Here is a 144,179-nt window from a genome sequence, read left to right as displayed (position 1 = left end):
GCTATTGCTTAATGTCTTAACGTCAAGTTAAAACAAGCAAAATAAAACCACACCAGGATACATAATTATACACAGTGATTAATAATAACTATGTCCAAAAGCCAAAAAAATGAAAGAATAGCAGAAGTAATAGAGCTAAAATGTCAAAATCAGTTTCTGTAATGTTGAGAGTATATATTTTTTATTTCATTCTAAGTTTTTTTAATCACTTAGAATAGCTCTACATTGGCACTATAGGCTAGTATAGAGTATCACAAAATAGCCTGAAACAACTTTCTCCTAATATGAATATCTAACTATATATATATATATTTGTCTTTTTCCTTTTTATCGGTACCGGGGATCAAACTCATGACTGCCTGCTTGCAAGGCAGGCGCTTATGCCACTGAGCTAAATCCCCAGTCCCAATATCTAACAATATTATGGTTTGATATAATTAATAAACCAAGCCTATGCACTATTCCAATTTCCTTAGGTTTATCCAATGTGATTTTTGTGTTTTTGGAAGATCTTCAGGAATATCATGGTTGATGATAATGTTTCCTTGGGCTTTTCTTGCTGTGACAGTTTTAAGCCTTCCCTTGTCTTTGGAGATCTTGGCAGGACGGTCAGGTAATTTGTGGAATGGCCTTCATTTTGGATGCATCTGAAAAATTTTCTGTGTTTAGATTGGACTTGAAGGTCTGGGAGGAAGCCCACAGTGGCAAGCTATCGTTCTTACAACATGCAGGGCATACTCTGGCTCTCAGGTTGGCTTAGTATTCTTGGTGTTGACTTTGCCATTGTCTCATTTCTAACCCTGGTATGCTGGAGCAGTGCAGTAGGTTTCTAAGAGGTTGAAGAAAACACTAGTAGATGGCTTTCATGAGAGATAAGGTGTATTACGGCTAACTAACAGGCACTAACAAGGAATCCCAGAATTAACTGCAACTTATTAGTGAAGGAGGGTCCACAAGGAGTGTGTATGGATCCAATCGCACTCCCTGGAAAATCCCAGAGGAGGGTGCATATACAGGTCAACAGCCTTTCACAAATCCATGATAGATATGTCGACAGAATTACTCTGACAACCGTGTAGGCTGGCAGGTTTAGTGGCAGCCAGTTAGACGAGTTGCTTGGCCTTAGATGGTACTCCAGGAAGAGGGTTTTATAGAGTAAACTACACAGCACTGACATCATTAGCTCTCTGTTCCATTGCATGACCAGCGGTCCAAGGACCAGCTGACTCAGCATATGGGCAGGAAAACAGCTCCTCCCACAGACAACTACTTAGCCCCCTTCCCAGCATCTTTCAGACTACACTTACGAGAACATTCTGGTCCTGTCTGCTTTATAAGACTCTTGACATGGCAGAGCCTTGGAAGTGGAAAAGGCGTGCTTCACAGAGATGGTGTCCAATGTCCTAGCTTCTCTCAGGGACAATACAGTCCTCTGGCTAAGGTTGTGTCAGCCAGGTTTCTTCTGTCCGGTCACTCTCCCTTGGCCCACTTCCATGGTCTCTGTGAAAGGATGTCACTATTGGACCATTATTTGAAAGTCTTCATAATGGGAGATTAGTGTCTTCTCTGCCATTTATTAGTTTATTGAGTCATTCATGTCTAGCAGTATGATCCCATGGACATTTACTTTGCAACTTAGGCTATGAGGCAATGCTGTTTTACTCATCTAGTTCCTTTAGTGCTGGCTGTAGGGAGCTCCTTTAGGTAACTCCTGTGTCCCTTTTCACACCTCCCTCATTATGGAATTTATTGTGCTTGTTACTGTACTACTATTTTGATCACTCCTTTATTACTGTAGTATGATCTCGGTTCATCTTGTCCAGCTCCTTTCCCAGTCTTAGAATCAGACTTTTCTCTAAGGAGCCCTGATCCCTTTTATCTGAGAATGATATAAGAAACCAAGATCTGGGATCATTCTTTTTACAGATGTATCATTTCTCTTAGACCATCTCAGTTGGCAGAGAAAATATATGAGTGTGTAGTAACCAATATATGTGAATGTCGCCATAAATATTTCTCTATTAGCTGTCAGTGCTGGTATTAAATATCTGCACAAAATGACATACGAGTTTGTGCTGATGGTGCCAAATCCAGTTCATTATCACATGGATCACTCTGGCCTGTTCCTTCTGCTTATATGAAAACCTTGCTCCAACAGTAAGAAACCTGGGTCTCACAATCTGCCATCTATTTACTGAGTTGGTGAATCCCAGGGGACACCTGTATGATAGTATCAAAATTATTTATCTGTTCTCTTATTGGAACCAACTTTGCCAATCAGAACACAGTGATGATGTAACTCTTCCTGCCTTTCTGACTGCAGACTCCATTCATATCCAAAGCCACCCAAACTTATACCTTCCCATGCTCCAGACCCTTCGTGTGTTCCATTTAATTGTGACAAAGTTGGATTGTTACCTCCAGTCTACTCCTCCTTGAGATCTTCTGATCACCCAAACAACTTTAAAAAATTTACACTCATTAATATTTGCTCTTTGTGCTGCAAAGTTCTGTGGCTTTTGACAAGAACATAATGCCATGAGCCATCACTGCTTGAACCATACGGGAGAGTTTCAATGCCCTAAAATTCCCTGCCCCCTACCTGTTCCACCTATAGACTAATACTGATCTTTCATATGGTTTCAATAGTTTGAATAAATGAATAAAAGGAGGCTTTTGCTCCTTTGTCAAAGATCAGTCATTAATTTTGAAAAATTCCTGGGTTTTTACTTTTAGTATTTATTCTCTGTTCTTTTTCCTCCTTAATGTAATTATTCCAATTACATGAATGTTGCAGATTTCGAAATACCTTCCCCCCCCCTTTGGTACCCAGCCAGCTAAATCCCCAGCCCAAAATATCAGTTCTTATATGTTGTATTCTATTTTATTAATTTATTCAAACTATTGTTATACTTTATTCATTTATTCAAGCTATTCAAACTAGTAGAACATTTTTTTCCGGAATGCTGTATCCAGAATTCCAAGTGAAATCATAAATCATACAGCCTTTTCTGACTAGTTTCTTTCATTTAACCATGTGCATTTACCCAAATCCTCTTGTGGTTTGCTGGAAACGTTCCCTCAGTGAGTAATGTTCCACTGCATGGATATATTAGTTTGTTTACTCATTCATTTATTTAAAGATATGCATTGCTTATAATTCTTAGGCATTATAAATAAATCTACTAGAAATATTCACATGTACATATTTATATGGATACAAGTTTTTGATTCATTTGGGTAAATACATAGCATGATTGTTGGCTTATATGGTCAGACTATATTTAGCTTTGTAAGAAATTGCCAGAGTCTTCCAAAGTGAGCCAGGCCGTTTTGCATTTGCACCAGCAGTGAATGGCAATCCTTACCAGTCTCCAATCTCTAGCATTTGGTATGTCTCATTCTATCCACACTGAAGTGTTGTGGGGAAGCATTGCTGTTTTCATTCTTAAACACATATTTAAAATGATGTACAGTATTGTTCACATGTTTTTCCATCTGGTTTATCTTCTTTGGTGAGATGTTTGCTCAGATCTTCTGCTCATGTGGTAACTGGAGAATTTTTTTATTGTTCAAGTCTCAGAGTCATTCGTACACTTTAAATTCAAGTCTAGGCTATATCAGGTATATGTTTCCTAAGTATGTCTTCCTAGCCTCCATCATATCTATAGATTCTTTAGCTGTCATTTGTAAGAAAAATTTAATTTTAATAAAGTCTAATATCATTTTTTCTTTCATGGATCAGGCTTTTAGTATTGTTTATGAAATCTCATTGCCAAACTCAAGCCAACCTATATTTTCTTCTGGAGTTTTGTAGTTTTGCACTTTATATTGAGTTACTTCTTATGAAGAGTGTAAGACCTGTGGTTCATTTTTAAAAATATGGATGGCTAGTCATTCCAGCACTGTTCTGTATAAATACTATCTTTTGTTTACTGGATGGCTTTTGCTTTTTTGTCAAAGATCAGTTACTAATTCTGGAAAAATTTTGATCACTTTTACTTTTAGTATTTTTTTCATTTCTTTCTCCTCTGATATTCCAATTTTGTGTATGTTATACATTTTGATTTATTGATTCTTACATATTCTGTTCTACTGTATTCATTTTCCTTCCTTTCATTTCAGTCTGGGAAGTTTCTGTTGGCTGAGTTTCCAAGTCCCTAATCCTCTCCTCAGCTGTATCCAGTGGGCTAGTAAAGCGTATCAGTGAATGGCCTTCTTCATTTATTTTACAAAGTTTTTAATTTTTAGAATTTTTGTTTGATTCTCTCAAAATTTTTACCTCTCTTCTCTAATTACAGTGGCCATTTGTTCTTAAATATTGTCTATTTCTCCACTGGAATCATAAATATATTAATCATAGTTGTTTTATATTCTCTGCTAAGATTTCCAAAATCTAGGTCCTGAGTCTGGTTCTTGGACTTCTTGCCTCTTTAGATCCATATTTTATATTTTTTTTCTTGCCTTTTAGAATATCTTACAATTTTTGTTGAAAGCCATGCAGGGTATATCAATAATAGGAACCAAGATTGGAAAAAACCTTCAGTGTGAAAAGTTTCATTATTTGTCTAGATTGAACGTGCTTAATGTCTGATGTAGCTATAGGTGCTGGAGGCTTAAATTCCTCCACTGTCCCCATTTTTGTCTTTGTTGTTGTCATTAAGATTCCTCCTGGTGGAATCTGTGCATAGCCGCTCTTCAGCTATAGTCCTCTATAATGGAGCTGTGTTCCTGTGGTGGTTATGGAGAGGGAACCTTACCTGGAAATCTTAGTCTTTTAGTCTGACTGTGCTCTTGAACTAGAGTTAGGAAAATTCTTTGCCCTGAGTGTGCTAACTTTCTTTGTCCTAGAGTTGAAGCCTCTAGGACACCAGTCTAGGCTATTTCAGAATGATTGTCTCCTTCTTGGCTAGAGCAAGGAAGGAGAGTTTCTTTGTTTTAATAGTTATAAAGAGTTTCTCACTCTGAAACTAGTCTGCTCTCAGTCTCCAGCAATGTGCTTAACATTCAGAATCTTAACTTCTGCATTGGAAATACCTCAGGCTATTCTTATTGGTGGGTAAGTGTTTTGACTTAAGGACCAACACTGTATTTCAAAAAATTTTGAAACTTTAATTCCTTTGTACTTCTTTCAACTTGTGTACACAGGTAAAATATGGCTGTACATACACATTTTCTTCAGTTAATCTATCAGTTGTTTTAGTTGATTTTCCAAGACATGATTTAAGAAGATGTTGTATACGCACCCCCATTGCGTTGTGCTAAGGAGGCCGCAAGCCCCACCCCGGCTCACAGGGCTGGACGTGCCTGAGTGCCTCAGCATTCCCAGCCACAGTCAGCCCACCCCATGGAGGAAAAACACTGAGCTCTGCCCTGGCTCAGACACCTTCCCACTGCCACACATAGGACTACCACAGTACCCCTTCCTGACTCAGGCTGCTGAGCCTTGCTATTGATCCAGCATGCTCCTCCCCTGTGCTGACCCATAGAACCACCACACCCACCCTGGCTCAACCTGCTGCCCTCTGCTACACCCCGCCCCCATTTCTTAGACCAAGCACTGCTGTGAACGTTTGGCTCCCACTCTTCCTCCCAGAACCTTGAATTGTGGTGGACTGGCAGTGCTGGTTTGATGGGAGACTCAGTGGCCCATCGCCCAGACAGAGGATCCTGGTAGGTACTGGTCAATATGTACCCAACAACTGGGCTGACATCAACCACACAGTAGGACCTGTTGACAGTTGTAACTATTGGGATTCAATAACCAGATATTGACTCAGAATGTGAAAATGACAAAATAAAAAACCAAAATGCAATCTCAAACATTCAGTCCACCAGGTGCAAGAATAGGGGACAGTGAAATGGAGGACTTTAAAAGTCATACAACAGAAATCTCTGAAAAGATAGCAAACAAAGTAAACAAACCAATCTATGAGGCTATAGAGGAAATCAAATTAGAAGTAATGTCTTACATAAAATCAGAAGTAACAATCTTTGTAAAGGATTTGCTTTTAAAGAAGAAATAGATAAAAAAAATACAGGAGTATGGGAAATTGATTGAAACTTTGAATGAACAATGTAGAAAACAAGCAGAATCCATGAAACAAATTCAAAGAGATACCCAAGAAACAAAAAATTCTATTGGAAGCTGACAAACTGTTTAAATGAAGCTGAGGATAGAATTTCAGACGTTGAGGATAGGATTGCAGATAGCGACCATGAAAAGATAGAACTTACAAAAACAACAAAGCAGCATGAAATCACAATCCAGCAGCTTCAAGATGAAGCCAAGAGAAACAAGGTAAGACTAATAGGTATCAGTGAGGATGCAGGAGACAACACAAAGGACATAACTAAGCTGTTCACAGAAGTAACAGAAGAAAATTTCCCAAACATGGAGAAAAAATCTGACATACAATAAGTGAGGCATATAGAATGCCAAACAGTCATAACAACATAGATCTGCACTCAGACATATAATAATTAAGATCCCAGACATACAGCATAAAAACAGAATACTAAAAGCTGTTAGAGAAAAGACACAACTCACCTGTCAAGGAAAGTCTATTAGAATCACAGCAGACTTCTCAGCACAAAGCTTCAGGTTAAGATGAGCTTTAGTGAAGTATTTCAAGTCCTAAAAGAAAACAACTTTCAACCCAGACTGATGTACCAAGCAGAACTATCTTTCAAATTTAATGGAGAAAGATACTTCCATAACAAAGAACAACTGAAAAAATTCATATTTACCAAACCAACCCCAGAAAAAGTATTGAAAGACATACTAGAAAGAGATAAAAATGACCACAATCTCTAGAGCAACAACAGAAATAAACCACCAGGCTGGACAAGAAATTAAACAAGAGGGGAAAGCAGGAAACCCATAACAGGAACATAATATGGAAAAGTTAAGCCAGTACATATCAGTGATATCCATAAATATAAATGGACTCAATTCACCTGTGAAAAGAAGCAAGTTGACAAAATGGACCAAGAAACGGGCCTCCACTATATGCTGTATACAATAGACACATCTGACTCAAATAGAAACTCATAGACTAAAAGTCAAAGGATTGAAAACAATATTCCATGCAACAGGAACCCATAAAAGTAGGGGTAGCTATTCTATTTGCAGACAAAGTGAACTTCAAACCTAAAATGATTAAAAGAGATAAAGAAGGCCACTACATACTTGTAAGTGGAAAACAAGAGGAAGAACTAACAATTATAAATATATATGTATCAAATATAGGAGCACCCAACTATGAAAAACAAACACTAATGGACATGAAAAACCAAGTATACAAAGCCACAATTATAATAGGACACCTTAACACTGCACTGTCACAAAGAGATAGATCAACTAGACAAAAAGTCACCAAAGGAATAACAGAACTGATCACACCTGTGAACAAATGGACTTAGTGGATGTTTACAGAGTGTTCCGTCCAAACATATCAGAATATACATTCTTTTCAGCTGCGGATGGACATTCACCAAAATAGACCATATATTAACTCATAAAACATTCTTAAGAAAACCCAAGGGGCTGAAACTATCCCATGCGTAATATCTGATTATAGTGCACTAAAACTGGAAATCAATGGCAAAAACCCTGCAAAACCTGCATAAATGCATGGAAATTAAATAACAACCTTCTGAATAACCAGTGGGTTACAGATGAAATTAGAGAGAAGTAAAACAATACCTACAATACTATTAAAATGCAGACACAACATAAAGTAACCTATGGAAGGCAATGCAAGCAGTCCTAAGAGAGAAATATAGCAATAAATAGTCACATCAAGAGAACAGAATGAGCACAAATCAATAATCTAATATACATCTCAAGCTCCTAGAAAAGGAAGAGCAAGTCAAACCCAAAGCTGGGTTTGAAGAGAGGAAATTGTAAAGATCAGAGCAGAAATTAATACAATCGAAACAAAAAAAAAATACAAAGAATTAACGATTCAAGGAGCTGGTTTTTTGAGAGGAGAAACAAAATTGATAAATCTCTAGCCAATCTTATCAAGAAAAAGAAAGAAAAAAAACCCAAATCCATGTAATAATGACTGAAAAGAGGGAAATTACTACAGATCCCATGGAAATTCAAAAGATCATGATCATCTACTTTGAAAATCTCTACTCGCACAGGGTGCAAAACAAAGAGTAAATACGATTTCCAGAAACATATGAACTACCAAAGCTCAGTCAAGAAGATATAAAAATCTTGAATAATCCAGTATCAGCTACTGATATTGAAAACATGATTAAAAACTTACCAACCAAGAAAAGCCCAGGTCCTGATGGATTTACAGCTGAATTCTATAAGAAATTTAGAGAAGATTTAATGCCAACACTCCCTAACTCTTCAATGAAATTGAAAGAAAAGCAGCAGTCTTCCCTAAATCATTTTTGGAGGCAAGTATTGTCTTGACACCAAAACCAGAGAAAGACTCAAACAAAAAGGAGAACTATAGACCAATCTCATTAATGAACATTGATGCAAAGATTCTCAATACAACATTGGCAAATAGAATGCAACAAATCATCAAGAATCTTATACACCAGGACCAAGTGGAATTTATTCCAGGAATGCAGGGATGGTTCAACATATGCAAATCAATAAATGTAATACACCACATCAACAGAGCCAAAAATAAAAATCACATGATCATCTCATAGATGCAGAAGAAGCTTTTGATAAAGTCCAACACCTTTTCATGATAAAAACCTTACAGGATCTCAGAATAGACAGTGTGTACCTCAGTCTCAATAAAGGCCATTTATGACAATCCAACAGCCAACATTATACTAAATGGGCAAAAACTGAAAGCCTTCACTCTAGAATCAGAAACAAGACAAGGATGTCCACTTATCACCACTCTTATTCAATATAGTTCTAGAAATATTAGCCAGAGCAATCAGAAAGCTGGAGAAATAAAATGAATAAGAATAGGAAAAGAAGAAGTTAAATTAGCACTATTTGCAGATGACACGATACTCTACATAGAAGACCCCAAAACTCCATTAAAAGACTGCTAGAGGTAATACACAAATTTAGCAGTGTAGCTGGATACAAAGTCAACACTCAAAAATCAATAGCATTCCTGTACATAAACAAAAAACTCACTGAGAGAAATTATGGAAATATCACCTTTCACAATAGCATCTAAAAAAATCAGATAGCTAGGAATCTACCCAACCAAGAATGTAAAAAATCTATATGCTGAAAAATTATACTACTCTAAAAAAGGAGATTGAAGAAGATATTAGAAAATGGAAAGATATTGCTTGCTCTTGGTTAGGAAGAATCAACATTGTAAAAATGGCCATACTCCAAAAATTGTTATACAGATTCAGTGCAATCAAAATATCATCAACATACCTTATAGATCTAAAGAAAATAGTCCTAAAATTCATCTGGAAACAGAAGAAATCTACAATAGCAAAGGTGGTTCTCGGCAACAAAGGTAAGACAGGAAGCATCTCAATTCCTGACTTGAAACTATACTGCAAAGCCACAGCAATAAAATCAGCATGGTACTGGCAAAGAAATAGACCTGAAGATCAATGGAATGGATTAGAAGATGAAAACAGTACTACAAAGACACTCAACCACCTTATATTTAACAAAGGAGCTAAACATGTTCACTGATAGAAGGATAGCCTCTTTAATAAATGGTGTTGGAAAAATTGGCATTCCACATGCGGAAAACTGAAAATAGACCCATGCCTTTCACCATACACTAAACTAAAGTAAATATGGATCAAGGATCTAAATATTAAAACAGAAACACTAAATCTACTGGAAGATAAAGTAGGCAAAACCTTGAAGACAAAGGGGTGGGGAGAGAATTCATGAATAAAATGCAAACCACAAGGGAAATACTTCAAAGAATGAACAACTGGGATCTCATATCACTAAAAAGATTTTGCACTTCAGAAGAAATCACCAACAAAATGAAAAGAAAACCCACAGAATGGGAAAGAATTTTAGCCAATAATTCTTCAAAGTACTTATATCCTGAACATATAAAGACATGAAAAACATCAAGCCCCTAAATTCAAAGACGCTCTCCAAAAATGGGCATCTGAGATAAACACACAGTTTTCAGATGAAGATATACAAATGGCAAATAAATATATGAAGAAATGTTCACCATCATTGGTCATTCAAGAAATGCAAATTAAAAGAGCATTGAGATTTCATCTCACCCTGGAAAGAATGGCTGCCATCAAGAAAACAACTGATAACAAGTGTTGGCGAGGATGCAGGGAAAAAGGAACACTTCTCCACTGTTGGTGGGAGTGCAGACTGGTGCAACTGCTGTGGAAATCAGTAAGGAGATTCCTCAAAAAACTAGGATTGGAAGTTCCATTCAATCCAGCTATTCCACTCCTGGGTATTTTCCCAGAAAAATTGAAAAAAGTCATGTGACAGTGATATATGGTCACCATATTCATAGCAGCACAATTTGTGATAGCTAAATCTTGGAAACAACCAAATTGCCCATCAACTGCAGAGTGGATGAAAAAAATGTGATATTTTTATATAATGGAATACTGCTCAGCTATAGAAAAGGATGATCTTGAGGCCTTTATAGGCAAATGGAGGCAACTTGAAATTGTCATTAGTGAAATAACCAAGACTCACAGGAGTATCACTTTGTCTCTCTAGTGTAAGAAACAATGAAAACAGAATAAGGGGATCCAAAAATTATGTTAGATACTGTGAAAGCCAAAGGAAAGTGCTCTAAAGAGTATAATGGTATATAGAGTGTGTAAAATAGATGACCATATTACTGAATTTCTGTTGGAACATTGAACAGAAGGATTTCTGCTATCAATGTTTGAGTGTCTAGCCACAATTTATGCTTTGATTTTGTTACTTTGGCAACTATTTTTTAAGATGACAGTGAGAAATGTAACAACTAGTGATTCTATGATAATTTTTTTAAATTCAGTATTGTTCTACTCTTCTTTTCTGCTTTTCTATTTTCTTTAATATTCTTCTCTTTATTTGAAAAAAATGAACAATACACAATATCACAAACATTGTTAAATTTCTTTCATTCTGTTTTGAAGACCTGTATTGTTATTGTTTTGAATCTGCTGTTGTTGCTTATGCCTTTTGCTTTTTGTTTTTTCTTTTCTGAGTTTTGTCTTTTTTAAAAAAATTTTTAAAAAGTAAAAAAAGATGTTGTATAAATATCTGATTTCTGGAGTTTGTAATATATGCATGATTTGCTATAATGTATATGGTCAAAGATGTTTGCTCACTGATGTTAGTTTAATATTTCAGAATAAATGCTGTAATTGTTTGTTACGGAATTTATCCTTGAAATAAATGTCAGCCTGGGATATAGTTGAGTGGCACAGCATCTGTCTGGTAAGTGTGAGCTCCTGAGTTTGGTTCCCATTACCAAAAAACAAAAAAAATGAAAAACAACAATAACAACAAAAAGAAATAAATGAAAGAAATGTAAACTAATTTTCCACATACTAATTAATAGATTAGTTAATTGCATCTTTTAAAAGTAAAAACTCATGTTTATATGGAAGAATGTTATTAAAAGTTTGTAATAATTTCATTCAGTTATATTTGGAATCAGAATGTCTGGGTAATACATAAATTTTGATTAATATATAGTTTTAAGAACTAAACAATGTAATGGTTAATAATAAAAAATGTATTCAAAATCACCATGGCAGCAATTCTACCAGCTCAAGGCTCTAGTTTTTTCGGGGGAGCTCAGTGTGTAGACTGTTTACAAAGGCTGCCAGAATGGAGGGCACTACGCACTGACAGAGGGGCATGAGCTCCACCTGTCACTGACCAGGACTGGTGGATGATGGTGACGGTGCCATGTCCGGTCCCCAGAAATTAGTATCAGTTCAGACTCAGAGTCTAGTAGTTCCTCCAAGTGAATTCCCCTTCCATTTACATCCACTGTAACACATGGCAGTGGGTCTCTGTGAAGAAGCTTGGAGGAAGACGGGTGGTGTGTACTTGGAATTGGTGCAGCAGAATTTTCTTAAAGATGCTGAGCCTCCCCTTGGTCACGGGCATCTGTGTCTGTGAATCTGCTCAGGCAACGGCCAGGAGTTCTTGTTTGTTTTTAGTCAGACCACAGAATAGTCCAGGGGGCTGCTCATCTAGTTCTTTCCCAGGGACACCATGAGAAACCACTACCCAGGATTCTTGCAGGGTGAAGCATCTGATCACCACACCTTTAGCAGTTCACTGTCAATGGCCTCTGCTCTAGATTCCCGTCCTTCCCACTGAAATTGGTGAATCCATGTCAGTAGCATCTTTCTCTTGAGGTAGTCCTGGCCCCAAAAGGACAGTGACCACCGAGCTCTCCAAAGATCCTTTCACTAGGATATTTTTTGAGCTTTGTCTGGTGTTCTTATAGCACAGTTTGTGGGCAAGTGTGTAGGTTGTGCATGATAAAGTGCCTAACATTTTCACTTCTCTGTGCCTGTGAGTTCCCTCTCTGTCTCACTCTGCAAAGCTCAGGCATCTCATTGGACCACTGTCAAATACAACTTTTAGTCAGCTAGCCAAGTAAGCTGGTAGAGTCGCTTTCACATGTATAAGCTTATGCATCGCATCTGGCATTCTCAGAAAGTGCACATGTATCAATGAATTCGGTCCTGTTTAATATTCTAATATCTCTTGCTCTCGTACCTATAGAATTAACTCCTTGATATGTTTCCCAGGCTTGCTTTAATGTATACCAGCAAAGTCTTACTTCTGTTCTGTCAGCCACTTCCTTTTGGGTCATATTTTATGTGTGCTTCTTGGAGCATGCTGAGATTTCATCACAGGTATAGGTCTGGTGGTCAGAGAGTGTTTGCTGGGATCCTGAGTTGAGTGTGATTTCCACTTAAAGACACTTGCTCCAATCACTGGTAACAGAATCCCAAACTGAAGCAACCACATGAATTTTTGGGCAAAAGCCTTAAATGAAAAGAAAGAGAAGGTGGGGGAGGTTCAAGTTGAGGGGAAGATTCACTGAAGAGGGCAGAACTCTGACGAAGAGGATCAGACTAGCCCATTAACAGAAATGAGACTAGCTTTTAAAAGTGTCACTAGGGTGGGCTAGATTTGATAGATTTCCATTGGGTCACAAATATGGGTTTTTTTCTGAGACTTCTCCCTCATGATTTAGGGGATTTCCTCCCTGTAGGATTTGAATTAGTGGTCATTCTTACGCTAGAGGACATCCTGGTGTCCCTCTGGCTGTTACAGTGTGTTTCCTCATTTGTTCCTGGCAGTAAAAGTAAGAAGATAAGAGGAGAGCTCATTCCATACATGGTGAGCCGAGGAGGATGGAGAAAAAGGGATGTTTCCATCTTTAGTAAGTAACAGGCCATGGACGAAAGCCTGAGAATCCATGCATCTTACTCTCATGAGGTCCTCGTCCTATTTTAAGGTGAGGTAATCACAAAATTTTAAAGGGAGAGAAAGCCACTTTCACAGTCAAGGGATTCTCTGAATGATCTGGGAAGTTCAGGATTTGAGTTTCAAATACTTGCTCTCTCATTCCAAGTTTTAAGACCTTATTCTTTCCATAAGAAAGAATTTCTCCGTGACCTAACTTGTACACGAGAAACTTGGTAAGGCTATAATTCAATGGATGTCAGAATTCAGCAGGTCTGCAGTATTATTTTTGTATTGGATGCTTGGTCACGATCCTGAGGCTACAAGAAATAAGAGATTTGTTAAGGGCTGTCATTTCTGCTGCTTGTTTTTTTCTAAATGTTCCAGTGTACTCGGAAGAGTCCACCACCTTCCCTGTGGTCACCATGACAGCCATAGCAGTTGAATACTGCAGCCCGTTGACCCCTAAGATGCCTGAGTTAGTGGTACTCCATGACAAAACCCACTGGTCAGAGCTGGATTAATTGTGTTTTTACTTCATGCTATAGAACACCAGTCCCTATTTCCTGTTGTCAAAGAGCTCAGCCAGGACAGATTTCAAACCCAAAGCTGTGATTAATCCAACCCTGAGAATTCCATGCTTGTGAGTCGGTGTTCTGGAATCACATCCAATTTTCATCATCCAGCCTCCAGACAAGAGATAGGGAGTCCATTGAATTAGAGCAGGGAAAGTTTCATAGAAATAATTGTTTACTATAATTAAGGAGCATCTCCCAGGAAGTAAATAGAATTCAACAGAATGCAGACACAGCAGGTGTGAGGGGCAGCCACTCTATCTAGGGATTTTTCTAAGGGAGGAACAAATCTGGAAGTGTCAGATCACTCTGCTTTGCCATCACCACCAGGGTAACATTACCAGATGGCGGAGAAGCTTGCTGGGGAGGAGGTGACACAGTCCGTGGGGGAGGTTTCCCAATCAGAGACTTGTTGGAGGTCCCCTAAGGATGGTGAGCTCCACTGGGTGTTCTGCACACCTCCAGGGTAAGCGGAGAAGAGCATATTAAAACCAGAATGAAGAGGCCTGTTTACTCTCCGGTCCCACTAGTCCTCATGACTGACAACAATTAACATCACACCAAGGGAGACTTCCGGTTTCACAAGCAGGCGGTGCAGGATGAGGAAGGGAGTAGTAACAAGCTGATCAATGATGTACTTCGGTGCTACACTGGAGCTTGAGCAGCCACTTCCCTTCTCTGAGCCTCAGTCTTCTCATATGGAAAGGAGGAAAGACACCGCCTTCCTGCTGGGTTGCTCAGGTTAGTGATGAGCCCTGCTCCTCTCCTGCAAGAGGGACCTTTCCTGCTCTTCTCAAGGCCGCTTCCTGGGCCCTAGATCCTTGAATCAGAAGCAAAGAGAAGATGGTAGAGGAGGCAATTAAAAGGGGTCAAGTAGACTTGAATCTACCTCCTTCTTCTTCTTCTTAACTAGGAAAATTACCCTTTCTGACTTTCCATGTCCTTCTTCATTACCTGGCAGCTTCTCTCTCTCCTTGAGACCCTGTGACCATGGTCTTGTACTTAAGAGTGCTGGGAACAGCCCTGACCTATTTCTGAGAGAGTTGGTTTCCAGTCCACTGGTCACTAGCCTGCTATGTTTGTTGGGTAGCTGTGTTTGAGCCTGTTTCCCCATCTGTCGAAAGGACTTCCATTCAATGGTCTCTAAAAGACCTCTTTTTCTGCCCAGGTCTTCCAATCTGATTCTTAGCTGCTCATCTGAGCAGACAAATGCCACCCCTTAATATTACCTTGCTTTGGCAGGGAAGCCACTTCAGGGATGGTGGCCTTGCTTAGAGGCTCTGTGCCTCCTGGTAGCTCAGTGGTAATTACACTGGCTTCTCTCTGTGGTCTCCCTAATTCCTTGAGCAAAAGTCTCCATTATTAAGAGCAATGTGCCAGCTTCTACTGTGAGGAGTAAAGACTTGCAGAGGTGCCCCCTAACCCAGTCTCTGTGAAGGGGCTAAGGAGGGTCCCAGAGCTTGGAGCCTGCAAGGCTGACACTGGTCCCTACATCACCCCAGTCTTGTCTGGGAACCATACTCGGGAACACCCTCCCCCCATTCTTGAGCTCAATCCCCATGTGGATCCCATCAGCCATGGTGCACAGCCCTGCACAGAACAAGATCCCTTGTCCTTAGCCTTTTCTGCTGCACTCATAACACTCAGCTGCCACAGGGAAAGGAGTCAGAGATGAACTGTACTTTCCATCACCCTCATCTATGGGAGCCTCTGCTTGAGCTTGCTGGCCCTGAGATGTGACGTGGCAGGCCAATCATACTGGGGTGTGACTGGTTCTAGGAAGCTCTCTGCGCCAACGTGTTTGCTTCTCTCTTGAGGCAACCTGGAGGCTCCTGGGTTTGGATGGTGAGACTGTCCACTGTACAGTGTTAGAAGGGTCAGGGAAGCTGGGACAGGAGCTGCTCACTCAGTCTGAGGTTTCCTCTGTGGAATCACTTTCTAGACCTGGTTCTGGTGGCCCTGCTGCTTTCCTGACTCTGCAAAGATCTGGGTCTGGGGAGACAAAAACCTAGGATGGCATCTCCTTGGACCATCAGCTAACCTGGCACAAGCCCAGTCAAGGCCTTTGATTTATGAACCGCTGGATTCAGGGTGGATTTAGCAACTGTTTCCAGTAGAAAGGGAGTTGGATTTACAGCCAAAACAGGTTTGCAGAATTGCTGTGGATCTGGGTGAGGCTGTGGATCTGGATGGGAAGTTATTTATGCAACCTTTGACCCTGGGGATGGAACGGTAATGAGTTTAAGAAAAACCCATCTTTGTGGGGTTTGTCTTAAGGCCTTCAAAGAGGTAACATCTACTTCTAATGCAGTCACACAGTTCTGCACACACCAAGGAAAAGGGATGGGAGAATGAGATTCTCCTTGCAGGCTCTGCAAGAAGACTCTGACTTTGCAGCCTGAAGTTGTGGCAAGTTTATAGCAAGTGCAGAAAGCAGGTGATTTCTGGAGACTTGGGAGCTGGCTGCTTAGCCAACCATCTCTGTGCACCCCAGCTTGTCTCCCCTGCCCCTTGCAGTGCCCTTCACCGGTAGGGCAGTCAACAGTCTCCCTGCAGTCCCTGAGAACTAAGAATGGAGGAGGGATCCAAGTTGGCTGTGGGTTTGGGACAGGCAGCCTGGGCTGACCTCTGTGGGACTTTCTACCCACTGGCTCTGGGGCCTGGGCAACTGCATGCCCACCCTGGGAGATGAGGAAATTTGCTCTGGGGACTTTGGGGGATTAGATGGGTGTAGAGAAGAAGTGGTGGAATACTTGCCACTTGTGGTAGAGGCATACAGGGCAGAGGCAGGAAGAGACATGAGGCACCAACCTGATTCCAGCAGTATAGTCTGTGGGTCCTGGACATGGGCCTCAGCCTTCAATTTGTGCCTCTGTGACATGGGAACAGGGCTGCAACCATGACAGAAGATGACAGTGCTATGCAGAGGGGGACAATGCTCAGCCCCGTGGTGGGCCTCTGGTCAGCCATTGTGGATACCTTCACAGACCTTTTTTCCATGGGTACTGCTGGGGCAGAAACTGGCGCTTAGCCCTGAACCATATGGACAAGAGTAGGGGCTCCAGATCCTCCATATCCATGTTCTGGGGGTGCAGTGGCTGGATTATTGTGCTGTGGGGAGAAAGCCAGAGCCCTAGAGTCTGCGTCCTGACTTGCAGCCTCCCCTGGTCTGAAGATGCAGGGAAGACACTTCTCTGTAAGCCTCAGATCCCTCATTTGCAATAGCGAAGACAATGAAGATCCCATGATCCGACCCAATCCGTGGGGTATATACCTGGAGGGGGAATGGGGATAAATACAACAGGGTGGGAGACAAAGAGAGATGGAGACAAGTTGAGGAGTCCAATCAAGTCTCGTTTATTCAGGAAATGGTCACATCCTTTATAGGCCAAGGGCGGGCTGGTGATACAGGAAGAGGCTATGGGGTGGTTTCTGATGTATCATCGTCACCTCTGGGTATGTGACGTAAGCAGGAGAGGATTATGGTTAATGTAGGCAGGTACATCATGTGCCCAGAGGAGGGAGAGGCGGGGAGACAGCAGTGGGGCAGTCGCGCAGCTCCCTACAATCTCAGACAGGTCTGAGGCTTCTCACACACTGGCCTGTTGCATGTGACTCCCCTGGCTTAGCCTGGAACAACCCTACAAGGCAGATAGTATTGTCAGTCTTATCTCATAGGTGGGAGAACTGAAGCATAGACAGGAGAAATAAGTTGCTCAGGGTCAATTGGCAAGTGGTGGAGGTGGAATTTGGACCCAGAGATCACTCTCTGATCTGCTTCTTGGGGCTGGATTGAGGTGAACAGGGACTGAAAACTGTGAAGTGCTGGAGAAATGCCATACATGGTCACCTGCTGTAGAAAAGATTGTGAACTTAATAGATATGTGCTGTTCTACAAATGTGAAAACTCAAATTCTGCTCTAGCCTCCTTCTGTCTAAGGGAAGCGGACTGAGGTCAGAGTTCTGGGATTCTGGGGCTCTGAATAACCAGGGAAGACCTCCTGCAGATAGAGGCAGCACTAACCAGCCACAGAGGGTGTTGGAGAGTATGAATCCTGTGTCTGTGTGAGAGAAGACTGACTGAGAGTCTATCCCCAGGGTTTACTTCAGAATACAGGTAGGTCTTCCCAGAATCCCTTGGCTATCTGGAAAATGCTCAGACCCCCTGCAGACTCTGATGTTCCCCTAGAATTGCTTATTGTCACATTGGCTGGTTTCTGCCTCTTTTGTTAAGAGTTGCATGTTTTCTCATATTTCAGTGTCTCTGTGTTATCAATTCAGTGTCTTGTGCTCTATAATCAGGGGTGAGTTGTGGCTTGCTCCTCCGCTGTTCACTCAGTTCCATTGACTTTTTCATCCTCATTATTTAGCTAGTAATTCTTTCCATGAACTTCTATTGATTTCCCAGCAGATATATTTCTCAATGTGCTGTTTGATGAGAAGCCTGTCTCATGTGAACTAGTACCAGGTTAGAGCATTTCTCTGTGGGCCTGTTTCACTGTAAAAACAGCAAGGTCCCTCTCTGGGCATATCTGTGCATCTTCCTCTTGGGGTCCTCATTGAGGACACCAGTGTGCCCTGTTGTGCATCTGTATTGTGTCCTGTGAATACTTGATTTCAGGTCACATTTTTTTGGTGGGTTACTGGGGATTGAATACATGACCTTGCACTTACCAGGCAGGCTCTTATGCCACTGAGCTAAATCCCCAACCCTCACGTTTGCCTTTTAGTATGCCTTGTAATTTTTTGCAGGTAGTGTGACATCAGAGGCATTGAGATAGACATGTTTTTTGTGTGGTTCAGAGGCATTGAGATAGACATGTTTTTTGTGTGAGATGCTAGGTTTATCTGGCTAAAATTTAGGTTGTGTTTGTTGTTTGCAGTCTCCATGACTTGGGAGCTGAAATTTCCTCTAGTGTCTGTTTTTTGTCTCCCTTCCCTTTGAATTTGAGTTTCCATAGAAATTCCTTAAATAGTGTCTGAGCTTTCAGTTCTCACACTGTATCTTCCTCTTACCTCCATTGATGTGTTTGTGAAGTTGTTGGGGGTTGGCATTGTTTGGTTTGATAATTAGCTCTATCTTTTAAGGAGCCTGAGTTTTGCATTTCAAATATTCCTAGGGATCTTGTTAGACAGGATAGAATGGGCAAATTTCAAAATGGTTATCCCCAATCCCACCAAAAGAAAGATAAATTTTTTCACCTATCTTCATGCTAAGAACCTCATGGGGTTCCCAGCAGAGCTCACAATAGTGTAGGGGTTCTAAGATTTATCAGCCTTGTAATTTTTAACCCTCAAGCTAGTCTACAATGAACCTCCAACGATCCATCACCTAAGATTTAAAGAGTTCCCATAGAAACTGTCTCCAGTGTGGAATTCTGTTCATGGTATAAAATTTCTGATTTTTAGGACACCAGGTTGCCTTGTGACCTCAATTCTCTGATGGATCTAAGAATAGTTGTTGATTTTCAGCTTTTTTTTTTCTCATTGGGAGGACATGATTGCTGACTTCCAAGCTGTTTACATGCTGGACTAGAAACTAGAGGTCAGATATGTAGTTATTGCTTTTTCAGGTTGAGTACTGAGTGTTCTCTGTGTATTTTAAATTTTCTCTTTGATTATATGTGCAACTTGCAAATATTCAGCCTATAGCTTTTCATCCTACTCACATTGGTTCTTATTGGATAAAAGTTTTTAAATTTGGCAACATCTAATTTATCAATTTTTCCTTTTATGAAAAATACTTTTGGTATCAAGTCTAAGAACTCTTTTCCAAGCCACAAGTCTCAGAGTTTTTCTATGTTTTCTCCTCGAAGTTTCATAGTTTGATGTTTTATATTTAAATAAATGCTCTGTTGAAGATTTAGATAGAAGTTCACCTTTGCTCATGAATGTCTAGCTATACTAGAATGGTTTAATGTCTAGGCTGTCCTTGCCTGTATTATTTTTGTACCTCTATGAAAAATAAGTTGAGCATATTTGTGTGGACAAATTTCTGAAGTTTCTATTATTTCCCATTGACTTATATGCCTCTCCTTCCTTAATACAGCATTGTCTGTGTTGAGTACTTTTACTGTGAACATTAATAGTGGATGGGGTGATCCCTGTCACTTTCTCCTCTTTTTCAGGAATTCTTGAACTATTTCTGGTCCTATAATATTCTGTATAAATTTTAGGATGCGTATGTCTACATATGTTTGTATATGTCTACAAACTTGAACTTTGATAAGAATTGTATTATAAATACATATCAGCTTAGGGAGCACCACTGTCAGTTTTTGGCTCGTGTATTCTCCTGTTTAGTGCAATTACTGTACATTTAAGGTTTTATTATTTCTTGGTGGATTATTCTTTTCCCTGTTCCTTTACTTCCAACCTACTTGTGTCACTGAATCCAAAGTGAATTTCTTATAAGCAGCATGTGATTAGGTCATGTTTTTAATTTACCAGTCTCTGTCTTTTGATTGGTGTGTTTTGGCCATTTATATTTAAAGTAATTATTGATATTTTGTCACTTACAGCTGCCACTTTATTGTGTTTTTTATTTGTTCCCTATAGTTCTTGTTCATATTTTCTTATCTTCTTCTGTATTAGTTGTGTAAACACTTTTAGGATTCTACTTGATATATTTATTGTTTTTGAGTGCATTCTTTGTACAGTAACTTTTAAAAATAGTTGTTGTTCTTACAAGTTACAATATTATATCATACCTGTATGATATACCTGTGTGATTTTTAAGATTATACTTGAATTATTTATTGTTTTTGAGTGCATTCTTTTTTACAGTGACTTTTTAAAATAGTTGTTACTCTTAAAAGTTACAATATGTGATTTATAATGGTTAATAGGTATGAACTGTTTGTTATTTCAAGTTAAGTGTCAAAACCCTATTTATGTTTAGGTCCTTTTGCCTTCCCTATTTTTAATCATCATCATCTTGAGTATCAAGTAATTTTGTAATTTTTGATTTAATTATTTTAAAATATAATTTCTGGAACTTAAGAGAAGAAAATGGTCTATTGTAAGAACCCTTTTTTCTGCCTTTTATGTTCTTCTTTCTTCCTGATGTGACAAGAGTTTTTCTTTTTCATTTTCTTACTAACAGACTAATATTCTTTAGCTAATCCTGGAGAGTGAGTATGCTCATAACAAAATTTTTATGTTTTCATTTCTTTGAAAATGTCTGGCCTGAATGGACAATAAAAAAAAGAAGGGAAAAAAGATTGGTTGCTTGTTGCCGCTTACCTGCCTTGCCATGGACTGCCATGTCCCTCTGCTCTGCTGCCCTGCCTCAGAGCCATCCCACTATGGACTGAAATCTCTACAAACTGTAAGCTGAAATAAACTTTTCCTCCTTTAATTTGTGAGTGTTGAATATTTTGTCCCAGTAATGAGACAGTAACCATGACAGCTTCTTTTCCTTTGCAGAGATTTTTATAAATTTTTCCATTAGTTTCAAGACAATTTATAATTGATTATAAGCATCTTATGACAGCTGTTTTAAAGTCCTTGTCAAACAATTCCAGGATCTGATTTATCTTGATACTTGGCACCCATTAATTGGCTTTGCTTGTTTAAGCTGTAATTTTCTTCATTCTTGTTGTGATGGACAATTTTTATTGTGACCTGTTCTTTTTGTCTACTGTATCTGGAAAATATAGGCGCTTTTAAAATCTGTTATTTATCAGGCAGGCACTTCATTTGAATTTAGCACATTGGTTCTTCGGTTACAGTTTGTTCTCTATGAAAGTTTAATCATGAGAGTGGTTGTTTTGATCTTCTTGGTTTACTTGACAATGCCAGGGTTCTTACTGGTCCCTTTGGGGTTACCTGGTATATTAGTTAGGGTTTTACTAGAGAGAACAGATATAACATGAGATATACAGATGTAAAAGAAACAACAAGATTGGCTTACGATGGTCAGCCACAGAGACTGACGAGGATGCGCAGAGGGTAACTACACGCTGGAGGCCGAGGGATTCAATCCAAGGTCTGGAGTTCACCTTAGTGTCTTGTGCAAGTCCACACCAGCAGGCTGATGGGTCTGCAACAGAAGGCCAAAGGCTCTAGATTGAAAGGCTGAAGGGTCTATGCTGGAAAGCTGAAGAGTCTACCTTGGAAGCCAGGAAATGACTCTAAGCCAAAGGTGAAGACTGGAGCTTCTCCCAAGAATGCAATGCATTCGTCCTCTCTCCTTCCCTTTTATACCTCCAGGTGATGAGCCACCCTAAGGTGGGTCTTCTACACCCTTGGGTGTAGAGTTTCTAAACCCATTTAGTTAAGCTTCTAAATGTCTTAAATTGACACAATCAATCAACCACTACACCTGGGAAGGTGAAAGAGGCTTCCCTGGGCCAGCTGAGTCTCTAGATGGGAAAAGGTGTGGTGGGTCTCCCACTAGATCTGCCTATTTGCTTTGGATCTCAGAAGGAGATAGCTGAATCATAGACTCATGGATACCAAGGGGATTTCTGGAAAGGGATACTCCTTGGGACTAGATCATCTTTTCTAGCTCTTCCCATCCCACCCCAATCCTAGAATGCTGGGCATGACTTCAAAAAATCATACTTTATACTATTTCAAGTAACTCCACAATATTTATGACATCCTTGTTCCACTTCTGAGAAATAATTAGACAATACCAACTTGAATGGCTCAAGTAGAGACAGAGAGTAAGGAGGTTAACACTTGTGTGTCAGCCATAACACTGAGGATGGGACGCATTGACACTAGGCCATGTTTAATTGGCCCTCTTTGGATCTCTGATTTCCAAGTATCAATAAAGTAGAATTAATTACTTTGGTTACTTAACCTTTCTGAACCTGGTTAGTTAAGAGGTTTAGATGAAATCTCTGGCCAGTGAATTGCTAGTTGTTAAAATATTAAATACCTTGTTTCTCTGGGATTTAATTTCCACATCTCCTCCATGAAGATAGGAAAGTCTCTCTTGTAAGTCTGCTAAAATCACACTGATGTAGAATTCTGAATGTAGCAAGAACACCTGGCCGACAGTGTTCAGGGACCTCAGAAGGCTGTACAGACTTAACAATGGTATCTGGGGTGCTGGATGATCAAGGAGCTTTGGGATAATAAGGACATGTGTTTTAGTAGTGATATGAAGTAATAATGATGCTTTTATCATTGCTAATCGTACTTGGTTTAAAAAAACAGGATTTGATTGGGCCAGCCCCAATCCAAATCCTGACTCTAGTGTTTGCTCACTGGGGGGAACATAGGGCAAGCTATTTAACCTCTTTAAACCTTAATATCCTTCACTGTAAGGAGGACAATAATAAGACCTAATGGAAGGATGAGTTAGGCAAAGGATTCAGCAATGTGATCGAAATGCAGTTAGCACTTAATGAATGCTGGCTACTGTTTGCCACAAAGGTAGAGATGTTTGCTATGTGCCTCCAGTGGTCCATCTCCAGTGCTGAGAACAGAGTCCAACACATGGTGGGGCCTCTGCTTGACAGAGGAGGTCTTCAGTTCTCCTGGGTTTCAATTGGATCCCTAGAGCCTGCCTGGAACTGCCAAGACTCACCCAGGCCCATCTGACTTCACCATGGTCATCCTGATATTCTGGGAACTTTCTGGTTCAGATCTTCCAACAGGTCCTATTGGGGTCCCTTAATCTCAGATTGCTATAACAAAATTCAACAGGCTAGGAAGCATAAAGAACAAAAACTTGGTGTCTTTAGTTCTGGAGGCTGGAGCCCTGAGATCACAGTTGGCTGTGTCCTCCCAGGGCCTCTCTCCTTTGCATACACCTCTGATGTCTTTCTCTTCTTTAAGACCCCCAGTCCTGTTGCACCAGGATTCACTCTTACACCTCATTTAACCTTACTCACCTCTTTAAAAGGCTGTATCTCCAAATTCAGTCATTTTGGGGTCTGTAAGCCTTCAGTGTCGTCACTGTCCTGCCATGCAGAGAGAATACCCAACACCTGCCACTTAAGGGAGGAGAGATTTATTTGGCCCACAGCTCCCAGCAGGTTCAGTTCAAAGTTAGTCGGCTCTAAGGCAAGAATGGCATGGTGGAAGGGTCTGGTGGAAGACAGCTGCTGTCCTATGGTGGCCAGGAAGCAGAGCAAGAAGGGAGGAGCTAGGAACAAGAGTACGCTTTTTGGGGTCACCCTCGCTCTTAGTTACTCAACTCTTCCAGCTAAGCCTCACCTATGAAGGGCAGTCAGCCACAAGCTCATCGGTGGACTAATCACTACTTCCATGATCACTTTCTGAAAGTCCCACTTTGAACATGAAAACTTGGGGGAACATTTTAGATCTGAAATAAGCATGGAACTTGGGGGCACAATGAAGCACAAAACAGACCATAATCCACCAAGGAATGTCTGTGCTCAGTATGACTCTTTCCTGTCATTTCACTTGGAGGATGAGACTCAGAGAGGGGCAGTGACCCACTCCACATCACATGGCAAGCAGAGCGTACTTAACTCTAGAGGACAGCATCCATCTCCTCTTTCTGCTGGACCTTTTGCGATGCTTGGCCACTGTGACAGCTGGGTTGTCGAGTGGCATATGCTGGGCCACGTGGCCACAGGATCTATGACTGTGCTGGGAGGTCCCAGTCCCAAGCCTCTTTGTTTCAAGTCTGACTTCTCTTTCTTTCTCAGTGATTCTAATTCCAGGAGCATTTTTGTTGGTGTTTTAATTCCCTCATCTCACATTGTGTTTTCTTGCTGAGTAATCTGAGGCTTGCAAGCAACATACATTCAAATGAAATGCAACAAAATGTGACTGAACATATTTCTTTCATGTCTGAGCAGTGGATTAATTTCCGTAACATATCCCTGTTCCCTCCTTTGCTTTTGTCTGAGGTTTTTTTTCCTACACTTTCTGGAATCCCTAGGGTTTAAATCTCTGCTTAGCAGATACACACATGTCCTGGACCCTGGCTTTATAGTCTGTGACCTTGGGGCTGATATGCCATGTCCACAGGGTCTCTGCGTGTCCTGGGAGGAATCTCCACCTAGGACAGAGTCTCTGAATGGGTGCAATGACTCTCCTGCATACATGTGCTCCTGGCAGGTCCTTTGGTTGCTCTGGAACTGAGGTTGCTGTCTGTGATTGTCATCTCCAGCAGCAACAGCCACTGTGGGTCCCAGTGAGAGGCAGGATCCGCAGGGATGACCTAGACATGGCTGTGAAGCTTGGGCTCAGCTAAAGAAGGGCTCAGCTCTGTCCCGCTGCATGGGAAGGTTCTGGAACCTCAGCTCATTCAGTGTGTGACCTGGATAAGGAACCCAACTTCTGGAGCCTCAGTTTCCCCATCTGTCAGCACATACCGCAGGAGTTTGATGAGCAGAAGCTTCACTGATTAAATGAAATGATGTCTTAAAGTGCTTAGCAGGTGACTGGTGCTCATGCATTGGTCCTGAGGAGGCTGTGACATTCATTCATTTTTCTCCTCCAGCCCACTTTGAGCACCAGGTTTCAAGGAGAAGAGTAAATTCTCATCACTCGAGCAGCTCATGATCTATTACTGAGACTGAAGCCAACTCTGCAGAAGGGATGTGGTTGTGTCTGTGGGGATGGAGAGGGACACACAAAGTCGTCACTCAAGGGAGTCAGAGGAAGCTGAGTAAAGAAGATGATGCTTAAGCTGTGCCCAGAGAGAAATTGAGTTCTAGGAGGCAAGAGAGGAAAGGGCATCCAGAGGGGCCAGCTGGGTGGGCAAGATGAACAGAGCTATGGGTTGGAGCCAGGTAGTCAGGCTGTAGGAGCCAGTGGGGAGGTCAGGCAGGGACTGTGGGTGGGTGAAAGCACAGTGCTTTGAACTTTGTCTGGCTGGTGCTGGGAAACCCAGGATGGCTGGGGAGAGAGGAGGGACAGTCAGAGAGGCAGGTCCCTTCCACACAGGGCAGCCCGAGTGGAGATCGTTATTCCTTCAGGGAGACAAAGTGTCCCCGAGTGGCTCCCACCTGCAGCACACACCTGGGGCTTCATGGGTGAGTCTCCTGTTTTGTTCTGGAGGTAGCCTCGGGGTTCAAAGCTGAAGATGGGGGGGTCACTGGTTCCCCTGGGCTACGGATCAGAGCCTCCCACCCCATTGTGTGTCACTGTGTTTTTGTCCTTGGTGCCCTTCTGTAAACATAGCTGACTGTCAATCCTTCTCTGTTGGAGACCACTACAAAGTGGCTCTGAGCAGGATTTAAAATAATCTAATTGGCTTTCTATGTTTATCTGTGAGTCTGTCCTAGGCCTAGGCCCCTTGCCTAGCGATGGGAGCTGATTCATAGTAAGTGAACCTCTATGAATCACTGGTCCTGGCTGAGATCTGTAGTGACCTGTGAGGCCAGAGATATCTCAAAAGGCAAGAGAAGGCCATAGCTGTGGACACTTGGCTCAGACATCAATTAAATAGATAGAGACTGCAGCTGCAGGCATCTCACTCCTACCATAAATGTCATCCTGGAGATAAGATGCTTCTTCTAAGTTGGCATAATTTACTACTTGGAGAAGTCTTTAAAGTGACTCCCAAGGTCCTGCTCATTTTCTGTGCTTTCCTCAGAATCCCCACTCTTTGTTTGGACCTAATAAATATGGGTGGCCCAGAGAAGCTCTTTGTCTTATCCCTCAGAGTCTCAAACTGGGAAGCAGGGTTTTGATCCTCCTGCAGCCCCAAAATCATACCACTTGTCTCATTTATTTAAGCCTTCACTGTACAGTCATTTGGGAGATTGGGGATCTAGGTCAGAACCCAATACTTCTCCTTCCAGTATTTACTGAGCACTATGGCAAGCCAAGCTCTACTCTAGAGGGTCAGCCATGAGTAACTTATACACCTCTGGGTCAATGATCACAACCCAGAAGGGGCCTAGATGTCACCAGACAACCAGGGCCTTGCCCTGGGAATCAATGTGCCAGGGACTGGGTTCTCAGGGATCTAGGAGATCATGCTGCGGCTTGATTTTGTCTAGAAGGTGAGGAGGGCTTCCCAGTGGAAAGGAAGTGTCTCTGAGATCTGAGGGGATTAAGAAACCCGATTGAGTGGCAGGCTTGGGCTCCTGAATATTCAGACAGTGTATAAAGGCTCTCTGGTAGGTGAGTGGAGCGAGTTCAACCACCAAGGCCAGGTGGAGACTTGGGGACAATTAAGAGGCTGGGGAGGCAGGAAGGGACCATGCTGGTTGTGTGGAGTAGTGCAGGTTTTATCCTTGGAGCCTTGGGTGCTTCGAAGGCAGCTAACTGAGGGTGGTATGAGCACCTTTCTGCAGTGACTTAATCTCTAGCCTGGTCAGGAAGGGATTGCAAGACAGGAGTCCAGGAGGAGGCTACAGAAAGGTCCAGAGGGGCAGGGAGAGGCCATGCACTTGGAGAAAGGGGGCATCACAGTGATTGGGGACATAAAACACAAGGTAGATCTGAAGTGGATACATGGAGGAAGCAGGAGGAGTTGTGTGACTCTGATGGTCCCAGAGTTGGGACACATTTGGATGAGTGGGGGGTTGTGTCACCATGACCCAGAACTTCAGATTTTCCCTTCCTTGCCTTCCCAGGGGAAGAGGGTCCTCCTTCCAGTCTCATCTGTCTGCTGTCTGCCCTTTCTTGGTCCCTTGGTTCCCAAAGGTCAGATCAGAGCTGAATGCTCTTTAGAGACCCCTTGGTCTCACGTTTCAGGATCAAGGGAGAGCAGAGGCCCTGAGAGGGAGCTGGATTTCCACAGGCCACACCATGGGAAGCCTAGGTGGAGCTGAGGGCTCCAGAGCAGGGCCTCCCATCACATGGGCCACCTGCTGACTGCTGGGCATCGCAGTGGGACCAAGGCTACTGCTCTCTTGCTTTCCCTGAGATCGGGTGCCAGCAGCTCCTTTGTGTCCCAGGTCAATAGCGGAGGAGCTGCAGGTTTCCAGTGTAATTTTCTTACAAGCCTCAAAAAGAAGATGAAAAATGGGTCCTGTCCTTTCTTGGGGAAGTATAGATTTCCTTTCCTTTTTTACTGCTTTTCACTTTTATAGCTCTCTGCATAGCACATACTCTCTCCTGTGGCAGCCGTTGGTCTCCTCGCCATCTGCCCCTGTGATGCCAAGGGTACTTTTTTTTTTGGGCGGGGGGTTGTAGCAGGAATTGAACTCATGACCTCACACTTGCCAGCAGGTGCTGTGTCACTGAGCTATATTCCTGGCGATAAGGGTACTTTTCAAGACATGTCCTGGGGGTTGTGCTACATAGAGTGGGTGTGGAGGCTCCTCAAGGGGGCAAGATGGTGGTAGCTCATGGGGCCTGGCCCCTCCTCTTTGTCAGCCCTGCACGTCCTAATGCCCATCTAGGGGATGGTGAGCTCTTGTTACTAGTGGGGTCTTCAGATCCTGGGCAGCCCTTGGTGTGGACTTGAGACCTCAGATGCTGCACTGGGGACAGGAATATGGTTTTCTCTGCAGAGGTCCTTGTCCACCTTTGTTCCACCCTGCAGGAGGTGGAGGACAGGGAGGCAGGAAACAATCTCCTTGCTTGTTGGGTGCTGGGCTGGGCACCGGGGGTCTGACCTTCCCTCCAGCTTCAGGTCTTTCCTGCCCCTCCTAAGGGCCAGGCTGTGCCCCCACTTCACAGAGGAGAAACTGAGGCACCTCAGAGGTTAAATGAAGCAGAAGTAGCAGAGTCAGGTCTTGAACCCGGGCCTGGTGGTTATTCTAGAAGCCCCCTTCTCTGGGATCACAGGCTGCTCTGAACTAGATGCTAAGCCACCTTTTTCCTACCCTGTACCTACTGAACTCTGAGAGCTTTGGCAGTAGACACCTGACCCCACTTTCTACAGGAGGGTTCTGTGCCTGCCATGCACCCCTCAGGCTCAGCCAGAGCTGTTGGGAATCTATCACATCTGTGAAGCATCACTGACACTTGTGGCTCTGGCAGGAAGGAGAATGTCCACCTTTCTCTCATGTGTTCAGAGGTTAGCAGCCTTGATGCTGTCCCCAGAGTCTGTCCCTCACACTACGGCTCTCTAGATCTTATCCACCAAGCTCTTAGGACCTGAACTGAGTGTAATTTCCAGCAGAAGTTAGGTTGAGACCATCCTCTCCCTCATCTTGGACACTACATCTCTGTTAATATGGCCTACACCATCCTGATATATTGTTACCCCTCAGTACATCTTGGTATATTGGATGAATGAATGAATGAAGACCAGGTTACTGTGTTGGTATGAAGTGACCCTCAGCCCATCTCCTGGCCTTTGTCCTGCAGACACTTGAGCCTATCCTGGAGTGCCGTCCTAGGCCACCTGGTCTTGTACTGCAGGTCAAGATCTCTGTGGGTCTCTGCTCCATTTCTGTCCATGAGCCCAGGGCCTGTGCTGGAACTGAGGCCTCTGGGGTCTGGACTCAGTAGCCTCTCTTTGCCAGCCCTGCTGGGCATCTGCCTTTGGAGCAGGAGCTGATCTGGCTTCCACACAGCCTGGAGCCCAAACTTAGGTACAGATTCCTGGACCTAGGTTTGGAATTTCCTGGAGGATGCTGGAAAATCTGTACTTACAGGAGCAATTCTTATGAATAAAGATCCAAAGGAAGCTGACAAAGAAGTCCAGGTACAGACAGAGCTCCACAGCATGATCTGATTGTGATCTAGATATTTGGGGATGGTTTTGAGTCCCCTAACCCTGATGTGCTCCTCCTACAGTCTCCATCTGATTCACAAAGGCAAACTGGGTGGCCCCACCTGTGCTGATGCCCACATTGTCTGTTCCACAGGGTCGTTGCTCAGTTGTGCCTGCCAGCTCTATCTTTGAGAGTCTTTATCCTGATGTCCTCAGACCTCCAGCTAAAATGACAACCTCCTCCAGGGAACCTTCTCCATTCACCCAGATGACAGTTATTTATTTATTTGTCTCCTTGATTTCTTACTAGGATGTAGGGTTCGTGTCAGGGTGGCCTTTGCCTTGTACTAGATGTGTGCATGGGGGGATAGAGTTGGTCTTGGTGGCCAACCCTCCTGTCTTGTCCATCTACTGATGGTGGAGGAGGGTCTCCCAGGCAATGGGGCTACCCTTGAGCACTGGCTGGTGTGCAGCCTGCAGCTGGAGCTCTCTTGGACAAGCAGCCACCACTGGGCACTGTCAGCCAATTTCCCAGAGCAGCCCCAGTGTGTTACCTGCTCACCATGGGGACCGCTACCTCCTCACTCCCAAAGAACCATGACGAGATGGTGTCAGGGAGGAGCTGTCAGGTCCTGTGTCCCTAAAGGAGATGACAGCAAAGCTTCCAGTTCAGAGGATTGCAACCCTTCCTGAGGTCTCACCCTAAAGCCTCTGTGAGTCTGTGCCAGTGGGCCTGGAGGACAGATGTTCAGAAGTGAGGCAGGGAGTCCGGAGATGAGTATGGAGGTGTGGGGGTGGGAGGAGTGAAGAGATGGAGGAGTGACGACAGGGAATGTCACTGGGACACGCTGATGTTTGCATGTCTTGAACTCTAAAGCATATTAGCTCAGTCCCTGGGTCCACATTACCAAGTAGCGGGGAAACTGTGTCTGGGTCTCGGATGAGGACTCTGGAAGTGTCTGAGGAAGGAGAGTATTCACATGCCCCCAAGGGGAGGGAGCTTCAAGCGCAAAATCTTAATCAGAGGAAGCATTAAAATTGATCTGGGCACAGCTAATACGAATCTAAGTGTCAGGCCCGTAAGTCAGCCACTCAAAGGGCCCGAGACACAGCAGAGCACAGACTGGCAAGGCTGTGCCATCACCTGGTGCCCTTACAAGCCGGCGTGACAGCAGAGCTGTGTTTACCAGGGAAGAGACAGGTGTCAGTCCGGAGCAGAGCTACCTGTGATGGATCTGCTAGACCCCAGCAGCCCCTGGTTGGAACAAATAGTCTTGGCCGCACTAGCATGGGTGGTAAGCGCACACTGGCCCAGTTATAGAGACCTGGCTTCTAGACCTCGGTGCTGTCCCTGACTAGCTGTGTGACTCACATGTCATTCTCTGAGTCTCAGTTTTCTAATCTGTAAAATAACAAATTGAGAAATCTCTTACCATGAGTGGTGATGCATGTTTGTAACCCCAGCACTCTGGAGGCTGAGACGGGAAGGTTAGACTGGGCTACGCAGAGAGCTCAAGTTCAGCCTGCACTATACAGCAATAGCCTGTCTCAAACAAACATCATTTGTGTTAAGGAGAGGATTAAATGAGAAAGCACATCTTTAGAGAGCAGAACATACCTCAAAAAAAAGTGCAGAGGATTTGGGGGTTCTATTGCCTTCTGGGACCCCCCCCCCCGCCTTGTTGGAGGAAAGGAAAGGGGATGGGGTGGGAGACAGTGAGGGAGCCCAGCAGGGAGCGAGGGGACTCACATTCCTAGGTCTCACTGGTGGGAGGAAGTGGTGCTTTTTACACTCCTCTCATTTCATCGTTCTTCCAGGCTGAAGCTGACCTTTGCCCCAGGGTACAGCTAAGAATGCCAGCCGGGGTCAGCTCGAGCCTTGGGGTCAGTAACTGGCTGCCACCAGGACAGGCTGCTGGACCTGCCCCACCCCAAAGTCTCTGTCTTTCGTGGGCCCCAGCCAGCCCTTGTGGTACGGGGTCCCCCTGGAGACCATGGGTCTCCCCAGCGTCCTTGTTTCTCATCCGGGCACTGCACACGAGCTGTCAGCACTAACAAGGAGTGGTCTGACCAGGGCAGTCTGGAGCCTACAGAAGCACTTCAGTGTCTACAAGAGGCTGGAGGAAAAGAAGCCAGGAAATATGAATTTGCAGATTTAGTTTGGCTTTGGCCCACCAGAGGGACTCAGGGAATGCTGAATCCTCATTAGCGTCATGGCTGGGGGTAGTGATTTCTGCTCTCTGTAAGAGGAAGCTGGAAAAATAGTTTCTCTTTAAAAGAAAAATGCCTACTTTAAAAAATTCATTTTAACCTCTCAGTTATAGTAGTCATATTTAAAAATTAAGAAGGAAGGAAGTTTACTTTAAAATGTTTTTTGTGTAACCCAATGTGTAATGCTAGCCTGTAATGAACACAGTGTTTCCCTTTATCCATAGGGAATATATCCAAGATCCCCAGTGGGTCCTGGAAGTGCAGATAACCTCAAATCCTATGGCTAATAGACTTTCTCTGCACCCCCACACTGCTCATTACCAGAGTCCTAGATCAGAGCCCTGAGTCAGGTTTCAGCAGACCAGGTTTGGTTACCCGCTATCTTGAGAGCACAGATAGGAAGGAGAGGGAAACAGAGGAGACAGACAGAGAGAGAGAGAGAGAGAGAGAGAGAGAGAGAGAGAGAGAGAGAGACAGAGACAGAGACAGAGAGACAGAGAGAGACAGACAGAGAGAGCGAGGCACACAAAGAGAGACAGACAGACAGAGAGACAGACAGACAGAGACACAGAGAGAGAGAACCAGAGGTTTCAGTATGGCCATACCGAGAAGACAGCCAAAAGCTGTCTTGCCCATGCTAATAGTAGCTCAAGATAACACACTGAAAGGACAAAGTGGGAAGCCACGAGGTGTGTACGCTTGTTTGTGAGCAGTTTGGGTCTCCAGCACGTGCTGATTGCTTGACTATCTCACCTTTCCTAGGATTTGAGATAAGCTGGAAAATTAGAAAATTGGAAAAGAAAAATGAAGGGAGAGAGCACGTTAGACAGATGAAACAGTCAGCAAAGATAAGGACGGATCCTCGGGGGGAACAAAGCACAGGTGCGGAGGAGACACCATTGCAGTAAAGTTTAATTTATAAATTAGGCACAGTAAGCTTAACAATAACTAATAGGAAAATAGAGCAACTGTAACAACCTCCCACAGTAAGCGTTACAGGGATGTGCTCCCCTGCACTGTCCTGTGCCCGCCCTTCCTGGGATGCTGTGACTCAAAGCCGTGGTGGGAGAGTGGATTGCCTGCCTATGCAGTTCCCCGCATGTGACTGCCACTTACAGAGGGTGAGGCGCGGCAGCCACAGGAGCACAAATTTCATTTTCCCTTCTCGCAGTTTTATGGATGAAAGATTCATTCTTATCATTGTGGGGAAGTTTTAAATGTGCTCTTTTCCCTCTGAAGTTTCAGTCATTTTCATCTCTGAGATAAACCGCCAATATAGACAACAAGAAAGAACACAGAGGCATTTTGTTAGGGGCCTGATCACACAGACATCACACACATGGAGAAGCACTCCAAGGGGGTGAAATGGTGGATGCTGGCATGGAGCTCACCGATGGGATGAGACCGGGGCTCTGGGGGGAAGGAGCGAGGTGTACAGCGAACCAGGGCTTGTATTGTGATGCAGGAGTCTCCCGGTGACAGTCACCTGGGTCATCTCTGTCTGAGCAGGTGTCAGGCCCTCATCTTATCTTCTCATAGAAAGATTTTTCCTGGGCAGAATGGGAGCAGGTATCAGATAGAAAGGCTCTGCCGGCCTCCTCTGTCTGTGTCCTAATGTAGGTTGGTGAAGATTTCTTTTCACAAAAGGATAGCTTTATAGAGGTGCTTCTGTCTGCAGAGCTCTGTGGCTCCTCTGAATAACCAGCATGAAATATGGCATGGAAATGTATTGAGGTGGAATGTTTTATTCTCCCCACTGTGGATTTTAGCAATCTCACTCTATGACCTTTTTTTCTTTCTTTAAATTGAGAGCTTCTATTTTTTTTCTTCACTTAAAGGAAGCACTTTATAGCTTCCCTTGGCATTTCCAAATCACTGGCATCACCACTCTTGCATGGCGGGGCCATTATTAAGTAAAATAAGGGTGATTTGAAATCGTGAATTTGTGGGACCTTAGAGAAGGGTAGGTAGTATCACAGCATGGGTACACTGGACCAACAAATGATTTACATCCTGGGTGTGACGGAACAAGACTTCTTGAGATTTTGCTGGCTAGAACAGGGGACAGGTTGAAACTGACATATTGTTTGCTCCCATTAATATCATAATGAGAATTTTCTACTTAATTTTTTTGGACTGCCATTGAAGGTAGGTAACTGAAACCATGGAATTTAAAATCTTGGATAAGGAGGAGGACTATTATATTAAAATATAAATTTTAATGAGTTATTTTACACATTAAACCTTAAAACCTGTGACATGTTGTACAGCCAAGGACAGCTCCATCTCAAGTGCTCAGAAGCAGCGCGTGGCCAGTGGCACAAGAACAGACAACACAGGACTCTACAGTACCCTCTTGGTTCTGTTGGTCTGGGATTCCATGATTTTTGTGGATGGTAGAGACGATGCTGTCTTGAATTTTCCTGTTGCTGACATGCATAACACAGTAGTTGTGAACACGGACTCTAGAGTGATTTGAATCTTAGTTACTTTCCACGCTTTAATTTTTCTCTGTTAGGTGATCTTGGACAAGATGAACTCCACGGGTTGTTAAGATTGTCTGAGATTGTTCAGGTACAGTGTTTATCACTCTGTGGCAACTGGTAGTGCTTAGCAAGCTGTGGTCATTATTGCATTTTATTTTGTTTCTCTGTCACCTCACAGCATACTGCTTCATCTGTGTCACAAATTCTTTGAGGACTCCTGGAGAGCAGGTTCTCTGCTCCCCATAGCAAAACCATGTTTCACAGCGTCCCCCGGAGCACAATGTACAGATCTGGCCTGGACTGAGCTGACATAAGTCACTTATACCTAGCTGACCTTTGTTGTGATTCTGCCACTGGGGAGGTGTCACAGTTTACATCTAAAATACCCCTCAAAAGTCTCACATTCAAAGATAGAGTCTGGTCAGCAGGGGCAGGCCCAAGTGATGACCTGGAAGAGTGTATTCCTGACCTCAGCTCTTCCCCTGCCTTTCTATTCCCTGCTACCACGGGGTGAACAATTTTCCTCTGCTGTGTTGTTTCTGCCTTGGAGTCAGCTGAACATGGACTCAATCCTTCGAAATGTGAGACAACATAAACCTTTCCTCCAAGTTGTGGACATTAGATATTTTGTCCCAGTAATGGGAAAATGACTAACAGAGACAATTGGTACCAAGAATAGGGTTACTGCTGTGATTGTACCTGATCATGTGGTTCAGAAGCCTCAGGAGCTGGTTTGCTAGTGGACTTTGGAAAGGTTTGGAGATACCAGCTAAAGAAACCCTAGAATTTTGTGAGCATTTCTTGATATGTAATACTGGTCAGAGGTCAGAAAACAAGAATGATAGTAGGAATATAGACAGCAAAGACCAGATTCAAGAGCTTGCACTGGTAACACAGACTCCATTTGCAGTTAAGAGGCCATGAGTGTTATGATCTGGCAGAAAATTTGTCTACATTTGGCCGTATGCTAAGACTTTAGAAAAATGAAAGCAAGAGCGTCAGACTAATCTGGAAGAGGAAATTTTAAGGCAGCCCAGCATTCAGGATGTGACATGGGTACTGCTGGTTGCTTTTAGCCAAATCTACAGTGAGAATCAGGAGCAAATAGCTAAGTTGAATGATTAGAAAAGATGTATCTGCAAAGTTACTTTACAGTTACAGAGAATAATGTGGTTTCTGAAAAGACTAGCATTAAAAATAAATCAAGCACTTGGTACAGAGAGAAGATGCTTTGAGAGGACCTAGGATGAGCCTCACATTTCAGGCTCAAGCATGCAAAAGTATGTCTTTCATTTGAGAAAAGAATCTTTGAGACACTTGCTCATTCAAGGCTGCCTATAGAAGTGTGTCCCTGATTTCAGCCATCCAGATACTCGGAGGGTTCTGCAGTCCTGGTGTAATGGGATCTGGCTGTTGCCCAAGTTAGTGGCTGAACTTAATGTTATCCATATGGTGCTAGTTTTATGGACACGTAGAATGGAAGAGTTACGAGATCATAGAGGTTTTCACTGAGATTTTAGAGGAGTTCTGGAATCCAGGCAAAAAATGTATGAAGGGACCACATTCCCTGCTAGGAATCTAGAGAGGGACGTGTGTGGAGTCGTGATAGTGAAGTTGAAGGTGCGGTGGAGACCACAAAAAGCTGGAGGTGGCAGGAATGTGAATGTCTGCTGAGGAAAGCTGTAGGCAGTAAGAGGAGCCGAACAAAAGGGAAAGCATGTATGTGCACTGAACCATGTATGTGCAAAGGCCATCGTGTGTGTGTGTGCACGCGTGCATGTGTGTATGTGTGTGTGCCTGCCCAAGCCCTTTGGAGCTCATAATTCCTTGCTCTGAGTGATGGACGTACAGACACAGGATTTAATGTATGCCCTGCTGGGTTTTGGTCTTGCTTTGGGGCAATTTCACTCTACTGTCTTATTATTATTTTTGGATATGTATGTTAGATATAAATGTTCACCTTGTGCCATTGTATGTGGGAAGTATTTAACTTTCTATTTTATTTTTGTAGGACTTTGTAGCAAAGAGTTTGCCCTGAGGACTTGGACTTTTCAGCAAGCTTACAGCTATGAACACTTTGGAAACTCTCAGGGATGGACTAAATGTATTTTGAATGAGCCTTTTGGGGGCTGGGGATGGAATATTATGATTTAGATCTAAAAATTCCACCAACAGTTTCATGTTCAAAGGTGGAGCCTGGTTAGTAGGGGCTGGGTACCTGAATGTGATTTGGGAGAGTGCATTCTTGCCCCTGGATTCTCTTGTCTCTTTGTCTTCTCACCACCATACAGTGTTCCTCCACCATGCCCTCTGCCATGCCATTTCTGCCACTGATACTGCGAGCCAAATAAACCTTTCCTTTTTAGAGTTGCAAATAGTGGGTATTGTGTTCCTTCAATGGGAAAGCTGATTAATACAAGAGGGGAGGTACCAAAGCTTCCATCGAGCAGTTTCCTCCCTCCCTTCCATCCTTTCTTCCATTCCCTAGTTGTTTCAGAAGGAGATGGTAAAGGGCCCACACCTCACACGCCTGTGTCTACAGGTTCACATGTTGGCCACATCAGCCAGCCCAGAACTACTGTGTGATGTCTTTCACCTATGTGGTGTCTGTCAAAAGTGGTCTTTTATAGCACAGGGAAACCTAGGATGTGTCTCCATTTTATGACTGAGAAAATTGACTCTGAGAAAATTGAAAACCGAAGAAATGCTCAAACAGGGTCTCAAACAGTGGGCTATAATTTAAATGTTTACATTGCACAGATTTAACGCGCCCATCAATGGTTAAGAGGTGTGACTTGCTGGGTGATCACAGGTTTGTTTGAAAGAGCTTCCTTCTGCCAAACTCAAACAGGGTGAATGGGAGCCAGGACACAAGCTGGGGCTGGCTGTCAGATGAAGGCCTCCTCCTTTTTTTTTCTATCCCGTATTCCTGGGCTATGGAGGCATCTCATACGGGTCACATCAGGAGGCATATTTGAGGTCATGAAGGATGTGGGTCCAATTGGGAATATACACATGTGCACACAGAGGCACACCTCTGGCTGAGGGCAGGAGCCACCTGCAGTGGCACGAGAATATGTGACAGTGCTGGAGACGAAGCTGTCATGTGCCATTCTCGTCCTTTCTGAAGAGAGGCAAGCTCCGCTGGTGTTCAGGGGCTGACCCTGGGGACGAGCCAGAGACATCCTGAAACAGATCCGGGTCCTGCCCCAGCTGTCTGTGGGCTATACAAGGTAGGAAGGAACTGTCTGCTGCTTGAAGTCCTACTATACCCCGCCAGGCACATGAGCTCTCCTGTGCACGCCTGGAAAGCCCCCAGAGGTGACCCAAATCCTCACTCCATCCCTGTTGTAGAGTGAAGGCTGCTGGGCCAGCGCCCTGCCTGGGCTGCCCTCTAGGAACAGACCAACTCTGCATCTGCTTTCCCAAAGGTGGGCACAGCCTGTGACTACACGCCTGGGCTGGGAGGCGTTCTGCTGGCATCGCTGCCTATGAGCACAGTCTGTCTATGCTGAGGGTGCAGATAGGGCTGCAGGGGCCTGGAGTTCAGGACTGAAAAAGACATCTGGGACAGGAGCACATAGCTCGGACAACATCTGTTTACCCCGATAGAGATAGACACTGAGGCACCTGGCCGATGCAGCCACGTCATACAGTCAATGTGGTTGTGAAGCGGCATTTTTAGGGAGGAACCATCACCACCCTCATCACCATCACGGTCACCATCACCTTGTACACTCATTGTGTCCTCCTCCTCCTCCTCCTCTCCTCCTCATCATCAGCAGCGTCACCATCACAGTCATCACCGTCTTTCTTATTCAGGTCGTGTGATCCACAGCCCAGGTTACAGATGGAGAAGCTGAGGCACAGAAAGGAGGAAGTACATGCCTGATGGCACGGCCAGTCACAGAGTTTGGATTTGAAGCTGGCTCTCTGGCTTCAAGGCAATTCCTCTACTGAGGTGGGTGCAAGCGCACGTGTGTGTGGGCAGCTGTGTACTCTGGCACCTGTATGCTTTGCCCCTGTGGGCTGGTGGAAAATGCAGCTCCTCCAGGGAGCCTGTCTCATGAGGCCTGCTGTCTTCACCGAGGAGGATCCTGGGGGTCGGAGTAGATAGGTGACTGGGAATGAAATGAAAAGACACAGTAAATCTGCAACTTCGGAATGACAGGTTCTCCAGAAAAGGGCACCGTCCCATGTGATAGAGCGGAAACAGAGACCTGGAGCCTCAGGCAGCAGCGCCTGTGCTCTCCACGGCTGCCTTCCCCAGGGCCAGTCCCAGCCTGGGACTCTGCTGCCCAACAACTCCCCCAGTGCAGCAAATTTTCCAGGAGGAAGATGACCCCTCCCCAGTTTTGCCAGAATCTCGCCTCTATTAAATTAAACAGTGAACAGAGTCCTCATGGTGGAATGCATTTTGTTTAAAAACCTTGATCTCACTTGTCTGATGGAAAAATGAGTTCTGTCAAACTTGTTGAAGCCAGCTGTCACAATAAAGCGTTTGAGGGGAGACTGATCTCTTCCTCTGGTGGCAAAATTCATTTGCAGCAATCTTTAATCCCGGCTCCCTGTGAAAGCTGGAGCTGACATTTGGAAGCCATTTGCTCTGAACACTGCCTTCCTACCCCGCTGCTGCCCAGGCCTAGCGCCTCATTCTCTGCATTTACAGAATTCAGCAGAGATTATGGCTTGCATTATGATAACTACTTGGTTACCCAACAGTTTTTCAGGGGAAATGACAATGCACAGCCTTGCTTGTTGGTGTCTGTGGAGGGAAGGGGGAGGTCCAGTATCAGTGCCTGAGAAACCAGGAGACAGGGTGGGGACTGAGTGAGTGACCCTCACTCTGTGTATAGGAGGGTCAACAGCAACTGTGACTTTTCTCCATCCTGTTCTTTGCTCTGCTCCTCTTCCAACCCTCAAATCTGTCTCCCTCACAAACCTAAATCCTGCGTCTGGGCCCAGTATATTACAGTATATAAATTAAGATCATTTATTCATCAACTGTTCTTTTCTTCCTACTGTTAATGCCATGGTAACTGGGATCCACTGAAAGCTATGATTTGCGATTCTTGGGGCCCACAAAGATTTGTAAGACACAGCGCTAACCTCCAGGATTCTAGGGTCCACGGCATAGATAGGTGACTATGACTCTGTGGATTTGTACTTGGCTTTCTGTCACTCGGGATGCAAAGAGCACTGTGTGCCAGCAAACCAAACACTTGTAGTTTAAATGACCAGAACGTAACTTTCAAATAATCAGACATCTGGAGGTCGGTGCTGTGAGCTTGGTCAGTTGCTAAGCCTGTCAGTGGAGGCCTGGGCTTTTTTCTTTCCTCTTGTATTTGTCTGTGTTGGCTTTTTGTACTTAGCTTGTGCCTTAGAGTTGCAAGATGATGGCTGCAGCTCCAAACATCATGCCTCACACTGCAGCATTCAAGCTGAAAAGAAAGCTGTGGGTGAAGCAGAAAGTGTTTCCCAGAACTGCTCACTCACCAGCAGATTTCCTCTCACACCCCGTGGGCAGGTCTGGGTCACGGGCACCCCCTGAAACAAACTGAAGAAGGGGGATGGGTGCCAGGCTTGGTTCCACCCCGGGGACACCTTGCTTTAAGTCTCATGCTGCAGCAACCCAGACTCTGTGTGGGGTGGAAGTCGAGGCAGCCACACACACCTACCACCTTCTGGTCACTAATGAGGGTTCCTGCTGTGTGGGGTCTGGGCTGTGGCCAAAATGGGGCCCTGGGGACAGATCCCTGCTCTGAGTCTGTGCTCCCCAAGGGCCTTGTAGTTGGCGAAGTCCTTGATGCACCTGGAGATCAGCTGCCCCCTGTAGGGCAGGGACCATAACAGCAGCCGCCACGTAGGGAGGCAGTGAAGGTCACAAGGGGCCAGACGCAGGTGCCTGGTGCACGGGGAGTCCTCAGCGTCCACTATGGCAGCCTCAGACCATCTGTGAAAGGGTCCCTGGTGCCCACTGTGTCCCTGCCCTGGGCTGTGCAGGCAGAACCGTGAGACTGCATGTGAACACTTCCTCCCACACCGGGCCTTCACCACATGCGTTCATCTGGCCTCACCCCTGCTGTAAGGAGGAGCTGTGCTCAGCTCACAGTGGAGAAACTGAGGCCAGGCCTCGGGTCAGGGAGGGGCGGTGGGGCCACAGGGTGGTCAGATTCCAGCCACAGGGTCCTGAGTGAAGCTGACAATGGCAGATGTCTGGGCACCCTCTTCCTGTTCTGATGACTGTCATTTGGCTCCCCAGGGCCCCAGAACCTGTCTTGTTTTCTGTTGTGGGATTTTCTCTCACCGTTCTGGCCATCTCTTTTCTCCAAAGTGATGAATTAAGCATACGATGTGTAATCAACGATGCCGCTGTTCCTCAGCTACTCCCATTCTTCGGGGGAAATAATGTAGATTCTTCACACGTAACAGAAAATAAGCACATGCTAGTGGTGGATAATACATTCCATGTTCACAGATTTATCAAGGTTTGCAAAGCCCACTTCCTGCAATTACACACCTGGATATTGCAGTTCAAAACCTCCCATGATGCTCCTCACAGGCACCAAGATGTGAGCTTGGCCACCATGTGTGGCCTGATTCTGCAGCCTCCCTACCTGAAAGGTTTCTGCCTTGACTGCTGCTGCCCCAATCAGATCTCTGCACACTGCTGACCTGCCCAGCCAGGGGGGCCCTCCTGACTTCTCAGAGAGATGGCCTAGGGGATGGAAGGAGAAGCCATTCAATGAGGCTCTAGGGTAGACTCGCCCATTTTACAGATAGGCAAACTGAGGTTCATTTGTCCAGCCAGTCACCCACAGCCTGTTGTGTGCCACATCCTGTTCAGCCTGGACACTGGCTATGAACAAACAATGAGCAAACAGCAGAACCCCCAGAGGGAGGAGGGACAGTGCTGCTCTAAACAGGTTGTGCTTCTTTCTTCCTGTGGTTGTAGTTCCCTAAATGCTCACATTCTGTCAGTGTAGCATCTGGCTCTGTGAACCCCTCCTCCCCGCTGCCAACAGGCAGCCAGGCGCCCCAGCAGCAGTCTCCTCAAATCTTTCAGTCAGCTTGTTGCTTCCAGTCTGAACTGCCCATGGCCTCTCCATTTTGGGGTCCGTATCAGCTCCCCTGAGTTCCCAGCAGTCACACAGTGCTGTCACCCATGGTAATGGCAAGTAGAATCTGATGAAGGCCCTTAAAGCAATTGTGACGGGTCCTAAACTCCTGCTGGCTCTGGAACCCACAGCGAGTCTGGGATACCAGTTGCTTCACCGGTCTCCGAGCCCAGGCAGGTGGGGAAAGGCAGTGCTGTCAAGTGGTCAGACGCCAGGCTCGATTATGCATAAGCTCAGGCTGGCCCTGTCACCCAACCCCAGCTCTTCTACTTCCTTGCTGAGAAACCTTGCAAGGGTTACTTTTCTCTGTGCTCACCGGAGTGCAGAGGGCTCAGTGACAGATGGCTGCAACCGGAACGAGCTCAGGGAAGGACCCCATGTCGTCAGGTGTTGTTGCTGTTACCTGTTGGGTCAGGAGGCTACCCACTAGCTCCTAAGCACTCAGGTAGGTGGCTCCTCCTGTTCCTGGAGTCTGTGGTCCCTCCCACCCCCAGGCCTCCTGCTATTGGAGCAACAAAAAGAGCCGGGCCTGTGGCAGGGCTGTGGGCCAGGTGACAGCCCTCCAAAGTGTGACTCCAGCCAGAGCTGTACCTCCATGAGGCTCCCACACAGTCTTCCCCTTTGTAAAATGGGGGTGATGGTACAGACTGCTCTGGGCTGTAGTGAGGACTGTGATCCGGACACTCACCTAGAGATCATGTGCTAGACTCGGTGACACTCCCAGGGTGCATGTGGGGGTGGGACTCTGGATTGGACACTGGCCTCTCTGTTCCTGGGAGCCTCCCCTGCAGTGTGGGAAGTGTGACAACAGCCCTACTGCGCGGTGCTGTGGGGCTCCAGGTCCTTTGTGTGTGAGCCATCAGGTGTGCAGTGAGCCCGCAGTGCAAGCCAAATGCCCTTGTTACTGTTAGTATTATTGCTCTGGTTGCAGGCAGACGCTGCATCTTGTTTTCTTGTATCCCGACATGTAAACAGAGAGGAAGGGCTGACAGCAACGGTGTCTCCTGCCTGGGGCTGTGGAGCTGACTCGGTGAACTAACGCATGCGAACTAACTAGCACCACGCTTACCGTGCGCACCAAACCAGTACTGCCTCTTATTTCCTGCCCGGAGACAGCCCTGCATCCAGGGGCCTGTAAAGCCCTCTCTCCTGCCACCACTGCACTCAGAGATGAAGAAACTGAGGCCAGAGACACTAAATTAAATGTTCTGAAACAACGCATTATATTGCCATACTAAATTACACAGAGCAGACAATGAGAGGACAAAATGATCTGTAATAAAGAGCTAATTAGGTGGACAGCGGCTCCCTGTCCCGAGAGCCAGAGAAAAGGAGAGAAATGCGGCTGGGAACAAGGACAGCCTGGCCAAGGCCCAGGTATTCTTGCTAATAACAGCAAGATTTCTCCTTAACATACATAATTCACCCTCATAATGGAGCATTTGGAAAGTGTGGCATTATGCATTGCAGTATATACATCATCTAATATCTTGCCTCCTAAGGAGAGTTGTTTTTCTAGTACTTATCTATTCTTTTTTGTTTTTACTCATAAAATTGTATAAATCAGCTGTATTCCTGTAATTGATTCTACCTAGGTGTGACTGCCTGTGTTTTATGTCAGGATAGGATGCAAAAACAAACAAGCCCTGAAAACAACAGAGTTTGAAATCACCTACTGTCAGGTGATGTAGAGTGAAGCAGTGTAACATTTAAAAAGAAACTCTATTCACAGCACTGCAAAATAAACAAATAAATAAATTAACAATGTCCAGCCCTAATGCAGTAAATAATTCTCAAACCCTGGATGCCTGACTTTAACATGAATCTAGATCCGTTATCTTCTCAGAGGGCACCCTGGTCCCTCCATCGTCCTGCTTAGACCACTGTAGTCCCCTCCTGCCTCAGTCTGTTTTCTGTTACTGTAATGGAATGCCTCAGGCTGGTGCTGTAAGGAAAAGGTAGATTTAACTCACAGTTTTGGAAACTGAAAATCTAAGATCAAAGAGACCCTGTTGGCCTCTGGTGAGGGGCCCCGTTGGTTGTGTCAGCATGTGGCAGGTGGTGTCACGGGGTCAGCAGGTGTGAAAGGAGAGATCACATGATGAGACGTGATGCAGAGAGTGGGGGTGGGCCTGCCCCGCTCTTTCCATAATAGCTATTCTTGTGGGAACCAGCACACTCAGTGGGAGCAGCACTGACCCCTTCTCAGCACCGAGAGCTGGTTTGAAATGACCTAATCACCTGCTAAGTGGTCCCACCTTAGAGATCCAGCGCCTCTCCTAGGGCAACCTGAGAACCAAGCTCCCAGCACACCAGTACTGAAGGCCACAGTTAAACCATATCCAATCTGTAGGCCTCCTGCCCACCTCTTTCCTGACCCCACCTGGCGCTGTCCTCCCTCCTGCGGCAGCCAGCAGGGCGCAGCTATGACTCGGCATGAGGCCACCTCTGCCCTGTAGGAGCCTCACTCAGGCACAGTCCAGGCCCCTGGTGCCCGGTCCCTGCCGTCCTCAGGCCTCTGTCCCCCCACCCTTCTCACTGACTCCCTTCTCCTCCTCCCTTCTTCCAGCCTCAGCCTCCTTCCTGAATCCGGAGCCCCGAGGTTCCCGCCCCAGCTCAGCCTGTTCCTGCCTCTACCTGAAACCTCTCCCCGAGCCTGGTTCACTCCCTTCTCCCTCCTGCAAGCCCGCCCCCGTGTCCCTGCTCTGGGCCCCCCTCCTACTGCCCCGGACCCTGCTCCCACTCCCTGCTTCCTTCTCCTCCAGGGCTCCCTCCCATCACGGTGTCTGCCTCTCCTGCTCGTCACCTGACACTCGGTTTTCGTCTCTTCCTAGAATCTGAGCTTTGAATACTTTGTCTACACTTTCACTCAGGCATCTCCTCCTGCAGCCTTCAGGGGGCGGTGCTGGAACTGCAAGGGACCTAAACACCTTCCATGTGGGATGTGAGACTCTGTTACAAGGAGGATGTCACCTGCCCCTTGAACCTCATGTATCACAATCTTTTTTAAAAATTTTTTAAAGAGAAAAACAGAAAACAAAGAGTACAAAATATACAGAAAGACATGTATGTTTAGACAATGGAATACTACTCAGCTATAAAAAAGGATGCTCTTGAGGCTTTTATAGGAAATGGAGGCAACTTAAGACTATACTCATAAGTGGAATAAAGCAGATACACATTTGTAAATATCGTATTGTCTCTCTAGTGTAAAAATAAATAATAATAATGAACAGTAATAAGATCAAAAATGTACAATAGATATTGTAATAATGAAAGGGAAAGAAAGTGCTCAAAAGGAAAGGATGGCCGGTAGGTATATACATATAACTGTATGTAGTTTTAAGTATGCAAGATAGATAACTGTACCACTAAGTCTGTTCGTTCATCAGAAAGAATAGTTTGTACTGTCACTGTTTGATTGTCGGTTCATTTTTTATGCTTTGATTTTGATACTTGAGCAACTACTTCTAAGATAACAATGAGTAATATATTAACTAGCATTTTTTTACCTTTTTTTGAAATTCTGCATTATTTCTACCCTTTTTTCTGTTTTGCTTTTGAAAAAGCAAAAAAGAAACTAGTAGCATAAATGAAAGAAATTAGCATATAAAATATTTCTGAAGCAATACAATACATAATTTGAGGAATTTTTTGAACTTTCGCCTATTTCCTATTTGTGTTTCTTATGTTTGCTGAGTTTCCATATATCTAAGCAGTATTGTGTGTCTGACTTATTTCACTGAATAATGCAGTATGTTGTCAAGTTGCATCCCTTATGAATGCCTCAAGTTCATCTTTCTTTATGGCAGTGTAGGCCTCCACTGTGGACAGGTACCACATGGCCTTTGCTTATTCATCTGTTAATGGACATGTATGTTGTTTCTAAGATCTAGCTATTATGAATCGTGCTGCTATGAACGTGTATTCACGCATCTCTGTAATAAGATGACTTAAATTCCTTTGGGAAAATACCTAGAAGGGGGATAGCTGGGTCAAATGTAATTTCTGTTTTTAGTTTTTTGAGGAACCTCCATGCTGATTTCCATAGTGGTTGTATAGTTTGTATCCCTAAAACAATGTAGAAGAGTTCCTTTTTTCCTATATCCTCTCCAATATTTCTTTTTAAAAATTTTTTAATGATAGCCACTATTTCTGGGATAAGATAGTATTTCAATACTGTTTTAATTTGCATTTCTCTAATGGCCACCAACATTGAACTTTTTTCTTTTATTTACTAGCCGTCTGAACTTCTGAGAAGTGGACACTTGTCCACTTTTTGACTGGCTCTTTTACTTTGCAAAGTCTAATTTTCTTGAATTTTTTTTAAAATACATTTTAGATGTTAATCCTGTCTGACGAGTGGCCAGCAAAGTTTTTCCCCACCCTGTAGGTTGCCTCTTCATGCTATGTGTTGTTTTCTTTGCTGAGCAGAAGATTTTGAATTTGACGTGAGCCCACGGGGTCAACTTCCTGTCCAACTCCGTGCAGGGTGTCCAGCTGCTCCCCACACCTCCACCCACAGCCACAGGGAGGGTCTGCCTCACTGTGCCCCTGCCTGGGCTGCCTGCCACAAGGGGGCAGAGGTGGCCTGGGTGGTGCCGCCTTCCATTGATGTCCTTCACCTCACTCCTCTTCCACCTGGAGGAACCCAAGTCTCAAAACCCACATTTCTGGGTCTTGATGCCCTCATCTGCCCCTCACTCGCTTCCCTTTGATTAAAGTGTCTTAGTGTTTTTCTGTTCTTACCAGCAATCCTGACTCAGATACCAAGGAAACCTGTTTATTTAAGAAATGGATTTTTTTATAAAGCATTCTTTCCAATGATGATGTATCTCTCAGATACATTGAAAAAGCCTCATCAAATAAGAGGAACGAGGAGTTTGCAAACCTCATTAAACCCGCAATCTGGGCACACACTTGTTTGACAGGTGATAATTAATTGCTGACAATATAATTTTATCTGGGATGCAAACATGTTTTTCATTAAGAATGAATCAAAGAGATCCTTGCATTGGGTGGTCCGGTGTTTATCTGCTGGCAGAGGCTCTGAGTGGCACAGAGTGCCTGCTAGGTGTGACACAGGCCTCAGGGGTGACACTGGGCCCATGGACTTCAGATTCCTGTGCCCAGACTCCCAGGAGGTTCCCCAGAAGGTGGTTCAGCCAGGCCCTTTCTCACTAAGGGCCACCCTGCTTCTCTGCATATGCCCAGTCTCCAGGGTACCCAGAGCAGGCTGGCTGGGGTCTAGTACTGACCCCAGCTTCAGAGGAGGACAATATACTTAGGTCGATGTAGCGGCTCCCATAACCCACAACCTATGGAATTCATACCTCGTCCCCATTTGACAGATGAGGAAGCAAAAGCTCAAAGATTTGGAGTCACTTGTTGAAGTCCACACATTTTATAAGGGGCCAGAGATGTGAACACGTCCACCAGCCCTCCCTCAGCTCCCCTTCTTTAGCAAACTCACCTGTTCTGTGCTTCCTTGGCTCCAGCTGTGAAATGGGGCCAAGACTCGTGTTTCCCTCTGAGGCCCTTTTGAGGATAAGCTGATCAGTAGAAGGCGTGTATGATGGTTCTTGGTGCAGAGTGAGCCCTCGCAGTCCCTTCTATTCTAATGCTTATTGATCATAACCAACATTGTTATCAAGAGCACACTGATATTAGTAGGCAAACTTCTTCCCTCCATGAACTCTGAGCAGGTCAGATAAAATTAAAACAATGATTATACAAATAACAGAGACAACTGGAGAGCACCAAGAGGAAAGTTCAAACAAAGCAGCAGAGAGAAGACGAGATCACTGACCAAGGAGCGACCACAGCCAGCAGGTTCCCATCGCAACATTAGCGACAGCAAGACAGGAGACAGTATTTGGGGTTGGGGAAGGGGCTCAAAATGAGCAAAGAAGTATTCAGAGTTAAGTAAGGAAGAAAGACATTTTCAGGCAAAGCCTAGTGTGTTAGTTTTCTGATACTGTGACAAAAGACTTGGGATAAACAAACCAAAGGAAGAAATTTTATTTTGACTCCTGGTTTCAGAGGTCTCATCCGTGATCACTTGTCCCTGGTGCCTTCTGACCTGAAGTGGACAGTACTACATGGCGGGAGCTTGTGACAGGAGGCCGTTCACCTCGTGGTGGCTGGGAAGCAACAAAGAGAGGCTGAGGCCTTTCATGGGCATGTCCTAAAGACCTTACTGCCCTTCACCAATCCCCGTCTCTTCAAGTCCCACTGCCTCCCTCAGAGCCACTGGCTGGAGACCAGGCCTTTAACACTTGGCCTGTGGGGACATCTGAGTTGCAAATCATTAACACGTTTGTTAAAACAACTGATTAAAAGTCACTTAGGAAAAGGGCATTCAATCCAGACAGAAGAGATCAAACCAGCAAAGAAATGGGTAACTGTGGGGCCAGCTGTAGGAAGTTAGCACTCCAGCGATCATAACCACCACAGATGTGGGAACATAAAGGAAGACAGAGCCACAAGTCTGGGTCACACAAAAGCAAAATGGAAAGAGAGACCAGAGTTCACACATTTTTAAGTCTTAGTGTGGTTCTGAGAGAGGAGAGAGACATCGATTTATTTAGATGGTGTTAAGACAAGTTTGCTTATTATGAGTTTGAGGATGAACATTTAAAGAAGAGACAAAAGGAGTAATTTCCAAACCAGGAGAAGGGAAGAGGGAACAAACAAAAATGTAATCCGTATGGATGGGTAGCAAGAAGGAGCCCAGAACACGCACCGAGGCACGCGTACATGCGCCATGTAGGCACACACGGAGAGAGCGAAAAGAAAAGCAAACATATTCATGCAATTTTACAAAATAAAGCATCTGAATTCTGACGCTGCCTTTCACATCTGCTTGTGACTGTGGGCAAATGGCTTGGCAACATCACAGCCTGACCTCAGGCTCCCCGTTTGTGAGCTGGAACAGCAGGGACATTTTGTTAAAGAGATGAGATGGCATCTAAGAGCTATCACGAGGTTAATATTCAGTAAGTACCATGTAAGAGTGAGTTACTGTCACTATTAGGACAGGGACTGTGCAACGAGTATAGTCCTTAATGTGTCTAGCCACAATCTTTTACTGTAACAAAATACCTGACAAAATCATCTTAAAAGGAGAAAAGGTTTATTCTGCTTCAGAGTTTCAGCGCATGGTCCCCTGGTCTGATTGCTTTGTGTGGGAGACAGAACATTATGGCCAAAGTACATAGTAGAGAAAACTCTTTGCTCTTCGGTGGACAGGCAGTGGGGTGGGGGAGCCTTTATAACCAAGCTCCTGTCCCAAACTCATTCAGCTGTGAATCTATCAGTAGATGAATCCATTGACCAGGTCAAATTTCTCATGAATGCTATGATTTGGATCTGAAAATTCTCCCAAAGATTCATATATTGAAGGCCTGGTGTCTGGGGCAGTGATGTTCAGAGATGGGTTTTTGGATGCTGAGGGCATCAGTAATGAGTCTCATCACTGACTACTGATGGGTTCTAATCTCACCACCTACTGGACTATTTATTGAGAGTCAGGGTCTAATTGGAGGAAGAAGGTCACGTGGGGAACTTCATATGTCTCCAGCCCATTTTTTGTCTCTCTCTCTCTCTCTCTCTCTTTCTCTGCTTCCCTGGCTGCCATGAGTTGAGCAAACTTCCTCTGCCACATTCTTTCATCTCCTTCTGCCTCACCACAGCTCCAGAAATGACAAGACAAGGCCAAATGACCATGGACTGCAACCTCTGAAACCACAGGCCCAAATGAAATTTCCTCCTTTAAGTTGATCATCTTATGTATTTTGTCATGGGGACAGAAAGCTGACCTGATCAATCACTTACCAAAGGAGCCACCTTTGAAACCCTGTTGCACTGGGGACAAGCTTTCCTCACATGAGCTCTTGGGGGGCATTTTAGATCCAAACCATAACACATTCCCAGTAGTCCCAAGAGGCAGGGACCACTGTCCTCCTCGCCTGGCTGGGGAGGAAATCGAGGCCCTGGAGTGGGAGGCTGACCTGAGTCACATGTTGGGAACAGCTAACCCTGGATGCAACCTGGAGTCCTCTGACCCTGAAGTCATGTTTGATCTTATAACTTTAACAGCTGACATCCATTCCGAATCTCAACTTCCTGATCTGTCTCTGTGAGTGCACAGGGTAGTTAGACAAAGTGTGGGAACCCCGACTCCATTTCCAGTGAGGTCCAGTCAACAGGCCCCACATGGAGGCCAAGAGGCTGGAAACTTCAATGGCTTTGCTGAACAAGGTGACCTAGGGGTTCCAGCCTGGCTACAGAGGCAGCCCTGGGTGGGCTGGGTTTCACTGATGGACACTCAGGGCTTGAGTAATAAGTGAATGACTTATTAATAAAGTGTCCTTGGGTCCACATTTCCATTGTCCCCATCAGAATGGTCACACCAAACAATCTCCCAGCAGACAGCACCCCTGGGCAGCCTGGTACCATCAGGACATGGACAGGTTTCCGTGAAAGGTTGGGGCCCCTAACTACTTGCCTTCATACACATTCTTTTTATTATTATTTAAAGAAAAAAAAAAAGAAAGGAAATAAAATTTAAAAAAAACAAAGCAGTAAAAGGGTACAAATAATACAGAATTTCAAGGAAAAAATACAGTAAGATATCACTAGTTAATAGGTTACATATTGTCATCTTTGAAATAGTTGTCCAAATTATAAAATTAAAGCATGTAAAGTGAACATTCATACAATGAGATTGCACACAATGCCGATCAATGATCCAACAAAGTTCAATAATATGGATTTCCATCCTACACACTCAAACATACATGCAGTTATATCCCTTAGACCATCTTCCTTTCCTCTCTTTTTAATAACAATTACACTTTTGGGGTTTTTTTACTCCCACAATTCTTATCATTTTTTGGAGAGAATAAAACCTAACATGGCTAAACAAAACAGAGTCAGTTAGAACAAAAGGATGGGCATAGTACATGATGTAAAAATAGAATATAAGGTAATCTAAAATGGTTACCATTGTGCCTCTTGCTATTTTTTTAAAAAGTTGCCTATATTGTCAGGTATAATAGACTTGATCAAAACAATACAGAACAAGACCAATAAAACCTACACTGGAGACCTTACAGGACTTCAAAAAAAGATAATAGTCAAACCATGATGGGCATCATAGTATATCTTATTGCCTTCAAAGTGGTTGCCTAACCCTCAAACTTGATACCATCAAACAAAACAGAATATAGAATAATCAGAACAAGATGGGGAGAGCAATACTGGGGTTCAAATCAGGTTAATAGGAAAACAAAAAAGTTACTATAATATGTCTCACTATTTTTAAATTTAGTTTTCCCTTAATTGAAAAAAAAGCCCTCATACTCATTTGATAGCTCTGTCTCTTACGATCTGTGTCTTCCAGGACAGCACCAGCTCCATGAGAGCAGGGATTCTCTCCTGTTCTCTCCTGGGCCCCCCATGGCAGGTGCTGAGTAACATCTGAACTAGAAGTGACATCACCATACCTCAATTTCTTCACCTATACATTTGGAGGATGATGTCCTCTTACAGGTTTCCTGAGACACAGAGAGATCTGCAGGGTGACACGGACAGGGATCACACGCTCCCTTCACCTCCCTACCCCATGGTCTTGTCTAAGAACTGAGTTTTAGGGACACTGATGGGAGTGTGTTTTCTTTTCCTGTGTGATGCAAAAGCTTCTGCAGCCCAGCTTCAACCTATCCTTCAGTGCCAGGGCACATGGCAGATCTTCCCAAGCTGACATTAATTACTCCTTCTAGAGTCGGTGAAAATGTGTTATTTAAATGGTGATTATTAAAAATCATGCTGGGGGTTCACTACATAATAGGTAATTATCTACAACATAATTGGGAAAACAATGTAGTCACATCTATTTAGCTCTTTCCTCTGAACCCAGAGCTAAGCCTGCTGAGCAGTTGATGTGTGTTAAGCAGTATTGTTACCAAATCAGAAACGGGCCACCTGAGGAACTTCTGTGCCAGTTCACCATGGTCTTGGCCAAGGGTCTGTATGAACACACTTCCCTTGGGCCTCACAGGTTTGTTGTCTTTCAATTCATTGTGATCACCTGTCCCCTAGGGTTACCTTCATCCTTGTGCCTGTGTGTTCACCCACGCGCCCATTTTTTAATGCAGGTGTTTTCATATCCAATGACATCTTCAAACAACTTTTGCACATTCATTTGCTATCAGTGCCTGCATTTTCCACCAATACTAAGATATTAGTTTTTTCACTCCTCTTCGTATCAGTGGCGGTGAACCCATGGCACACCTGCCATAGTGGGATGTTTGTACCACTGACAGCTCTAAAAGGTTCGCCATCACTGCCTGTCTCCACTCCTGCTTCCACTGTTTATCCTTCCATTCATCTGTTCCTCCATCCATGGTGCACTAGTGCTCATGTCCCTTCATCTGGGCTGTCTTGGCCACTTTCCATCACCGAACCAAAATACATGACATGTGTAACTTAAAGGAGGTGGGATTTCATTGGGCTCATAGTTTTGGTCCATGGTCACTGGCTCCAGGACAAAATAGGATGGCAGAGGAGCATTGTGGAGACAAGGTGCTCATCCTAAGGTAGGCATGAAGCAGAGAAAAAAATGAGGAGCTAGGGACAAGACCATACTTTTCGAAGTCATGCCCTCAGTGGTCCACCTCTTCTATCTCTACCTCACCCCCTAAAAGCACACTCAGCTCAGCACTCTTCAAAAGATTAATCCACAGAGGAGTACAGTGCCCTCAAGGTCCACTTACCTTTCAAACACTTGAGGCTTTGGGGATATTTTAGATCTAAATCATACAGTTCTACTCTGGTTCCCAAAAGACTGATGTCTATCTATTTATGCAAAATACAGTTAATCCGTCTCTAAGAGTCGCCAAAGTCTTAACAGCACCAGAATTGCTAAAAAGTTTGAGTGCAAACCTCAGAGACTCAAGACACATTCTTAGCTGTGTGAGTCCCTATAAAAATAAAAAAGGAAGTTAAACACTTTCCACATAAAATGGCACAAGTATATCCCCATTCCAAAAGGGATAAATAGGGGAAGGAAAAGAATGAGCCCAAAGCAAGACTGAAACCCAGCAGGGCCAATATTAATTCCTGCACGTCCAGCACGCAGGGTGAGTCGTGATGAGACGTGAGCTCCAAATGGCAGTCCCTCCCCCATGGCACTGCAAGTCCCACTCCTTGGTGAGTCTCTCTTGGCAAGGCTTGACTCACAGCCTGCTTCTTTCCTTAGTAGATGGTCCCATTCTCGGCCTTTCCAGCTTCCTGGGATCTCCACTGCATTTTCAACTTTGCTCTCAAAGCTGCCTGCATTTCCCCATCAGGGCACCTGCCTGGCCTCCCAGGCCTCCTTGTGAAATCTGGATAGGTGCCTCCCTGACCTATAACTCTTACATTTTGCAGCCTGTAAAACCAAACTGAGAGGGAGCAGGGGGACTCATGACTGAGGTCTCGGGCCCACGCAGCTTTTGCCTGGTCTCACTGAGGGCAAGAAAACAAGAGAGTGATCCCATGTGACAACTCCTGGGGTCCCCCTGAGAGCGGAGAAGGCCTGTGAGTGGCCCCAGGAGAGAGATTCCAGCTCTCAAGTCCACGCTGCCTGCCGTCAATGCCTGCCTTAGTCTAGGGAGCAGGTGGGAGGACTCCTAGCCCAGTGACATCCCTGCCTGGCCCATCTCTGCCTCTTGGCTCCCCAGGGCCTCCTCGACCTTGCTAGCCAGACACGCTCCAAGATGAAAAGCTAACAGGCCCTAAACCTGATTTTCTCAGCTGGAGCCTAATTTGCTCTGAAGTTGCTTTCTTGTTTGTTTTCTTTTTCGAATTACCTCCATTGCTTGAAAGCCATATTTTCAAAACCCTAAAGTGGTTGTCAGTTTCACTGCACTGAGGAGTGTGCTCTGTGTGAATGTGACATTATGTGTAGTTCAAAGTCCCATTGAGTGTATTTCAGGAAGAAAGGATTTGATTTGGGACAATTTAAGCTGCATCATTTGCCTCCTAACCTTTTATATATATATATATATATATTCTGTGAAAAAGAGAATAGCTCTTAAAGGTTACCCTCGCCTTAAGAAACATCGTAATGCATGTAACACAGACTTGTGTTAAATGTGTGAAATGTTAGCATTTTGTCACTTATGTAATCCTGCCCTCTTGTCTTTTTCCCTGTGCAAGATACTCTTTCCATGCATGGCTTTGGGAACAACTTCTCTTTGTACTCTCAGGCTGTTGATCTCCTGCCTGTGTGCCCTTTCTATGCCCTCCAGGAAACAGACTCAGGCCAGGCTTGGCATCTGGGAGACTCAGATTCATGTTTCCTAGAACCTTCCCTGCATGGAAATCCCAGGCTCCCATGTTCTGAAAGCCCACAGCACGCCAGGTGCAGTGGCAGGCGCTATCTAAATTCACCATCGCTGTGCTCATCTTTCATTCCAGTCTGATAACCATCATCCCTGCCTGGGTTGTTGCAGGGGCCATCCAACCCCTCCCTGATCCCCTTCTGGCTTCTGTGGTCTCCTTTCCACTGATCAGCTGGACAGAGCCTTTAAAAATGCCAGTGCCACCAGTTCCTTCCTCTGCTTTCATCCTCCATGGCTCTCATCTTCCCAGATTAAAGCTGGAGTCCTTTACCAGTTCCCAGGACACCATGACCTCTGAGCTGGGCTTCCTGCACCTTCCTCCCCACCTTCATACCTACTGGTCCCTGAGCATGCTGAACACTGCAGTATTTCCTGTGTGAGTTTTCTAGTCCTTGAGTCATAAAAGCCAAGATGCACAGGTTGGGTACAGAATCAAAGGTTGTGTGGCCACTATCAGTGCTGCTGATGGAGGCCAGGGCATCGTCCCTACCCCTGTGCATTAAGGCCAGGGTGAAGAAGACACTATTGTCTTTAGAAAATCCCTCCCCTCTGACTCAAATAAATCTTCCTTCCACCCTCCTCCAGTGCCACTCCCTGCTGATCCCCCATATTTTGGAAACCGCAGATGGCAGATACTACAGGAGATAGAGCAGTAGCACAAAGGTCTACGAGATTCTCCACATGGCCTGTGAGTGGCCCAATGGACTTGGTGATTGTGTTCATCCTTGGTTGGAGATGATAAAGGCTTCAAGATACCAAAGCTTGACTGCTTCCCTGTAGCCATGGACTCTCTCTTCCCACCGTGAAGAGCTAATGAGGCTAGCTCTCCAGTGTGCCCAGGAGAAGGGGCAGAATAGAGGCTGGTACTTAGCAGGTGCTGGGCAAATGAGGTAGAAGGAGCACTTGGAAGCCATTGTAAGGTTTTTATCCAAGATTTCAGATAGAGCAGACACAGCCAGGAGGGTAAACTACCAAAGATGTGGAGGACCTGGGAAAGCGAGTGTGTCCCCTTCCAGATTCATGTTGGAATATAATCCGGTTATGGTGTGAGGAGGCAGTATGGGAAGTGATTAAGTCACAGGAGCTCTGGCATCATGAGGGGATGAATGCGTCACAGAACGGCTGGAGAGAACTAGCTAAAACCCCCCATTGTCCTTATGTCTTCTGACATGTGAGAAGCTGTTACAAGAAGATGACTTCCATGGAGAAGCTATTGCCAGATACCACAATTACCAAGGCTTTGGTCTTGGACTTCCAGCCACCATAACTGAGAAACAAAGTTGGTATTTGTATATTATCAAGTCTCAAGAATTTTGTTACAGAAGTACAGATTGGTTGAAATGGAAGACATGAAGACTGTAGTTAAGACTGAGTTTGAAATTAACAGATTGTAGCAATTAGAGAGGATAGATATCAGGAGCAAAGAAGGTAACACTCCAGATGTTTCCAGGGATATCACCTCTTTTGACTTTCAATTTAGTTTAGCACACTCTTTCTGAATGAACCCTGTGTTGTGCTAATATTTGATATGTGATTTCATTTAATTATCTCATAAACCTTACGTAAAGCAGCATTATCATGACTTAAAACTGAGCACATAGAGTCTTAGAAAGAGAATACTTGCTTGTCGTCTCCAAAGTGGTGTGGTACACAGAGGTCTAAGGGGATCTCTGACAGCTGATATCCTTGAAAAATACCTTCACCATGAGTGTGAACGTGATGGATGACTTACTTTAGTAATACAATATGTTGAAGGTGAAGGGATTTTGCAAACGCAATCAATGCCCACAATCTTTAAGTTGATCAAAGGGTGGTTATTCTGGGCAGGCCAAGTCTAATCAGGTGAGTCTTTTTAAAGAAGGTGTGTAGGTCAGCAGGGAAAATAGAGACTTTCTCTTTACCATTGCTTTTGAAGAAATGAGCAACCTTGCATTGTACCACAACAAAGAAATGAACTTTACCAATAACTAGAAAGAACTTAGAAACAAATCCCTCTCTAGTTGAGTCTAAGATACTGGAGGACACTATGATATTCCTTATGAGATCCTGAGCAGAGAATTCAGAACAGCTGGCTCAAATGTGTCACCCACAGAAGCTGCAAGGTGATAAGTGGGTATTGTAGCCTCTGGGTTTGAGGTAGGCAACAGTGGTTTGCAGAGTCAGGAAGTGCAGATTCAAGATGGAGAATCCGTGTGTGTCTTGTACAGGCCACATTCTTTTCACCACAGACCCCACCCCAGGTGACCAAGTGCACATATATGTTGTGGTTTTGTTCAGGGCTAGACTTCTCTTCAGAGGAAAACTGAATTGTCAAGCAGGCATGCAAGGTGGAAACAGAAGGACTGATATATTTTATATGTATGTCTGCTTTGATGCAGGGACTGAATAATTATGGCCTGGCAGCCAGGTCCAGGAGGGAGGATAGTGCATGCTGGCTGGCTGGCTGGTGACCAACAGCTGATTCTAACTGCCCATGGGGAGAGAGATCTGGAAGATCCACTGGTTGGGTCATCAAAGGTCATTGACTTAAGAGGTCATCGTCAGCCCTTGAGCCAATGGTCACTGACCACTTGCTCACAGATGGATGTTTCTGGAATACTGGGCATCTCTTGCCTCTTCACATTGTGGAAGTCCATGAATGACACTTACAGCCTCCATTCACTGAGCATCTGCTTCACTCATGCAACAAATTCCTGAGTTCCCATTGAGTGTTGAGCATGGGGACCACAGTGAACTTGTAATTGGAAGAGATGGGTGTATTAGTCAGCTTTCTGTCATTATAACAAAATGTCTGAGATAATCAATTTATAAAGAGAAAAAGAATATTTTGGCTCATAGTCTTAGAGAGTCTAATCCCTGGGTGATTGCCCCCATTACTCTGGGAGACATCATGATGGGTGCATGTAATGCAGTCAAACCACATACTTCATGGCCAGTGAGCAAAAGAAGGAACAAGCAGGGGATAGCTTACCACAGACCCCTGCAGGGAGCACCCCAGTGACCTCTTAGAGGTTCCCACCTCTCAAAAGTCCACCACTTCCCAGCAGCACCACCCTAGAGACAAAGACTTTAACACAGACCCTTTAACAGGAGGACATGAAAGATTCAACAGACAGCAATGGGCCAGCCAGATTCAGAGCCATGGCAACACACTTATATGGTCTCTGCCATTGCAGGAGAGCATCTCCTTCATGTTCTGGACCCTCAGATACTCCATCATGGACACTCTCTCCTCCCCTAGCCACATGCCCAGCCTTGGCATGATCATATCCTTGATTATGGGGTAAGGGTGAGGTAGAGGAAGGAAGACAGGCAAATGGAGGACAGATCAGAGCTCAGTGACGATTTTCCTCCTGTTTCTTTGTCTAAGGAACAAGCCATTTAACACAAACTAATTTATGTACAGCCCATATCTGATGATGAAGAAGTTGGTTGGACTCATTTTCTTAATTAACTATTTCAAATCTAGCATTAATCTGCTCATGGGTTGAACTCATCAAGAGCAAACACGCCTCTTCATGAGTTTCCTAACTGGAAATAAATACTTCATTAAGTCAGACATATTAACCTGAGCACAGTCTTGATGTCAGGCAGACTAATGAATGTCATTATGGGGAAGGCAAATAGTCCTCAGAGGGGCCCCACCAACCACCAGGAACTCTGCAGATGCACTCAACTATTACAGAACATGGAAATATCTGAGGGAGAAACAGGAAAAGAGGAGGAGATGAGGAAAAGAGGGTGGGGAAGGGGCTGGTCTAGGCACCATGGCTGTCACAGAGAAACTTGTTCCAGATTAAGTCTGGTTTCTCTGATGCTTGAAAAAAGGCCCACAGCTACTTTTATATCACATAGTTGACTCCAAGAGGAGAGAAGCGGGGTTTTGCCTTCAAAAATGTCAAGCTCAGGTATCAGGTTTTCCTGCTATGGCCCCCAGTGACATTGGGAATAATACCCATTAGTGGGTTCCATCTAGTTTCTTCCAACCTTCATCAAGACAAACTCAGTGTTAAGCACTTTCTCATATGTTATTTTATGGAATCTCCACAGCAACCCAGTACAGACCCTGGAATTTCTGCCCTGGAATCTTAGAAGCAATGGAAAGCCAAGGCTCAAAGAAATGACATGGGCTGCTTTGCTGGATCCTTGGGCTGAGCAGAGAACGCACAGGAGCCCTGCCTGAGAAGATCATCCTTGGAGATATGCACCTGCTTTTGCCATGGGAGTGAGAAAAACCAGAGCTTCCAGAAGACCGTGAACTTGGTGAAGAGGTTGAAGGCTGGAGGAAGGAAGGCTTTTGAGTTTGCAGAAGAAAAAGTTGTGTAGACAAAGAAATATCTTCAAGCGCAGAAAAACTGCTGTAAAGAAGGGGGTGTCCCCACCCTCTGTGTGGTCTGAGGGGGTGCTCTGAGTAGACACAACTGTCTGGAGATGGAATGGGCTACCTTGAGAGGTGATGTGTGCCCCATCCTACAAGTAGTAGTTAGGTAGCTGCTTGCTGGGAAATGATGCTGGGATGAACTGGACCTGAATGACAGCCATTGTGTTTATGCAAAGCAAATTGTTTCACCTCGCTGACCCAGTTTCTTGCCATGTGAAACAGGAATTCTAAGGCTAGCTACTTCTTTGGGCTACTGAAGATTGAATGAGATGTGTAAGACTCTATGATTAAGGCCTGACTGGGAGCACGTGTTATTACTGTTGACATTTTATTCCCAGTGAAAGGATTCTGCCATTAAATGATGTCTTGGACCTCCATTCACTTTAAATACCTAGTGTCTTTAGAAGCTTTCCAAGTTACTTTGCTGAGAGTGAGGGGACTGTGCCCAATGTCACCAATGACCTCCTAGTTTGAAGTCAGCTTTTCTTCTATTGCTTTATAACACTGGATTCTGTGAGGGCTGTTCCTGGTAGGCCTTGGAAGTGGGGACTCCAGACATGTAAAGGAAATTTTAAAGCCAGATAATATATTCAAGGATGGGAAAGGCCAGCTCAGCTTAGAGAACGGCAGAACTGAGCTAACCTCGACATCCCACATGCCAGCTCCATGATATAACTCAATCAGAAAGAGTATCTTGTGCTAACTTGCTTCAAGGGCAGACTGGCTCAGCCTAAGACAGTGATTGATTTTTCCTGCTTACCCAAGCCCGTAAGCTTAAGAAACCCCCAACTAAACTTGCCTGAAATAAATCTGCCTAACAATGTATGACCTATGTATGAGCCTATGAAACCAATTATAAAATAACCTTCTGTCAGCCTTTTATACTTTCTGCTTAAAACATATATAAGCATCTGTTTAGCCCCAGAACAGGGTTATTGATTTGGAACTCAGTTTCCCCCAGCCCACTAGAGTAGTAAAGAGTTGCCTTCCAGCAACTCAGTGCCTGTGTGTCTTCCATCCAATTTGGTCCTAGTTTTTCCACAATAGGCAGAGCACTGCAAGGCTACAAAGCATGGAACATTCCATCAAACTTCTGTTTTCTTTTCTCTTGGCTTCTCTGACTTGACTGTCCCTGGCATTAAGGTGACCCCATGACTCTTACTTTCCTGTAAGTACAACTATCACTAAAGGAAGACTTTCCTACTTGCTACCTCTGGAACACTGACAATGGATACTTCCAGCCAATGGCAACCCAGAGAACGCCTCTATGTCAGGCAACTTTCAGTCACTATTACAAACAGTGGAGATGATCACCATATGAAGAGAAAGGTTCCTTTTCATTCACAGTTTTGTAAGTTTCCGTCTATGACCAGTCAACCCTCTTGCTTTTGAGACCGTGATGGGGCACACATCATGGTGGGAGCATGTGGGACTCAGGGGACCAATCCTTTAACACATGGGCTTTGGAGATCATTAATGTCCAAACTACAGTCTCCTCCTTCATCCACTGGGCAGTGATCAGGTCATTTCCAGCCTTTCCACATCATAGTGTGGACAGTGAAATCCTCTTCCAACTCCTTTAGTACTTGTCCTTAGCCCTAGAGAGGAGATAGGAAACACCCTACACAATGTTTTTATATTCTCTAGTATCCTGTTTTAATCCATTTAATAGTCACTTTTACCAGTTAATAATTCCTTATATTAAAATTTCCTCATTCAAGTTACTTTTGTGATTTCTGTCTCCTGATGACACCCCAATTGTCTATCCCTGTTGTATAAGTATCTGTGTCCTGGTTAATTTCAAATTACCAGTGTTGGGTTAAGAAGTATAAGGCTGGGAAGGGGCATAGTAACTCAGAGCAACACACCACGGCAGAGTATTTCCACAGCCAGGATACAGAATGAGTAAATAATCTCCAAGGCATACGCAGTAGTAAAATATTACGAAGTAATTAGAAATTAATGAGTTTTTAGTGCTCACTGCCTTTCTTTGAATGTAATTGATTTTATTGTAAGTTAGCATAATTTAATTTTTAATGCTGTTTGTGGTAAACAACTGGCTGAGAAAATTTCTGAGCTTTTACCTTCTAGGGTTGGTTTGAGCCAGCAGCAACACACAGCTGTCCCCATGCCTAGCACCTGTCACCCTTAGTTTTTGATCCTGTGATTATGGAAACAGACGTTTGCTGAATTTCTCAGGCCTGTAAACTATGGGCGGCAGTGGCCAGGCGGTCAGCCCCACCTCATTTGATCACCCCTCCTAATCCAGTAGTTGACATTTGTAATTTATTTTTAGACTCTTTTATCGTCAGAAATGATTAAATTTCCAGTATAAACACAGCTTTGCCAAACTGAATTAATCACAGGGTGGATAGGTGAGAGATTCCAGGGGCATTTTGTCTGAGCTCAGGTATCCATGTAGTTCTAGAGAGAAAGCCACCACAGGGAGGAAGGGCATTGGGCTGCAGAGACCTCTTTGGAAGATCCTGCTTGGAGCCTCATTGGAGGTCAATTGAGCCCTTGGCTGCTGATGGCCTCAGGGTTGTATTGGAACACAGTCCCCACCTCTTCCTATCTGTGCTCTCTCAAGCCTCTTAGATGCCTCTGCAAAGGTTGCTGCTGGATCAGAACCATCTGCCACGCCTATTCTGGGATGGAAATAGTGCTGAGAGGGGATCTTGGCTTCTCTCCTATTGCCAAAGCAGGTGCCAAATGATGGCTGTTTACATTGAAAGTGGCCTAGAGCCACAGAGGCTGCTCGATGACAGCAAGGGACCTTCAGGTCTGAGGTCTGAGTCTTTTTACACACCCATCCCCCAACCTGGGACGGGTTTGCTGTTCTAATGAGTTCACAGTCAACTTCTGTGGACAGCAACACATGCTTCAGCTCAGAACTGAAGACCTGCAAGCCCTAGGGATGAACCCTGCCCCAGGCCCTGCACGGACAGCCCTACCAGTGTCCATCCTCTGGTCCAGATCTAAAGCCCTGTCTCTCCTCTGACTACTGCCACTTTCTGCTTGTTAATGGGCCTACAGATTTCTTGGAACTGATCTTCTCATATAGAATAAACTTGAGAGAGATAAAATATCATCAAAGAGTGTTAAATGCATTCCACTCTTATTAAGAGAAGAAAAGCCATTGTAGGAGTGGGAGTCGCAGGGGACAAGTTGTACTGTGTGTTGAGACAGGGAAGGGAAGGGAAGGAGGAAGACGATGGGGCTGGCAGCAGCTGGATTCACTACACTTTGTTTGCTCTGGAGTGCAGCCAGGCTCCGCTGTTCCTCACCCCATTTCTGTCCCTCAAAGAGAGAGGATGCTTCAGTCACTCTCCTACTTTATCTCGGGGCTGACAGATTTGCCTTGGAAAAGGGGAGCAGGCTCCCCTCTCCCCTAAAACTCCTCCCTTGCCCTCTGTCTTCATCGTCTTGGACCAATCAGTGAGGAATGAGCTGGGAACCACAGGCTAAACGGAAGGGAGAGCTTCCTGCAGGGACAGAGGTGTCAGACACAGCAGGCAGGGGGAGGAGGTGGCAGCAGGGCTCTGAAGGGGCTGCATGCCAAGGCATGCAGATTGTACAGTGGACCCAAGAAGGGCACTGGTTGCAGCTGGTTGCTGGGGCTCAAGGCTCCCCTCTGACATATGAATTCTCAGCCTGGGCTCCACAGTGAATCTAGAGGCTGCTGGTGGCTGAGTGTCAGCTACTTATAGGCTTTCTGGCCTGGGAAGAGAGAGATGACACAGTGGTCTGAGCCTGGACCAGAAAGGAGATGAAGTCCTGGGTGTGGAATATCTCCTAAGACTTACGGAGTGTTTTAGATCTCGATCACCCTAACATTTAATCTTGCCCCTAGTAAGGGTTCAGTAGTGGAACTGGGGAGCAAAGCCTGGACTTCTGGAACTGGATGCCACATGTCTTAGCATTCCATGCTGCTGCCATTCTCGGGGCTGGCAGAGGCCTAGCCATGAACTTGCTCCCAGGCATTTGCTGAGGTCTTGCTATGAACTGAGCTCTGGTGGGGAAAGTAGCAAAAGGCAGACACAGTTCTGGACAGGCCCCAAAGTAGTGACCTTGTGAAGGTAGGTCCCGTTCACTGTCCCCTCTTTGGCATAGGACAGGCCAGGTAAGGCTCAGTTCTAAGGCAGCTATGGGGTTGGAGTTTAGGAAGCCAGGGCCATAGGGCTGTTCCTACCCAGAGACTCACAGGGGGTGGTGCTTTGGGTGGAGAACTGGGCCCAGGACAGTCCAGGAGGAAGCTTGAGTGTGAGCAGCGGAGAGTAGGAGGCCAAATCCCATGATGGAAGTGGAGGGCCTGAGGCTGGACCATACCAAGGAACATAGCCCGAGCCCTGCCCAGCACCCTGAGAGCAGTGGGGGAGGGTTCCCAAGAGGTGTCTCTCACCCAGAAGCATTCTCTTTCTCCTGTGGCGTCCAGATGAAATCTGCCCAGAGTCATCATGGGCTAAAGAGAGTTACCAGGCTGCTATTTCTTGCTTCCCACCAATCTGCTTAGACATGTGGCTTCAAATCTAGAGCTACATGTTGACTCTCATTGATGCTGGCAACCATGTCCACAAGATGCTAGGTTTGCTGAGAGATGCTCCATTTGCTGCTCACCTCACTCTTGCAGCGAATGCTAGACCTCCAGGGCCTCTCTGTTCAGGGCAGATGAGATCTCCCTCATAAGACACAGGGTTTTGTTCTCACCTGAGGACAGATGGCTGAAGGGACATGTCTAATGAAGGGAAGATAATAATTAAAGCCAGCACATTCAAGAGGTAACATCTCAGGGCTCTAGAAGGCAGACAGGGAGGTGGGGTAGATGAAGGAGGAGGCCAGCCAAACAGGGACCAAACAGGGACCTGAGCTCTCTCCCCCTGCCCAGGTCCCTGCTTGCAGGAGGCCACCTGTCTCTTTTACATGGAGTCTGAGGACCCCTGGAAGAACCAGACACACAAGGTTTTCTGATTCAGCTCAACCACTTCTCAGCTGTGCAATTCTGGGAAAGTCACCCCTCCTATCTAGGCTCATTTTCTTATCTGTAGATGGGAAATACTGATATGATCGGCCTTAAATGGTATTACAAGGTGGGGGACGGCACTAAGTACTGTGGTCAGGCAGGGGCTGGAGTTAAGATGTACACATGGAATTTAGATTCACACTGTGAGCTCAGGGAAATTCTTCTCGATGTCTCAGTTCTCTCCACTGCAAGTGAATTAATGAATTAAATTGCAGGTGCCAACAGGAAGCCCCAGCCAATGATGGCTACTGTCATCACTGCAAACAGGCACTTTGGAGTTCCCTGTCTATGCCTGTAGAGCCCAGTCCTGCTCTGCTGTCCTCTCTGCTTTGGTCACTCCCCTAAACACCTTTCTGGGACATGCCCTTGGGTAGGGGAGGTAATGTATATTGTATCTGCAGTTTACATGACATTTTCCCAAACACACACTCACTGTATTGCACGGTTATTTTTAGCAGAAGCAGTTAGGTGTTGTATGATGAACCTTAGTGAAAAGGAGAGTCTGAAATGATGATAGGCTGAGCTCTAAAATCTTTTGGAACTGAACATTTCTGAACCATGGGTACCAGAAATCAATATACACCATGCACCTGGTGTGACCCAGATCTCAGCTAAGTAGAAGGAACATGTTGCTTTACTTCTTACAGTAACCCAAGGAGACAGGTGGTGTTGCCCAAGTTTATATATGGGGTTCAGAGAGGCAAGAGAGGGGCCCAAGTTTGCATAGCTGGAGATGGCTTGGCAGACACATCCTAGGGAACTTTGGAAAGTGTTTCTGTAAATTCTGGTCCCACTCTCCTTTGTTTTGGATACTTCCAAAACAGGAAGTATCCTGTTTTGGATACTTCCCCGAACACTTTGGCTCTTGGGCATGACCTAGAGGGATCTGTTTTTGCTTCTGGTCCACAGAATATTGGCAAGGCCAAAAGGGTGACAGCAGATGGAATGAAGGGCTGAAATCAGTTGATTGTGAGTTAATGGAAAGGGAGATAATCCTGCATGCACCTGTGTTTAGGGCACAGCTATTCACAGCACCAAAACATAGAACCAACCCAAGTATTCAACAACAGATGAATCTAGAAAGCATTATTCTAAGTGTAATAAAGCAAGTGCAAAAGGTCAAATACTGTATAATTCCGCTTAGATGAAGTACCTGCAATGGCAAATAGACAGAACAGAATGTAGAATAGTGGTTACCAGGGGTCGGGGTGAGGGCAGAGAGAAAGGAATGGAATATTTCAGTTCAGTGAGTATAAAGTATCTGTTTAGATAATGAAAATGTCCTGGAAGTGGACAGTGATGACAGTGTCACAACATTACAAATGCACTTAACGCCATTCAATTGTAAAGGGAGGTAAATTTGATGTTATGCACATTGACTATAAATTTTGTAAAGGGGGAGACTGTTCTGGGTGACAGTCAGGTCGAAGCCCTTAAAAGAGTGACACACTGGACCACCCCGAAGTCAGAGACTCTCCTTATCCTGATGGGATGAGCAGCCACGCTGAAGACAACACCAAGTCAGGTGCCCTCTGGACCTTGGTGGGTTCCTGCCAGGACCCAAAAGAGCTCAGGTCCCCAACCATATGACCTCAGGACTGAATCTTGCCAGCACCCTGCCGGAGCTGGGGCCAGAGTCCTCTTATGATGAGCAAGTTGCCCAGACAGCTCCTCAAGCGCAGTCTGTGAGAGTCCGAGCAGCAGACACACAAGTGGCAAAGGAAAACATGTTGGTGAGGCCAGAACTGGGTCCCTCGTCCTTCTGACTGCACAGCCCACGTTCGTTTCACTGAGCTTTACTGCCTGTAAATATCAGCAGGTGGTGATAATCTCTAACATTTACATCTGCAAAATAAACTCAAAGGTCCCCAAGGCCACTGACCCACAGCACCTCTTGGCTGTAGTCCTCAGGGTTTCAGGCAGAGTGTCGTGTAGAAAATCTCATTGCAGTGAACGAGGGACATCCTCCCATAATGCCCAGACATTCTTGGACAATTTCAGGGACAGGGTGAGTGTGAAGACCACTCTTGTTTTCATATCCAGGAAATAAAATGGATGGGAAGAGTGCTTTAGACCAGGTTCAGAAGCAAGGGATGGATTCTAGCATCAGTGAACTGTTGAAAAAAAGCTACCATGGGGTTGAGGAGGATAAGAAAGAATGTGAGGACAATCTGGCTGTGACATCTGTCACTCCATGGATCATCCTTAGCACCGGTGGTAACTTTCATTTTGGGGCACCTTCTTCTTCATTCTTAGTCTATTAGTGAGGTTGCACCCTAGTTTGAGGATACCTCATGGCCTTGGCTTAAGGTAGTCCATGTGGTACCTTCCTGTAACCATGAGCATCAGTGCAGGGATGTCCAGAGCCAATGGGAAGGAATAAGATCTCTGGTGAGACATCTGAAAAGAACTTCTGCAATTTTTTTTCCATTACCCTGGAACCTGGGTACTTGTCTAGAATTGTTGCTGTGCCATGTGTAATCTATGATGAGGACAACATGGGGGAGATGAAGAAACCAAGACTTGGTGACATCACCAGAGTCCCCACTAAGCCATAGTAAACTGATCTTAACCCAGATTTTGTCTTAGAGGGGCCAATGAATTCTTTTCTTGCTTAAGGTCTTTTGTATTGAGTTTTCTGATGTGCAATACCAAAGAAAACACAATGATGACACCAACCTATACCAAGCCACACCAAGACATGAAAAGGCCCACTGAGCCTTGGTGCTTCTTGCTCTCCCTGCAGACTGGCTTCTCTGCTCAGTTGTCACCCACGCTGGTGGCCTTTCCCTCTGAGCTGCATCATCTTCCAGGTTGCCTCTTCACTTCACTGATTTTTGTTCCCTCATGCAAACTAGATTTCCAAAGAAGGGAAGAGAATCCTCTGGACAAGGTGCCCTTCCCCATCCTATTGACCCACTTGTAGGTGGAGCTTAGCAATCTTGTGGGTTGAGCATGGAAAGAGGCACAGGGAGAAAATCCTTAGGATTTCTGAGTAGGTGTGAGTACAGTCCTTTTAGTCCAAAGAGGAAAACCGATACCCAGTGAAGTGGCCTGCCCAAGATCACACAGCTGGCGAGTTAAAGAAATAGGGTTCAGATCTTGTTCTGTCAAGACTCTACACCCTATAGTCCTGCCGCACACTCCCAACCTCACCTTTGTGTGCATTTGGTTTCTACAACCTCCTTCAGTTCACCTGTGTCCCAAAGTCAAGCAGGAGGTAAAGCCAGCTTCCCCGTCCCCAGGAGCAGTGACAGGGGCCAGACCTGGTGAATGAATGCTCTACCCCAGCGCCTGGGTGAGCACAGTTTCTTCAGCAAGTAGGTGTGCTTCTTCCCAGGCACAGGCCAAGGAAGCTGGTGAGCTCCAGTCCCACATTCAGTTATTCTACACAAGAAAGACCGGAATTAAAATTTCATGACTCTATGGCTTTTACCCAACCATTTATCTATCTGCGTCCAGCCATCCAATCACTAAAATCTTCATCTGCAGCCTTTCAACCTCCATAAATCATTTTCCATAACAAGCCATCTTGCAATTACTGTAAAGCTCAAAGTGCACTGTGACTGTCACCACACGAGCCCCCTCAGGTTCTATACTCTGACTGCTGGCCAGATGGTCACAGCCTCCAGTTTCGGGAAACAGTCTCTGACATTTACTCAGTAAGATCAGCTGGGTGATTCCAGGTAAACAATGACTAGGAGGGATTAGGAAAGGGGATGCTGGAAATGTACCTGGAGGTCACAGAGATCCTCGTCTCTGCAGACAGGGTCAGTGAGGGAAGGGGATGTGTGTGTATCCTTTTGCTTCTCCCCCAAGGGTGCCTCTAGAATTCCTTTAGGTCACATGGGTAACCTGGGGTGACTTTATCTCTCAGTTCCTCAGTTTTCCTGCTGGAAGGCAGAGCCAGTGAACCCCGGGTGACATTCTCGCTGTGAGGTCCTGGTAGGCCCAAGGGCAGTTAGAAGCAGGAATCTGACTTGTAACAGGTGCTGGACCAGCTTGTGGCTGCTGACTGAGTCAAGGACATGGACACTGAGCTCAGGTGGGGAGATGAATGGGTACCCAGGTTTCCAGCCCTCAGCTGTCCTTGCTGATGGTCTGAGGGTGCCCCGGGCCCCTGAGCAGCAGGGAAGTGGGTGGACACAGAGGTAGGCTGAGACTAAGGAATATGGCCAGTAGACCAGAAGACTATGGGGTGGCTCCAGCCAGAGGTGACAGGAAACAAGATTGTGTATTAGAGTGATGGGGGTAGGTGACAGCCAGAAAAATCAGCCCAGGGTGTTGCTACAAAGAAAAGATGAAGCATGGGTGTGTTTTACAGACAGACATCTCCACTGCTGTGGGCTGAGAACAGAGTCTCAACTTAAGGTAAAGACATCTCCATGAGGTCTGAGAAAAGGTGAGAGCTCCTGTGCAGAGCTCAGTGCAGGAAGAGGCCCCGGGCCCTGGGATGTTCCTGATGCCTTGTCAGAGCCCAGGGCATTCATAGGACTTGGGGGTGGCTGGATAAGGGAGTTCCCAACCATGCCCTGGGGGCTCCCAGGATAAACTCTGTAGGTAACCTCAGGAGGGGGAAGAGGAGATGGACTGAAGAATCTGGGCAGGTGCAGAGCTGACCTTCGGGGAATAAGTGGTGGAGGAGAAGTAGGAGCATGGAATTCTGGGCCTAATTCTACCTCTGAATCACTGTGTGATCTAAGCAAGTCTTTTACCCTCTCTGGGCAGGATCTGCACAAGTGCAGAATGAAAGATGTTAACTAGCAGATCTCTAGGAGCAGTCACAGCTTAGAGGCTTATGATTCTGCCTCTGATTCCCAACTCCTGCCTAAAATGTGACCCTTGGCTTCCCAGTGCAAACTACCTTCAGTTAGAAGAAGGCGAATCAGCACCAGGAGTGCACAGTGCTTCTCACTTCCTGCAACTCCAGGGGAAGAGTTGGACAAGAAACTATGGTTATTTTCAGTCAATTTCAGCTCTCAGTTGGGTAGCAGTTACCCATCTTCCACCTCTCAATCATGTGGCAAGAAGCAGCTGTTTTAGAAACAGCATCTGCGTAGTGGCAGGGAGCCAACTACTTTGTTTTCCAAGTCCAAGGAGGTCTGTACTCTGACCACGGAAGCCTTCCACCTGTGAAGATGCACGCAGAGGTGAGAAACCATGGCTATCGCCTTCAGCTCCATTGTTACAAGCTCTGCTTCCCTGGCTGGAGTCACTTTCAGGGTGCTCAGAGTGTTGGTACATTATTTTCCCCTTCACCACTCGCTTTTTCTGCTTCTGGAGCTGGACATTTAAGGATGGGAATATTTGAGAGCAATTTCACATACAGAATTTAGGAAGGCAATATACTTACACAGGGCAGATGAGGACTCAGAAAAGATCTTTCAAAGCCTTACATGCTTGCCTCAGACTGATCCCAGGGGCAAAGAAAACCTACAAACTTTTTTCCCAAATAAAACTCTTAGGAAAAGAAGAATATGATTTCCAAGTTACCATGCTGTGTCTAGTTTTCAGTAAAAAGACCCACAAGGCATCCAGTGAAACAATAATTCATCATTTCACTCAGCGGAAGAAAAGAAAACAGCAGAAACTGTCCCTGAGGACAATCAGATGGCAGACTTAATAGATAAAAACTTTAAAACAGCCACTTAAAGTGTAGCACTTTAAAAACATGGAGTAAGTCAAGAAAACAAACTATGGAGATATAAAGAGATACAAAACATAAAGAGCCCCAAAATTCTGGAATTTTAAAGTATAATAACTACAATGAAAACATTATTAGAGAAATTCAAAAGCCAATGTAATGATCTGAATTTTGTCAAAATTCTTATCTTGAAATCAAAACTGCGGCACTAAAGTCCTTGGAGGTGGGGCCATTGGGGGGAGGTGATCGCTTCATGAATGGGCTAGCACTCTTATAAAGGAAGCCTCAGTGAGATCACTCATCCCTTCCATCCTATAAGGGCCATATGTGAACCAGGCAGAGGGCTCACATCATACATTAAATCCACTGTTGTTGTTCCAGCTCACAGAACTGTGTATTACCCGCTTACCTACATAACAGTCTGAGTGGAATACAGCAGAAAATTTGATAAGGTGGAAGAAAAGATCAGCAAACTTGAGCATAGGGTGATAGAAATAGCAATTCTGAGTGGCAGAAAGAATAACGATTGAAAAAAATTAGAACCTAAGGATGCATAGCACAACATCAAATAGATCAAGTCATTGTGGGAGACCCAGAAAGAGGATAGAAAGAGACAGGGATAGAAATTATCTGAAGAATTAATGACCAAAACTTTCCAAATTTGATGGAAGACATATATAAACATCCAAAGTAGGACACATTTAAAGAGGTCACACTAAGGCACATAAACTGTAAAAAGACAAAGAGAGTTTTGAAGGCCACATTAAGTGGCTTGTCAGATACAAGGGATACTCAGTAGAACTATCAGCAGTTTTGTGTCAGAACCCTGCGGGGCTGGAGTCATTTTCAGGGAACTCAAAGCACTGGTACATTATTTTGCCTTTTACCTCTCCCTTTTCCCCTTCTGGAGCTGGACACTTAAGGATGGGAATATTTGAAAGCAATTACTCACACAGGAAAATCTAGGAAAGCAATATACCTGCACAGGGCAAAGTGAAGGCTCAGAAAAGATTTTTGGAGAAAAGACAGCTTCTTTAACAAATGGTGCCAGGAGAACTGAATATCCACTTATAGAAGATTGAATCTGGATTTCTTTCTCTCATTCTGTATAAATATCAATTCAAAATGTATCAAAGACCTAGGAATTAGACCTAAAAATTTGAAATGCTAGAAGAGAAAATAAGTGAAATTCTTGAAACAATAGATAAAGGAATAGGTAAAAACTTCCTGAATAAGTCTTTAATAGCACAGGAAATAATAGTGAGAATCAACAAATGGGATGGTATTGAATTACAAGTTTTTGCAATCAAAGGAGATAACAAAATGAAGAGACAGCCTACAGAATGGGAGAAAATATTTGCCACTCTTCCCACAGAGGACTAGCATCTAGAACATATAAAGAACTCAAAACTTTAACACCAAAAAAAAGTCTAATCAATTAATGGGAAAATGAATTGAATGACATTTCTTAAAAGAAATACAAATGACCAGTAAATACTTGAAAGAAATGTTTAACATCTTTAGCCACTAGGGAAATTCAAACAAAACTACACTGAGATCCATCTCACTCTAGTCAGATGACTGTCATCAGGCACACCAAAACGCAATAAATGCTGACAAGAATGAGAGAAAAACCCTTCTACACTGCCGGTGGGAAGGTAAATAGGTACAGTCACTATGGAAATGAGTACAAAGATGCCTTCAAAAACTAAAAATAGAACTACTAGGATCTGTATGATTCTGTTTTACTTTGGGTATAACCAAAAGAATTAATGTCAGCTTACCTGAATATCCACATTTATTGAGACACATCTTACAATAGCCAAGATACAGGGAACCAGCCAAGGTTCCCCTTTCTAAGGAAAGTAGAAGGAATACTATTATTAGACAAGAGGGAGGAAATAAACAGCGTGGGAGGAGGGCAGTGAGGAGGAAGGGAGGATAATGCAGAGATGGTTATGATGGAAATATAGTATGTACACATACAAAAAAGTCACATTGAAACCCAGTATTTTGTAAAATTAATATGCACTAATAAAATATACTTTAAAAAGAAAACAGCAATTCAGGAAACAAAGGATAAAATAAACTATAAAGAAAATAAAAAATTACAAAATGACAGAAGTTCCTCCTTATCACTAATTATTTTAAATGTTAATGAATTAAACTCTGAAAACTCAAAAGACAGATATTGGCAGAAAGCATTAAAAAATAAATGAACCAACAGTATGCTGTCTCTAAGAGGTACACATTAGATTCAAAGAGAGAAACACGTTGTATGGTTTGTGTCTGGATGTTCCCCCAAAGCCTTATACAGTCATGGACGGTGGAATTTTCAGAGGCAGCTGAGTCTAGAGTTGATGTTTGGTTCATTGTCTAATGCTGGGATTGGGGGTGTAAGTGCTACCCCCACCCAATGACTGATAGCCTGTGTACAATATAAGGGAGGAAAGAGGTTTGTTTCTCCACTTTGGCTCTTGCTGCATTTTTGTCTTCAGTCCCCATGAACTGCTGTCCCTTTGCCATGCCACCCTGCCTTGGGGCCAGCTGATTACAGACTGAAACCTCTACAGACTGTGAGTTAAATAAACCCCTTCTCTTTTGATTTTGAGTGTCGGGTATTTTGTCTCAGCAAAGACAGAAAAGTAACCAAGACATAGATAAACTGAAAGGATAGAAAAGATATTACATGCAAATAATAACCAAAGGAGAACAAGGATTGTACATTAGTATCAGATAAAACAGACATCAAATCAAGATCATAGAGCTCATTTGTGGCAGACCCAGGTCTCCTCAGAGACAGCTCATCCTAGTAGGATGTTCCAAGCTGCTTTGGAAATATGTAAACTCCACAAGGGAAATCTTGCTCTCACACAAATCCTGGAGGGAAACCTGCATGGTAGGCCGCAGTCCACCCTGTCTGGGCCTAGCAGGAAAAAGGGCCCACCATCACCTCCCAGACCTTTTCCTTCTCACCTAGGCAAATACTGTCTCTGTGCTGTGCCCATCTGTGCCCAACTGGATATGCCTGCCCAAGGATCCTATGGCTTCTAACACTGCTAACTCCTGAAGTTCAGCCATATTTACCTTATCTCCCTGTGGATGTGTAAGGGCAGATCAGTCAGCTCCAAGAATCTGAGAGCTGGAGAGGTCCCCCATGGTCAAAACCCCACATTTTATGCAGGGGGGACTGAAGCCAGGATCGGGGGGGCAGCAGGGCAGAAGAGCTCCTGGCTCCCTGTCTCATGCTGTCTACCACAGCACAGGCTGTGTGAGTTCTGAGCTATTACCCTGTGACCCTAGTGGCAACCATCAATTGTCCTGGAGCCCGAGTGTTTACCTCCTACCGACTTCTCTCCAGTGAACTGCCTGCCTTTGAGAGGTGTGCCCATCTCTTGTCTAAACCCAAGACAAGTGGAGGCCAATGAGCCAGCCAGGCCCATCCCAGTCACACTGGGGCTCTCAGAGATAGCACCACCCACCTCCCCGCATCCCTGGCAGATGATTCTAAAGAATTTATGTCATGTTTGCTCCTTTGATCCCCACAAGGCTGGTGCCACTGAGGCTGCTGTCCTAGTTATAGATGAGGGAAGGAGACTGGCTCAGAGAGGCCCAGCCACCTGGGTTTCAACACTCAGCTAGCCAGTGGTGTGGAGAAAGTGGCCGGGCACATCTGCTGTGGACCAGTCTGGTTCCTGCACCCTCTTCCCTACTGCCTCGGTACACTCAGGAATAATATTCCATGGAGACTAATAGAAACCTGATGTAGTGGCATAAACAAATTAGGGGTTTATTTTTCTCACCTACAGCTGCTGGTGAGAGCCCAGGAACTCCATGATGGTGCCAGGGTAATCTCCTTCTCTATTTCCCTTAGTGTCCTTGGCACATGTGCACTGCCTTAGGTCACAGTACAGATGCTGCACAGCTAGACGACCTCATATCCCCAGGTGAGTCTGGACAGCGGCTGGTCTACCACAGAGTCCCCAGGCTACCGCCCAAACGGAAAGATTTCCCAGAATGCCTTGCAGCAGCCTCTGCTCCTCTCTCTTTGGCTGCACCTCGGCTGCTCCTCTGTCACATAACTGCTAGGAAATTATTTTGCTTCCAACAAAACCACTGTAGTGATAAGAAAAGAGAGGAAGATAGAGGTCAGTGATCAGCTTTCAGTCTCCACTTCATTTGTAATCTCATTTTCTTGTTTTTATTCTCTTTCTGGGGCTACTCTGGGGGCATTGCATTGCTCTAAACAGGTGGTAAGAGACTAAGCCCCTTGCCAGGTCCCCACGGCAAGCTGCTGGCTAACAGGTTTGTACCTGATACCCAGCCTGGGGCACCTAGAAGCTCCCCCATGTATAACCCTCCCCTTTATCTGTCTCTCTCCTCTTTGTCCCATTTCTCTGCCTTTCCTGCCCAGACCAGCCCAGATGGGCTCATTCCTGAAGCATGAAAAAGAGGGGTTGGTGGTCTTCCGGCTGGGTCTGAGACCACTTTAATGCTAAATTCCATAATCTGCTATATGAAGTTCAGATTCAAAGCACTTCCCTTTCCCCAGCATCACAGAGCCTCTTACATCCTAGTGGTGGGAGGCTTATTAAAGTGACATTGCTAGAGGACATTTGGGCGACACCTATCAAAATCCAAATGCATGGTCCTTTGACTAGGTCATTTCCATTCTAGGAACAGATCATTCCTTCTCAAGGCATGGGTTTTTACATGCAACAAGATTCACTTCATTTGTAAAATATGTAACAGCAAATATTTGAGATAATCTAATATCTGTTAATAGGTTGATTACATAAGTGACAGCACATCTATAGCAGTCATTGAAAGATAACAGGTGTGTGGTCCCCATGCCCTGAATCGGTAGGTTTTCCATCATGGTTTGAATTAAAAAGTTGGATGAAAAATATGAATAGCATGCTGCTTTTTTGCATAAAAATTTCAATCACTGTGCATGTGCAAGCAAACATCTTGAAGGATGGAGGTGTGCAGCAGGAGACCCCGGAGGAAGTCTTTTATGGATTTGAGACTCTGATAAGAGGAGAGTCTCTCAGGCTGCCTGAACACGAGATTATATTCTTCCGGCTGCTCCAGGCCATCACTGTGGTGTTTCGACACCCTGTTTGGCATCATCAACTCTGCCTCACCATGGGGTTATTCCCATCAAAGTTTCATCACCATATTATTTCTCCAGCCTCAAAATACAAAATAAAAACACAAAGCTAACCCTCTCCTACTGACTTTGTTTTCCTTTACAACAAAATACCATACCACGCTTGTTGTCTTCAATTCCCTGCCAGTTTCTTTTCTCTTCGTGTTCCCAGATTTTGTGCCCCAGTGCTTCACAACTGTTGTTTTCAGAGACACCAGTGACCTCGGTGGTAAGCCTGGTGGAAAGCCTTAATTGCTCTTCAGTTTGGGGTCACTAGGCATGATTGCTTCCTCCCTTTGAGGTCCTCTCCCTTGTGTCTCCAGAGGCTCATTGGCTGCTGGTTTTCTTTCTGCTGCTCGATGGTGGCTCCTTCTGTCTTTCCTTTGTGGGTTCCCCTATCTGCGAGCCCTGTACTGTTCCTGGACTCTTCCTCACTTGCCATGCTTGTAGATGACACTCCAATACCTATGGCCCCTCACTTACATCTCATTCTAATCCTCAGCTTCGCTCTGAACTTCAGGCTTGTATGATCCCTAAGGTTTGGATGCAATTTCTCCCCTGAAGTTAGACATGCTGGGGATTTGGTCTCCAGTGAAACAATATTGAGAGGTGGCAGAACCTTTAAGAGGTTCTACCTAGTGCAAGGTGACCAGATCATTGAAACATCACTTTTGGAAGGGATTAACATCTGTCTCTTGGGAGTCAATTAGGACTCTTGGCCCTGGATTGATTACCACAAGAACAGATTGTTAGAAAGGAGTTTGGCTTTCTTTATCTTGCCGTTCTCGTATCTCACTGTGTGACGCTGTCTGACATGTGGCACTCAGCACACGTTGATCATTGCACCATATCCTTGAATGCCTAACACTGCGAGCTTAATAAGCCACTTTTCTTCATAAAGTACAGCTTCAGATATGTATTTTGCTATAGCAATAGGCAATAAACTGAGACAACATTCAAATACCTGTTGGCCTACTCCCTCATCAGTTAGTGCAATTCTATACTGTATGTTGCTGGAATCAAAATCCTAGGGCCATGCTGGACTCCTCCTCATGCCTCAGTCTATGTCACATTGGTCAGCAAGCCAGCTAGCTCTTTATCTACACATTTCCAGAGCAGAGCTGGGGATTTTGTCCCCAGTGAAACATAATTGCGAGGTGGTAGAATCTTTAAGAGGTTCTCACCATCCTCACAGCAGCCTTCCTGGTCCCCCTTCCTGGGTCCTGTCCTTTTCCCTAAATTGCTGCCCAAGCCTTTTAAGTACCCTCCCTGATTCCTCAGATTTCAGAGCAAGGGTTCTCTGCTCAGAATCATAAATGTTCTCATAAGCAAGAAATCCAGAGTCCTTTCAATGGACCAAGCCCACCCCAGCTGCCTTGTAGGTCTCTGGGTCCTCTGCTCCATGGAACCACAATGGCCCCTTGCTTTTCCGTGAGTCTACAGGTCTGCCCTTCTCTCAAGGGCCTTTGTGCTTATGACTGGGCTGCCTTTCCCTGCGATTCTCAGGGCTTATTGCCCAGTGCTTGTCTTTGTTTAAAGTCCTCAAGGAATTGACCAGCACTATTCCTTCTAGCTGCTTCCAGTCTCCTTTCCCCCCTCACTTCTCCTGATGTGCCTTGTCATTAATTTGTTTATTATTACTTCAATGATTCACAGATTAGTGTGAAATTAGGCTATTTTCTTCTCTAGTTTACCCAGAGCATCTAGTTCATTTCCTGACATAAAGCAGATGCGCAGTTAGTATCTGCTGAATGAGGTGACCAAGTTCCCTTCTCCTGGGAAGAAGACAGGATGCTCAGATGCTGGGCAACACAGCTTGTTCCGTGTATAGTTCTGTAGGATCCCAGTCCTTCCTGAAGATAAGCTACACACCTGCAGAGAGAGACAAAGTACATGGGAGTCGGTGGGGTCCTTTTTTAGAATTTACTCTCTTGAGAAACCACCCCTTTTATGTTTTCATTAAAAACAGGAAGTGTGGGGCTGGGGATTTAGCTCAGTGGCATAAGCGCCTGCCTTGAAAGCAGGCAGTCGTGAGTTCGATCCCCGGTACCGATAAAAAGGAAAAAGACAACAAAACAAAACAAAAAACCAAAAACAGGAAGTGTTTAATGATGTGCTCAATAAGATAAGGAAGTTGTGATTGGATATTATCAGTGGCAACGAGCTCTGACTCGAATTCATATCAGAATGAGAATCCAGTGCCCCCTACTAGGGTGTCCTACAGCCCAGGGCTCCTTCAGAAACCACAAGATTAAGTGGTCTGTGTCAGTTCTGAAACCTGTAGAAACCTCTTTGGGTAGACTCTCTTTGTCTTGCAATTTCTTCCTCATTGTGATTTTTTAAAGAAGCATCAAAGTCCTTTCTGAGAACTTTGAGTAGACAGTAGGGAAATATCCTTACACTTAGTAGTCCCTAAGGTACCCCAAACGTTAACTGTGGGGGTCGTGGGGGCATGAGATTGAAGAGATCATCTGGGGAAGCTTTAAAAATTTACATTTTTTTCCGAGGCTGTTGCAGCTGCTTTTTCTCAGGAAGCATGTTTACTTTTATAGTGTGTATGTATGCCATTTATACATGTGTGAACGTGCATGTGTATGTGTACTTACTTGTGCATCCCCCAACTTTGGGATGAGGGTTATTTACAGGAGAAAGATTTACAAAGAATTTCTCACCACCTTATTTGAAGTACTAGGCTTTCCAGGGACCAACAGATCTGGCTTTTGAGTCTTAAGCACTTTGCCTTCACGTACTCCTTCAGCATGGGGTAGCATTCTCCCTCAAGGCAATGTTGCTTGTGTCCTGTGCTTGTGTCGTGTGCTGTGCTGGATGGGGACATGAATGCCCAAGACCTGTCCTCCAGGAGAACCAGCACCATCAACACTCTCGGCTTTTCTAGACCTTCTCAGCAGTTGCTACCAGAGGCAATTTAGCAAGAACTTTCTGCACTGTCTGTAATTCAAAATGGGAGCGCATATCGAAGAGACACCTCTGATTTCTAGATGGCTGATTCAACCAGAGGGGTCAGGAAGATGATGAAGAAGCAGAAGCTTCCATCTTTTTTTGTTACCAATATGACTGAGTGCTGTAATGGAATATGTGACAGTTTGCAAAATTGGAAACAAAGCCATGAGGGCTAGATGTGGTAGTGCATGCTTTTAATCTCAGCATTAGAAAGGCTGAGGCCGGAGGTTTGCAAATTTGAGCCCAGCCAGAGCAACTTAGCAACTAAAAAAAATTTAAAAGGACTAGGGATATAGTTCAGCATGACAGTGTAAAAGCCCTGCGTTCAGTCTCCAGTGTAACTGGAAAAAAAATCAGCAGCAGATTCTAGTCATCCACAGAGAAGGTGGAGAAAGAGCAAGGGTGCCCTTTCAGGTTATCTAAGGTCACAAACTCCCCTGTGGTCTATGTCACCTGCAAGACCCCTACACGACATGGTCCCTGCCAGCAGCAACCTGGCTGGACCACCAGCGCTGTGAGAGGGAGGGCAGTGTGAAACTGTGGCACGGGGTTGTAGTCATATCTCATTTCTTATTTTATTCTTACCTGAAATGGTTTCTCGACCAGACCATTTTCGGCAAGGATACATTTGCCTCGAAATGAAAAAACAAAACACAATAAAAACCATTAAAGAGGATTACAATAGCAGCACCTCCCTCATGAGGTTGTGGTGAGGTTTAACTAAGATAATACAAAATTGTGACAATGCCTGGCATCTGAGGGGCAGTCAGCTTTGCAACCAGTGTGGCCTTATTGCCATGTGGCCACATGGTTGTGCTTGGTGCTCTTGGACATCAACAGTGTAGGTAGTATTGTTGCTCTGTGACCTTGATGGGTGATTTTACCTCTCCACACATTGGTTGATTCATCAATAAGTTCAGAACATGCTCCTCCCAACTCAAAAGCAGGAAGAGCGATCAGAAGAGCTGGTTAGATGATTTTGCAGTGTCTGAAATCACTGGCGATCAGCAATAACATTCTGCAGGTGGAGAGAGAGAAAGGGTGGTGTGGAGCTTGCTGCTCCATCACTCAGTACCTTCATTCACTCATGCATTCAGGAAACACTTATGCAAGGCAACTCTTGCTCTCATTTTAGTAATGAGGAAACTGAGGCTTTCAGCCTTTGGTAGGTTATGCATCCTCGATTACTGCAGGTCCAGTCAGTGAGCACTCTGCTCTCCTTGGCCGTGGCATGACAAGCTCAAAGACTTGCACGGGAAATAAGACTTGGGTACATTGAAACAATTGGCTCACCTGAGTGAACCGTTTTTCCCTGGATGACTGCCAGCAAATCCATATTCGATTTTGCCACCCACTGCGGAGCTCACCTCCCCTGCTCAAGACATGGCAGAGATGATCAATAATCCTGACAAAATCTAAATAAAAGTGTCTCAAGTTAACTGGAGGGGAGGAGATGAGCAGGCAGCTCTTGAGGAGTCCATAAATCTGGGGCTGATGGATCACTCAGGCAGGTGCCTTTGCCATCAGCGTCCTGGCTCAGGACAGCAGCTGCATAATTACTTCTCTGGTGGCGGTTATCTGGTGTGAGCCAGTCCATATTTCTCTTTTATTACCATGGCACTTCAGGAAAGTGTCCTCTGAAGACCTCTCTTATCCAAATGTTGGATTTATCTGATGGCTTTAGTAGGCCTGGTGGCGAGGCCAGAGCGTGCCCCACAGTAAAGGGGACTGAGTCCCTCAACTGTGTGCCCTGAAGGGTCTCTCACTGATGTGATGGGTGTATAGCTGGACAGGCAACAATTCATAACCATCATTTCCATCAGTATTATCACTACTTTTTCTTTCTTCTTTGTTTCCCTGCCCTGTGGACTGGTTGCACCAAACACTGGTGGTAGGAGGGGCAGAAGCTGAGAATGACGCATGAATCTAGGAAGCTTCTTTCTGCTTAGACAGGGAAGAAAAGAGGCAACAGCCAGCAAAGCCATCTCCCTCTGTCTAGCTTGAAAACTCTCCTCACTGCATATCAGAGGCCTGCAGGAACTGGCTCCAATAAACAAAGCCACAGATTCCAGGAGAGTCCTTTGCTAAGCACTTACACCAGGTGTCCTGACTGACAGGGGTCCAGGCTGTGTGAATTAAATGACCTTTCTTCCAAGACTTGTGCCTAGGGTTTTCTTTGCAGTATCAGCCTCCCTAAAAAATAATCAAGGGATTAAATTATGAAGAATCTGTGTAACAGTGGCTTACTAATTTAAGACTAAACCATTATTTTCTCATATAAGAATTTCAGCATTTAACTCTATATTGCTGGAGATACAATGCTTTCATCTTTTCTTTGCTGTTCCTAATTCATAGGGACCCTTAACTTTGTGAGACACAGTTTAATTCCCTGTCCATCTTCCATCCAGTGGGAAAGAAGAACATGAAGAGCAGTAGTTTTTCCTTTAAGAACACAACCTAGCCAGGGATTTAGCTCAGCAACATAAGTGCCAGGTTGGCAAGTGTGATTGTGAGTTGGATCTCCGGTACCAAACAACAATAAAAACCCATGATCTAAAAAGCATACAGTTGATTACTCACATCCCATTGGTACAAATGAGTCACATGGTTGCAGCTTCCTGCAGGGAAGCTGGGCAATGTAGTTTTTATTTTATAGAGCTTAAATTTGAGGTTCCCCCGAGAAAGGAGAAAGTGGCACATGTAGAGCGATCAGGTGGATAGGGAATGGCTAGCTGATCACTGTATGTTAAGGCACTTGTTAAAGTATTTTTGGAAATTGGGGGTACGGTCTGACAGAAGGTTGGGTGGATGGGTCCAGTCTGTTCTTTCTACCTTCCTGGTTCACTGCAGCCTCCGTTCTCCTCTTTGGACTTATCTCAGATTTGGTATGTGGTTCTTTTCATATCTTTGTTTAGGTCTTTCCAAGTGCTTTCTGGTTCCTCCCAAAGCTCTGGGATTCACCAGACTAAATAAAACTCTATGAAAGTTTAGGCAATTTAGTTATTTGAACCAACTCTATGCCAGATTCTCTGCTGGGTGTGGATTACATAGCAGATTAGAAACAGGCATGATTTCTTCCTTCCTGGAATGGACTCTGCAGCTAAGAAAATCACATAAATTTGCATCAACCTGCAGCCATGGCTTCTGCTTCTGGCCCAGATAGAACAACAGGGACTGGACTTAATCTTTTGTTAGAAACAACTACAAGACAAAAAACAAACAAAAACTGGACGAAATATACAAAATGCTTCTCTATATATGTATTAGACATCTAGTAGAAAAGACATACTGACCCTCAAAAGATGAAAAATGAACAAGCACAAGTCCCATGAATATTTTAGGCTTGAAAAAGCCCTTGTTTTTCTTTTGTTTTAAAAGATACTTTGTAGGATTTAGAACTTGAGGCTCAGAGGGCTCCCCCATCACAGCATTTTCATGTATTCCCATTGATTTTTATTTGAATTATTTAGAGGAGAAAGTTGTTGCTATCCCTATATTTGTTCCTCTATACATGATGTGCTCTTTCCTCTCCCAGCTCCCCTCCATGAATCTTAAGACTTTCTTTCATGTGCGCTTTGAGTACATCAATTATAATATGACTTACTTTAGTTCTTTTGAAATGTCTTTTTGTATTTGGGATTTATAGAACTCCTATGTCTTACAGGTCCATGTTTTCATTAAAACTGGCAAAGTATTGGCCGATGTCTTCTCAAAATGATTTTGTGTCCTGAAAGAATTCATACCAGTAGATCTATATTATAGAAATGTTGAAATCTTTTAGGCAGAAAAATGATACCACTTGAAAATATGGTTCTCACAATGAAAAGAGTCACTGGACACAGAAATTACACAGATTAATACAAAATATTTTCTCTTGTTATTTAAATCTCTTTAAAAGGTCATTGATCACTGCCTGTACCCTCAACTCTGGAGACTGGGTGGCCTGGGGTGAGTGTCTCTGTGCCATCCCAAGCCCCGGAAGGGTGTTAAGATCCTTACTCCCACTGGCCAGGGAACTTTGAGGTTTCCTGCCACACTGGACCAGCTCAGCAGGGCTTGAACCTGCCTGCCCTACTCCCAGTGACCCTCTCTCAATCTGGGGAACTAGGTGGTTAGAGTCCCAGAAGCTGAGAGCATAGAAGAGGATTTCCAACAGGCCCAGGGGAGGCCTTGGAATAACACTTGAAACTTGAAAATATAGGAAAATGACGAGACGAAAGACCAAAATACAATCTCAAGCCTCTAGCCCATCCCTAGAAACCTTAGGAGCTATGTACACAGAAGAAAACATATGGCATACACCTGAAATGCCTGAAATAATAGCAACCAAAATAAAGAAGCAACTACGGGAAGCTTTAAAGGAATTCAAACTAGAAGTAATCTCCCAGGTAAAAGAAGAAATGATAAAAGAAATGAAAGAGATGCTGAACATATCTAAAGAAGACACAGTTTAAAAAAATGGGAAGAACTAAACAAAAAGATAGAATCTCTGGATGAACAATATAAGAAAGAAAAAAAAAATCCATAAAGCAGATGCACAGAGATATACAGAAAATCAAAAATTCCATTGAAAGTTGTAAAAAGTGCCTCAGTGAAAGTGAAGATAGAATTTCAGACCTCGAAGACAAGATAACAGCTAGTGAACAGGAAAGGAAAGATCTTTTAAAAATATTAAGGAATCAGGAAATAACAATTCAACAGCTGCAAGATGATGCAAAGAAAAAAAACCATAAGATTGATAGGGATAAATGAAAAAGAAGGAGACAACATAAAGGATGTCAAGAGGATATTTAGAGAAGTAATAGCTGAAAATTTCCCAAACATGAGAATGAAAACTGATATCAGGATCAGTGAAGCATATAAACTCCAAATAGCCATAATCAAAATAAAACTACGTGCAGACATATAATAATCACCATCCCAGAAATCCAGTACAAGAATAGAATATTAAAAGCTGTCAGAGAGAAAAGACAGATCACCATAGAGGAAAACCTATCAGAATCACAGCAGAGTTCTCAGCACAAACAATAAAGTCAAGAAGAGCATGAAGTGAAGCATTTCAGATCCTAAAGGAAAAAGATTTCCAACCTACACTGATGTACCCTGCAAAACAGTCCTTCAGAATTGATGGAGAAATAAGATACTTCTATGACAAAGAACAGCTGAAGAACTTCATGATTACCACACCAAACCTGCGAAGAATACTGAAACACAGTTTAGATACACTTAGAAAAAAAACCACTAAGCAAAGCAGACAATTAAGCAGAACGGAAAGATAAAGATACAACAGCAGAAAGACAACCTGTCAAAAATAAACCAATATATAATTATAACCATTAATGTAAATGATCTCAATGCACCAATTAAAAGAAACAGACTGGTAGAATGGATCAATAAACAACATCCAACCATATGCTGTTTACAAGAAACCCATCTAACCCAAAAGTATACAGTTACAGTATAAGTGTAAGTTCACAGACGGAAAGTTAAAGGATAGAAAACAATACTTCATGTAACAGGAACACCCCCCCAAAAAAAAAGCAGGGGTAGCTATTCTGTTTGCAGACAATGTGAACTTCAAACCAAGAATGATCAGAAGATATAAAGAAGGTCATTACACACTGATTAGGGGAAAACTTCAAGAGGAAGAGATAACAATCTTAAATATATATGCACCAAATTCCAGAGCACAAACTTATATAAATCAAGTATTAATAGAAATGAAAAATCAAATCAGCAAAGCACAATTATAACAGGAGACCTTAACACACCATTGACACCAAGGGACAGATCAACCAGACAGAAAATCAGCAAAGAAATAACAGAACTGAATCACAGCTGTGAACAAATGGACTTGATAGACATATACAGAGTGTTCCATCCAACAACATCAGAATACACATTCTTCTAAGCAGTACATGGGACATTTTCTAAAATAGACCATATGCTAGCTCATAGAACATATTTAAATAAATGCAAAAGAGTTGAAATTATCCTATGCATGTTATCAGATCATAGCACCATGATGGCACTTAAATGATAAAAGATACTGCAAAATTCCCATAAACACATGGAAACTGAATAACACACTCTTGAGTAATCAGTAGGTCACAGGGGAAATTAAAGAAGAAATTAAACAATACCTTCAAGCAAATGAAAATACAAATACAACTTACCATAATCTGTGGGATGCAGTGAAAGCTGTCCTCAGAGGAAAGTTTATTGCACAGAGTTCCCACATCAGGAAAACAGAATGAATACAAATAAATAACCTGATGCTACTCCTCAAACATCTAGAAAAAGAAAAGCAAGTCAAGCCCAAAGCCAAAAGAAGGAAGGAAATTATAAAAATCAGAGCAGAAATTAATGCAATAGAGACTAAGAAAACAATCCAAAAAATCAATGAATCAAAGAGTTGGTTCTTTGAAAGAATAAATAAAATTGAAATGCCCCTAGCCAACCTCATTTAAAAAAGGGAAGAAAAAGCTCAAATTCAATTAATAATGAATGAAAAAGGCAAAACCACTACAGACTCTGTAGAAATACAGAAGACCATCAACACCTATTTCAGAAACCTCTACTTTCAAAGGTTTAATAACACAGAAGAAATAGACAGATTCCTAGAAACATATGAAGTATCAAAGCTAGGTGAAGAAGATGTAAAACTGCTGAATAACCCAATTTCTATTAATGAAATTGCCAATGTACCTACAAAGAAGAGCCCAGGCCCAGATAGATTCACTGCAGAATTCTACAAGAAATACAAAGAAGACTTAATGCCAACACTCCTCAAACTCTTCAATGAAATTGAAAAGGAAGCAGTCCTTCCTAAGTCATTCCTGGAAGCAAATATTACTAGTATCAAAACCTGAGAAAGACCCAACTAAAAAAGAGAACTACAGACCAATCTCCCTAATGAACACAGATGCAAAAATCCTCAATAAAGTATTGGCAAATAGGATGCAGCAAATCATCAAGAAGATTATACACCATGATCAAGTGGGATTCATTCCAGGCATGCAGGATGGTTCAACATACGTAAACATAAATGTAAGCCACCATATCAATAAAGCCAAAAGTAAGAATCACGTGATAATTTCTATAGATGCAGAAAAATCTTTTGGTAAGGTCCAACATTTATTTATAATAAGAACCTTACAGAAAATTGGAATAGATGGTCTTTACCTCAATGTAATAAAGGCAATCTATGACAAACCAACAGCCAGTGTCATACTAAATGGCCAAAAACTGAAGATCTTTACCTTAAAATCAGGCATAAGACAAGGATGTCCCTTATCATTGCTCCTATTTAATATAGTACTGAAAATACTAGCCAGAGCATTTAGACAAGAGAGAGAAATAAGAGGGGTAAAGATAGAAAAAGAAGAAGTTAAATTATCATTGTTTGCAGATGACATGATACTCTACATAGAAGACCCCCAAAACTCCATTGAAAGACTCTTAGATATAATAAATAAATTCAGCAATGTAGCTGGACACAAAATCAATACTCAAAAATCAATAGCATTTCTATATCCTAACAACAAAATCACAGAGAGAGAAATAAGGGAAGACACACCCTTCACACTAGCAACCAAAAAAATGAAATGTTTAGGAATTATTCTTATGAAAGAAGTGAAAGATCTATATAGGGAAAATTATAATACACTAAAAAAAAGAAATTGAAGAGGATCTCAGAAAATGGAAAGACATCCTTTGCTCATGGATAGGAAGAATAAATATTGTGAAAATGGCCATTCTCCCAAAACTGTTATACAGATTCAATGCAATCCCAATAAAAATACCATCAACATACCTCATGGATCTAGAGAAATCACTCCTAAAATTCATCTGGAACCAGAAGAGACCTAAAATAGAAAAGAGTCCGAAGCAGCAAAGGCAAGGCAGGAAGCATCACAATCCTTGACTTGAAGTTATACTACAAAGCAACTGTAGTAAAATCAACATGGTACTAGAACCAAAACAGAGACGAAGATCAGTGGAATGGATTAGAAGATACAACCACAACTACAAACACACTCAACCATCTTATCTTTGATAAATGGGCCAAACATGTTCACTGGAAGAACGACAGTCTCTTTAATAAATGGTGTTGGAAAAACTGACTCTCTATATGCCAAACTCTAAGACTAGACCCAGGCCTATGACTATGTACTAAATTAAAATCTAAATGGATCAAAGATCTGAATATTAAAACATAAATACTAAATCTATTGGAAGACAAGTTGGGTAAAAACCTTGAAAACAAAGGGTAGGTAGAGAATTCATGAACAGGAATCAAATTGCATGGGAAATACTTCCCAGAATCAACAACTGGGATCATGTCTTATTAAAAAGTTTCTGCACGTCAAAAGAAATCTCTAGCACAGTGAAAAGAAAACCTACAAACTGGGAAACAATCTTAGTGAACTGTCCCTCAGACAAAGGACTTCTGTCTAAAACATATAAAGAATTTTTAAAAATCAGATCCTCAAAATTCAAGGATCCAACCCAAAAATGGGCATCTGAGATGAATACACAATTCTCAGATGAAGAAATACAAATGGCAAATAAAAACATGAAAAAATGTTCATCATCACTACTCATTAGAGAAATACAAATTAAAACCACACTGAGATTCCATCTCACTCCAGAAAGAATGGCCAGGATCAAGAAAACTACCAACAAATTCTGGAGAGGCTGTGGGGGAAAAAGGAACTCTCCTGTACTGTTGGTGGGAGTGTAGACAGGTGCAACCATTGTGGAGGCCAATCTGGAGATTTCTCAGAAAGCTGGGATTGGAAGTCCCATTTGTTCCAGCTATTCCACTTCTAGGCACATTCCCAGAAGAACTGAAAACATCATACCACAGTGATATATGTGCACCCATGTTTATAGCAGCAAATTTGTAATAGCCAGATCTTGAAAACAACCTAAGTGTCCATCAACTGAGGAATGGATAAAAAAAGTTGTGGTATTTTTATACAATGGAGTACTACTCAGCTGTAAAGAATAATCACATTGAGATATTTATAAATAAATGGATCCAGCTTGAGACCATACTCATAAGCAAAATAAATCAAACTCACATGTATAAATACTGAATAGTCTCCATAGTGTAAGAAATGGTAAGAATACATAAAAGTGTGTGGTAATCATGATTCCCCATTATATTGCTTTGAAGCCTTATAATATTTTCATTCATTAAGTGGAATGGTTTTATTCTGGGTTGTTTGATTTTATTGTCTGTGATGGTATGAACAGCTATTTTGAAGAAAACAAGACATCATCTTATTTTGAAGTCCCATCAAGCTTTTGTTCTTCTGTTTCCATCGGTTTCATCATGTTGTATCTTACTGGATTTTATTATATGTGACTGTATAAACAAAATTTTTATGGACAAGGAGATAATATAGAAACCATTGTTCATTCTCTGTTAGTTGGTTCTGAATACCCTGTAACACTTTCATTCTCTTGAATGGTTTTACACTGTCTTTTTATGTTTGATACTATAGTATATGAAGGTATACTCAAATATTTCAAGGAAAGAGACACTATGGTAGCTACTGTTAGGTCGGATTGTCTTGTGGTGAAACACTATGTTGCTTAAATTGTTCTGTTTTGACCTGTTTTGTTATGTCTTTTATCTTAATCTTTTTTTAAAATAAAAAAGAATAAAAGGTCATTGATCATTTAGAGACTAATAACAACAATGTAGTGTTGAGTTTATAGCACATATTAAAGTAAAGTGAATGACAATAGTAACATAAAGTTCTGGGCAGGGGGAAGCAGAATCATGCTATTACACGCATATTACATGCAAAGTAATACAATATCACCTGCAGATACATAATGATAAATTAAAAATGCAAAATATACACAGTAAGGTAACCATTAAAATAATAAAACAAGAAGTTATAAGTAGTAAGTCAGATAAGATAAAATAGAATCAGAATAATAATCAGTTATTCAAAACTAAGGTAAAAAAAAGAAAAGTGAATAAATTAAAATGTGACAAATAGAAAACAAAGAACAAGGGTGCGAGAAAAACTATTAAAATCTTGTTAAATGGAAATGGTGTAAAACTCAATTCAATTAAATTAGGTCATTAGATTAGATAAAAAAGCAAGAACTCAGTTATATGCTGCTCACAGGAAATCCATTTTATTTATTAATACACAAATAGTTTAAAAGTATAAAGATTGAAAAAGATATGTGATGCTATCAATAATGAATAAAAAACAAAACGAGCCCTATTAATATCAAAATAGACTTCAGGGCAAAAAATAGTAGTACTTGGCTTATGAGGGGTCATTTCATAGTGATAAAGATGGTCAGCTAATCAAGGGACTGTAATAGCCCTAAACATTTCTACACCAATCCCCCCTCAAAAACCCCCCAGAATTTCAAAATGAGGGAGCAACAATGGATAAAACTACAAAGAGAAACAGAAAGAGCCATAATCACAGTGAAAGATTTCTACACCATTCTCCCAATAACTGGTAAAATACGTAAACAAAAAGCAAATAAGTGTGTCAAAGACTTTTACTACACCATCAAACAACTTCCTCTAATTGGCAATGATAAAGCCCCCTACCCAACAATAACAGGGTACATACTCATATTCAAGTGCTTATGGAACCTTTAACAAAACAGATCATGTAAACCAAGTCTCCATAATTTAAAAGAATTCTAGCCATTCAAAATAAGTTGTTGGTCAATAACAAATTAGAACTCAGAAACAGAATGATATCTAGAAAATGCTGAAACACTTGGAAATTGAGTAATACACTCCTAAACAAATCAATTTAAAGAATAAGTCAAAAGGGAAATTGGAAAGTATTTTAACTGAGTAAAAATACAAACATAAAGTTAAAAAAATTAATGACATGCCATTAAAGCAGTACTTAAGGAAAATTTATAGTAGTAAATGTTTGTATTAGAAAATGAGAAAGATCTCTAATTAATGGCCTCATCTTCCAACTTAAGAAGCTAGAAGAGCAAATTAAACCCAAAATAAATAAGAGAGAGTGATGAAAATTTCCAGATCACAAATTAATGGGATAGGAAACAAACAAAATAGAAATAAAAATAGACTCTGGTTATTTTTGAAGATCAGTGAAATAATAAATGTATATATCAGAGTGACTGGGATAGATATGTAATTCATCAATATCAGGAATTAGAAAAGACACCACTGCTGATTCCACAGATGTTAAAAGAGAAATAAGTAATAGTATAAACAACTTTATACACATCAATTTGTCAAATAAAAGGCATAAACTCCCAAAGATCACTCAAGAAGAAATTGACAAACAGGATAGTCCTGTGTACATTAAGGAAATTGAATAATTAAACTTTCAGCTAACAATCTCACCTCACGGAAATTCAAGGCTCACATGGCTTCCCTGAAGGATTCTACCAAATTCTCAAGGATGAAATAATGCCAAATCTATACAAAGCTTCCATACAGCTGAAGAGTAGGGTCCTCTCCTTAACTCAGTCTTTGAGCCTAACATCACCCTACTAGTGTCTACATGTTTTTCCCCTTCAAAGTTAATCCCCTAGTGCAACAGTGTTGGAGGTGTGGCATTTGGGGAGGTGTTCAGATTGATGGAAGGAGTTCACCCCTTTTTCCTTTCCACCTTCTTCCATGGAGGACAGGGCCTCCTTCCCTCTAGAAAATGTAATATTCAGGGTGCCATTTTGGAAGCACAGATAAGGGCCTTAATTTGCAGTTTTATTTTGTACCTCCCACGTTTCAGAACTGGAAGAAGTGTTTGTTCTTTATAAATTACTCAGTTTCAGGTATTTTGTGACAGCAACACAAAACAGATTAAGACATCTTGATATCAAAATGATACAAAGGTATTACCACAAAACTATAGAACATAACCTAGGTGTAAGAATTTTTAAATTAAAATTGCAGCCAGACAGATTCAATAATGCAAAAGATGGAAAATTCATTGTAGTCAAATCCAGCTTTTCTTAGGATGAAAAGCCAAAGGCTTTTTCCCTGGCAATCAGGAATAAGGTGAGGACTTCCCTTCACCACTTCTGTTCAAAAATGTAGTGGAAGTTCTAGAAAATGTGACCGAGCAAGTAAAACAAATCAAAGGAAATGGAAAATTATATTTCAGAGAGAAGTTTAAAATGACCTAAGTAGATAGACACTGCAATTATGGGCTAGAAGCTGTATTATTGTTAAGATGTTGATTCTCCTTGACTTGATCTATTGATTCAACACCATTCTGATTTAATCCTGGGAGGTTTTGCAGAAATTTTGCAAAACTGGCCCAAGTGAGGAGCTGGCATCCACTGACTTGAAGACACAGTATGAAGCTGCAGTAACTGAGCACGTGTGCTATTGGCATCCAAGATACAAACAGATCAGTGGAATAGAATGGGGAATGCAGAAACAGACTCACGAATTAAGAACAATATAGTTTTGACAAAGTACAAAGGCGACTCAGCAGGAAAAGAATGGTCTCTTTCACAAATGGTGCTGGAACAACTGCGTATCCATAATTCTAAAAATGAGCTGTATCATGCAGAAAAAATGAACAGCTTAGTAGACAGTGGGTGCTCAACAAGCGTCATCTATTACTGCCTATGCTGTGTCATGGCTGCTGTTCCCTGAAGGCTGTGAGATGGAGATTCCTCGCATTTTGAGCAGATTCCCAATGCAGAGCTGGGATCTCCTGCAGGAAATTCACAAGGGATGTATTTCAACTCTGGGGAAGTGAGGCCTGCCCTACAGATGGGGGAGCCAGGGCCAGGTGATGCTCAGGGGAGACTTCAATGCATGGACTTGTATGGACTTGTATGGGCTGAGCCTAAAGCCATTTACCAGCTCTGTGACTAATCAGTCAATCAAGCCTCAGTCTCTTCATCTGTACAGTGAGGATACTTACGCTTCTGTGAATGCTCCTTGTGAGTGATGAATGTCACATACATGTGAGGCGGAGCCAGGGACATAGTAAACTCCTTACAGAGATGAGTTCTCTGTGCCTTCCACAGGGAACAGCCTCCACAGATCCGTCCTGTTGGTCCTGCACATGGACCTGAGAGGTGGCAAGGGAAGGAGTGTCGTCTTCCCTAGGGCCCTGAGTCTCCATTTGTAGGAAATCTGCCTGCAGTGGGCAGTGCGAGGGATGAGCACTGCTCCTAAGACCGCATCCAGCCGGGTTTTCAGTAACAACAGTAGCCCAGCACAAGAATAAGCAAGCATGATGGCAGAGAGACTGGTGCTCGGCTTTGTTGCCAAGAGCAATTAGTGTGGGCCTGAGGCAAACCAGACCACAGTGGCCCTGCACTGGGGAGAGATTGTCAGGGCTAGCCAGCCAGTTGGCCAGAGCACAGGTCCTATGTGGCCGTCACCGAGTGCTGCCAGACACAGTTCTGAATTCCTGTGCAAAACATTCCAATTTGTAAAATGTTGGAAGTCCACTGAATTTTGGAAAATACTTCCAGCAGAAAAATATCCAGTGTTGGGCCAGAGATATAGCTCAGTGGCATAGTGCCTGCCTGGCAAGTATGAGGTCCTGAGTTCAATTCACAGTACAAAAAAAAAAAAGAAAGAAAAGAAAAGAACAGAGAGACAGAGAGAGAGAGAGAGAGAGAGAGAGAGAGAAGTATCCAGTGTGTGGACAGGTGGAAACACCACCCAGCCAGTAGTCTGTATACCTGACTTAATTTAATGCCTGCATCATTCAGATGAGGCCACTCTCTGAGTAGGGGCTCAGATAGAAATGGCCAGAGCAAAAGGTTTAGCCACATCCGCTGCTCCCCTGCAGCCCTGGACTCTCCTCTCTGCCTCTCATTTGGCCTCTACTTCTATCCCCTCCCCCTTCTCTCCCTCCTTCTCTCATTCTATTCAGTGCTCAGTGTTTATTTTCAGAATCTCAGAATCCTCCCCATGCCTCTGATATTTACTCTTAGAATTAGAATATTTTCTATTTCTCCTTCTACAGCGAGGCTTAGTGGGTAAGATTCCCTAGGGAAACCTGCCTGCTAGAGGTAAGTGCAGGGGCAGAGCTGGCTTCTGTCTTTCAGCCAGCAATTATTAAGCACCTACTGCACACCAGGCCCCCTTTTTCATCCCCTCAAGAAGCCTGCAGGACTGTTGTTACCACCTACAATTACTAGATAAAAGAATCAAGGCTGTGAGAAGTTAACAAGGAGCCTGTGCCCAGCAGGCAGAGAAGAGGCAGAGTACAGAAGAACTGACTTCTGTGTGCCTTAGAAGTGAGTTCATTAGAGTCCATTCTTCCCTCTGTATTGCCTCAAGGCTTGCAGTGCTGGTGCACTGAAGGGTGTTCAGAGTTTGAGGGTACCAGGAGCTGAGAGGAAGGGCCTCGAGGAAGAGGAGACAAGAGCAAAGGTGTGGAAAGCTGGAACCTGCAGGCATTAACCAAGGGTGAGTGGGCAGCTGGCCAGAGGGCCGGGAACTTGGAATAGGGCAGGATGAGGACTGTCCCAAGGGAGGACTGGCTGTACAGGTACAAGTGACAGAAAGCCAGCTCCACTGTGCACAAATGCAAAGGCTTATTTGAAGGTTTGAACAAGGGATTTTAGGGCTAGGAAAAGGGCCTCATTCCAGAAGCTGGTCAGACAAGCTCCCCCGGAACATGAAATGTACCAATGACAGGTGAGCACCCCTGAGCCCTGGCCATGATCAGACCCTATTGGGCACCTCTCCTGTGCCAACTCCTCCCCTAATTGGCCAAATCATCTTCATCTTAGAGAAGAGGACACTGAGACTCAGAGAGCTGAGGTGACGACCCAGTGGGTGGCTGAGATGAAATCCCAATGCAGGGACCTCACCCCAGGCTTTGCCTCTTGACCCCTGGCTGCTCACCCTCACCTGCTAAGCTTAGTGACTTCTGGCAGCTCAGAATCAGGAGCCATTGGCTGTTTCTAAGCAGGGAGAAGGCACCAGCAGAGCTGAGGACAGCCACAGTGTGAGGACAGCCTGTGAGGAGGGAGAGGAAGGTGATGTGGGCAGGAACCAGCAAGATCTAGGCAGTGGGGAAGGAGAGGAGGGTGTCAGGCAGATGCTACGACCTCCCTCGACCCCTTGGCTCCAAGCTGGTGCAGAGGGTGAGCGGTGGTGGGCTGGCATGGGAGGCCTGGCAGTACTGACTGCTTGAGATCACACATGATGGTGGCCTTAAAAATATGTTTGAGACAACTTCAAATGTCCATACACACTGGATTAAAGTCAAAGCAGAATATCTCAAGAGTGCCACCAGAGCACTGAAGAGCCTGCTTCCATTTCCAACAGCTGATCTTTGTGAATCAGGGCTTCTGTAGTGATAGCAACCAAAACATTATTCTGAGACAGACTGGGCAAAAGCAACACATTTTGGCTGCCACTGTTGCCCATCACCCCCAGATAACCCTCTAGTTGCAAGACAACAAGGTCTCCCTCTGATACTGCATTATGAAAGTAGTATAATTATTTCATTATATATTACAACGTAATAATAATAGAAATAAAAAGCACAATACGTGTATGAATTCACCCTTCCCAAACCCCAGTCCAGAAAAATTGCCTTCCACAAAACCAGTCCCTGGTACCAAAAAGCTCGCCCCTCTCCCTGCAGTGTTCTCCCTCCGAACGGCGCCTGTCTCATGTCATTTGGGTTTCTGCTAATCCTTCGCTTTGACTGGGCTTCTCTGACCTCCACGTGTATAGCATGAGCTGCTTCAAGTCACTCTCTGTCCTCTTTCCTTTACATCATTTGCTTTAATGGCACTTATTACCTAATGTAGTGCATGTCTAATTACCATGTTTGTATATCACTGTCACCTCTACTCGCACTCCAGAATGACTGGGTCCTGTCCACTCGGACTCACTTTGCCCTGTTTCCTTCTGTGTTAGGGGGAAGTTTCTACTTGATTGACTTTGAGATCTGCCTCACGGATTGGTGGAGCACTTTTCTAGATACCCGAGTGGATCATGGTGGCATGGCCTTGTGGTCTACGTCTGGTCCCTCTCCCCTTCCTCCCTGACATTCTTCTCTTTTTGTATTTCCTACTTTTGCTCCTCCACACCCTTCTGCCATGATGTCTGCCTTGGAGCCAGCTGATCATAGACTGAAGCCATGAGCAAATCAAATTTTTGTTCTTGTAAATTGTCAGCATTGGATATTGTGTCCCAGTGCCAGCAAAGCTGACTGCCATACCTACTGTGTCCCAGAGGTTTGCAGGGCAAGACTCAGCCTGGAGGTAGGTGGTTGGGATTTGAGAAAACTCAGTTCCTGTGTGATCTATCTGCGGTACAAACCTGACCACAGTATGCTTCAGTGAGAGCTCTCCCATGGCTGCTCAGGACTTTGTGGATAATTTGCACAGTTGTGGATGAAGCCTGGAACTCTTGGCCCACCTCTGGCCCCAGGATCATCCAACATTACCTAGCTGCTGTCTGTGCTCTAGCCCTCCTGGCTATTTTCCAGTTCTTTTCCTGTTGCCTCAAAATGTCTATCCTTGGGTCTCGGCTTTCGACATCTACAACTACAAACAACTTGCAAATGGTTGATTCTGAGCATTGTGCTCAAGTTTCTGTTCAGCTGGATTTTGGCAACTTGTCATAGAAAATATCTCCATATATCCCCCAATACCACCTATTAAGAGGAAGTTACATAGAAGTAAATTTTTGAGGAACCAATTTAAGGGTTTATGCAGAAGAGGTATGAAGTAGTGGGTGTGGGGAAAAATATGGTGATGATGGCAGACAGGGGACCAGCCTCCCTCACAAAATACTTTTCCCTTCCAGAACCTTCCATTACCACCACTCTGCATGGATCACATCCCTTCTACTTCTGCATAGTGCCTGTGCCATCTGCACACTGTCCTTCTTGCCCATTTTGTGGTAAGTAATGAAATGTAATTTATGTTTAGAACCTTTGCCTGTGTTAGCTTTCCATCACTGCTACAAAATAGCTGGCCAAAATTGATGTTATCAAAGAAAGATTATTTTGGCTCATGATTTCAGAGGTTTCAGAACATGGTCACTTGGCTCCACAGTTTCTGGGCTGGTGGTGAGGTGAATACATTGGCCAGGAGCGTGTGGTAGAGCAAAGTTTTATCTCCTCGTAGCCCTGGAAGCAAAGAGCGAGAGAGGAAGGGTCCAGGTACAAAAGACACCCTGACGGGTGTTTCTGATGAACACTTCCTCCAGCCAGGTCCACCTTCCAAAGTTTCTGCCGCCTCCCAACATCCCATCGCAGATTTCTCTACGGATCTCTGATAAGGTCAGTGCCCTCAGGATTCAGTCACTCCCAAGGTCCCTGAACACTGCTGTGCTGGAGCTAGACCTTCAACACAAGAGCTCTGAGGGAACATTCTAGATTCAAATCTTAATACACTCCAGTGAGGGCGCGTGTCTTCAGAGCAGGGGCCACATCTGACACTTGTCTGCTCCTCCAGCTCCTGAGGGTATCTGGACCCTTGGTAAGCAAGTGTACCGGATGATTTACCACACACAATCCCCTCCCCTTTTCCAAGCCTCAGTTTCTCTCTATCTGTGAAATGGGAGTCTTCTTGGAGGCACAATTAAAAGACCCCTCCTACCGTAGGATTCTGTGGTGTACCAGATAAATCAGTAACCTTCAGAGTCTCGGTTTCTCCTGCCACATGGGTGTCACAGCATCTCCTCAGTGAGTACTGTGAGGATCAAAAGAGATGCGCCTGCAGGTGGGTGGTGCTGCTGCCCCTGGTGGGCAGGGCTGTAGTGGGTGTGGCCTGCAGGGATGGGCGGGGCTTCTGACAGCCCTGCAGAACTGATCTCTACCCTCTACCAAGAAGGCATTTGTTGGAATCTACTCTGAGCCATCTCTGATCTAAGCTTTTATGCTGCATTTTCATTTCCCCATTTTGTACTTACAACTCACAAAGGGCTTAAAACAAAGGTTCTGAGTGAATCATTAGAAGTATGAAATCCTCCTGCTCCCCAGATGCTTAGAGCTCCACAGGGCTCCCACTTCTCCTAAGGCAAAGGCTGCATCTAAGCACCCAGCTTCTGTCCCAGCACCACTGCAGCCACCAGTTGTGGAAACTGAGGCCAAGAGAGATGACTCCACTCTGTCTGGAGATTGGCAGGGCCAGATTCAAATCCTGCCCTGTCCAGTCCTTATGACTCATGACTTAGTTCAGCCAGCCCCACAAAGTCCCAAAACATCTATTCCAGGTGAGCAGTGGTGACCTTTTTAACAGCAGACAAAGCCTTCATCTGGATTTGATGATCACTGGGAAAGCTGATCAAATACTGCCCAGCTGAGGGTGTCTAGCAACTGAAATGAAGGGAAGGGAAGGCCACTTCCATGCCAGTGCCTTCTGGTCAACTGCTTCCTCTATACACTGGATGCTCCCTGCAGCCCCAGGTCATCCAGATTTGTTTTTCTCCCTACGGCTGCACATCTATTGATTCAGAGAATTTGTGAGAGATGTGCAGAGGCTCTGATCTGTCCTGGCTGTATTTGGTGAGAATTTGAGAGCCTTTGAAACAGATTAGTAATTCACAATCACAGAGCTTTGGGTCCAAAGCCACTGTTTGAGGGCTGCTCCCCAGGCTCCTCATTAAAGCACAAATTGTGTTATTTGCCTGCATAACTAATGGCTGCCATACCCTTTGCTGGGCCCACAGAGATATCTAACTGTGGTCATAGGGGACACTGGGCATCTTCAGGGAAGAGTGGAGGTCTCTAGGCAGCCTCGCAGGCACAGCTGGCAGCACAGAACACAGCCCACCCAGCAGGGCCTCAGTCAATCCCCTGGAGACACACAGGCACTGGGCTTGTGGGAGCTCTTCGCTTTCTTGCCTTCTCCTACGGAGCTTCGTACAGGAAATACCCCAGGCACCTGCTGAGCTCCACCAGCTGTCAAATATTGATGAGTGAGGACTCTGGGCTGCACACCCTCCTCTTCTCCTTAATCATGGTTGAACTGGTGGGATGTCCTCAGGGACTTAGCTGGGAAAATACAGGAATGCAAACCACCATATCCACGCTCAGGGGTCCACAGTCTGATGGAGAAGCGAGGTTCCTAAGGGGTAAAAGTAATAAAGACTGATAAGTATCATGGTGGGATAGGTGGGTTTGTATTTTAGTGGCACTGAATTGAGGTCGTGAAGAATCAGAGGTGCATGGATTTGGCATCTGACTCTATCATCATCTGACATAGGGCTCTGAGCTGGCATTTTTCTTGATGAGTCTCTGATTCCTTATCTGTATAATGATTTCTTATCTGTATAATGTTAGGGTATAAGGGGAAAAGGGATTAGTTGATGTGATTAAGGGCTTTTCACAGTGCCTGGCACACAGTAGATACTTATTAAGCAGTAGTTCTTATCTATGTGTCTAGTACACAGGTGTTTGGCAAGGGAAGGACTGACCTGGTCCTGGGGCAAGGACCTCACTGAGGGGTGGCAGGTCAGTTGTGCAGTTACTAGAACTTTACTGTGTGGATGGCTAGAGATAAACAGTGCTAGCCCTGCAAGGATCCTTGGACAGAGTAGCTCAGCCACCTCCTCAGCCTTTGCAGGGCCCATACTGGGGAGCAGCAGCAGACTGCCAGTGGTGTAAGCAGGTAAATCCAGCCACACTCTGGTTTCTACCTGGTGCTGAGAGCAGGGGGAGAGTACGCAGCTTTCTACAATGTTCCTGAACTGTTGTAGGGATGGATGGGGTGAGGATGGCGGAGACGGCAGGAACAAGTAGCGGGTATGGTAATGGCCAGACCAGAGATGAGCAGAGAGGGAGAGGAAAGAGTCAGAGAATCAGGGGTTTTCAGGCAGGACCAGATAGCAGGCTGGATGAGCAAGGAGGGGGGAGGAGTCAAAGGGAGGAGAATATTCTAGAAGAAAGAGCAGCAGAGAGCTGAAAAGAAGGCTCCTGGCTGGGTAACACGGTAGATAGGTGCACCACATCCAGGGAGAAGCGTCACAGAAGACAGCTCAGTTTTGGGGAACATGGAGCTCATGAGTTTGACTGGCCATAATGAGTTTGTGGTAACTTTGAAACCCCACACATGTTAGGTAATTGGGGGCTGGGTCTCTCTTCTGGGGCCCAGGGCTGCCTTCAAATCCCCACTTGCCCTCAGAGATTCACTATGAAATCAGATCAAAGTTGCTGTTGGGATGATTGGATGCCCTACCTGAGTAGGGGTGGGGGTCAAGGGTCATAGGACAGGGTTAAATACCAAGCACCAAAGAGGTAACTACGCCACAGAGGCTCAGATACAGGAGAGCGATCACTGTGGCATTTGGGAGGTGGAGGCACCCAGATAGCCCTGGCCTTGGTGCCCAGGGAGAAGACTCAACACCAAAGGCTGAATGCCAAGTGCAGAAATTGCTGTCTCAATTCTCTCTCTCGTATTCTCTCTCTCATATCCGCCCATTCCATTATGGCTTATATCTAGATATCCCCTGAAAGCCTCACGCGCTCATAGCTTTGGGGGAGGTGATCGGATGATGGGTACGTGATATTGTATTAGCCTATTGATTGACTTAGCACAGCTCTGTGTGTAGATAATGGATTTACTGAAGAGGGAAGGTCCACTCTGTGTTTGGGTGGCACCAACTAGTAGGCTTGTGGACAACTGGAATAAAAAGGAAAAGAAGAAGGAAGGCTCCCTGCCTGCCATGCCATGGACTGTCTCTCCTCTGTGATGCCCCTCTTCCTTGATACCCTGCCTTGAAGCCAGCTGACTATGCACTGAAACCTCTATAAAGTGTAAGCTAAAATGAACCTTTCTCCTTAACTTGTGTGTATCAGGTATTTTGTCCCAGCAAAGAAAAAAGTAACTTCTCTCTTCTCCTCTTATTTTTCTTCTGTACTGGAGACTGAAGACAGAGCTTTGGCTCTACAGATATATCGCTTCTCCTTTTAAAATTTTATATCTTGAGACAAGTTGCTCAGATTATACTCAAATTTGTGATCCTCCTACCTCAGTGTCCCAGAGTACCAGGATTACAGGTATACACCACCATGCCTGGCTGGAGTTTGCATTTTAACCTTTGGCTTTAGGAAGGGTTTTGGATGTCAAGTGCAGAATTTGCTCCCTGAAAATCTCTTGTGCTCATAGGTGGGGCTTTTGGCCCTGCCCTGCTCTTGCAGGAGGATGGGTTTAGAGCCTCCAAGTCCTGGGAAGGCACCTGTGCAGGTGAGCTGGAGGGAGGCTCTGGCAGCAAAGAGGACACTTAGGGACCTGCAGTGGTACAGGACAGATGAGTACAGGATGGTCACAGGGATGCTACAAGAGGGAGGTAAACATAGCTACTCTCACGGGGACCTAGAGGGCTTTGGTCAGTGATGGAATATAGTTTGATCCTAGTCAGAGGGCTTGGATCTTTGGAAGAACCAGAAATGCTGCAGTACATCGTGGACCACCCATAGAAACAACAGACATGACCCTTGAGGGCCACTTTATAGGGGACAGAGCCACACACTGTGGGCCTGTGACAGGCCAGACATCGCTTTTATGCTGCAAACAGACATATGTGACAACCCTCATAAATCTGTGATGAGGTGCCACTGTCATGCTTATTTTATAGATGAATAAGTAGAGATGTGGAAAGGTTTATTAACTTGTTCAGGGTCACCCAGGAAGTTTGTGCAAAGCTAGGACTTGAACCTAGGCTTGAGTCACGCTCTTAACCTTCAGTCCTAAGTGGAGATTGGAAACGGTTCTGATGTGCTGCTGCCACTGAGGAGCCACAGGGCCAACTGGTAAAGCCACCCGCAAACCAAATAAAGGGAGTGATTACTTCCAGCTGTGGGACTCAGAGGAGGCTTCCAGAATGAAGCACAGCTTGAAGTGGCCAGAAAATGTAGAAATCATGTCAACAGTCAGAGAGATAACATGTTAGTCAGAGTTATTATTGCAAACAACAGAAATGGGGTTCTAGCTGATGTAAGCCTAAAACAAAAAAGACTAATAAAAGTGTCAAAGTGGCTAGAGAGCAACTGAGAGAACACAGGTTTAGTGTGAGGGAGGCCTTGGGTTTCCAGCACCAAAACATAAAAGCAAAACAAAATAAACCCAATGTCAGGCAATAAGAGATGTCAGTGAGACAGAGGACAAACTGGAGCCCTTGGGCTTTGCCAATGAGCAGATCAGTGGCGCAGCCTCTTTGAAAAAGAGTCTGCCAGTTTCTTGTAAAGTCAGAATGTAAGTTTATTATACAAGTCAGTAATCGTACTGCTAGATATCAACCCCAAGACAGCACAGGTCTGCACAAGAGCTTGCTCATGATGTCACTGCAGCTCTGCTCAGAGCAGCCCCAACCTAACTGGATGGTCAGTGGTCTGGGGTGTATAATCACACAATAGAATATGCTCAGCCATAAAAATGACAAGTTTAGAGACATGGGACAATCTGGATGAATCTCAAAAACACTATTCTAAGTGCAGAACACACACACACACACACACACACACACACACACACACATCACCTATTGTATGGCCTCATGTAACTGAGATGTCAGGAAAAGCAAGTCCATAGAGACAGAAACTGAGGGCTGGCTTAGAGCTGAAAGTGGGCGGATAAAAGAGGCTGTGACTTCTTGTTGGCGTGATGGGAGTATTCTAAAACCAGATTGTTGTCAAGGTTGCATGATTCTGCCAATTTAGGAAACATCTCTTAATTAAACACGAAAAATAAATGGACTTTGTGGTATTCAGATCTACCTCAATAAATACTAAAAATGATGTTAGCTATGTACAGAATCCCAAGGAGAGTTGGAAGCCAGGCTGGACACTGTGGAACAGGACTAACGTCCCAAACCAACTCACTGGAACAGCATCTTGGCTTCTCCCTCCAGGATTTGGACCCCACATCCTGTATCTTTTTTACTCCAACCTCTTAGCCCTGCTGTCTGTGGCTGGACCCAGCCAAGTCATTTCCCATGACATATTCCAGTCCTGTCAAGTCACTGCCAGAAAAGACTCTACAAGGAAACCTACTTCCCCTCGAATGTCTGGCCCCATGTCCAGCCTAGGAAGCGAGGTGATCTGATTGGAAGAAACCCATCATGTGACTTTACCCAGTCTACAAAGGAGACTGAGAAAAACAATTTCTTGGCACTTTTAGTCTCCATCTCCTAAAAGGCAAAATTCTTCAGTTACAAAATAGAAACTTCTGATGCTGGAAACCACTAAGATTGAATACTTACATTTCTGTGCATGTGTATGTATTTATGTGTAATGCACATAGGTATATATAGTAGCTATATACAGCAAGGGGTCTGATGCCAGCTCACTCTGTGCTGTCGCTCTGTGAATTGTCATGTCTAGATTAAATAGCAAGTAGCTGAGGTGCTGCCTGTGATGCTGTTGACTGGCACTTTCTGGCTAGTGTGACAACAGAGGTAGTAACCTTATTATTCTGGGCGCTTTGCATACTGGCAGTCAGGAGGCTGCTCCCTGGCTCCCCTGTGGCTCTTCAAGTCATAAAAATAGATACCTAGCTCCCTCTCCCTAGGTAGGAGAGACACCTGGCCCAACAGCTGCTGTAGAAGCAATCACCTCTGGTAGACACTGGTGTGGATGAAGTCATCTGGAGGCTGCTGGATACATCTATTTCTGGTATGTCACCAGATCTAAGCTCCCATTTAATCATTCTTCATTAGTTCAATTTTATTGAGAGCCTGCTATCCCCTTGACCCTAAGGTATCTCTGTTCCTCATTCCATCCACCCTTCTGCTTTGTTTCTGCATTTGTCACTTACAGGCGTACCCACAAAACAGTTACAAACACAAACATGCCTGTTCTGGTCCCCTGCGTTGACAGGGAGGGCTGCACAGTTTTGGATTCTCAGGGACCCAATGCAGGTAAGGCGAGATAGGCAGGGGAGGAGCTCGAGGAAACTTCCCATGAGTTGCAGTGATCCCAAGCAGGTGTGCATGTGTGTGAGCGTGTGCATGTGCATGTGTGTGTGTTCTTTACTCTGATGGGAGGAACAACCAGAAGCAAATGATGGATTTAACTTGAGAGCTCACTGAGAGTCAGCTGGTCCTCTTAGGAAGTGCCTGAAATTGTGTCTAGGGAAACTGAGGATATTGTGCTGGAGAGTGGAATTCTTCTGGGAATAAGTGGATGAGATAAGAGCCAACGAAATACAATGAATGGAAGGGTGGGTGAGTGGGTGGGTGGAGGGATGGAAGGGTGGCCAGGTGGATGGATAGATGGGTTGCTTATAAATATTAAGAGAGATGATTAAAAGGAAAGTTGTGAAAATGAGCAAAAAGAAAAATGGAAAGGGAGTGAATGAGTGGGTGAATGAGTGGGGGATGAATAGATAATGAAGTGAGTGAATATATTTAAATGAATTCATGAATGCTAGATCTCTCCAGATAATATAAAATATGATTTGGTAGTCAGGAGCACATTCCAGTAGGAAAGGCAGTGTCACAGAGCAGTAACCCTTGATCATCATCTCTCCTCTTCTGTGGTCCCTACACATGACACTGACATCAGCTTTATCCCAGCAGCTTCTGCAAGCTGGGACTATACAGAAGACTTTGCTGTCTAATAGGAAGGAAGATGTGCAGTGAACCCCAAACATTGTACTTATGAAAGCAGCATGCTCCAGGCTCCTTGGAGGGCTGGTGGACATGGGGAGCATGCGCCTCGCCTTCCCTGAGCCATGCATCCACACCCCCTTTACTGAAGTTGTGACATTATTTCCTGATCATGTGATGGTCCTCCTTCAGCCATATCAAGTAGTCAAGGCTGGACCACTGGTCATCCCTACAACCGTGTTTCAATTTAGTCACAACAAAAGGTCACATGTGGTTGGAACTTCAGCTGCCATCTTTAACCACAGGCATGGTGATGAGGGGGTGTAGAAGGTCTGGTGTGAATGACAAGTGCTTCCATGGACTCAAGCAGACAGCAGAAGGCCAATGTCACCTTGATTCCTTCGACTTCTAATACCTTGCACCACAAAGGGCAGCATGTTTTGTTTCCATTTGAGGCAGGAATGCTATTAAACATCCCTTCACCAGCATCAGCTCTTGGCATCAGAACATCTTCACTAAGATGGAAACTTCGAGAACAGGGAGACTAATTCTACCCAGGAGGGCCTTAAAGGGTCAGGGAAGGCTGCTTAGGAGCTGTATTCTTTGCAGGTGGGTTTTGAGGGTAATTAAGAGGTCACCTTCTGTGAGGTGACCTCTGGAGGAGAAAGATTAAGATAATTCACCCAGCATGTGCATAGATGGGAGCACATTCCTCTGATTCGAATATGGCTTGCACTGAGAGTTTCAGCCATGGGGAAAGGAAATGAAGAGTAACACTGGTGATCCTCACCGAGTGCCGCGGGTTACACAAGGTACTTGTAGATATCAGTTCTTAGTCCTTAAAACTCTCCCTCCTCATCACACACAGCTTTCCTGTCACACATAAGGCAAATGGGACCCAAACAGAACAGCGAAGGCTAAAGGAGAGGCCTACTCTAAACCCAGATCTGCAGGTGCCAAGCCTGTGCCCTGTCCATGGAACTGGAACACCATCCCCATGAAGAACAGATGGGTCAGGGCCAGCTGGGAGGGGCTCTGCGTGCCCTGTCTGTCACATGCCCCGTGACTCGAGGACCTGCCTGCCTGCTGCAGGAGAAGCTTAAGCAAGACCTGTGATCCGGTGCCCACTCCTTCCTTCCTCAGGGTACAGCAGATGCCAGGGTTTGCAGCTGAGAATGCACGTAGCTGCCGAGATTGACACTGTCTCGGCGACTGATGGATACCATTAGGTACAGACATTCTGTTCAGGAACAAAGTGAGTTGCACAGGCCCAGTCAAAACAGCCGCAGGCAGCCGCTAATTAGAAGGGAGAGGGGGATGTGATTTTACTGGCAGCAAGCCCAGTGGCAGTGGATGCTTTCAGCAAGGATCCTGCAATATGATGAGACTCTGGCAGGCTAGAGAGGGGATTGGTCCTCTCTGTGGTCACGATGGGGGCCCCATAGAGAGACTGGGAAGGGGGAAGAGAGGAAGGAGGAAATGAGGTAAAGGAAGGGCAAGCAGAGGTGAGAAGAACAGAAGGGGAAGACAGGAGAATTAGGGAAGAAAGGAGGAGGCGAGGGAGACGTGATTGGCAAAGAAGGGGAAGGAGAAGAGGAGAAAAACGGGAAGAGACCAGAAGAGGGGAAAGTGAGGAAGAAAAGAGAAAGAAAGACGGTAGGGAGGGGAAGGAGATAAAAAACAAATTGAGACGTGTCTAGTGCATGTACCAGCTCCCCACACGGAATGTGATCATTGTATAGTGGGAACACGCTCTGCTAAAAAACAAAAACTGAAAAAATAACAGCAGAAGGGATAAGATAAAGAGCTGAGAGAGGCAGGAAGGGAGAGAGAAATTACAGGAGAGAAGGAGGGGGAGGCTGCCCCAGGGCCAGCTTCTGGGGACTCATCCCAGCCCACCCGGTAGCCATCCTCTCTGAATCCCCGAAGTGTGGACGCTGCACCATCTTCTTTCCTGGTTCATGGACAGGCCAGGCAGCCAGGGGGATGGCTCGGCCCAGGCCACACTGCTGCCTGTGTGGTGGCTCCCAGGGATGCAATAGCAACAGATTTCTCTGCCCTCACTCTGGTCACACCCAGGAAACAGCTCAGCCAGATTTGGGTAGGGATCAACTACACTGCAACCTCCACCTTTTCCTGAGCCAGAGAGCCAGGATTATCTGGGGTGCAGGGAAGGAATGTCTACCTAAAATCACTGGGGTGGCGTGAGTGTTTGGCTGCACGTAAGAATGTTTTAATTCTAGAACCAAGTCTGCCATGAGCTTGCTGTGAAATCTTAGTCTCTCCCTTAATTTTCTCCTCTGTCAACAGAGCAGGTAGCACTGAGCTCTGATTAAAAAAAAAAAAAAAAAAAAAAAGCTGTCTTTCTGTGGTTTATTTAAAGAAAGAGGAAAGGGTTATTCACTGTTTACAGTTACTCTGTATAATCCTAAACCATTTATAGAGAGTTTTTTCCCATTTAATTTTCATAACTCAGTTGTTATTACTGTTTGCACTTTTCAGATGAGGAAATGTAAGCTTTCAGAGATGGAAGTGTCACCTCAGGATCCCACAGCTCATTAACAGAAAATCAAGCTCTCCCTGATGGACTGAGAGACCTGTGACATCGTGGAGTCGGTCTTTCTGGTCCATTGCTGAATCCTAGGACAGTGGGGTACCACGGAGATGCCCCATGCACTGAGTTGATTGGGTGAGTTGCCCTTGGTCTATTTGAAATTAAATTGTCCTGCCTTCCCCACTAAGTCTGGATAACACTGTGAATATCAAGTTTCAGTTAGAAGACTGACACCTATTAATCATTTGAATGGGGAAAATTTAATGTAAAAGTGATTAACTTGTAAAAGGAGTTTCTGCTCTGGAATACTGATGCTCTCTGACTTATGATGACCTGACTTACAAATTTTTATTTCACAACTGTGCAAAAGTCACACAACTCAATAGAAACCACACTTTGAGTTTTGGATTTTGATCTTTTCCCAGGCCAGTGATATACTGAACACTATTCTCTTCTTAAGGCTTGCCAACAGCAATGAACCATATCGCCTAATCAGCCACATGATCATGGGGTGAATAATTGATAGTCAACAGAGTCTTGTGTTGCTAAGCTATGATATTTAGGATACTAGGTCTACTACAAGCATTTTCAACTTATGATATTTTCAGCATACAATGAGTTTGTGGGGTGTGACATCATCAAACTCAAGAATCTGGATAGGAATAGCAAGTGCAGGAATTAGCTACCACTCTTGGTGCTGAGCAAGAATAAACAAGGAAGGAGCTAGGACCTGGAGGAGCCCCATAGCCAGCACTAAGGCTGACCTTTAGACCTCACTGGGGAGGGTGTGACTGCGCCACAAGAGTGTACAAGAGAACTTGGCAGAATGCATAAAGCAGAGGTAGCCTGCAGGGTCACCCAGCTGGGTGGGTGAAAACTTGCTATAGGTGAGGAGTGATGAGAGGTGGGCCATAGGAAGTGGCCTCCTGAGCTGCCAGAGCTAATGGTGGGCAGCGAACACCACAGGCTATCCCGTGGCAGCAAGCAGCTTCATGAAGCTGGAAGAATGCACCAGGGCAGTATGAGAAGCTCCTTCCGTGACCACAGCACAGCAGCGCTCTCACGACCATCTGCTGAGGAAGAGTAATATTGTGATAAAAGAGAAATGTTTACAAGTTCCAGCTTCAGTATCAAAATACAGAGCAAATGGAAGGTTTGGAGTTGAGAGGCAGGAAATCAATTCTTGGCACAGTCCACCGTTTTGGCTTCTACTCAACTTACAAAGGCACCCTTAGACACCTACTTGAATTTCCACACTAGGATGAAACAACTCATGTTTTCATCTATCGCGATGCAGCTATTTCTCAATATAAATGAAGATATTCTCACTCTTGTGTCAGAATAAGAAGGGAAAGAGCCCAGGAAGGTATTTCCATCACTGACTGTATTCATTGATCCTTAAATTCAGTCATAACACCCATGATATTCAGTTATCCAAAGGCTAAACTGTAAAGTTAGCCTCCAACAACTAGCATATAGAACAACATGATGGGGGGGGGGGATAATATATCCATATAACATGTGGAAAAAGAAAATATACAATGCTCTTTTTTGTAATTGATTACAAGAAGAGTATATTATTTGTGACTCCCTTCTTCTACTACTTTTTATAAGTTTCTTTTGTTTTCAGTAAAAATCTGACTGGAGTGGAGTTTTGCATTTTATTTTGTTTTGTTTTTGAGAATAAGTTAAATGATTATTTCTCAGGGATCTGTACCTTCAATGATCTTGCCTTTCTTGGATGCTGTATTTTCCATGTACTTTTACCACAGGACATCAAAGAACTTACAGATGCCCAAAAATGTGCTAGCTTTCAGGCCCAACACTTTTTACATGTAGCTGTGTAGTCTTCAACCAATTTCCCCTTTGAAATTGGGCTCCATCTTTCTAATTAGTACAGTTCTCCTTTTGGACCAGTTGATTCAGTGGCATAAGAGACTCCAGGAGACAGATGGCGGTTTCATCTTCCAGGGCAATGGAGCTTGGCTAAAACAATGTCCTCTACCTTGGGAACCTTGAGCGCCACATTAGCAAAGCTCAGAACTATCACAGTGGGACATAAATATTGTGTGAGTGGGTACTATGGACCAAGTTGTATTCCTTCACAATTCATATGTTGGAACTATATGCTCGGATGTGCTTTGTCTTGTCCCCAAAGGTTTATATGTTGGAAACTATGTCCCAGGGTGATGGTGTCAGGCGATGGTATGGAACCTAAAGGTCAGTGGGGTAGCTGTCCTCCTGATGCCTTAAAGTAGCTCTCATGGGACCCTGCACTCTCAAGAAAATGAGTTGTTATAAGAGCAAGGCTGATCCCTGGCTTCTTGGTTTGAGACATGATCTCCCATGAGTTCTTCTGCCATTGTGATGCCAACAGCTTTATGCTATACAGCATGAGGCCTCATCGCAGACCTAACGGATGTGCTGCTTAATATCAGACTGTAAGTCTCTAGAATACTGGCTAGACACCTTTTTTCTTCATGAAGTTATTTCATTATAATAACATAAAACAGACTAACAAAAAGTCCTGTCAATGTGACTATATTTGGAAATAGGGCGTTTGTAGAGGAAATTAAGGCTGAATCATTGACCCTAAATCAACACTAATGCCTTTATAAGAAAGTCAGCAAAGCCATATGTGTAAATGAACGGGAGGAAATAAAAGCCACTTGAGGACACAATGAGGTAACCACTGTCTGCAAGGCAAGAAGAGAGACTGCAGGGGAATCGATACCTGCGGACACATTGTTCCTGGAGCTTCAAGCTTCCAGAACTGTGAGGTAATACACTTCTGTGGTTTAAACCAGCCTAAGATACCTTGCTGCTGCAGGCTGAGCGGACTGGCACAGCAGGGTGTCGGGGGCAGCAATAAAAGGAGCTATTTACATTTTCACTCCTGGATTCCAAGACCCATATGTTCTGATTATGGGGATGTCTCCATCTGCTTTGTGCTGTTATGGCTGATATGAGTCTGGGTTAATTTAAAAGGAACAGAATTCGAATCCTCAGTTCTGAGGTAGGGCTGTCCAAGTTCAAAGTATCTGTGTCTGGTGGGGTATTCTTGTTGTGTCGTCCCATGATGGAACGTAGAGGGCAAGAAAGCGTGCTGGTGGGGGACCAATTCATCCTTTTATAATGTGTCTACTCTTGTGATAAAGGACCTACTCCTATGATGACAGCATTAATCTATTTATGAAGGTAGAACTCTCATAACCAAATCACCTTTTAAAAGTCCCACCTCTCAGCGCTAATGCATTGTGGGTTAAATTTCTGATGTAAGAAATTTATAGTTACTGTGACATTCAAACCACAGCAAGGGAGGAGACACAGCGATCTAAAATGGCTCTAAGTGTAAAGCACACACTACATTCTTTAATAAAGAGCTTCATTCTTCCAAGATGCTCACTCTCAAGTGGTGCTATCTTGAGTTGAACTTTCCATAGCTCCAGCTGGTCCTGGGAAATAAGTTGTGCAGGAACACCAGCTAATTTCTAGGATAGGAGTCCACTCTTGGTATTTTCTTTACTAAAAAATTAGACCTCCCCTGATAAGAAGCAGTATTGTGTACAACCATTATGGGGCAAAAGGCATTCTCTGAGTTTGAGGTAGTAATGCTCTCAGGAGAACTGTGGGAGGAAAGGTCAGTTCATATCCAGAATTCTTACCTATCTGAGTGACAGTGAATCTCTGTCTCCTTCATCATAGAAATTGTGCAGTGCCATCAGTCTGCCACCAAATGTTTGTCTGTTTTCCCTGGGAAGTGGTGTCATATTGGGATCTCAGTGTCCTCTGTCATTGTTACAGTGAGTATTCTATAGTTGAGCTAGTCAGGTTACCATTGATTAAAAGGAAATTCTTTTCCATTAAACATGTGCAAATGTTTAATAGAAAACATTTTTTTCCTCCTTATTTACCTGTCACCTGGCCCAACTGTGTTCATCAGCTCTTTGGACAAGTGCAGGGGTGACTGAGGAATAAGGCTTACTGACATTAAGTGTGTCACTTTATCCAGATCATGATTTATAGCCTTCTCTGCAGTGGATGCATCTGTGACAACAGACAAAGTATCTTTATGGTTCATGATTCTCAGAAATCTACTCATATGTCTTATTCTTAGACTCCTTGTCACATATCTTTTATCCTATTCTTTCTAAGTCATTGATCAAGCAGCCTAACTACTAGTAACAACCCATGAATAAATGCAGATCGTTCTTCAGGCTCAGATGCACCTGACAACCAAGTATAATTTCAGAGTTCTGACTCATGGGGCAATTGGTCTTCATTGTTTGCCTTCAGGGTCCCACCTGAGTGGGGCTTTCACGCTGCTGCCATTCACCGTGTGATGGCCCCATTCTGAGTCATCTATATGCCAGGCTTGAGCAGATCCTTCCTCAGTAAATTGGTCATAAGATACCCCACCCCTCCATGGACGGAGGGACGGGAAGGCAATGAAGTAGGAAGCAACAGTGAAGGAGTTAGAGCTACTTACTCATATCTTCCAGATATGCCTGCGTCCACTCCATGGTCCACCATGTCCCTTGATACTAAGCTGCTGTTGCACACACTCATATGGCGGCCAGGAGGACCAAGCAACCAATAGTTCATGACAGGAAGTGCAGGTCACATGGCCACCTAATATCCAGTATTTAGCCATTTTTTCTCTGTTAAAGCCCATATAGCAAGCAAGAAGCTATTTCTCAAAATAGGCACAGTTACCCATTAAAAGCAGACAGCCTTTTTTTTTTTTGCTTCAAAATACTAGAGGATCCATACTTGTCAAAGGCATCACTCCATACATTACCCTTATTTACCACTGACACCTCACTTGGATCATAAAGCTCATTAGGTTGGGCCTTCAGATTAGAACCTTCTTACATATGTTTCTGTACTTCCTGCACTGATAACATGGTTTGAATACATTTATAAACACTTAGTATCTTCTGCAGTCATTATCTTTTGGAGGTAAATAAATTATTGTCACAATTTGACAAACTAGACTAGGATGTGTTATAGTACAGGTCTAAAATGTTCTCCAGTCTCATGTGTTCAGAGCCAGGCCCTTCAGAAGGTGACTGGATCGTGGGTCACTGGCCTCATCAACGGATACATCAATCTACTCATGACCTCATGTCACAGCTAGATGTGCTGTCGGGGTGAGTCCTGGTTGGAGGAATTAAGTCACTGGGGCTGGGACTTTGAAGAGTGTATCTCTTCCTCCTCCCTGGCTCTGCCTTGCTCTCTGTTTCCTGGCTGCCATGGCCTGAGCAGATTCCCCTACCATGCTATTTCTACGTTAGAGTTTGCTAACCACAGACAAAATCCTCTGTGGCCATGAGCCAAAATAAACTTCTTCTTGTTTTGTTGTATATGTCAGATATTTCATCTCAGCAATGTAAAAGTTACCTAATACAGGATGTGAATATCTTTGGGGGCTACCGTTTAGTTTACCTTATGAGGCTTAGAGATGGTTGAGATGTGTGTCCCAAGATTCAGACTCACAATTGATCTTCTGAATGCACATCCCTAACCACTGTACCACACTGCTTCCTCCTAACTACAGGAAAATCCCTAGCTACCTGTGAGCCTCAGACTCCCAGGGCAGCTCCATAGAATGGTACTCCTTGGGCAGCTGATTGATAGGCAGGGCTGAAGGAAGTTGCAACAGTGAATGTGTGTAAAGCAATCATCTCTGTGGAGCAGGAAGGATTGTACACAGAAGACTGGCCGATGAAGTGTCACTTTCCCTGTGAGACAAGTTAGGAAATGCCCCTTGTCACTTTAACCCCCAAGAGACAGCGAGGCAGAGGAAGCACCAAATGGATTTCTCACAGATCCAGCTCCAAGAGGTGTGGCCTAAAGACTCAGAACAATAGGGGAAAATTCCAAATTGTAGTGTGCTGGGGTCATGGCTGTCAGTGGTCATACACATTTTACAGCTTGCAAAATGCTCGTAGGTGCATTCACCTTCCAGGATGCCAGAAACCTCCCTGGGAAGTAGGTGAAAAGGATGCTGCTTGTCCTTTGGGATGTGGCCGTAGTAGTGACCTGTGTGATTCCCAGCCATAAGGAAAGAAGAGGGGAAATAGCAGGCAGCCCAAGAGCCATAAGCCTCTTACCTGGCACTACCTGTCAGGGCCTGGGCCTGCTTCCTCCCTTCTCTGAGCACCCAGAGTATGGCAAAGGCCTGGCCCTCGGCAGGGGCTTGCAATGGCCAGTGGATGAATCAATAAGTGAGAGAGTAAGGAGGGAGAGAGTGCTCCGGGCTGATTTGGAGAACCAGCTCTAGACTGAGACCGAGGTTTGAATCTTGGCCCTGCTGGTTACTAGCTGAGTCAATCCATCTGTCTCTTCTGCTGAGTTTGAACTTTCTCTTCTGCAGTACAGGAATGAAAACAAGAGCCCTGACCTCCTCGGGCTGCTGTGATGTTTCCAAGAGTCCACATGAGCAAGTGTGGAAGATCTGGCTTGGCCAGATGTGTGTGCTACTTATATTAGGGCAAACATCCTTATGCACCCAGCAACAGATCAGCTGCAGGAGCAACATCGTCCTTTCCTGAGCCTAGCCTAAAGTCTTCCTACTGCACTTTTGTCCTGTGTTTCTCATGCCCCGCCACACTTCTCGCCTTGATGCCTTCAGGCAGCCAGGCTGGGAGCCCATGACGCACGCAGTGCAGAGCCCATGGTAGCCCAATCCATCAATCTGTCTGTAGCCCAAAAGTGACTCCTGCCTCAGATCGATGATGTTTACAAAGTTGGGCGGGAAGGCTATGATTTATTTTTCCTTCCTCCACATCCTTTCCAGAGTAACTAACCATCCCTCTTACAAATAAATGCATGTCTTGCTTCTCTCCTTGTGCTGGACCTCAGTGCCTTGCCATCCATGCCTGGACTAAGTGTGGGCTGTGCGCCTGGCACTCCAGACATCATCCTGCCCCTGAGGCAGTCCTGTGAGGTTAGCCAGGAACACACAGCCGAGCAGAGGCAGAGCCTCCCGAGAGCCCATGACCAGCAGGGAGCTGGTAGCTAGCATCTAGGTGCTCCTTTACTTCTCCAAATGCTTCCACTCACTAACAGCGAATGGTCATCCTCACCAGACACTTGACAAGGAGAAGGCACAGAGACAAAGGATAATTTCTCTGTGTCAGCCATCAACTGTCGGTGGACTTGTGAGGATTCAGACTGGCTCCTGAATCTCTGCTGTGCCTGGAGAATCTGTGCTCTGGCTGCCACTCTCTCGATGTGTCTCATTGTCTCTCCTCCCTGTACTCATTTGATGCTGGTCTAGCTTCTCTCTGGCCAGTTCCAAAGGACTGGGGCATTCACTGAATCTAGCATGGAGCATGTGCTTCACCAGGACAACTAAAGCATAATGACATTGACACAGGCCTGGCAACCCAGCTACAAGTCAAAATCGGACTTGACTCAGCCAGAATGTCGCTGATTCCCCAACTCTCACCCTACCCTGCATAAAATGAATCTGTGCTTTAAAGGCTCATTTCCTCAAAGGCAGATCTACTTTATTAGAGAGGACTTTTCTCCACCAGGACAAAACCAGTGTGATGATTCCCTGGGTTTTGGCATCACTTTGGAAATCGTTGTGCTATAATTGTGAATCCAGTACTGTCGGCAACTACCTAATTTTAGCTGGATCTTTGTGGGCCTTTTGGCCTGCTCATCCACCCCTGTGGATGGCATAGAGTCTCTGAGAAGCATCATTGATCTTTTGACTAAAGTGTCCTAATGAAATACAAATCTGTTGTCACTTAAAGAGCCATCTGTCATAGTGGCCCAGAAGAAATGCTACCCAGAGAACAATAACCATAATTTTATTTTAAGACCCAGCCTTCCTCTCCCTTTCTCTGGCAGAGAAAAATCAATATCTTTTACTGTTTCATTTTGTCACGGAGCAGTGAGGCAAGGCATCAATAGGGTGTTAAAGATATTTCCTATGATGCTCCAGTTCCCTGCCAGTGCCTGGCTGCTTGCATTTAGTGCTGCAGTGGTTAATAGGACAGCAGGAATCCTGGAGGGCAGGTTCCGGAAATGGAACCACCTGTCTTAAGTAGCTTCAGGCCTTCCTGTGTACAGACCTCAGGAGAAGCAAACCTTACAGCAAAGCCTTGGGGAGCACTGGAGGATGGAGGGAGAGTGCTCCGGGCTCCAGGGCAGGGTGAGGTGTCTGCTTCCAGGTAGGGCTGTCACCAGATGTGAGCCAGGGCGGCCTCTCACCTTCTGAATGAGGCTTCTGAGACTCAGGAAAGAAAAACTGACTTCCACACTGCCCAGCCAGCTGAGAGCAAAGCACAGAGGCTCAGGGTTCCGTCCAGTTAGCTCCTTCAAGGGCGAGGCCCCTCCAAGGATAAAATATAGGGAAATGATGGTTCCCCAGATGGCTTTTTCCCACAATTCAAGTATAAACTCAGGTTGGCAAGCATTCTAGGTATATATTTTTAAGATCAGCTTTATTGAAAGAATGTTGATGCAGTAAAATTCAATGGTAGTAAATATTCAGTGTGATGAATTTTGACATAGGTGTATAGGTTTTTGTCCACTTCCACACTCACAATTGTGACATTTTCATTAACCCTGAAATATGTCTTTGGCAGCCAGTTCCCTTTCATTTCCTTCCCAGCCTTTGCTTGTTCTCTGTCACTTTGGCCTTACCTTTTCTAAACTTTTAGGTAGATGAAACCATACAGGATTCGTCTTTTGTTTCTTTTTAATTCAGTATAATACCTTTAAGATTTGTCCATGACTTTGCATATGTCAGTTGTTCATATCTGTCTATTTCCATTGTGTTTATACATAAAATTCTGTTCATCTGTTCCCCAGTGGAAGGAATCTGTATCCAGCTTTTAGCTTTTGTGCAGACAGATACTGCAGATATTCTCATGCAAGTTTTTCTGTGGGAATATATATTGTTTTCTCTTGATAAAGGCCTAATGGTGAACTTGGTAGTTCACATAAGTGCAGATTTAAATTTCTAAGAGATTGTCAAACAGATTTCCAAGTTTTTGTGCTATTTTGTATTCCCCCCACAATAAATGAGAAATCCAGAGGATCAACACCATTGTCAACACTTGGTATTATCAGACTTTTAATTTTAGCTGTTCTAAGCAGTGAATGGTATTATCTTGTTGTGGTTTTAATTTGCATTTTCTTAGTAACTGATAATGTTGATTTTTAAAATGCTTATATTTTATGTGGTGAATTATCTATTCAAATTTTCTACTTATTTGGCTTATTGTTCACTTGCTAATGGTCTTTACATATTCTAGATGAAAGTGATTTATGAAGTAGATGCTTTGAAAATAAACTGTTGCTTGCTTTTTCATTTCCTCTTCATGCATTTTTGAAGGACATATTATTTTATTTTGATAAAATCAAAAGTATCTTTTCTTTTATAGTCTTTTCATTCTCTCTCAAACCAAAGTCACAAATATATCTTATATTTTCTTCTAGAAGTTTTAATTTTTATTCTTACCTTTAAGTCTATGATCCACTTGCAAATACACTCCCAAGTGTTGTGACGTAAAGGCTGAGGAGGGTTGTATGATTCTTCCCCTGATGGGTGTCAGATTTTTGCTGAGAACCCTGCTTTCTCCTATTAACTTCTCATAAATGTGAAAAATCAGTCTTATATTTGAAGTTCTTTTCCATATTCTCTCTTGTCTCCTTGTTCTATGTATCCATCTTTATATCAATTTTGGCCTCTCTTAACTACTGTAGACTTACAATTTACTTGAAATCAGGTAGTATAAATTAAATTTGCTCGGCCTTGTCAAAATCATTTGGAATGGTTTAGATCTGTTACATTTCCACATCAAATTTACATCCAGCTTATCTATGTCAACAAAAGTATCAGTTGGTATTTTGATGGTGATATATTTGGACAGTTATTTTAGAATTTACATCTTCACCATTGTATCTGCAGTTCCATGAACATGGTATGTCTCAGCTTCGCTACCAGCAGTAATTTTTTTAGTTTTCACGTTTTATAGAATTCATCTCCAAGTAGTAAATAATGTATATAGTATATATTACTGTTTAATTTGTCTATTGGTGACCTTTTGACAATCTTAGACTTTTAACATGAATTTTTAGGTAATTTCCTTTAAGATGAAGGTAGATGAGTTTGAATTTAAATCCACTACATTGCTATTTGTTTCTATTTGTTCCATCGGCTTACTGTAACTTTATCCTACTTTTTTTTGTCTTCTCTTGAAAATACCTCTCTTTCTGTTTTTATATCTCTTTTGGTTGCTCATACTTAACAAAATGCATTTTAAATCAATTATTATGTCTTCAATTAATATCATACTGGGATAAAAACCTTGTACAGTAAACTGATACAAACTTCATAGCAATAAACTTCTGCTGCTCCATCCTTTGAGTCATTATTGTCTTACATTTTACTTCTACATTTATTAAAAACCTCTCAATACACTGTTTGTACTTTAAATAATCATTTCAAAGGTAAAAAATGAGACAAAATTGTGTTTTCCATCCCAGCTTTCATCTTTTCTTGTATAGATTCTAATTGCTGTGTGCCATAATTTTCCTTACACTCAAAGGACTGTCTTTAATAGCTTTTGAAGGGGAGTCCTTCTGATGTTGAATTCTCTTATCTATTCTGAAACATGTCTTGCATTAATTTAAAATGATATTTCCACTGGGTATAGAATACTATGTTCATATTTATTTTTTCTTTCTTTACGGCTGTCTCTCTGTTGTTTTCTGCCTTAAATAGTTTCTGGCTTGGTATCTCCCCGTCTATAGGATCTCTCCCCCTACCCCCAGTATTCCTGGCTACTTTTTAAATTTTTCTCCTTTTTCTTTGGCTTCCTGAATTTGATTATGATGTGCATCGGTGTGATTTCTTTAATAATTTTTCCTGCTATGGTTTTGTTGAACTTTTTGGATATGCAGCCATATAATTTTTATCCAGCTTAGAAAAATTTCATTCATTATTCCTTGATATGTGTTCTTCTATCCCACTTCCATATCTTCTCCTTCTAGAACTTTACATTAATGTTGGTTCACAGGCCACTGAGGTTTGTTCATTCTTTCATACTTCAGAGGGTTTTTTTTTCTATCTTTGTGTTATTTTAAGTAGTTTATTTTTACTTTTTTCTGTCTTCAATTTTATTGGCCTTTTCTGTTGCTTTAGTCCTATCCTATACAAATTTGTCATTTCAGGAATTATATATGTTTTGCTATAGATGTTCAATCTAGACTTAATAGTCAGTTTGTTTATTTTTTCCTTTGCTTTTCTATATTTAAGACCTGGAGAGCCCATTGAAGCAGAAATATTTATTAGCACAAGTCTCATAGCAGAATGTCCAGGGTGGGAGGTCTGAAGAAAAAAAAACCAGCTCACCCTCAAGAAGTAGGGCGGTAACTTTTCAGCCTGGAGTAGGGGTCAGAGCTTGGGTAGGAATGGAAGGAGGAAATGGAAAGAGGAATTTGGTGGGCTTTAAATGTGGAATAGAAGTTAGGGTGCTGAGGGAGGCACATTAAACTAATAATAATAATTATAATAATAATATAATAATAAACTTATAATAACCATTTTACAATCTTATGTACTAGGTCCAACATATTTATCACTTTTAGTCTGGTTATAGTAATATTTTCTTTCCTTTATTTTTTCGTTTGAAACAGGGCTTCATTATGCAGTTCAGGCTGGACTTCAACTCATTTTGTAGTCCGAGCTGGCTTCAAACTCACATTCTCCTGCCTCAACCTCCAATGCACCACCACGCCAGGCTCTTCCTTCTTTGAATACATAATAACTTCTTACTTGATTCTGGACATCATATTGTATGTTGTTGGGTATAAGATTTGGTTGTGTTCCTTTAAATGCTATTGACTTTTATTCTGAGGAGTAAATTATTTTCAATCATTTGGATAATTTTGAGGCCTTCTTTTAAGTTAGTTGGAGCAGATACAGGACAGAGTTTATCTAGGTCAGTGCATGCTCACCTTTAGGCCAAGAACTTCCCAAGTTCCTACTTGATGCCACATTTATTATGACATTTTTCAACTCAAAACTCACTCCTGGCTCTGTGTGAGCTTTGAGGTTTTCTCTACCTCCTCTATTCTGGGGCTTTTTTCTTCCTAAGCGATGGGTACTTTTCTTTCATCTCTGTATGAGTCATTATTCAGACAATTCCTTCAGGGAACCTTTCTCCTATCACTGGGGTCTCCTTTCTGTGCATCTCCCTCCTCCCTGTTAGTCTGCCTTTTAAATTCTAACCACTTTTGCCTTCTTAGACTACGGTCTCTTTCTGTCTGAATGACCAGATCTGACATATATATCTAATAGACATATTTTTTTCTGCCATTATTTCTGGGGATCAATCCAGAGACTTTAAAACGCTGAGCACACTTTCTACCACTGAGCTACATCTCCCAAATCTCCAGTGGTTTTCATGTACATTTAAATGTTAATATTTTAAGAGTCAAATACATTTTTTTCCAAATTGAGTCTGACACGAAACTCCCAAATCCAAGGCTGATACTGATACTACTTCTCAAAGTAAAGAAGAGGTCTCAGGTTCCCTGTATGTTTTCCCCTCTCCTGACTCTGTCTCTACAAAATATCTCAAAGAGAGCCCATTAGTGAAAACCTCTGGTTTTCAGGACAAACTTTATTCTCCTTAGTCTTGTATCCAAGAGCCTTCACTCTCCACCTCTGTCTCACCTCCTGCCTGCCTTTTTAAATGCTCATAGTAAAGCTCCAGCCCACAGAGATTTCCACTGCATCCATGTACCCCGCTACACCTTTGCTTAAGCTACTTCTCCATCCACATGAGCAGCACCCTGCACCATGACCTCACCCTCAGCTTCCCACCTGGTCAGGTACGACTCAGGTGTGAGTCTCAGAGTGTCAAGCTATGAAGTCATCACATTGCAACTGACAAAATTCCCTGTGCTCTTTGTATCTTTATCTTTTTATTTTCTTTTGCTGAACACACATAGTTGAAGTCAGAGAAATAGCCTTCATCTAATACTGGATGCTAAGATCTGCAGGGTCTTATTCAGCTATTACATTTGCAGACCCTAACACAAACCTGGCAAGTGGGAATTTGTCAACAAGTACCTGCAGAAAGAATGCCAGGAAGGACAAAAGAGCCATGAAGGAGGTTTAACATGACTGCAGGAAGTTAGGTGAGTAGAAGCATGACTCGGTCAGGCACAGAACAGATTTCAGACTATATAAGGGACAGCAGGCACACCATCCTGTCAGCATTTAGTCTAACACATGCGCACTCAGATTATGACTCTGTTACTTTCTTGGTGACTTTGGGGAAGTCATTCAGCTTCTCTTTTTCCATAAAATAGGGGCCACAATGTCCACTTTATGGAGTTCTTGTGGATTTGAAAATAATATGGAATCATTAGATTTTGACCTATGAATGCTACAGAAGGCCAAAGCCCAGGAAACAAACACCCTGGAGCCCTGTCTCTCCACCCATCCCACCCCAGCCTTACTGAGTCCTGTGGGGGTGCGGGTGCACTTTTAAAGTGTTGAGGTCAGGATGCTTTGCCTAAGAGGCTGACATCTCCTGTCATTAACCACCCTAGCTGTGGCCTGGGCAACACACAAAGTCTCCCAAGTGCCACCACCTAGTATTATGGCTAGTGCTGCCCACCAAGTCTTGGGGGCCTCCATTTTCTTTATTTTTCCAACAATATAACCTTTTTACTGAGAGCTCACCTAACTCCAGGTTCATGTGGAAGCTGGTTCACTGGAAGGAAGACCTTAGCATTGCCCTGGCACAGATTCACTTCCCCTATATCTGAGTTCCCAGGGCTGCCTTGGGGTGGGGGAGGGTGGAAGGAGGGCAGAAGTTTGGGAACAAAGAGAGGAGAGGATGGGCATCAAGTGGGTCTGTTTACTTCCATTCACCCATGTTATCTTTAAGTGAGACAAAAGTGCCCTCAAATCCCTTCTATTTCCACTTGGCTCTTCCAGAAAAGACCCACTTGACATTTTAGGAGAAAAAAATATGTACAAGCGAGAGGTGCATGATATTTAGGAGACAGAGTGAGACGGAGAACCTTGGGAAACCTATGCTCCACTCTAAGGTCTGAAGAATGAAACCAGATGAGGTGTGAAGGCACCTCCCTGTGCACTCTGGGAAATGTGCTCCAGGATTGCACCCGCCCAGCCTTTCTGTCTGCTGTCTTCCTTGAGTTGCCTGCAAAATAGGCCTCTTAATCCTGAAAGAATGTTTTTTCTCCCCCCACCCCCTTTATTCCTTCAGTGGGGTTGGTGATGGCAACTCTGTCTTCAACAAATTGAGAAGGGTGGCCAAGTCATGGACAAGCAGACAAATGAGGCTGAATCAGACCTCTGGGCTGCATCAGAGCTTCATATGTCCACCACTGGGCTGCGGAGCTGTTAGGTCCTGAGACAGGTGAGGACTCCCGAGACCAGCTTCCTGTGGAAGAGGAGGCCATGCATCACCCTGAGGTATAAGCGGTGGCCTCAGCTACCCCACAACCCTGGAGCAGTATCTTCTGCCAACCCTAGAGCAATGAGATGCATGATCCTCTGTCTCAGCAGGAAGCATTTTAAAAGTTCACTCACTTATTTAGAATGGGAATGGCTTATACAGTGAGCAAAGATGAGATCTACCACAAATTGCTCCCTGCAAACTGGAGAACCAGGAAGGCCAGAAGTACAATTCAGTCAGTTTTCAAAGGGCTGAGCATCAGAGGGGAGCTGATGGTGTCAGTCGGGAAGTCCAAAGGCCCCAGAACCGGGAGGGTTAAGAACTGATGACAAAGAACAGATGCTCCACTCAGACAGAGAGCACAGGCCTGCTCTTCCTCTGCATTTGTGCTATCCTCGCCCTCCACAGAGTAGACGACACCTGTCCATGTTGGCGAGGTCAGGGCCTCCATCCTCAGTCTGCTACCCACCCAATTGCTAACTTCTCCCAGAAGTGCTTCTCTTCACGGGCTCACTCAGGCAGAAAGTTTCACCAGCCCTGTGGGTACCCCTTCGCACATAAAATTAACCATCATGAAGAGAGTGTACAGAGCATGCACCCATCAGCTGGAACAAGCAGCAGCGTGAGGACCGTAATCTCCGTAGGAGGATCTTCCGGAAGTGAGTTTATCAAACCAAACACCCCAGATGCACATGTCAGTCTACTCCACTGAGCAGCTGTGTGACCGTGGGCAAAAGATTTCTGTTCTGAACACTATGAATCAACCACAATGGGAATCAGAGTTCTTACTATCAGAAAAAGGAGCTTCAGATACTACAGAGGAAAACAACTGCTTACAAACTTCAGCTTTCTCCTCTGGAAGATAGAGATGGCAATAGTGTGCAGCTCCTGAGCTCATTGTCTGATACACAGAAAAAGCTCCATCTTTTATTTATTGTGATTATTATTCTCTTGGGTGGTGCTCTATACAAGTTGTGCTGATTGGTTGATTTTTTTTTTTTTTTTGTACCAGGAATCAAAGTCACGAACTTATGCTTGCCAGGCAGGCGCTTGTACTGCTGAGCTAAATCCTCAGCCCTAATTGGCTGATTCTTATGCCATCTGCTGGGTGTGAGCATCTCTGGAGTGGTGTGGAACTGGTGGTGCTCTGGGGTGACCTTGACCTTAATCTTCATACTACTTAGGACCTCCCATGAGTCGTCACTGAATTCTACAGCAGGCCTATGAGTTTATGAATTTATGAATCTGAATAAGACAGACGTGTCCTCCCCAGCCTCACTGACACTTTCCAATGGTTCAGTATCACATTGCTCACAGACATACGATAAGTGAACTGCATGCCTGATTCCAGGTAAATGAGAAATTACTGGATCCTACCCTTCTTTCATTTCTAGTTATGCATTTAATAACAACATAATTATTAAATTTTATAATATGGGCACTATGCTAAGGGTTGCAGATAACCACCTCTCATTCATTCACTCAGCCGAAAAACATTTATTAAGTGCTGCATCTTAGAAGCAGGTGCAAGTTGCCCAGTAGGACAGGGCAATGCATGCTGGTCAAGGCAGGGCTGAGTTGGGAGCCTATACCAGGGGCGAGAAGGAGTAGAGAGGGATATCATAAGGGATGGATATCAGACGGGGACAGTGTCAGCCAGGCTTCTCACTATTGGAGAAGGGAGAGGGAGAAAACCTGGTTAATCCTGTTGACAAGATTCTGCAGTGCAGAACCGAGGGGTCAGGCAGTGAAAATGAGTGAGATAGCAGAGTCTGTAGCAGAGAAAACTGAGCTGAAATAAGAGAAAAACAGAGGAGGTGCTGGTGGGGCAGCCCGTGGGCATTAGCTCCCTGAGCCACCCATAACCTCTGTGGGCTGCGGTGCTCTCCCTTAGGCAGCTGCTGAGCCCTGTCCAGGTCTCTGTGGTAGCTTCATTTTCTCCCCACCAGGCCTCACAACTGCACTCTGCTAGGAAGGGAAGGAGGAAACCAGGGTCTCCACTTGCATTGTCTCATCACCAGGAAGCCGCTCAGCCTCCCTGACTCCTGGACCTCCTTACTATGGTTCCCTCGAGCAGATTCCTGGTCCTGTGTGTGCCTGGAGCATGTGAACTGGGAAACACTTTGGGGGTGGGAAGAAAGGAGGATTGCAGGAACCATCATGGAGGGGAGGTCTAAACCGGTCATAGGGAGCCGGGGCGGACAGTGCCCTTGAGTAGCTCTGCCAGACAAGGGCAGGGAACATCTAGGAAAAGCATGACCAGCTGGGAGCTAACAGCTGAAGCCTGGGTGAAAGAAATCCAGCCACTAGGGTGCAAGTTTTTCCGTGCATGGAGGCTCCCAGGGCTTGCGCCACAAGGTGCTCGAGAGGCCCTGCGGTGCAGTTGCAGCTAGTGGTCAGACCCAGTCTGAACCCACAAAGGAGACCTGGTCTGCCCCCTACTGCACGTGTGGGCTCCCACCCGCAGTGTCCTTATCATAGATGGGGTCTGATGCAGAGCTGTCCCCTACAAACAGGATGATATAGATTCCAGAAGCTTTGTACATGGCGGTGTGCTGTTCTGTAATCTGGTCATAGTGTGGCTTTCCATGGTAAAGCGTGTGGGTAAATGTGGGGGACCCAGGCAGGAGCTAGTTCTGACAATCCTCAGCCCTAACTTCTGTTACTGTAGTTTCATTTTTCTTGCCTTTAAAAATGTTTCCAATATTACTGTTTTTTTTTCTTTTTACAAACTGAAATTTTGTAACCATATAGCAAATTACAGAGAATGGATGAGGATAAACAGAGAGGCACTACAGTATAATCAGTGATTAAGAACCTGGTCAGCAGGGGAAGCAGCCTATAATTTAACACCATAACATGAAAGCTGTGTGATCTTGAGACAGTTCCTTGACCTCTCTGTGTGCTAGCTTCATTCATCTGGAAAAAGGAATAATAGAATTGTTAACACCTGCAAATCCTCTGGCATATGGGAGTATATAAATAATTGTGTTTATTATTACTGACACTTCAAGTACTGCAGTACCCACAAAGTTTGCTCATCAACTTTAGTCTTCACTTTTCCCCTATATTAAAATGACTTTTACTGTGCAGTACTACGAACTCACAGGAAGCTGCAAGAATTGCATAGATAGGTCCCGACGTGTCTAGCTTCACCCAGTGGTCATATCTCTCATAGTTATGGTGTAATATCACAATCAAGAATCCAGTCCACCTTGAAATGACCCTATCAACTACACCACAGACCTTATTCAAATGACATGAGGTTTTATATTTCCTTTTATGCATGTGTGCATGAATTCCTGGGAAGCATCATCTCTTGTATACATTCATCTGACCACCACAACAATCTAGATATAGATCTTCTATCTCTGTAAGTGAACTCTCTTGTGCTACCACTTAACCTTATTTTTAAAAGATATAATAATGAGATGTAATTGAAAGCTGCTTCTGATCCTTTTCCCTGGCACCCACAGAGGCCTCTCCTGTGAGAGCTTAGATTTTAAATGCCCCCCAAAGGCCAGATATTAAGGCTTATCTATATGGTGTCACTGTGATGTACTGAAATCTCCACAACTGTGAGCCAATATAAACCTTTCTTTTTTTATGTTGCGTATCTCAAGTATTTTGTTATAGTAATGAAAAACTGCCTAAGCCACTGTCTTAGTTACTTTTTTTCATTGTTAAGACAGAGTGCACAACACCCAAAGTTAAAAGAGGAAAGGTTTTTTTAGCTTATAATTTGTAGAGGTTTGAGGCCATAATCAGCTGACTAAGGCAGGGTGGCATGGCAGAGGGACAATCTCTCATGGTGGTGGAAGATACCAAAAGCGACAAGAGAGAAGGAGGGAGAGATAAGTCGTTTTCTGTCCCTTATGTAGCATGCAGGCTACCTAACCTACGGCAGGTGTAGCACTCACACCCTTAATTCCAGCATTAGACCATGAATCAATCACGAACTCTAGAAGTCCAACCCTGTGACCACATGAGGCTTTTGGGAGACATCTAGACATAAACCATAACACGCACTATTTCTAATATGTCAAATATCTCTCTCTTCAAAATAGCGAGTGCTTATCAATTGCTTTCTATGCACTGATCAATGTTCTTAGTTATTCTCATGCATACAATGTTCACTCCCTACTACCACCTGGGTCTGCTGGCCTCAGTTTTCAGATGAGAAAACTAAAACTCAGAAACAAAGAGGTTAAGATAACTTATTCAAGGTCACATGATCAGAAAAAAACCCTGAATCTGTCCATAACTATTATTCCATGCTGATACACACACCTGTCTTCTGGCCATTTACTTTCGTGTCTAGGAGTCTCACACATGCTGATAGCTGTGGACACGATTCACTGATTTTAATAGTTCTGTCTATTTCCCCTTTATGATTGCACAACTTACATAACCATATTCCTAGTAATAGATATTTACGATGTTAAATTCTCACTGAGGCACATACAGATGCAGGTGCATCTTGTTTCCTTGTGCCCGTGTCCCATCCCACCTGTACCTAATTCCTTAAGTGGAACTGTTGAGTCTGGAAGCCCAAAGGCCTTTAACTTTGGAGTGTGTTGCCAGGTCTTAGAGAGTTTGTAACAATTTAAACTTCTACCTGTTGGATTTGAGAATATGAGATATGTCCTTGCTTTAATTTATTGCCTAAGCTATTGTGTGTAATCTAGAGCACTAGAGCATAATCCTAAGCTTTGAGTTGGAATATGTAAATAGTCTTTGTCCTTCAAACTAATTTTCTAGAAAACCTTTTACATTAGCTTGCCATGTTCACCCCAAAGTCTGCTGGAATTATTAAAAATTGTAATCATATTGTATTTCAAAATTGACACGGGTGGATAATTGACACCTTTAGAATATTGGTTCTTCCTGTCCATGAGAATGTTATTTCTCTCCCACTATTCAGGGTTTTTTTTTATGTCCTTCAATAAAGTTTTATAATTTTCTCTTTAAAGGTCTTGCTCATAGTTTACTAGATTTATTTCTTAGTATATTATATCGTTTATTGGAGCTCTGGAATGAAGCACAGCTCATGCACTTCTTCTGTTTATGAACTGCACAGTCTCAGTCGAGTATTTTAAATGGTTCAATCCTCAGTATCCTCATAAATAATTATACTGACACTATAGAGTATATGTGCAGATCGAATGAAATAAAGAATGTGACACTTTTAGAACACTGTAAATATCTGATAAATGTTATCTTGTCCTGGATTTGGCATGAATTTGGAGTTGCATTTCTGCATGTTCACATGATTTTCATCAGCAGGTAAGCTGAGGGCATGGTCCTTGATAGAAACAGGTCACAGGTAGAAGGATAGGATGTATTAGCACTTGGGAGGCCGCACACTGCGCCTCTAAGGAGTATGTATTAAACACTTTCAAAATATCTGCTTGACCTAGCATTTAAACTGAATTCCAAAGCAAGGGTGGTGCAATTAAATTTTTAAAATGATTCTGGTTAATAAAAAAAGAAAATAACCACAAAGGAAGGATTCTTTTTAAGAGTTGTTCTTTTTTTTAACATTTAAAGTGGCCTAATACCAGAATTTGGTCTTCTTCAATTCTTCAGCTCAATAAATGTGTAAACTGGTTTCATTTTTTAAAATTAAATGAAAGAGTACCTGCTTACCATAAGCATTTCAAACATTAAAAATACTATAAAGAAGTAAAACTATCCCCAAATCACACCACCCAAAGAAAGCCACCTATCCAAAGAAAGTCCCACTACCCAAAGAAAAATAACATTTTTATAAATAGCCTTTTTCTGTTTCTCAGTATCAGTAAATGGGCTTCTCATCCACATTTTATTTTTCCTCAACAGAATCTGACGGTTGCCTTTTCATTTTGAAGTGATGCCATCAGCTATAAGAATATCATCAAACAGCCTAGAAAATGGCAAGCTGAGGTAACTATTAATCTGCCACCTTTAAACCATATGAACTAGATTAGTGGCTATATAACTAAATCTAAAACAAACCAGAAAATTATATGAAATATATAAGTACTTAATATGTCAATTTTACCCTCAGGGAAGAAAATTTAAAAGGGTTAGGGAAAAATGTAGAAAAGTAAAAGAAGAAGAGGTTAGAAGCAAGGCTGGAGGACAATAGGGAACTGTGCAAATTTTGAGAAACTGGCACAGAAGACAGAGAGAAGGAAGAAATAAAGGAGAACAGAACACAATCACAGCCACAAGGAAGCTAGAAACCATGTTCACATTCATATAAAACAAGATCAACAGTAAAGGAGAAAAAAAACTACGAGAGAGAGAGAGAGAGAGAGAGAGAGAGAGAGAGAGAGTAAAAAATAAAGAAAAAAAGAATCCACTTCCAAATTTGTCTCTGCTGTTACTAGTAGACAATGTGTGGAGACAGAGTCCAGACCTGTGCTGATTTATCCCAGCAAGCCCGCAGTAGCTTTATGGTGGGGTAACGGATAATCTCAGCAACCCTGCACCTTTGTATTCCCCGCAGTTCAGGCTGCATTCTGGCTGTGAGGCTGAGACCAGACCCATTCAGCCTGAAGCTGGTAGTGCACCTTCTGTAGGCTTGAACTCAGCTGGGAACTGCTAGGTGAACCCAGCAGCTGTTCTGAGTTCTGAGCTCAGTTGGCCCCTCTCCCAGATGGCTCCCAGCCACCTGCTCCCTCCTGTGAGATGCCTGAGCCCTCAGCACTCACCCCCAGCTACTACAGTCCTTCATGTCCACTGTTTCCTTCCTCTGCTGCCTGTCTCCTCGGAGGCCTCTGGCATTGCCAGCAGTGACCATGTGCCTACAGGTTTGAACTGCTCCTCCCATGCAGTGAGTCCAGCTCAGGGAGAAGGTTCCACTGGCTGTCTCCTTCTTCGCTGAGGTTTCTCTCTTTGCTCTCCCTGTGGGCTTTGGTTCTTGCTTCAGATCCTTTTTAGATCCAGGGAACCCACTTCTCTCCTTCTCATCCTCATGTTGCTGTATTCCAGTATCTGGATGGTAGCTCTCAGAGAGGTTCTTTCTCTCAGAGAGTTTCTTTCCACTCTGCCATCTTCCTGGAAGTCCTTTCTAGCAAGATACGTTTTGTCCTTTAATTTTAATAGTTGCAGAATTACATTATTTTAAAGTGTTGAACTATGTTATATTCCATGTCATAGATTTACATTAACAAATCCATTCTCTATTGTGACTTTGATCTTGTAAAGAAACCGTGCCTCACTGCTGCACAGCTCTTTCTGTGTTAACTTGTGTGACCTGAACACTTCTATCAATAAATTCCTTGGAAATGAGATTATCAGGATAAAAGGGACACTCGTTCCACATTTGACCACATATTGCCAAACTGTATTCCTGAAGAGGTTGAATCAATTCCCACTTCTTCATATGTGTGCGAGAGTGCTCCATTTACCAATAAGCTAAGTGGGCTTGTCAATGTTCATAATCTTTACCTGTATCATGAGTAGAAAACCAGCCCTCTCTTAGCATATACCTTGCTTTGATTAGTAGGAAAATTGCATCTTTTCATCTGCATATCAACTGCCTGAATCTCTTTCTGTGGTTTGCCTCTCTGAGTTTGTAGCATATTTGCATTATTTTGTGCCTCTATGTTAACCCTTGGTCATGTGTATAGAAAATATCTGGTGCTTCAAATCTGTGTGTAGTATATTTTTAATGTTTAATTTAAAAAGTGTATAATAAATGGTAACAGATTTAAAAATGGGGCATTTTCAGGGCCCCAGAAACCTCTGTCTCCAGAAACCATGAGTAATTCTACCGTGATTTATGCAGAAATTAATTAGACCCCTTTTCTCCTCTTTTCTTTTTACAATATTTTTTATCAATGACTTCATGTACATGCAAAAGTTTCTCATCTTACAAAGAATTTAAGGTGGTTTCCGTAGTGTAGTGGTTATCACGTTCGCCTCACAAAGAATTCATCTATCTCTCTGTTTAGTCTTCATGCTTGTTGAAATGCTTTGGTAACTATTTCTTATTCCTTGATTATGAAAATGTTCTTTTATAGGAAGTTTCAGTGCTATGTCTCATATCTCAAAGAGTCAGGCCAGTCACAGACTCATCCTTCCCTGTGGAGTAGAAATGTATACACAATCCACACATTCCTCTACCTATTTAACATGTGCACATATTTGGGCCCATTTCCTGACTCCTAACCTTCATTCTGTTCCCCTGTTGTTGACCATCTCTTTCTCTCTTGCCTTGATGAATTTTTCATAGACTTTCCAAATCTATCCATGTTTGGTATTATTTAATTTCCCCTCTAGGACTTTTTCTGCCTAGCCTCATATGTTCAGTCTACTATATAGATTTAACATATTGTATGAAAATTTCTTTTTTTGTATGAAAATTTCTACTTGACTTGTCTTCTCTCTGTCCATCCTGAAGATGGTTGCCTAACAATGTGGAAATGGGATTTCCACTTTTGGAAATTTACTGGGATTTCTTTCTGACATGGTATTTGATCCACTTAAACATTTTTAAAAGATGTATTTCCTTGGTTGCTGTGCAGAGCTGTTTATACATTGAATCCATCAATTTTGTCAGTTTTGCTGCTCATTCCTCAAATAATCTTAATCCTTGCACATGCCCATGTGCATGTGTGTGTGTAGGGGTGTTCAGGTGTGTGGTAGCAGGAATCACATCCTGGATATTTCACCACTGAGCTACATCCTTAAGCCTTTTTAGTTTTTATTTTAATCCAGATCTCAGTAAGCTACCCAGGCTTGCTTGCAACTTGTGATTCTCCTGCTTCAACCTCCTAAGTAGCTGAGATTACAAGTGTGCACCACCATGCCTGGCCTCTTAGTTCCTCTTTATAAAGTTACCAACAGAGACAGACTTGATGTTTTCCCGACGCTAGTTCTGTTGAAATTTTTTTTGCATTTCCAGCATCATTTATTTCATACATTTCAATGTTACATAATCAGTCCCTATCAATTAAAGACTAGTGTAACTTCAGTGTAATTATGTCTTTATAATTAAAAAGGAGACTTCTTTATATCACTTAATTTCTTGGTATTTCCCTTTGACCTCACCTCTCCTTTCCTTTACACATCATTTACACTGGATTCTTGACTTCTTTGATGTTGCTTTTAATTGGCATATTTTTTGCATATCATGCTGGCTACCTCTGGTACAGAAGACAAAAACAGTAAGCACTTTAACCCAGTGTGAGAGACGCCTTTACCAGCTTCATTTATCTGGTACCAAATCATCATTATAGTATATTTTAAGCTGTATTTCTCTCACTAATTTTCATACAAAAATATTTATACTTTGGGAGAATTTATTGCCATCTGTTATTTGCTTCATGTTTCATTTTATTTTTACCCTTTATTTTGATATTTGGTTAATATGTGCTCTGGTTGGAATGTTATATCATGTGGGTAGATCGTTATTTCACAACTTTTATGTCTACTGACTACCTACCACAAAGCAGTGATAACTAAGTCACATTATTACCTCTTTCCCCCCACTTCTCCTTATATCAGTAGGACTTTTGCCCCAGTCTATTATCAAATTATCATTTCAGATTGTGTAGCTTTTCTTTCAAGAGGCACAACGTTGTATTCTGTTCTGTTATCGTAATTACAGCAGCTTTCTCATCAGGAGTTCCTTCCTCCCCTCTCCTACCCTGCTTCCTTTATTCTTCTCCTTCTTCTGTGGTCCTGGAGAGTGAATCCAGAGTCACTCCACTAAGCTACATTCTGAGACTTATTTTTTGTTTTGAGAAAAGATCTTGCTAAGCTCCCCCAGCTAGGCTTGAGCTTGTGATTTTCTTGCCTCAGCCTCCCAAAGTGCTGAGATTTAAGACTTGTGTCACCATCTGAGTTGTGAGTCTTCGTTTTGAATTACCTTTCAATTGGTCACAGTCAGTCTTCAAATAGATTCTTCTAGAAGGCTAATGAAAGCCAAGTTTCCTGAGTCCTTGTACATTTGAGAAACATATTGCTATCACCTTAGCAAGGCTGGCAGCTTGGTTCCAATTCCTGAGGAAAAAAATATTCCTCTGAAACAGATTTGCTATTTAAACCCTGATTCTTCTGTTTGGAATCCCAGGTGGCAGAGAGGAAAGAGATGTGGCTGGGAGACAGAACACCTGGTCTAGTCTGCACAGGGGCTCTGTCAAACCAACGAGCCTGGGTCTTTATTCTTCTGTTTCTTGCTCTTCTCACCATGTGATTGTTTCCTGGCTCCTTGACTTCAGTCTTGGCCATGTAGTGTGCTTGGGACAATAGGTGTTAGCAGATGGGATTCAAGCAAAGCCTTCAAGTGTGTGTGGCCTGCTTTCATGTGCTTCTGCTGACCCCTTGAAAGTCAGTGCCCTGGCTGACCCTCTGATCCAAGAAGGATGAGAAACTCTTGGGGCAGATCTGATCCAAATTCATGTTCTGAAGCTCTGCCGAATCCAGCCCATCCAGGATGAGCATAGCCATCACTGCTGTCCTACAGACACAGGGGAAAAGACCTGGCTGTCTGTTAAACTGCTGAATGGGACTAGTTTGTTATGCAGCAAAATCATGACAGTAGATGACTAGCGTATCCTGTCACTCATGCTGTATGAGCTTCACATGCCACCTCCCTTCTCTGGGTCTCAGCCTCTTTAATTGTAACATGAAGGAGTTGATTGCTGAGTGATTTTGGGGGCTTTTTGAAATAGTAACATTCTGGACTACAAACAGAGTTTGGTGATGAGAAAGGAGAAGCATGTTAGACAAGGAAAGCCCAGCACAGAAGTTTGAAAAACACTATGTAGGAAGAGGAGTGGTAGGGTACGGGTGGTCTGAGACATAAAGATGGGGATAGGTCAGGGGTGGGTCAGAGAGCTGCTTTGGGGATGCTGCAGCCTGCACCTGCCAGATCGTCACTTCTGCCTCTCCACCACCTCCTCCTGAATCTCACACAGTATCTTGCTGTTCCAACCTGCTGCTGAAAAACTGCCTTCTTGCTTATGACTTTTTACCCTCAAGTCCTTGCCTCAGCTTCTTTGACTGAATGGGCCACATCTTCTGTGTCCTGCACATCCCTGGATCCCTCTTTCTCCACTGCCCACTCAGTTTCTGTGTCCATCACTGACTCTGCTCTGCAGGTCTCACTCCCGAGACAGGACTCTGCTCAGGCTAGGAGCAGGAATAGAAGTCAGAGAACAAATCCCAGGCAGGGGACCTGGGCGGCATAGGTCAATGGTCCAGGAAAAACAGACAGAGGGCGTAAGAAACAAGCACAGTTCCAGTACTGTGAGCAAGGAACAAGTCTTGCTCTTGTTTTCAATAATGCAAAGGCTTAGAAAGAAAGCTTTGACAAATGCCAAGGGATGCAAGGCTGGGCTCAGAGCACTGCTAGGCATTATGTTTATGTTTGTGTGGCACTTGGTGGCTCCACTAAATCACCTATCTATTGTGTATTCTGTGCCACAGGCTACAATAGGTGGCCTGAGCAGGTGGCCAATGCCCTCTAGCAAGCTTACAGCACAGGCTGGCATTTTGCATGTCTATACTTTTCAAGCCCTGGTGGTCTTCAAAATGCCCTTTCTTCAGCAGCCTGTGTGCTTTCTTCTTCCTCCCAGTCTCTCCCATGGTCCTCTGGTCCTGAAATCCTAGCACACTTGGACACCAGTCTGTGGTTTGGGACGCTCCATTGTTCATCTTGCAATTAGGCTTTGCCTCGGAGCATGAGTTTGCTAAAGGAATGCATTTGCTATTCTTCTCAGGCATCCCTTTTGCCCAGGGAGGAACTTACTTAATTAGGGTCTTTCTATCTGTGCTTGTCCCATTAAAAGCTCAGCGACATCACTCCAGTAGACCCAGACCTGTTGTTATCACCTTGTAGGAGGAACTACACAGGATTAACATGCACCAGAACTCTGAGTGATGGTGTCTCCAGACTGATGTCACAGCGAACACAACACATGCAAGTAGAAAGAAGATGAACTTGGACCGAGGTCCACCTGGATTCAAATTCCAACTTCCTTGTGTGCAGGTCACCCCCAACTTTATGATCATGGGTACTTGATCATGTCAGCGGTGCTGACATGTGGCTGGCATTCAGTAAACCAAACCACTACCCACGGGGCCTGGTTCTGCTCATTTCTCCACTTTTTCTTATTTAAATGTGTTTATTTCCTGATAGTCTGCACAAGGTTACTTATGTTCTGACTCTTAGCCCAGTGCCTGGCACAGAACAGGTGCCCAGGGGACAAGGGCTGAAGTACAAGATCACGTGCTGTTCTTTTGACTTCTCCTCTCGCTGTCTCTCTGTCTCTGTCTCTCTCTCTCTCTGTCTTTCTTTCACTTTCAATATCTCTCTCCATCTGTCTCTGTCTCTCTGTGTGTCTCTCTGTCTCTCTGTCTCTGTCTGTGTCTCTCTGTCTCTCTGTCTCTCTGTCTCTGTCTCTGTCTCTGTCTCTGTCTCTGTCTCTGTCTCTGTCTCTCTCTGTCATCTCCCTGCTCTGATATCTATGTCACTTATTCGCTTATCTTCTTTATTACTATCTTGTTCTTTTCCATTTGGACTTGAATAATTCCTTGAGGTAGATTCTCTATCTCCCTGATGGACTTTCCACTTCTGATTTATCATTTTAGAGGCTGGCTTTTATGCGGCATTCATCTGTGTAATGTTTTCTTTTGTTTCATTTCTCTCCTAAGATGTGCAGGCTCATTTTTCCCCTCTCACTTTATAACTTCCGTAGATGAGTCTCATTTGAACTGTGATTCTTCTTTGCTAGTCTGAGAGTTAGTCAGTCATTCTGCCGTTCTTTCTTGAGGTCGTTCCTTTTAGGACAAATTGTTTCATCTTAGGCTTGAGTCTCATTTCCTCTTTTGAGTAGGGAGAGAGCGCCTGGCCCATCTCAGGGCTTCCTTTCCTGTCTGCACTTTGTATTGGTTTCAGCTGTGATGTTCACATGGCCTTCTTCCTGTCCCTAAATTTTCCCACTTGTAAGACCACAGGTCATACCAGATTAAACCCCATTCTAATGCCTCAGTTTAACTTTAGTACCTCTGTAAAGACTTTATCTTCAAACAAGGTCACATTCTGACATACCCTGCTTAGTGCATCAACGCGTAAGTTTGGGGGAAACTCAGTACAACTCCTGAAACCACAGAATCACTCCGATCCTATGTATTCCTCATTCACACCCGGTCCTTGGCTTTTGCTGAATAACTGAAGACATCGATTTTTCCTTTCAATTTTCTGTTCTTTTTCTTGCTGTTTTCAGTAAGACTTTTATCCTAAGCTGGAAATGCAAGAACAGTAACAAAATCTCTAGACCCATCTTTCCCAGCCCCTGACACATAATAGGTCCTGTACCTGCCTTATACCAGTTCCAACTGGTATGGATGATGCTTGACAGGTGGCGTGCAAGTGCCAGCTGACCTTGGCTGAAGACTCCAAGGTGGAAGGAGTAATAATTTCAAGGCCTGCAGAGGCCACTTGTGGGCACTGACTTCAGCTCAAATACTAAGGCATTGTGCTTACTTCCAAAGATCTTTTCTCCATAATCTGTGCAGCAGGTGAGTCTGGTGAAAAGATCCTTCTCTGGCCTAATAGTGAAAGATGGGTTTTCTGTATTGCCATTAAGTTCCTTTCCAAAGTTTCAGGCCATGAGATATTAGCCTGCAGCTAGTGGAGCAGGCAATCCCACGGGGTGCCCTGGTACCTGGGTGCCAGTGGCATCACCCCTCTTCCTCCAGTGTAGCCCAGTTACCCATCAGAGTTCAGCCTGTGCCCATCTGTCCCTCATTAAGTGTCGAGTCAGGCAACATCCAGGGTCTTGGAACCCAGCCTTGTGTTCAGCCGTGGTGGGTCCAGGGCTCCACAGTTGGCAGGAGATGTGCCCAGACCTCAGAAGATGGAGAGAGAGGACCTTCAGCACCAAGCTTGATCCAGGTCATCTCTCCTGAATCCCTCGCAGAGTCCTTGTGCTCTCGCTTCTTCCTATCCCAGTGCCCTTCTCTGCTCTGCAGCCCAGTGGTTAGACTGCCTGCCTGCCTTCCAAGTGAGGCCCTGCCCCCGAGAACCTTCCTGGCACAGTGACTTTCCCAGAGGCTAAGGAAGCTTGCTGTTCAGGGCCCCATCCCCCAGACCCCCTTCCAAACCCATGTGGTTAATGAACCTTGTCAATTCAAAAGATTAATTTGGATTAGGAACTACAAAGAAACACCATTCCCAGATAAAAGAATCTTGGCAGGGGATTTTTCCAAATTGAACAACCTTGAAAATTCACATGACATCATCCAGAAAGAAGTGTGAAGGTAGAAGATGCTTCCAGGTCTGTAGTAGCAAACTGTTTTCATGACATTGAGGGGGTGGGGAGTCTGAGCTGGCTTTCTGTTCTCTTTCCATGCAGAGAAGACAGAGCCCTAACGGCTGAGAAGACACAGCCAGGAAGGGTGTCAGTAATAAATGTAGCATGAATTTTCTCAATTTTGTGCTGCTTTTGGTAATTTTCAGCTTTTTGAAATTTGCAGATTATTGTGATTTCTTTTCTCATTGTAAATTCATATTAATTTGCATAGCTAATTTGAATTCTAATCCATTTTCTTTTCGTCATACTGGGAATTGAACCCAGGGTCTTCATATTGAGCTTTTTATTTTTAAATTTTAGCGACAGGATCTTTCTAAGTCACTAAATTATCCAGACTAGACTTAAACTTGCAAACCTCCCTGGTGCAGGGATTTCAAGTACGTGCCACCACATCTGGCTCCATGCATTTCTTAAAAGACGATGCCCCAAAAGTATAATTTTCAGAATTGTGACATTTGGATCTGCTGTCTTTAATGCTTCCTCCTGCCTTCAGAGTGAAACTTAATCCCATCCTTAGGGTCAGAAGACCTCCCTGATCCCCCCTTCTCACCCCTCTTCCCACTCTGTCTTCTCACTCACTATGCTGCACCTAGCAGGGTTTTTTTCCAGCTCCTCTGATACTGAACTCAGCCCTGCTTTGGTGACTTTACATTTATCACATTCCCTACCTGCAACTCCTCTTGCAATTGCTCCTTTCTGGTGACTCAGACTGAGGCGAGTCACCCCTTCTGACAGGACTCCTAAGGGGAGGCTTACAGTGGGGACCGCACTCCAGTGATTACCCCATACCAGCCCTGCGGTGCCCTCTGCTTTGTCATTTATCTGAATGTGCGAGGTGCCCATCATAGGACCTGATGCCTCCCCCACCCTGTAAGCAGAGGGCAGGCTACTTGGGGTGGGTTGGAGGTCACCACACTGCCTCCTGTATTTTTCCAATCTTAGAAACATTGTATGTAATCATTGTAGGTAATGCAGGCAGATGAAAAGAAAACATACCCATAATACCACCACCAAAATTAACTTCTGCCAAACATTGATTATATGCATGTATGTGCTTATAAGTTTACATTTTTTCCTGTGATCTTTTACCTACACTGACTGTCTTAGAAGTCGCCTATGCCATTTACACTCATATAATCACTTTGGGTTGTGGAATTGTTGCCTAGTTTTCCGCTGAATGCACATATTATAAGGATCTTTCCCTGCCATGACTGTGGTCTCACACCTGACACAGAACCCATCACGCTACTAACACTGGGTGAGTGACTGCTGCTTGCTGCCTGAAATAACACTTCTTTTCTGGAAGGTGTGTTGACAGCGCGTCTTGAGAGCCTCAGAATGTGCACGGTCACTGGCTCTGCTTTGAGAAATAAATCCCAAAGGAATCATGAGAGAGGTACACAGAAAGGGAGGTGGCAGAGTGGCAAAGACTGTAGGCTTGACCATCAGTCATATCTGGATTTTAGCCTTGGTTCTGCCAATTAAACAACTGCTGTGTGACCTTTGCTCTGCAAGTTCTCAATGTCTCTGAGCCCTAGTTTCCTTCTCTATCAAACAGCAGTAGCATTGCACCTTCCAGAAAAGGAGGCTTGAGACTCACATGTGATCATGTGTGGAAAGTGCTGAGCACTGGGCCAAGCCTATGGGGAAAGCCCGAAAATGCCAGCTATGACTGCATTCCATGATACTCATTATAAAGTTGTTTATAGAGGAATAAAATCTTAAAGAGTCTGAATATCTAACCACAGCAAATTGTCTAGGTAAATAACGCTACATCTTTAGAGTAAATGATTGTACAGCTATGAAAACTTGTTTTTAAAGAACATTTAATAATAGAAGTGAAATCTCACAAAATGAGAGTAAGTTAAAAGGTCAGGATACAAATTTCAAAGTCTGATACAATTTTGGGTATATAAATATATGCCTATGTGCAAATGGATGTTTACACATCATGCAAGGAAAAGCAACAAAATCTTAACTGGTTATGTGTAGATAATGGAATTATGGTAATTATGATTTCCCCTTTATTTGTATTATAAGGATGTGTTACTTTTAAAGTTAGTGGGAAAATAATGCTATTTTCATGATGCACATAGATTCTTTGATCTTCTCACAATCTGACTAGACCACCAGCATCTATTGCAGATAGGAGATAAAAAGGAAAAGGAAAACCACCCATAATACCACCATCATAAATAATCTCCACCAAACACTGGCTAAATGCATTTGTGTATTTATAAGTTTAGATTTTTCTTCTCAGCTTCCATTTACATTTTCTGTCATACAAGTCTCCTGAGCCATTTTACATGCACATGGTCATTTTGACTTGTGGCCCTGTTGCCTAGTTTTTCATTGAATGGATCAGAGCTGCTGAGCAGAAGCACAGAGCCCCGAGCGAGGGATGGCAAGCCAGTGATGGGGGTGTCAAAGTTCTCACTTCACGTGCAGGAACCTGGGGCCATGGATCCTCCTCCTGCAGCCTATTGGACAGGCAGGAAACTGATGTAAAGGTGCTCCAAGGCCACCTCTACACCTGGACAAGTCTCATAGTCCAGTTTTGTTTGGTGCTATGGCTCTCTGTCCCTCCTTATCAATTGTCCTTGTCAGTACTTATCAGGTGACAGAGACACATAATTCTCCTGCTGTTACTCAAAGGGTGTGATGGTGAGGCTTTGCAGGCCTCCTGAGACTCTGCCTTTGTTGGGCAGACTGAAGAAAAAAGCTAGAGCCCAGGTGCACAACAGAGCTTGGCTTTCCTTGGCCTCACTTTCCTCACCTGTCCAATGAGGCCGCTGTATGAGGATCTATCTACTACACTGGGTGGTTTGAGGTAGCGTTAGATTCTGAACCTGCAGTACTTGGTACCCATTGTGGGCCACAGGATCTTGGGCAGAGTGCAAACTTTCTGAAGGGGGGGCCTCCTGCACCTGTCTCCCGACTCCTAGCCCCTTCCACCTCAGCCCTGGGTCCTTCTTTACTTCAGCTGAGATACCCCAAAGCTCTGCTTTGCTGGAGAAGTGGGACACCTCCATCACTTCCTACTTCTCAGGAAGCCTGCATGTCTCAATTATTTAGTAGGCAAACTTGCCATCAAAGGACCTGAAATTCCAGAAAACTTTTCCTGCAGTCACCTGCTGTGAGAGTCTCACCGTCCAACTGATTTAATAAGCAGGCAGGGAAATAAGAGACTAAGGAGAGACTGGCTGGGCTGATCTAAAATAGGAGTGGAAGAAGGTTGACCTGGTTTAGGCTGCTTAGTTGGGGCCTGCCTTTTGGAACTGCTCTCTAGCATGCTGGGTGAAGATTTGGCACAGAAGCAGGGAGAGCTGGGTGCTTCTGGCACTTCTGGGTGGGCAGTGCTGAGTGGAAAGGCTTGGTTTCCTCATCTCTGGCCTCTGTGACCTCTCCCAACTTTGTGCAGGACCATGGGACCCAGTCAGCACACATTTTGCGTGTTTGCTCAGTCTTCTGGAACTGGAGGCTTTCCCTCTTCTGATTGGCCATGGTGAGGGCATAGGTAGCCAATCAAACAAGTCTGTTGATTTTGATTCAAGGAAAATAGACGCTGGCTTGCCTGGCTTGTTGCATACAGAGCTGGAATGGCCACAGGGTGGAGGATCTCATGCCTGCAAGACTATGACCGGCCTCTGTTTCCACAGTGGTCTACTTGTGCCAGGGCAGAGGCCATCCCCTTACTTCCCTTACACGGTGGTTGTACATCTGACCTCCACGACGCTTGCAGCCTCACGCCGATGCATGGAAACTCTCTCTGGCCACAGCATTCATTGTTCCGACATGGCTGCTGCCTGCTCTGGTCTGGCCCCTTCTGTTTATCTCTAGTCTGGAAAACCTTCACTTTGCCCACCAGGTGATATTCCCCACTGTCACTAATAGCTCAGGAGTCAGCACTTGCTGACAGCTTCCCTGGTTCCAACTTGTGGAGGCCACTACTTGTCCACAGGGCTCTCAAGGGAAGCTGGCCTTTCAGGGCTCTGACCCAGGAAAGCCTGCCCGGCCCATGGTGTCACTGTTTTCTTGTCCTTCAGGTCTCAGCATGGTGACCTCCCTCAGCTCCCGCCTCCTGGCAGCCTTGGTGACTCTTCCAATTACACCAGGAGCTCAGAGCCCACAGGCTAACTTCGTCATCCGCTTCTCTCTGATGTTTTATGGCTCCCTTCTGGGCTCCTAATAACAGCAACATTTTTAGGGTTTGGAGAAGTGCTCAGACCAGACAAGTGGATAAATCACATTTTTAAAAATATGGGCCAAACACAGATTTACACAATAGCTTGTGACAGAGGCATCTTCAGGGAACAGTCTGGCAGGAAACATCCATTTTTCCAAAGGGCATCTGGTCCTGGGAGAAATAATGAGAGCTTTTAATGGATTCTAATTATTCCCTGGTGCTGGCAGGCTGAAGAACACGCACACGCACACTGCAGACCTATTCCTGGGTCCCCAAGTAGGTGCCGTGCACTCAGGGGTGGCCTGGCATGTCCAGCCTGTTTTCTCATGGCTCCTGCCTCCCTCCTGCCTGCACAGGATCTCCAGGGAAACAGTTTACCCACCGGAAACTGCTGTGAGCCCAGGCCCAGGTGCCCAGGTCCTCAGTCAGCAATGGGTCCATTCTTGCAGTGCAGCCCCAGGGACACATGGAGTGGTTTCAGCATCTCCTGAATGTCCCCACCAGACTCAGCAGGCTGGCAGTGCAGTGGTTAGAGCTTCAGGCAGTGAGGCAGTTGGCCAGCAAAGAAATAAGGTGCCACACTGTTGGAGCTGAATAGAGCCTCCGTGATTATATTTTCTGTGTCTTGATAGTTCCAGCAGGTTCTTAGTTTTAGGAGAATTGTTAGTGCTACGTGCACAGGGCCAATCCTTTTGTGATACCAGGCATAACACTTGGCTTCAGCACTGTCACCTCCCTGGGAGTTCAGGTGTTCACTCATTTCCCAGGTGGGAACACTAAGGCTCAGGGAGGTTAAGTGACTTGCACAGCATCCCTCTGCAAATGCCTCCTCCGCACAAAACTGGCCAATCTGGAAAACGTATGGAAGGAACTTCTTGGCTCCCATACCAGAAAGTGATATGGTCCCAACTCACCCAATTTCTGCCCCTCAGAGCTTGAAGGAGGAGGATGCAGGGCACTGCCAGCCCCTGAAGCTGGACCCTGGTCCTCAGGATGTGTACTCTGATCTGCTCCATGTGCCTGCCACACTAATGGGGAGTGCCTCTGTCAGGGCAGTGAGGTGGAGAGAAGAGTCAGGACTGTGGCTGTCAGCTCAGCCCCTGGATCTCCTGCCTGGGTGGAGGCTCCTTGGAGCTGCAAGACTTCATCGGTTTCTACTGCCCCTGGTCAAGGCAGCACTTGCCCAGACCCAGAGCAGCTGCTCCTCCCACTGCTGGCCCCACTGGAACCTTCCTTCCTATATCCTAGAGCGCATACTCCAGCCAGAGGAGCCTTTCCTCCCTCAGGCTCCAACCTTGCTTCAATCTCAGCAGAGCTCTTGGCCCCTCACCCTTGTCCTCTACAGGTCCAGTTTCCCTGGCTCCTGGGCCTCCCTGCTTTTGACTTCATCTCTTCCTCCACCTTGAGCCAAAGTCCATCAAAACACCTGGTTCCCACCGTAACTCCAAAGGTGTCCACTCCTCCATGTCCCTTCCAGCCTTCCTCCTCCATAGTAGCCACGGGGTTACTAAGGCTCTGAGAAGTCCAATCAGTTTTAACTTCTCTGCTGCTTAAACTCACCAGGAGTCTCATTAAAATGACAAGAAAACCCAAATCCTCTTTAGGGTCACTGTTTAGGGTCTCAGCATGGGGAAAGGCTGCTAGTAGATCTAGGGACAAGAAGAGGAAGGAGCCACACAGCCCCTGCCAGCCAAGGATAAACCCCTGACCTGTCTCACGCTTTCCACTTCTGTTGCCCCAGAGCCCAGAGAAACAGGTACAGGAGGACACCCGCCCCCACCGCCACCCCAGGTCAGTCCCTGAGCCCAGGCAGGGTGAGAGTGAGGAAGGTATGGGGACACAGAAGATGGCACATTTGCTTCTCTCTGACCCTGTGGTCAGAGACTGTTAAAGCCATTGTGCTGAGAGTGACACTGACTGGGGAAACCAAGAGTCACAACAAGGAAGTGGGTCTGAGCACTGGTCCCCCTAGGGCCTGTAGCTTCATTGTCCTGCTCGAACCCCTTCTGCCAGAACCATCAATAGTACTGAACATCTATTGACTTATTTTCAGCTGAAAAAGAACTTGCAAAAGTGGAGGCTTTGAATTCTACTGGGTGGATGGGCCCAAGTGCCTGACCTGGAAGCCAAGCCTTAGTTCTCCTCCCCCAGGGCCAAGTGCAGGGGATCATTAAAAGGAGGAGAGAGGCCTGGGCTCCTTAGGGGCCTGGTGACAGGTGAAAGCCTCTGTACCCCTTAGGAGGTGAGGAGCCTGGAGGAGTAGAGGGGACCTTAAGGGCACAGCAGACAGCCTGCCTTGCAGAACCTTAGGTGGGTTGGGTCCTGGTCCCACATTCCACGGTGCACTACCAACTACTCTGCATACCTGTGGGCCGGGGGGGGGGGTTTGCACTAGTGCTAATACTATGGGTTCCCATCACCATCTCCCCAGTGCCACTGAAGCTTCTCTGGGTGCCCCACTTAGCCTGCAGCACAGAACAGACAGAGGCCTAGACAGTGCCATGTGCCCTGAAGTGAGCCATTTGGTCTCTCTGAGTAACCCTCATACAAGCCCTTGCTGGGACCCCAATTGGAGTCAGGACTGTTAGGTTCAGAAAAAGAGACAGAGCCACACAGCAAGGACACTGCATGGTGTGTGTGTGTGTGTGTGTGTGTGTGTGTGTGTGTGTGTGTGTGTATGTGTGTGTGTGTGCGTATGTGTGTGCATATGTGTGTGTGTGTGAGTGTGTGTGTGTAGGGGGACTCAGGGGTTGTAATTTGACTGTGGTCTCACTCAGGCTGCAACATGCTGAGCTGACTAGCTACCCTAAACCTGCCCCTAGGTTGTCCCCCAGGAGACAAGCTCTGAGGACAGTGCTCCCCTTTGCCTCCTCCGCAACCCAGACTTGGGCCAGAGGGAGAAGTAGCACCAAGGGTGCAGCTTAAGCCAATTTGGGCAGAGAATTCTGGGGTCTGAGGTGATATCTGAAGGGGCCATAGTTCAGCTGGGCTGATCCTCTGGTGATGCAGAGCCTTCACCTCATAGGTCCCAGTGCAGTGACAGAAAGCCCAGCAGGAGCCTCTGCACAGGGTCCCTCTGACCTGGTTGAAGGGTTTCTCTGAATGCTTGTCACCTTTCCTCCCAGCCCCTGTCCTAAGCCTGGCCCCCTCCCCTGCCACCCACCCTGCATGGACCTCCTTCCTCCCAGTCCCAACCCATCCCGTCCGGACACTGTGTCTCTGCCCAATTCTCTGCTCCGCTCCACTCAGATAGGTGTGCAGCAGAGGGAGCTTTATTGAATTCTTTTAAAATGAGGTTTTTTTTTCCACCCCTGTGTGTCAGCCCTTCATCGCATGGCACTACTCTCTATGCATTTTATAGCAGGCGGAAAGGGACTGGAAAAAGAAAAAAAGAAAGAAAGAGAAAGAAAACCACTGGTGTTTCTTGAGATAAACAGGGAGTGTGGAGAGCCAAAGAGTGAGAAGCACTTCTTGTCTACTGTTGACACCACGAATGCTGCCTGATAAGCTTTTCCTTATCTCTGAGAAGTTCTCCAAGCAGAGAGCGGATCCAGCCCCAGCCTCGTCCCCAGCCTCTGAGGTCAGGCTGCAGAAAGAGGTGGCTTCCTCCATCTCAGCACGACAGCTCCCAAACCCAGCAGGTAACATCCATTAGGGCTGCCAGGTTCTGGAGAGGTGGGGGAGTAGAGGGGGACGCAGCTCACCTGGGCCACAACTGGATGAATTTGCATGGCTCTCACCTGCAGGGGAAGAGACTGAGGCAGCACAAACAGGGGCTCACTGTGCCCTATGTCTCCAGCACAGTCCCTCAGCCACTAGCTCATCTCACTTCTCAGAAACACCCTCTTCTTCATCCTGGGCATCTTTCCAACATCACCAAGTGGACATTACCAGGCTTAAGCCACTCACCAGGCAAAGAGCTTCAGTGGGTACAGGGGGCATGAAGTGGTGGCTGCTCCTGAGGTCTGGAGAACCCAACTCTGAATCCCACAGCCTGGCCCCAGTGGGCTGGCTCCTGGCTGAAATTGGCAGGCTGGACAGGGTAGATGGTAGCCCTCATGGGTAGATGGGATGTGGTATACACAGAGTGGTTAAAAGCCAGCTTTGGGGTTGAAATCTGGCTCTACTCTTCCTGCTTCACCCCTCACCCTCCAGTCTGTTTCCTTGCCATAAGGTGGGGATAGCAATGTGAAGATGATATAAGAGAATGTCTGGACACTGGGCAGTGTAGTACACATCAGCTCTCCGCACCATGAGTGAGTAATGACCTGGATGGGTGGCTGTGACCTTCTCATTGCAGGGAGTAACCACCGGCACCTGCCAGCAGGCTCTCCCAGGGTTCCCATGGGGCTTGGCTGCCTTCTTTAAGTCTCATCACTCTTCTGGTCTTCATGGCCCTGATGTGACAAGGTCTTAGAGCCTGGACATGCAGGTACTCAATAAGGAAAAGTGACATAAAGCTAGGAATCTCTGCCTTCATTTGTTTGTCTCCTGTATTACCTCAACTTGGGGTCTTTATTGCATGTTTATTAGCATTAAATTTACCTAGCCTCTCTCATCTCCTTTCATGACTGAGGACACCAAGGTAAGAGTAACTGAAGTAACTTTCAGGATTTGTGGGGCCATTCAATTGCCAGCTTTGACAAAGTTTGATTCCACACATCCTCAAGTGATGCCTGCAAGTCTCCAGTCTTTGTTCGAACCCTGAACCTGCCTCCTAGTCCAGGAAAAATAGAGCTGGACCACCTCGTGGTGAAGTCACCCCCAGACTGGGATAATTATCCCACTAAGGAACTGGGGCTGCCCCCAAGCAGAAGTCCTCATCTCACAATGGTGACTGCTGACCCTCTAGCAATGATGGCTCTCCCAGGACTCATTGAACAAGTCCTGATACACTGATCAACCCAATCACTTGACCAAGATCACCTACACAACCATGCAAACCCTCAATCATTGCCTTTGTTTCCCTTTCCTATAAAATTCCAAAGCTTCTGTGAGCCCCCAAAGATGGATCTTGAATTCCTTTATCTGTTCCTCCCCTGTGACCACAATGATTAAAGCTCTTTCCTGCCTCTCCTGCTTAAATCTTTGACTGGCATCTGGGGATGAGTAACTAAGCCTGGTCTGTTGGGACTCCTGGAGCCAAGACTTTTGCCTTAAAGCAATAACACTTGCACCAAAAAGCTTCCCCTTCACTCACTTCAGGGCTTTGTGTCTCTTAGGAGCCCTTATTTGGAGGTGCTGTGTAGGGAGGCCATGTCTCCTTCACTTTGCAAATGGATTTGGACAGTAAGAATGTGTGCCAGCATCTGCCTCTTCCGCTGCCCCTGCCTTCCCTGACCCAGTGATTCTCACTACACTCACCTGAGGCGCCCACCAGCATGACAGCAACACCAGTGTGAAGGCTCCTTGCACTTAGGTCATTGGCATGGGTCTGTGGTTAGGAGGAATATCATGGTGTGGGGAGCTGCAAGAGGAAGTGTCTGCCTTCAAGGAGCCCAGGAGGCAAAAAGAGGAGGAGGAAGGACTAGAGTCCCAATACCTCCTGTGACCTCGCTTCTTCCCACTGAGTCCACCTCTTAAAGACTCTACCACCTCCCAGTATTGCCACTGCCTAAGGACCAAGCCTTCAGCACATTGCTTTTGGGGAACATTCAAGATCCAAGCCACACAAATCTTGGAAACAACCCAAGTGCCCATCAGTCAAGGAATGGGTAAAAAAGATGCAGGGATTTTATACAATGGCATACTACTCGGCTATAAGTAAAGATTGCATTGAGGCTTTTATAAGTAAATGGACTCAACTTGGATAATGGTCTCAAGTATGTGTAAGTACCATATTGTCTCCCTAGTGTAAGAAACTGAAAAAGCAAATTTGATCCAAAATCTACAAGAAATATTGTGTAATGGTAAGAAATTGCTCAAAGAGGAAAAGTAACTGGGATGGGAAAAGGAGAAAGAAGGAAGGGAAAGGAAAAAGGCATAAATTTGTATATATAAAGATAGAGATAGAGATAGAGATAGAGACAAACGTAAGATAGCTAGGATGACTATATTACTAACTGTATTAGTTTTTGGAAAAGAATAGTTAATAAACAAATGAATAGACCAATTTTAAATGTCTACATCTGATATCTTAGCAACCCTTTTGAAGGTAACAATATACAATATTACAACCATTTGCTAAATTCCTATCATCTTGTTTTGAAAATCTATACTGTTATTGTTTTAGGTTTGTTGCTGTAGTTTGTTTGTCCTTTTTGCTTTTTATTTTTCTTTTCTGTGTCTTTTTTCTTTTAAATAAAAAAAAACAAACACCTTATATAAAAAAATGCAAGACACAGAGGAGGAGATCATCAGTATACAGTACCACAGGATTATTACAAGAATTACATTACAGAGTCATTAATATTTATTGCTCCATGACAAATTATATCAAAATCCAGTGACTTCAAATATAACACCTTTATTATCTCTTGGTTTCATGCAGAAATCTAAGCTAGGCTCGGGTGGATACTCTGTTTCAGTGACTGTCACTAGGTTGCGATCAAGTTGTTGACTGAGGCTAAGGTGTCATCTGAAGGCTTGGTGGGTACAGGACCTCTCCTGTGGTGGTTGGCAAGATTGGCTCCTTGAGGGTCGGGTGACTGTGGCCTCAGTTCCTGGCTATGGAAATGTCTCCCACAGGCTTCACCAGAGCAAGTAAGGAGACAATAAACCCGTAGATATAGTCACCAAACAAGGTAGAAGCCACCACCCTCTGTAACCAAATCATAAAAGTGACATTCATCCGCTTTGTTGTATTTTTTGGATTAGAAGCAAGTCACTCAGATCATTCCTATCCTCTATCTTGAGGATCTTCTGGGAAGTATCTGAAGAGCTCGAGGGAGTTTCAGGCAGAAGAAGTTTGACACTTGCTCCTAGCCATGTGTGTGTCACCTCATCAAATCTTCACAGCCCAGGGTTGGGGTGCTGTGATTGTCCCTGTTCTACAGAGGACACCACGGTATCCTCAGACATGTGGAACTGTGAGCAACCCATACAGGAAGAATATCTGACATGTTGTTCCTTCTCTCCCATGCAGAGAGCTGCCTGTCAGGGCCAGTCACCCTGGCAAAATCTGGCCCTCCAGGGAAAGGCAGGCCTGCTGGCCCTCCAGCCTCCTGCAGGACTCTAACACCTGGGCCTGCCCTGCCTCCCTGACAGGGTTTCTCACCTACAGGTGCTCACACGCCACGTGGGTGTTTGTTAAAGTG

The sequence above is a fragment of the Cavia porcellus genome, unplaced genomic scaffold, assembly GCF_034190915.1.
Source record: "Cavia porcellus strain 051 isolate PalLab524CR breed Dunkin Hartley unplaced genomic scaffold, mCavPor4.1 scaffold_25, whole genome shotgun sequence".
NCBI classification, from domain to species: domain Eukaryota; kingdom Metazoa; phylum Chordata; class Mammalia; order Rodentia; family Caviidae; genus Cavia; species Cavia porcellus.
Note: the sequence above shows the minus strand (reverse complement) of the source record.